Source organism: Panthera uncia, chromosome D1 (genome assembly GCF_023721935.1).
Source record: "Panthera uncia isolate 11264 chromosome D1, Puncia_PCG_1.0, whole genome shotgun sequence".
Classification (NCBI taxonomy): domain Eukaryota; kingdom Metazoa; phylum Chordata; class Mammalia; order Carnivora; family Felidae; genus Panthera; species Panthera uncia.
In genome coordinates this window covers 110,013,550-110,116,757 of record NC_064808.1, presented here as the reverse complement: position 1 = coordinate 110,116,757, position 103,208 = coordinate 110,013,550, and the positions used below count along the sequence as shown (strand labels likewise).

At 48.6% G+C, this 103,208-nt stretch overlaps 3 protein-coding genes and 1 long non-coding RNA gene across 4 annotated transcripts in view; 2 read left to right on the top strand and 2 right to left on the bottom strand.

Annotated features, from left to right (window-relative positions):
* The window catches only part of BIRC2 (baculoviral IAP repeat containing 2), a 23,422-nt gene extending 17,504 nt beyond the window's left edge, over positions 1-5,918 (top strand). Inside the window, exons 7-10 of the mRNA XM_049641309.1 lie at positions 2,349-2,591; positions 4,403-4,657; positions 4,932-4,973; positions 5,083-5,918. Coding sequence (XP_049497266.1) covers positions 2,349-2,591; positions 4,403-4,657; positions 4,932-4,973; positions 5,083-5,276 — 734 coding nt within the window. The 3' untranslated portion in view covers positions 5,277-5,918. The remainder of the gene's footprint in view (positions 1-2,348; positions 2,592-4,402; positions 4,658-4,931; positions 4,974-5,082) is intronic.
* Positions 5,919-11,736: 5,818 nt separating this feature from the next.
* Positions 11,737-69,204, bottom strand: TMEM123 (transmembrane protein 123). Its single transcript, XM_049614349.1, has 5 exons — positions 69,024-69,204; positions 63,767-63,823; positions 15,825-16,085; positions 14,804-14,957; positions 11,737-13,214 (listed from the first exon to the last, which is right to left on the bottom strand). Exons 1-5 carry the CDS (start codon positions 69,121-69,123, stop codon positions 13,190-13,192), a joined length of 597 nt encoding a protein of 198 aa, XP_049470306.1. The 5' UTR covers positions 69,124-69,204; the 3' UTR covers positions 11,737-13,189.
* A 20,964-nt stretch (positions 69,205-90,168) lies between these two features.
* LOC125910817 (uncharacterized) lies at positions 90,169-93,086 on the top strand. The gene is made up of 3 exons (XR_007454180.1): positions 90,169-90,645; positions 91,166-91,246; positions 91,496-93,086. It is a non-coding gene; the product is annotated as an uncharacterized LOC125910817 (long non-coding RNA).
* Positions 93,087-100,359: 7,273 nt separating this feature from the next.
* Positions 100,360-103,208, bottom strand: part of MMP7 (matrix metallopeptidase 7) — an 8,773-nt gene continuing 5,924 nt past the window's right edge. Inside the window, exons 5-6 of the mRNA XM_049614334.1 lie at positions 102,161-102,322; positions 100,360-100,606 (exon numbers count right to left, since the gene is read on the bottom strand). Of these exons, the coding sequence (XP_049470291.1) occupies positions 100,578-100,606; positions 102,161-102,322 (191 nt within the window). The 3' untranslated portion in view covers positions 100,360-100,577. The remainder of the gene's footprint in view (positions 100,607-102,160; positions 102,323-103,208) is intronic.

Sequence of the window (103,208 nt, the reverse complement as noted above, 5' to 3'; positions counted from 1 at the left end):
GGGGGTGCTGGTGCAGGGTCAGGCTGTGTGGGGGTGCTGCTGTAGGGTCAGGCTGTGGGGATTGCTGGTGCAGGGTCAGGCCGTGTGGGGGTGCTGCTGTAGGGTCAGGCCGTGGGGAGTGCTGGTGCAGGTCAGGCCGTGTGGGGTGCTGGTGTAGGACCAAGAAGTGAGGGGTGCTGGTGTAGGACCAAGACGTGGGGGGTGCTGGTTTAGGACCAAGATGTAGGGGGGGTGCTGGTGCAGGGTCAGGCCGCGTGGGGTGCTGGTGTAGGACCAAGACGTGGGGGGTGCTGGTGCAGGGTCAGGTCGTGTGGGATGCTGGTACAGGGTCAGGCCGTGTGGGGTGCTGGTGCAGGGTCAGGCTGTGTGGGGTGCTGGTTTAGGACCAAGATGTAGGGGGGGCTGCTGGTGCAGGGTCAGGCCGTGTGGGGTGCTGGTGCAGGACCAAGCCAGATGGCCTGTATCCAAGTCCTGAAGGGTATGGAGTTGTGCGTGGGTCTGTAGCCAGGACTGTCAGCCCTGTGGGTGCCCGCCCATCTGGTTAAAACAGTTCTTGGTTTTGTTCTCCACTGGGGTTTCAAAATCTGCCTGCATCTCAAAGCTTGCTCAGAAGCACTGTTGTTGACAGGTGGAATCCAAGTTGCTGTTGAGTCAAGATACATGTGGGGGGACATCTTACTCAGAAGTCTTGCTGACATGATTGTTCTGCATCCTTCTGAAGACATCTTCTCTGCTTGGCTTCCTGGACACCACATTCTTGGTTTTCCGCTATTTCTCTGCTTAATCACGAACAGTCTCCTTTGTGGCTCCTTTTTCAAACCACAAATGATAGAGTATCCCTCAACACTTGGCCCAAATTTATTTCTTCATTTTATGAGCTTCAGGCTGGCATGTCCAACTACATGTTTGAATCTCTACTTGACTATAGTGAGTATTTCAGGGTTAATATGACCAAAGTAAATCTTTTCTCTTGTCCGTCATCTGTTGGATTTGTTCCTTATCTGGTCTTCCCTAGCTCTGTTAACGGCCCCCACCTGTTAAGGTCAAAAAGTTGACTCTGGGTAGGCATCATCCCAGTTTTTCTCTTTACTTTGTATATTTAATCCGTGGAGGTCTTTCCATCTCCTGCCTTCATACGGTGCCCCAGATCTCAGCGCCCCTGCCCAGCACGACCGTCCACGTGCCTTCATTGCCTGTGCCCCCGTCCACCTGATGGAGACCTGTCATCATTGTCTGTCATAGTGTCCTGATTGGTCTCCTCATCCCATCCTACCTCATGAGAGTTGATCACAGAGCTGCCAGAGTCACCTTTGGGAAAAACAAATCAAATTTTGTCTTTCTTCTGCTTAAAGTGTTTGCAGAACATTCTAGTACATAGTAAAATACAAATGTGCAAGGCTCTACGTGATCTGGGGATCATTGTATCTCTTGATTACTTGTCACTTATACACTTCTTGTATACACTGAGATTTTTGTCTTGTTTAGGGCTTTTACGGTTGCTTTTCTGTTTGCCTAGAGATTTTTTTCCAATACTCCCGGAGCTCCTTCTGGTTCCCATATGTGTTCTGGTGTTACCTTCAGACAGCTTTTCCCCAGACGTTGGAACAAGGGAGTTGTTATTATGCCAGTTCTCCAGTAGGTGGCAGTCAGGTTTCTTTGTAATTTTCACGCAAGTGTCCCTGTTCCCTGGTAATGCTTTCCTGGCCACCCCCCACCCCCATCATTTCCATTGTCTACCTGCCTCCTAGTTTATCTTACTCGTTTTCTTGTTTTCCACACCTGTCACTGTCTGATATCACATTACTTCTTCACCCACATTTTACATCTTGAGACATATTTTGCACGAACTGGTCTCCCATGTCACTCTCCTTCCCATATTGTTCTGATTCGTCTGTTCACCTCTGTAGATGCTGTTTATCCTTCAAGTCCAAACTCTGATGCCATCTTTAATGAAGTCTTTGTTGATTCCCCCCACTTTCCTGGACTGTACCTACGTTTGTATAGTGTATTGGTTCCCCAAAATGGCCGTGCTTCAGAATCATTTTGGGGATTTAAAAAAGACATGAATTCCTAAGTGCTGTCCTTAGCGAGTCTCTCATCAAGTAGGTTCCAGGACACAGCCCAGGAAGTGATATTTTGGAAAAGTGTATTACACTTGTTACAGTCTCACTTGTTACTACAGTCTCACTTGAACCTTCTTGAGTTGATACTTTTGTTGGAATTATAGGTAATTGGTGCATATAGCTCATATCCCTTACCAGGATATATGCCTGGTAAGGGACATACTGTTTTTCTCCGTATTTTTATGTTTGTGGAACTTACCATCGGTAACCTGTCTTTTCAAATAGTTGTTCATTTTGGGCCTGGAGAAAATTCCTCCGAAGATGCCGTCATGATGAACACACCCGTGGTGAAAGCGGCCTTGGAGATGGGCTTCAGTAGAAACCTGGTGAAGCAGACCGTTCAGAGCAAGATCCTGACCAGCGGGGAGAATTACAAAACAGTCAGTGATATTGTGTTGGCACTTCTTGATGCTGAAGATGAGACCAGAGAAGAAGAGAAGGAAAGACAAACTGAAGAGCTGGCATCAGGTATTGGGGAGTGTTAGTCACCTGCCTTATTGCCACGAGGATCCTGGGACTGCGTGACCCGACGCAGGCCTACCCGCCTCTGCTCACTGCTGGCGGCCGCGCGTCGTCTCCTTCTGCCCTGTGGGCTGTGCTGACGATCATTGACCGTGGCTTTCTAGGCTTTCTAGGCTTTCTAAAATACGTTTATCTTTCAGTAACACCTGAGACTTAGGCTGATCAGAGGATCTTAGCATCACTTTTCTTGAGCCGTATTGCTTTTCTTCTTGATATAGAACAATTTTAAATTGTTTTGAGAAAGGAAGATTTAAAGTTGAGTGCAGGTTTTTTGTTTTTGTTTAAGATTACCTTCTTCAAATCGTACTCTTAAAGCAGTATTTTAACTCCCTGATCCTTGCCGAGTGGTCCTCATACAGAAGGTAGAGCTAGTGATGAAGTCCTAGGACTTGGTGAGCAGCCCCGGCCCAAGGGCACTCTCTTGGTGTCCGTCCGGGTCAGGCTAAGCCCCCCGAGTGATCGCTCCTTCTGCAGTGTTCACTGAGCGCGAGCACCTGTGTCAAGTACTGTGCCGACTGTGGTGCTTGCTCGGGGGCTCCCAGACTGGGTGTGGGGTCTAGGGAGGCCCCGAGTTGAGCCGGCAGAGGGGAGGGAGGTGGTGTCTGTAGTGTCCACTGGGGTTTGGGCTGGAGCTTGTGAGGAACCACAGGAGGAGTTGAGGACCTTACTCTGGCATGTAGGAAAGTATTTCAGGTCTGGTTTCTCAGTTGGTACAGATTTGTGTTTAAATCCGGGCTCTGTCAGTCAGCACGCTGCAGTTTCCGTAACCAGACGTCGGCCGTGTGCCCTGTGGAGTGGAGATGACAGTGGCACGCGCTGTGTGGGTCGCTCTAGGGTGAAGGGAGAAGCTGCAAGCACCTGAAGACGCCTCGTGTTCACTCGATCGACCCGGAAGGGGCCGCGCTCAGGGCAGGCAGCCAGGGGGGCTGGGCTGCGGGGGAGGCTCCGCGGTAGCCATGGACTCGGAGGGAGCACTCTGCTGGGATGCTGGCTCTGCCGCCGGTGCTTTCTCTGACTGCAGGGACGGCAGTCGTGGCTGAGGCGGTGGTGTCCGTATTTGAAAGTGAGAACCGTCATACCTGCCTTGTTTACCTGACGGGATCTTTTTATCAAATAAGGCAGTTGATATGAAAGTGCTAATGAAATTAAAGTGATATAATGCAAATAGAAGTCAGTATTATTAGGGGCGCCTGCGTGGCTCGGTCGGTAAAGTGTCCGGCTTCAGCTCAGGTCATGATCCCACAGTTCGTGGGTTCGAGCCCCACTTCAGGCTCTGTGCCGACAGCTCGGAGCCTGGAACCTGCTTCGGGTTCTGTGTCTCCCTCACTCTGTGCCCTTCCTCCACTTGCACGTGTGCGATCTCTCAAAAATAAGTAAACGTTAAAAAAACTTAAGTCAGTATTACCAATTTCGCTGGGGGGTGGCGAAGTAGAGGTGGGAAGTTTCTGCTGTCCTTTAAAATTCTCTTAGGTAGCAGGGTCATGAGACAGGTAAGTATGTAGACTTTTAGAAGTGACAGGAACAGACACTGTGTGTTGTGTGCACTACACAATATGCCCTAGCCGTATCTTCCAGAAGTTTTCTAGATGATAGGCATTAAATCGCAAACAGGTAATTTTGTGCTGCTTTTTCAAGCTCCTATGTATTTACTGCCTGCACTGTTTGTAGGCTTGGTTGTTAGTGACTGTGTGTGTGCACACGGTTGGAACGTTTTAAAATCCAACGGATTTTTTTCCTTTTTTCTTTTTTAAATGAAGATGATCTATCATTAATTCGGAGGAACAGAATGGCTCTTTTTCAACAGTTGATGTGTGTGCTTCCTATCCTGGATAATCTTTTAAAGGCCAATGTCATTAATAAACAGGAACATGATATTATTAAGCAAAAAACACAGATACCTTTGCAAGCAAGAGAACTGATTGATACCGTTTTGGTCAAAGGAAATGCTGCTGCCAACATCTTCAAAAGCTGCTTAAAAGAAATTGACCCTACATTATATAAGAACTTATTTGGTGAGTTTTTGGTAAAATTATTTTAGAAACCTTTGAGACGATGTTCACTTTTAAGTTTGACAAACAAGATAAATGTAATTCACAAACTGTAGTCGATAAATGTAACTCGCTCTAAGAAAAGGAAGATTTCATCACGGACGTAGTAGGGCTACGTGCTTCCTGACAGTCTGTAGGTAGAACCTGTGTTCACTAGACAGCGGGTGGGGAGGAACGAGCAGGTGAAGCCACCTTCTGTTTGGTAGAATAATGCTTTTTGTTGTTTTTCTTTCCTTAGTGGACAAGAACATGAAGTATATTCCAACAGAAGATGTTTCAGGTAAAACAAAATTCAGACTCAAGACCAACCTGAAATATTACCGTGGTTAAAATTTCTAACGGGAATTAAGTAGGAACTGAATTTCACTCAAGTGTTCTGTTCGTCTCAGGTCTGTCGCTGGAAGAGCAGCTGAGGAGGCTGCAGGAGGAAAGAACCTGCAAAGTGTGCATGGACCGAGAAGTGTCCATAGTGTTCATTCCCTGCGGCCACCTGGTGGTGTGCAAAGACTGCGCCCCTTCCCTCAGAAAATGCCCCATTTGCAGGGGTATAATCAAGGGCACCGTCCGGACCTTTCTCTCATAAAAGAAAAACCGTATGTTTGCTTATATAGGAAAGTGTCGAAAGCATGGTTGAACATTTGAAGCCATCCGGAGTATAGAAAGAATGATTGTTCTTTAATTATGACACTTGTAATCTGCTTTGGTACTAGTGATCTTGTTTCAAAAAATAGTATCGTTTATCCTATTTAATGCTAGTCTTTATTGCTACAAAAGGAGAGGTTTCCGTTTGGCGGGCCCTAGTGCCGTACGTGTGTGAGCACAGGCGCAGCCTCAGCGCTGGGGAGTCACTGCAGCAGTGCCTGGTGTTGGTATTCCTTCTGGAAGCTTTGAGGGCTTCATTAGCATGTAGTGTAAAAGAAACGGACACCGGGAGCTCTGGACTTTCCCCAAATCCTGATGCCAAATTCTCCGTGGTGTTTTTTCATTTGTGTTTTGAAATGAGTGTGTTTTTCTTACTGGTACATAAGCTTTTTCTTAATTTGTGAGAAACATCTTAATAAAGTTCTTTAAAAAGATTGCACCATCATTTTTTTCTCTTAAAAATTATTTTCTATATGCCTTGTGAGATTTAAATGAGTTAATAATGTACATAAATGTAGTGTCGGTCACCCTGTAAGCACACAGATGTTAGCTGTTAAATAAAAAATTGAATTCATAAAACAGATTACTAAGAAGTGTTTAATGTGATCTATGAAATTCTTTTAGATGACGGTATCTAGTTGCTTTTATATTATAGATACTATTTTTTTCTTTTAATGTTTATTTTTGAGAGGGAGAGAGAGAGTGCAAGCAGGGGAGGGGCAGAGGGAGAGGGAGGCACCGAATTCAAAGCAGGCTCCAGGCTCTGAGCTGTCAGCACAGATCCTGACGTGGGGCTCGAACCCACAAACCGTGAGATCATGACCTGAGCCAAAGTTGGACGCTTAACCACCTGAGCCACCCGGTGCCCTTATATTATAGAAATTATTAAAATCCATATTAAAACAAATCTGGTAAATCTGCATTGGGATTTAAAAACGAGTGTGATGGCTTTGCTGCGTGGGCATTGGTGAGCTGAGGAGGTGGAATGCAGGCAGTGGTGGGGGACCCCTCCTTGGGCCCGGCTTACTGTCCCAGATCTGGTCGATGGCTGAGGTCCCATGGAAAGCTCCGATACTTGAGATGCTCCGTGTTTCTTCTTACCCTGTAACTCCTTAGATCCCTTAGACAGAGACCGGGAAGAGTCCAGATTTCTCCATCCTCCAGTCTCTTCCCACCTTTGTTTCCAGCGGGAGGTGCTGGTGGAGTTGGTAGGTCGGCGTGCGTGTGTCTGCAGGTAAGTCGGTCCCTGCCCTTCCAGAAGGAGTTGAGAGCACATTAAATCATTTTAGGAACTGTTCTGTTTCTTTTGCTTGATCGCTGCTGTATATGTTGAGGATCCACTGTGTGCCAGGCCCAGTGCTGTATTCTTTAAACAATTAGGATGCGGTCCCGGGCTGAGTTATGCTCCCCATCCTTCTCTCCCTAGTACCTGGGAATGGAAGTGTATTTCTAGGTGGGGCCTTTAAAGAGGTAATGATGGCAAAGTGAGGTCCGGTGAGCCCAAGTGTAGGAGGATTGGTGCCTTCACAAGAGATCTGAATGCAGACACACCCAGAGATAGCAGAGGAACGTGGCCATCAGCAGTCGCGGTGAGAAGCCTCCTGAAGAAACCAGATCTTGTAGCCTGTTGACTCCAGAAACGGCGAGAAAGTAAGTTTCTGTTTAAGTCACTCAGTCCGGTTCTTTGTTACGGTGGCCCTCGAGGACAGCAATGTGCGAGAAGCACATTAGCCCGAATCCTGTCAACAGCCATAAAGGAAAATTTGAACATGGGTCTGCCTGGCTCCTTAGCCTGTGCTTTTTGGACAAATTATTCTAGTAAGTTGCGTTAACATTTTTAAAAATTGCATGGACTGTGATCCAGCATGAGAACCAAGTGTTTAAATTTGAATTCTGTGTATTTGAAAGTTTATCTATCTTGGCTTTGTTCAGCTAGTCCATTTTAATGTGTGAGAACGTCTTTCTTGCATTCGGTAAAAATATTGCATGAAGTGTAAGGAAGTGGTAACGTGATTCACATTTTATCTACCTGCTGAGTCCTGTCTGCCTAGATCAGGGTGAGTCGGTTTTAGTCGCTTCCTTTTTGCTCTAACGATGATAATCATAACAGGTGTACTTGAACCAAGAGGCAAATGTCAGATGCTTTGTTAATTGCTTTATTTAATGCTTAAAACCCTAGGAGACTTGTAAACGGTGCACATTTAGGCTCAGTGAAGTGTAGATTGTTGGAGGCCTGGGTGGCGGTCTACACATGGTACGGATGAGCCTTGAACAGCACACATATACTGTGTGAGACCAGTATATGTGGATTTTTTTTTTTTTTTTTATGTTGATGTTTGAGTGCATGCGAGTTGGGGAGGGGCAGAGAGAGAGGGAGACACAGAATCTGAAGCAGGCTCCAGGCTGTCAGCACAGAGCCTGATGCGGGGCTCTAACTCATGAACTAACTGTGAAATCATGACCTGAGCCGAAGTCTGATGCTTAAGCACGTGAGCCACCCAGGGGCCCCTATGCAGATTTTTAAAGTAAGTCACTTGAGGGGTGCCTGGGAGGTTGTTGGTTGAGCGTCGGACTCTTGATTTCAGCTCAGGTCATGATCTCACAGTTCACGGACTCGAGGCCCACATGTCAGGATCTGTGCTGACAGCATGGCTCCTGCTTGGGATTCTCTGTCTCCTTCAAGATAAATACACTTAAAAAAAAAATTTTATATATATATATATATATATTTAATGTGTGTGTGTGTATAAGTATATATAAATATATATAAGTATATATATAAAATATGTAAGTACAGGACACTTTTTGAGATGTGTGACATCTGTTAGCCATCTGGATATCTTCTTTGGAAAAAGGTCTATTCATGTCTTCTGCCCGTTTGATTCGTTCTTTATAGAGTTTGGATACTATCCCTTTATTGGGTCTGTCTTTTGCAAACATCCTCTAACATTTAGTAGGTCGTCTTTTAGTTTTGTTGATTGTTTCCTTCACTGGGCAGAAGGTCTTTGTCTTGATGAGGTCCCAATAGTTCATGTTTGCTTTTGTTTCCCTGCCTTTGGAGACAAGTCTAGTGAGAAGTTGCTACAGCTGATGTCAAAGAGGTTGCTGCCTGTGTTCTCTAGGATTTTGGTGGTTTCTTGTCTCATATTTAGGCCTTTCAACCATTTTGAATTTATTTTTGCGTCTGGTGTAAGGAAGTGGTACAGGGGGTGCCTGGGTGGCTCAGTTAAGTGTCCGCCTTCGGTTAGTGTCATGTTCTCACAGCTCGTTGGTTCCAGCCTGGAGCCCGCTTTGGATTCTGTGTCTTCCTCTCTCTCTGCCCCTCCCCCACTCACGTTCTGTCTCTCTCAGAAACAAACATTAAAAAAGAGGTGGTACGGTTTCATTCTCCTGCATGTCAACCATCCAGTTTTCCCGTCACTATTTGTTGAAGAGACGTTTTTCCATTGTGTATTCTTTCCTGCTTTGCCGAAGATGAGCTGACCATATAGGTGTGGGTCCATTTCTGGGTTTTGTAGTCTGTCAATGTCATTGATTTTTGTCTACTGTTGGCTATCAAGGATAAGTAGGATTAGAGTATGCTGAATTGGAGAACAGAGGTATTTTCCAGGCAGAGGGAGAAATATGAAGAAAGACAAAAATGGATGAGGCATTTTTGGAAAAAGAAAGTGAATACTGAGATGAGAAACAAGGCTGGACAGGCAGGATGGGTACCAGGTTTAAGAGGACTACAGATTAGGGGTTTTGCCAGCATTAATTCTGCCAATTCATGAACACAGGATACCTTTCTGTTTATGTTTTCAGTGTCTTTCCCCAGTGTCTTGTAGTCTTCAGTGTAGAAATCTTTGTTTTTTTTTTGATTAAATTTAATCGCAGGTACTTTGTTTTTGGTGTTGTAAATATGGGATCATCTTTATTTTTCAGATGCTTTGTGGTCAGTATATAGAAGTACTGCTTTTTGAGCATTGGTTTCTTATCTCGCAACTTTACTGTGTCCATTAGCTCTAACCGGTTTTGGTGGATCTTTAGGGTTTTCTGTTTATGAGAACATGTGTGCAAATAAAGACTATTGTACTTACTCTTTTCCAATTCTGATGCCTGTTCTTTCTTTTTAACTGCTCTGGCTCGAACTTCTCATCTTGTGTGCAAATAGTGATTACCCCGTCATCCTTCTTTTTCTTTTTTGTTTACTTATTTTTGAGAGAGAGCGTGAGCAGGGAAAGGGCAGAGAGAGAGGGAGACACAGGTTCCGAAGCAGGCTCCAGGCTCTGAGCTGTCAGCACAGAGTCTGACACGGGGGCACGACCTCATGAACTTCGAGATCATGACCTGAGCTGAAGTCTGACGCTTAACTGGCTAAGCCGCCCAGGTGCCCCACCCCCGTCTTCCTTGTGACCCTGATGATAGCCTGTACGCTGTCCACGTATGATAGCGGAAGGACATTCCTGCCAGATCTAATTTAAGGTTTCATCATGAACAGATGTTGAATTTTGTCAGATGCTTTTGTCTAAGAAAACCAAACCTGTATGATCGCAGTCCATTATTGTGGTGTATCACGTTGGTTACGTGCATGTGTCAGAACAGCCTTGCATCCCAGGGATAAATCACAGGTGTCCCGGCAAATGATCCTTTAAATGGGCCGGATTCTCTTTGCTAGTTTTAAAGATTTTCGCATGTATATTCATCAGGGACTCTGCCTTTGGGATCAGGGTAATGCTGGCTTTTTAAAATGTGTTTGTGGGGGGCGCCCGGCTTGCTCAGGCAGCGGAACACGTGACTCTTGATCTCGGGGTTGTGAGTTCACGCCCCATGTTGGGCATGGAGATTACTTTAAAAAATGAGTTTGTGGGGGCCTGGGTGGCTCAGTCGGTTAAGCGTTCGACTTCGGCTCAGGTCATGATCTCACGGTTTGTGGGTTCGAGCCCCGCGTCGGGCTCTGTGCTGACAGATCAGAGCCTGGAGCCTGCTTCGGATTCTGTGTTTCCCTCTCTCTCTGCCCCTCCCCCTTGCATGCTCTCTCAAAAATAAAGGTAAAAAAAATAAACGAGTTTGTGAGTGTTCCCTCCTTTATTTTTTTGGAAGAGTTTGGGAAGGATTGGCATTATTTCTTCTTTGGTAAAATTTACCAGTGAAGCCACCTGGTCCCAGCTGTTGTTCATGGGGAGATTTTTGCCTAGTGATTCAGTCTTGGTAGGATGTATGTTTATGTTTTTCTTGCTTTTAGAGCTCAGCTCCTGTCTGGGCAGGGACAGACCAGGCTTCCTGGACTGCTGACGGTCTTCTGTTGAGGATCCGAGCCGGGCAGAACTGCACCAGTCTGCTGCTTCTGCACGTGAGCAGGGATGCCTGTGAACTCGGGCATTGCAGGTAGGATGCCGTCCGACCTCTACAGACCGAAGTGCTACCTGCCACAAGACCTCCCTTCTTTTTTTCTTTAGTGTTTATTTTTGAGAGAGAATCCCAAGCAGGCTCTGCACCAAGAGCCCAACGTGGGGCTCAATCTCACAAACCGTGAGATCATGACCCAAACTGAAAATCAGGAGTCGGATGCTCAAGTGACTGAACCACGCAGGCCCCCCCCAGCTCTCCTGTGACAGGTTCCAAGTGGTCGAGACCACAATGGGGGTCTCGTAGGTGCAGGGCAGACCCCTCAGTGTATTGCTGGACTGTATTCTGGGGACAGTCATTTTTTTATTTCTAACACAAATATACCTGTTTTTATAATTCTACCCAACTGCATAAAGCAGGGACATGAAAGGAGAATCCGGAGCAGTCCTTCTCAGAGGTTGGTGGTCCTACGAATTCCCCAGGTGGGATCGTTAACACATTGAATCAGGATGTCTGGGTGTGGGTAAGAATTTACCCACTTAAATAGTGTCTTTATTTGGGGCTTTTCATTTCTCTTGAGTTTGTGGAAATGAAAGAAAACCACACACAAACCTCTTAGGTGAAGACAAAGTTTTATTCTAAAAATAGATCTCAGTAACAATGAAATACCAAAAGCTGGTCATTACAAGAAAAAGAAAAAAAGAGGTAAAAAATTTGCTTTAAATTTTCCTCCTCAAAAATACAAAATTCTCACCGTACTATATTGCGAACTCTCATTTATCTGTATGCAAATTAACTTTGATTATCCAAAGACATTTAAAGTCACAGATTGGATTCTAACGTATCTTCAAGTAAATACATTCTCCGAGAATGCGATTAAATATTTAAGTAAACATAATTGGGATATGAATTTATGCTTAGGGAAACAGTGGTTCATGTTACCACTTCCCTCTATTTTTGCAGATAACCAAAAAAAGTGACTGCACCCAAGTACTGGTATTTGAAGGTAACAGAGAGAAAACATTAACTACATTATTTCTATCTTTAAAGGCATATGATGACCTGTAGTACTTAAAAAAGTGGTTTCACATCTTCAAAGTGCTAGAGAAGCAAGTATCAGGGAAGACAAGGTTCGACCTCAAGTACTGAACTCTGAAGAATGCAGAAGACAAAAGGAGGAAAAGGTAAAAGGCCCCCATCACTGTATCCATCAAGCGGTTTAAAGACCAGGTAGGCAAGTTACACAATCAGCCCACCTCTCTGTCCTCACCACACTACCCATGGTCACCACCTCAGTTGGCTGCACAGTGACTAGGAAGGATTGTCCTGTATCAAAATTCTTGACATTCTCTGAAGGCCAAAAGCTGGTCCCAGAAGGGCCAACCTCTTCAGTGTAGACGCACCGTCATCAGGACAGCTTAGCTTGTGGGCGGAAAGTGGTGGTACTTCACTTTGCGTAGTCATTTAGTATGACTGAAACAGCTTTTTTTCTTGTCAAAACTTGACCGTGAGTTCTGACTGCTGTAACGTAAACTCGAAAACAAAACTGAACACCCAAACATAAGTTGACTAATACTGGTGTCCCGACAATACTGTGCTTTTTCTGTTAACCTAATACAGCCTCAAGTGCCCCTCTACAGGAGAGGAGGGGCCTGAAGAATAAGAAGAGTTTCTGGTCTTAAAAATTGCTTAAGGATTTGTATTTGGAATAAAGGTTTTTTAGTCTATCCCCAAATCAGATAAAATCAACAGTGCACAAAAATACAGCATCTTCTTCCTGTAGGTCAGTAGCCTGAGGGGTGCCCTCCTGTCCCTGGATCGATCCACACAGCCTTCTAGAGCTCTAGAGAAATCCCACAGGGGCTTACGTTAGTATGTTTACACTACATTAAACCATCCTACAACTCAACCTACAGTTAACTGGTGCGTATGAAACAGCGCAGTTTCCAGCAGCGGCAACACTCACAGTAGGAAGGTAAGCGGACGAGATCGTGAATACGCTGCTACGACGTGCAGAAATGAGAGAGGGAAGAGACAAAGTGCCACAGAAGCTGTAATGACGACACAAGCTCGAACAGGGCTCAGCCACACGTTCTCGTGCTGGGGGCGGGGTGGTGCATTTTGTTTCTCACCCAAGCGTGAAGCTGTAAAACTAAAGTTATGTCGGAGACCTGATTTACTCGGAATTTCTGCGGTGTGGCTTTAGAGCAGAGCCGGCTCTGGGGAGCAGTGAAGGTCTGCGTCGTCGGTACGTGCCGTCACAGTGAGTTACTCCCCCCGCGTGACCAAGACCACAAGAAGGAGAACGGCACTGGTCTGTGTGTTTTTAGAAGTGACTGTAACCACTGCAAATGCTCATTTAAAAACCGAAACCAAACTCTATCTTCAGTAATCCTGAGGAGTCTTCACATGCGTATAACGTACAATGTACTATATAAACATGATCCGCGTATACTGTTTCCAAGGAGAATCATCCAAATTCATCGATAGGGCTGTATTGATCTTCCCATTGGTGCCTGGAGTCCCTTAAATGATGGCATCGTGTTCATCGCTGTAATCAAAAGGTAAAATTGTTTTGTATTCGTGCCAAAGCTGTTTCGGTTCATATTTTTAAATAACTTCAAAGCTGCAGAATGAAAATTGTCATTTACGTGAAATTTGTTCAAGTGTCCAGTGTACCGTGGGGCGTAAGGGTTCCCATAGTGACCCTCGAATGTCTGCTCTGCCCCTCGTGGCTTCTCGGCCGATAGCCACAGAAATCTAAAACAGGCCCCTCCTTCCTTGACCATCCCCTGTGTGTCGGGTGTCACATACCTCATTTTCATCCTCCCGGAAACCCTATTTACGTACTGACTTCCTTTATTCGTTTTTGCAGAGGACCTGAAGCCAAGCAAGCATGAGGGAAGGTGCCCAGAACTGCCGCTCCTGCACCAAACCCCACCCCTGCACGCTTCTGTCACCGAGGGTAGCCTTTTCATGCTCACTGCTACAACTGCTACATGGGGAACGTCTCCAGTTTTGAGCGGGACAGACAAGTCCAGCGTTCTGTAAGAACTCGAACTTCAGAGCAGCTCTTGGCTTCTAAATGTGCTGTCACGTAGCACTAAGAAAAAGGCGCTGTGGTCCGCGGATGGTAAGGTGCACCCTAACTTCGGAGACGTGCCGCAGAGTGGGAACAAAACGAAAGCAGTGCGGACTTTCGCTCGAGTCCGTGAGGTACTTTCTCTGGGGCTCTGTCAACAGACTCCAGGCACAGCCCCTCCCAGGCAGCGGTGCACGGCTGTGTATGTAAAGACTGGCTCCTACTAGCCACAGCCACATGCTGTGTGCTTAAGGCAACTTAAGACGAAGACACGGTTTGCTTCACTACTTGTAGCCTCATTTACACCAATAAACACTGATGCTATAACAAAGTGAGTGGCATTTCATGTCCTATGATCGAGACGTACCTTCTGTTCAGCTGGTGAAATTCATCAAGCACACGTGATAAATATTTCTAGAAACACAGAATCTGGCAAAACACGTCGATGCTCTGAAAGCAAGTGTGCTAAACCAGTTTGAACTAATACATGAGAAGTATTTTCCTACTTTATTCCCTTCAAAGTAACCCGTTCTATGTTTTACTTTGTTAAATCAGCTCCCGACGTGAAAGTTGGTGTGGGACACACGTGTACGATGAGTTAAAAAATTGGGAAAAGTAGCCCTTCGGTGGTATTTACAGTACATTAAGAATCAAAAGAACGAATTGGCTCTTGTATTCTAGTAAGAGTGAAAAAACCCCAAAAGGGACTTAAACCCTCCAAACAAACAATGGAAGACCCACACAGTTATGGAAAGGGTGAACGTGGTAAGAGCTCTTAACTCACTTGATGCAATGACTTAGAAAATGATCCCGTGAAGAATTTCTTTAAAACCAGGTTTCTACCAAGGATGTTCCCTTAGTGCTACTGACGAGCACCAGCCACACCCTCCTGGTACGGTTACAGGGGTGAGTGAAGAGGGAGAACGTCAGGAAGCGGGACATTTGTACCCGCACGTGCATCCATTTTTTGTTTGCAAGTACAATTCATAAATCTGTGGCCCCCTTTCGGTATTTTGTCACGATCGTGAAAGAAATACAGAAATCCGATCAAAACTCACATGGTTCTGTACCGAATGCCTCTTCGTGAATAGTACGTTTTGCATCCGAAGTACAGAATCGACAGAACTCCCAGGGTTAATACGATGCCACCGAGAAAGCTGCCAATGTCAAATTTCGATCCTGGGTTTTCTTTAGAATTGATAGTTGCTGTGACTAGGAGAAAAGAAAAGTAGGCTTTAGTGGTTTTTAAAAAACATTACAAAAAGCTGCTACTCGAATTTCTACCCAAGGAAGCAGAGCCGGGGAGGAGCTCCCCCAGCAGTCGAGCAGTCGCAGTTGCAGAGCTTCCCCCCGCCCCTCCCCCACCTGAGGGTGTTTGTGCCGGGGGACCACAGCCTCGGGCAGCACCCTCTGGGACTGTTTCCTTATTCCCTTGTCCCGGGAAGAATCGGTGCCTTAACCAGGGTGTCTGGACCGCCCGTCTGAGTGAGGGCATCTAACGGAAGTTCTCCGTTCGATAAATAGACTGTTGTATCACACCCAGGGCCCTGGTGACATTACAGCGGATTTCAGAACACAAACTGCAGGAATAAGGCTTTAGGGTAGAAAATACAGAAATCTGCGGCAGACACGACGAAGCCTGCCGGTTGTGCTGGCCTTCAAGCGGACCTGAACTTGGAAAACCTTGAAGGGACGATGCCAAGGTTCTGAGCTGGTGGTTTCACGTTCTATCTTAAGTCTAAGCACAAAGCGTGCTGGCCGACACCGTATGTGTGGCCGCGCCCGTGACACCCAGGAGCCACCACCACCGTGAGCACGCTGTGGGGGTGGAGGCCCCGCCCAGGCGCACACGAGGGGCCCGGACAACCACGCGAAGGACCATCCGGGTAGGACTTCCTCCTCCAGTCACATGGCCTGGTTCAGGGGAAACCTGCCTCCTACGGGGACAAGGTTGGCGGCACCCACACGGTGATTTCTGTACACGACACGGTCGTCCGCACTCCCGCCAGAACGGAGCCACGCAAGTGCGGCATCTGACACCGGCTTTGAGCACGGAAGGGGCTCAGCTCCCATACGTACTTGTCACGGGTGAAGGCACAGAGGTGGCCGAACGGTTGTGGGCCGTGGTCGCGGTGGACGGCGTCTGGGACGCGCTGTGGGAGACGTGGGTGGCGGAGGTCGTATTCGGGGAGGCCCCCCGTGTTGTGAGTCCGGGTGCTGCTGTGGGCGTCGAGGTGCTGACAGCGTGTGTCCTGAGGACGTGGGACAGGGCGGGCGTGGGGGCTTTCGTCGTGTTGGGGGGCGCACCCGTGTGGCTGGAGGTCACCGTGGTGGCGTTGCCTGCGAGAATGAGACACATGAACATGTCACGTGCCCGTGACACAGGACCCTCATCTCTGGGAAGGGAGTTGGCGGGAGGACAGAGACGGCGCGGGTGGTGGGTGGCCGGGAGCGCGCACCCCATGCGACGTGGCCGGCCGCGAGCCTGTCAGGGGTGACGCCCCCCCCCCTCCCCTGCCCCCCGGGGCGTGGCCGTCGGGACGACCTCCCACAGCTGGAAGCTCCAGACGCCCCTGAATCCTGGAGACCCCCGTTCGCGCCTGGGGCGGAGGCCTTCACGAGGACGATTCGGACCCGTGTGCACCGAGCACGTGTCCCGGGTCCCCGCCCCGGCGACGGCAGCACCGGCTCACCCCACGCGCACGCTGCCGGGGACCGAGACATTCCGTCCTCTCTCCGCCCCTTCGCACGGCCGTGCTGATCTCCGCCTGTTCCCTGTCCTCGGGCTCACCCGCGGCGCTGCCGTCCCACGGGGCCTGTCTCCACCTCTCAGCCGGCCCGGGGAGAGCGACTCAGGCCGGGGGTGTCGCGCTCCGTCACTGCCGGAGGGGACTGCCGCCGACAGGAACACCCTTGCCTCCAGTCTGCTGGGCTTTTTCTTCGAAGACTTGCGGACACGCCAGGCTCGCGTGTCTACCGGCTTCCCGGTACCTCCCCCGGGCGCGGGTCCCTACTGTGCGCTCTCGTCCGCGCCGTGTGACCCCATTTTTTTAACAAGGCCCAAGGAACACTGCTGTGCTATGTACACCGGTGAACCGGTAAATTCTCATGATTCCGAGCGGGGGACACAAGTGGCAAGAACCTGAGCTACTGTGGGTGCTCTGTGCTCAGACGACACGCTTCAGGACGGACACGCTCGCTTTTGTTCTAAACCGGTGCGTGCGTGCTATCGCGGTGGATTCGACACGGGGAAGAGCTCGCGTTTCTATCGCATTTTCAGCCCAGCACGATCTGTGCGCAGTCCACCAGGAGGCACGGCGCGACACGCGCGCCTGCCCCGCCCCCGCCCAGAGACCCGGCCCCTCGCTGCGCCAGGTCACCCGAGCAAAGACGGAGCCGCGACGGCGCAGTCTTTCCAAGTGAGAAAATCCAACCGTGTTCAAGAAACGAGCAGCTGAACATTTCTGCAAATGGACACGACAGGCCCCTAGGCTTTTTAACTGTCCTGATGCCCACGAGCGGCACCGTGATCCCAGGAGGCCGGCGAGGAGCTCCCGTCCAGTGACACTACGCCCTCGTGCGCCCATGTGCACTTGCGGGTCTTCCGGCCCCCGAGGGACAGAAGCTGTGCGGGTGTGGGTGGCACCCGGGGCAGGACAGGGGCTCGCAAGGTCCAGGGCTCCGGGCACGGAGCAAGCCCCGGGACGCAGCACACTGCACGAGCACGCACTCTTACTGCGTTTCCAAGTTGCCGAAAATAAATCTTTGAGGTCGTCATCACAAGGCAAAACCCCGTGACTGCGCTCGGGGCCTAAAGCTCGGACTTCCTGTGGGGACGGCTCTGCAAAAACGCACAGCTGCTGGCGCACAGCCGGGACCGGGTCTCACTAAAAGTGCCGAAACGAGACGCTGTCGAGGCACAAACGGTCGTCACTGGAGGGTGCGTGTGTCCGTCCGCTCGCCCCTCTGCTCAGGAAGGAGCAGACGAGAACGCTACCCCAGCTTCAGACCAAGCAGGAGAGCCTTCGGGGGAGCAGCCCCTGGACTTGTGGGGACACACAGACTGAGTGACTCTGGCCTGACGAGGGCCCGGTCCCGGCGGTGAAGCTTAGAAAGCGGAGCTGGGTGTAGACTGTTCACACCGACGGCAAAGGCGGTATTTCCCACGACCCCGGTCTGGCCCCCACCCCTGCCCCACGCAGCCCCCAGGCCCTGCACAGTGTACACAGCTCGCTCCCCCCCACCCCCCACCCCGCACCCGGCTGCACCTGCCCCACGTGACTGCCTTGTGGCAACACTCCGCAGAGGGAGGAGGGTGACCGGCGGGGAGGACACAGGACCCGGGCCACGGGTGTGTGGAGTCCGAGTCAGGAGGAGTCGGGCCCCAGCCGGGGGAGGCCCAGGAGTCCACCTCGGCCCGAAGCAGGCGTCCGGCCTCCTAGCCCACCAGCGTCCAGTCCTGCGATGTGAGGACGACGAGAGCACAGCAGCCGTCGATGTCCCCTCCCCACCGCCAGCCCCGATGCTGCCGTGGCCCAGCCTGGCAGAGGGGGTTAAGCCCTAGGTTCGGATGACCACGGCTTCATCATCTTAGGATTATTCTGGAAGGCAGAGGCACCCGAGGTCCAGGTCAGCGCTCAGTGGACACAGCTGTGGGGGAAGGGCGTGTTCGACCCATGCCAGCTGCTGCTCCGTGGGGCGGGCCCAACTCAAAGGGACACCCTCGCCCCAGGACCGCGGGATGTCCCACACACTGGCACACAGGATCCTTACGTGGGATCGAGTCACAATGAGGTCACTGGGAGGGATCTCATAAAAGGAGATTCACCCTCTTGCCTCTAGCAAACACGGTGCCACACAAGGGTCTACAAGAGGCAACAGAGATAATTTAGGTTGAGCAAGTATCACAGTGCCTGTGACAGAGGGGACATCAGTGAGTCATTATTCCTTTTATTTTCATTTTGAGAGAGAGAGAGCAGGGGAGGGAGGGGCAGAGGGAGAGGAAGACAGAGAATCCCAAGCAGGCTCCTTGCTGACAACACAAAGTTCCACGCGGGGCTTGAACTCACAACGAGATCATGACCTGAGCCGAAATCAAGAATCAGACGCTTGACTGAGCCCCCCCCCCTCCCCCAGTTGCACCAATTTTTACCCTTTTTTGAGCATGAGCTTCAGGAGCTGTATGTATTTCCTGCACCGAGCTGCACCGTCACATCCCCTGTCCCCAGGGTCACCACCAACGCCATCTGAACATCATCGTATCAAAGAGGGTGCCGGGGTTCTTCAGTTCATCGAGACAATTACCCAGGACAATAATGTGAAACCAGGCCAGTGTCCAGGACCACTGACAACAGGGACACCGCGTCCACCGTCTGGATTTACTTGGCTGTCTCCTTACGGCTCTGCTCAAGCCACTTCCCTCACTCCTTCAGCCTTGGGTCCAAGGGTGTAGCTAGGTGCCATGTTTTCCCTTTAACCTAACAATTTCAAGGTTGAGGGTGACCGTGTGTTTTCATCAGGGCATCAAATACACACTTAAAGTGCAGTGGAAAATACACATGGAGACTCTACAATCACATTTAGTTTTAAATGGGACACTGGTGCCTTTTCACTTCGTGTCTCTGAGTGGAGCTCACCCAAAGACAAGGACTGAAAGTGAAGGGACGGGAAAAGGTATTCCGTGCAAATGGAAACTAGAAGAAAGCTGGGGTAACCACACTTAAATCAGATAAAACAGACTTTATTATTATTTTTTTTAATTTTAAGTAGCCTCCATATCCAATGTGGGGCTTGAACTTACAACGCTGAGATTAAGAGGTCACGTGCCCTACACACTAAGCCACTCGGGTGCCCCCAAAATGGACTTTAAAACAAACAATGTTGGGGCGCCTGGATGGCGCAGTCGGTTAAGCGTCCGACTTCAGCCAGGTCACGATCTCGCGGTCCGTGAGTTCGAGCCCCGCGTCAGGCTCTGGGCTGATGGCTCGGAGCCTGGAGCCTGTTTCCGATTCTGTGTCTCCCTCTCTGTCTGCCCCTCCCCCGTTCATGCTCTGTCTCTCTCTGTCCCCAAAATAAATAAAAAACGTTGAAAAAAAAAATTAAAAAAAAAACAAACAATGTAATAAGACAAAAAAGGGCACTGAATAAAGATGCCAATTCAACAAGAGAATAAGATATTTGTGTGTATTTAATGTACCCAACATAGAGAAGTGAAATGTATAAAGCGGCCATTAATAGACCAAAAGGGAGAAAGAAAACCAATAAGAGCAACCCTATTTTCATTAAGACAGATCAACTAGGCAGGGAAATAAGAAAAATACTGACCTTAAACAATCAATGTTAGACCAGGTGGACTTCACAGATAGACACATTCTTCTCGAGTGCACGTGGGACATTCCCCAGAGTAGAGATACTATGTTAGGCCACAAAACAAGTCTTATTAAAAACAAAAACAAAAACAAAAAAACATACCAAGCATATATTCCAGCCACAACAGTATGCAACTAGAAATCAATTAGGAGAAAACTTGAAAATTCACGAATACGTGAAGTTTAAGCAACACGCTACTTAACAATGCTTCAAAGAAGAAATCAAAAGGGAAATCAAAGTATACCTGAAGACAAATGAAAATGCAAGTACGACACAACAAAACGAATGGGATACAGCAACAACGGCTCTACGAGGAAAATTTACAGAGATGAACGTCTACTTGAGAGACAAAGTTCCAAAAGCAACAACCTACCATTATAGCTCAAGGAACCAGAGAAAGAACAAAGGCCAAGGTTAGGTGAAGAAAGGAAGCAACTAAGATCACAGCAGAAATAAAAATGGAAGAGACTGAAAAGCCCAGTGAAACAAAGAACTGATTCTTTGAAAGGATGAACACAATTAACAAACTTTTAGCTACAATCACCAAGACAGAAAGGACTGAAATAAAATCAGAAATCAAAGAGATACATGGATACCACAAAATCAGCAAGAACCGTAAGAGACTGCCAGGAGCAATTATCTGCCAAAAAATCGGTCAACCTACAATAAATGAATACATTCCTAAAAACACACAACTTTCTAAGACGAAAGCATGAGAAGATAAGAGAATCCGAACAGACCAGACCAGACCTATCACTACTAAGGAGATCGAATCAGTAAAGAAAACCTCCCAACAAACCACAGTCCAGGGCCAGACGGCTTCACAGGCTGAGTTCTGCTCAACATTCAAAGAAATAACAACACTCCTTCTCAAACACTTTTGGAAATATAAGAGAAGGGAATACTTCTCAACACATTTTACCAGGCCGGCATTACCCAGATCCCCAAACCAGATCAGGATGCCACAAGCAAAGAAATGTAATACCATTATCTCTGATGAAAATAAATGCAAAAATCTCCAACAAAGTATTAGCGATCCATATTCGTCAATATATTAAAAGGATCCTACACCATGATCAAGTGGGATTTTTTCCAAGGATGCAAGGGATGCTTCAGCATCTCTGAATCAATTATACACCACATGAACAAAATAAAGGTTAGAAATCTTATGATCATCTCGACAAATGCAGAAAATGTACTTGATAAAATACAACATCTGTTAATGATAAAAACTCTCAAAAAAGTGGGTATAGAGGGAACATAACTCACACAATAAAGGCCATATGTAACAAACCCAGAGCAAACTTCATACTCAATGAAAACTTCTATAAGCTCAGGAACAAGACAAGGATGTCCCTCTTGCCACTTTTATTCAGCGGAGTATCAGAAGTACTAGCCAGAGCCATCAGGGAGAAAAATAAAAGGCAAATTGGCAAAGAAAAAGTAAAACTGTCGCCATCTACAGATGGCATATTACATACAGAAAACCCTAAAGACACTACCAAAACAAGTGTTGGAACTAATAAACAAATTCAGTTAAGTTGCAGGATACAGACATCGCTATGCAAAATCGGCAGCATTTCTAAACACTGACCAAGAACCTGCAAAAAGGCAAGTTAAAAAAACAATTGTAGTTACAACTGCATCAAGAAAAAAAAATACCCGGGAATAAATGTAACCGGGAAGGTGAATGACAGTAAACTGTAAAACACTGATAAAAGAAACTGAAGGTGACGCCAATAAATGGGAAACTATTCCATGCTCATGTACTGGAAGAATTACTATCGCTAAAAAATCCATTCTGCCCAAAGCTGTCTATAACCCAACGCAGTCCCAATCAAAATTCCAATGCCATGTTTCACACAAAGAGGAAATCCGTAAGTTTGTATGGAATCAACAAAAGACCTCAAGTAGCCCAAGTAATCTTGATAAAAAAGAACAAAGCTGGAGACATCAATTTCAAACTGTATTACAAATCTGTACTGATCCAGGCAGCGTGTATTGGCATAAAAACAGACATCTAGATCAAGAGAACAGAAGAGCCCCAATAAACCCATACACCTGTGGTCAATTTCTAACGAAAGATAAAAAAAAATATACCATGGGGAAAACAGCGTCTTCCCCAAATGACGCTGGGTGAGCGGAAACACTAGCTTACACCACACATACAAATTAACGTGAAATGGATTAAGGACTTAAATGTTAAGACTTAAGCCACAAACTCCTAGCAGAAAACATAGGCAGTACACTCCTTGACGTCAGCCATAGCTATTGTTTTTTTTTTGATCAGATACCAAAAGCAAAGGCAACAAAAAAGCAAAAATAAACAAATGGGACACTGAACTAAAAAGGTTCTGCACAGCAAAGCAAACCGTCAATAAAATGAAAAGGCAACCTATGGAATGAGAGAAGATATTTGCAAATCATTGCATAAGGGGTTAATATTCAAAATACATAAAGAAGTCATTCAACTCAACAGCAAAAGAAAAACAATCCAATTAAAAAAAAACAGAGGATCTGAAGAGTAATTTTTCCACAGACATGAAGATGGCCACCAGACATGAAAAAAAATGCTCAACGTCACTCATCGTCAGGGAAATACAAATCAAAACCAAAATGAGATACCCCCTCACCCCTGTCAGAATGGCTCACATTAACAACATAAGAAACAACAGGTGTTAGCAAGGATGTGGCTGAAGGGGAACCGTCTTAAACCATTCGTGGGAATGCAAACTGGTGTAGTTGTTCTGGAAAACAATATGGAGGTTCCTCAAAATATTAAAAATAGAAATACCAGGGGCACCTGGGTGGCTCAGTCAGTTGAGCATCCGACTTTGGCTCAGGTCACGATCTCACGGTTCACGAGTTCGAGCCCCACATCAGGTTCTCTGCTGAGCGCGCAGAGCCCGCTTCGGGTCCTCTCTCCCTCTCCCTCTCTCTCAAAAGTCAACAAACATAAAAAAATAAAAATAGAAATACTCTATGATCCAGAAATTCCATTTCTGATTACCCTAAGATAACAAAACCGCTAATGTAAACACGTATATACACTCCCATATTTATTGCAGCATTACCTACAATAGTCAGGGTATGGAGACAACCTAAGTGTCGGTTGACAAGTACAAAGATAAATATGACGTGGTGTACGTATACGGTGGAATACTATTCAGTGATAAAAAAAAAACCTTGCCATTTGGGATACATTGGTGGTTCTAAGAGGTGGGCTGGGGTTGGGGAGGGAAGGGGAGCAAAATGAATCTAGAGGGTCAAAGGTACAAACTTCCAGTTATAAAGTCAGTCAGTCAAGGGAATGTGAGGCACAGCAGGGTGACCGTACTTAATAATACCAAATTGCATACTTGAAACATGCTAAGAGTACGTCTTAAGAAAGCTGCTTCTTATGATGCCAACTTCTAACTATGTACGGTGGCAAAGGTTAACCAGACTCACTGCGATCATTTCGCCACGCAAATATCGAGTCATTATATGTTGTACATCTGTAATTAAATGTTCACCGATTATACTCAAAAAACAGTGCTGAAACTATAAATAATCATATGCAATAGTGTTTAAGACAAAAGTCATAACCAGAAACGTTTTAAGAAAGGACATTTCACAGGGTGCCCGGGGGGCTCAGCTGGTTAAGCGTTCGGCTCTCGACTTCGGTTCAGGTCACGATCTCGTGGTTTGTGGGTTCGAGCTCCATGCTGGGCTTTTTACTGAGTGTGGAGCCTGCCTGGGATTTTCTCTCTCTCTGCCCCTCCCCTGCTCACGCTGTCTCTCTCTCAAAACAAACATTTAAAAAGAAAGAGAGAGGTGCGCCTTGGGTGGCTCAGTCAGTTGAGCGTCTGACCTCGGTTCAGGTCATGATCTCACAGTCTGGTAGTTTGAGCCCTGCGTCGGGCTCTGTGGTGACAGCTCACAGCCTGGAGCATCCTTCCGATTCTGTGTCTCCCTCTCTGCCCCTCCCCTGGTCATGCTCTGTCTCCATCTCAAAAAATAAAAACATTAAAAAAAAACTAAAAAAAAAAAGAAAGAGAGAGAGAGAGAGAGAGGGGAATGTGCAGCTTAAATCCATCTACCAGAAAGGAATCTAGGTTCGCACAGACTTCTGACATGGTCAGCCCGGCAAACACACACCACCCCTTCCTGGGACGCAGACAGAGGTTTCCCCAGGAGGAAAGGTAAGAACTCCTGAAGGCCAGAGTCCAAAGTCTACTTTCTTTTTTCTTTTAATTTTTTTTTAACGTTTATTTATTATTGAAAGACAGAGAGAGTCAGAGCGTAAGCAGGGGAGAGGCAGAGAGAGAGGGAGACACAGAACCGGAAGCAGGCTCCAGGCTCTGAGCTGTCAGCACAGAGCCCGACGTGGGGCTCGAGCTCACAAACCATGAGATCATGACCTGAGCCGAAGTCGGACGCTTAACCGACTGAGCCACCCAGTGGCCCCAAACTCTACTTTCAGAGGCTCCCTTCAAGGGACAGCTCGTGTACACGGAGAACGAACCCAGGAGCACCCAGCTTGGCCCCAGCTCTGCTGAAACCGGCATCTCGAGGTGGCTCTTCCACGTACGGGTTCCATTCTAAGTTCGTGCGTTCTGGGACTTCTTCAGCGTTCACACTCACCGTTCTTAAAATTTAAAGTATACATCTCGCTAAGAAACCCACTGATCATCCATTCATTGCTACATGATTCGAACCACCCCCGGATTCACTCAGCATGGAGCACCCTGTGTGCCAGGCTCTGAGATACGGTACTGAGTACACCTCCCAGCCCTCAAGTACCCGTCTAGGGGGAGGAAAGCGGCGACAGATCAGCCCTGCACGGCGAGCCCTAAACACCGATGAGCAAAGTGCTGGGTGAGGCCGAATTCACTTAAACCCACCAATTATTTGAGTCTACAAATCTGGCATAACTTATCCTGGAGTAAATACACACACTTGCTGCCCGTTTGCAGACGACGCGCTGTTACCAATGATGTGAGGAGCAAGCACTCCAAGGGCATCCGAGCTGCTGTGGCACAGGGGGCGTGCATGGCCTAGCGTTCAAGTGTGGCACGGGCACTCATGCCACAGAGGACGGACGCGGTGAGGACGGAAGGAAGCTCAAGCGCGAAGGCAGGAGGAGCGTGGCGAGGAGGGGTGCCGCCGGGGGCGACGCGGCACAGGGTCACCCGCGTGCGGGGCGGCCTGAGAAGACAGCGGTGCGCGTGAACTCACGAGGACTCCCCGGCGGTAGCACACGTGCCTCCGCGACGAGCTCTTCCCGCGCCCCCCCTTCCAGCTTGCAGGGGGACGGGGGGGGGGGGGACACACAGGCCAGGAGGAGCGGAGGCCAGGACCCACTGCAGGGACCTGAGCTACGCGAGGCAGTGACGACGCCTGGAACGAGGGGCTGGGCGACGAGGGCTCGGGAGGAGTGGCTGCAGCCCCCCCCCCCCCCCCCCCCCCCCCCCCCGACGTGGCGCCCTGCCGCTCGCCGCGATTTAGACAACTTGAATTCCCCGTCCAAGACCCCAGGCGCGAGGATGGGCAAGGCCCGACTCGCGGGCCTTCGTGAGTCAAGTTTTTTTGGAACGTGGCCACTTGTTTACATGCGGTCCACGCTGCTGCCATGTGGGGGCGGAGCGGGGCTGGGAGAGAGGCCACGTGGCTCTTCGTGACAGAAACCCTGGCGGTCCGTTGAGTGTTAGTCTGTAAAGACTAACAGAGGAGTTCAGGGTCACCACGCTGTCCCTCAGGCACCAGGCGCACACGGCTTACGGGAGCGGAACCCCGGAACCCCCCCCCCCCCCCGGGACGAGCTGCTCGCACGGTGTACGTCTGGGCCCCTCGACGTGGAGACTTCACGCGCGGCAGGGGCTGTACGTCCGGCCGGGGGTCCCCGGGCCCACCTGCCCGGGGAGGAGCCCGGGAGACGCGGGCACATCAGCTCGTACACGGGGCGCACGCAGAAGCCACGGCTCTGCTCTCACGACGGCTCACAGGCAGGTGCTCACCGGGGCAGAACCGCCGTGGAAGGACAAAAGGACGCCGGCCGCCCACAAGCCGCCCTCACCTGCTTACCGTAACAGGAAGGGCGCCTCCAGTTCCTCCCACGAGCCCAGATGAGGAAGAAACAAGTTAAACGGAGACCAGAGGAGGGGACGGGGCAAGAGGCGGGCCTGTTTCCCTCAACGGCACGCTCTGGTCGGAGCCAGGAGACGGCCTCCGAGTCTGCCCCCCGCGGTAGTGCGGAGACTAAGCCGGCACCTTGGGTGGTTCAGCCCGGAGCGTCCCTCCTCGCCAACGTCATACGATCTGCCAGCGGTCCGCACGGTTCCCGCCACGGGTGACGACCACGGTCGAGGAGGAACAGTGCTTGAGGTCTGTCTCCCCGTGGGGGAAAACCTTCGTGGGAAAGGCCTCTAAGAAACGGGCCCACGTTTTATCGCCATCTTTTTAAATGTTTGTTTATTTTGGGGCGGAGGGGCGGACAGAGAGACACGGGCTTTGAATCAGGCTCCAGGCTGAGCTGTCAGCACAGAGTCCGATGTGGGGCTCGAACTCACAAACCGTGAGATCATGACCTGAGCCGAAGGCGGATTCTTGACCGAGCCACGCAGGTGCCCCACACGGGCACACACTTTAGATGGACTCCACTTCGTGAAAGTAAAGGTCTATCATTTAGAGAAGTGTTGCTCTTTTAAAAGCCGGGGTGCACAGCGATCCAAGACCAGCCACACCCACCAAGACGACAAGGCAGACGCCCCCCCCCCCCCCCCGCAGTTGTGACAGGGACACACAGGAGTTCCCTACGAAGACGAGGTTTGACATCCAGCGCCTCATGAAAGAGCCTGGGACCCAGACACGACCGTCCTGCGCTGCCGGGTGAACACGTGCACGTGTTCAGAAGCGTCCACACCACCCTGGATTAGCCCCTGGCTGTGGATGTTCCAGCAAGTTCCAGCGGAAGGGCTCAGCCAGGTTTCCGAGCCGAGCTCTTCTCCGCAGGCTGCTGGAGGAAGCCAGGTCCCCGAGCCTGTGGCTCCGAGCCCCCTCTCCGCTCCAGGGGCCGCCCGCGTTCCTGCAGCCCCTCTGCCTTCAAAGCCAGCATCAGCATGTCCGACACGCGCCTGCCTTCTCTCCACCCCCCTGCCGCCGGCCACAGACAACTGCTGGCTTTAGGTCAGGCCCACCTGACCAGGGGCCGAAAGGTCAACGGATTGGTAACTCTAATCGCATCTGCAAGATCCTTTTTTCCACGGGAATGAGGGCTCACCGTCCCCGAAGAGAAGGAATTACACGGTGTGAGCGGCCCCGGGGATCATCTACAACTGTGCCCACCACAGGGTTCCGAGAAAGGCGATCTCGCTTCGTCAGTCTGGCGGAACGACATCCTCCTGGCTGTCGGAGGCGACACGGCATCCACAGCCTCTCCCTGAACGCAGCGCACAGCGGTCAGGCCGACGGAGCCACCGCCCACGCTGGGCACTAGACGTCTTCCGGAAGGCCTGCAACGGAGGAAGAGCGTGCTTCCTCACGTCGCCAGCAACCACTTACTGGCTGCCAGCAGCTTAGCGTGAAACCAGGAGACCCCGCCCCTCGTGCGCATGGGCGCGGGATTAATCCAAGGGTGTAAGCTAGACGGCACCCAGTCGGAGGCTGGGGTGGGGCTGGGGCTGGACACAGTCCAGTCACCCACCCACAGGACTGGACACTGCCACCCACCATCGCAGCCTCGACCCACCTCCCCCTCCCCCGACGACCGTTGTGTCCAGTCCCCAGAGAGTGGCGGCTCACCTCCCCTTTCTGTCCATTCCATCCCCGCACGTCAGCAGAGGGGCTCGACGGGGCTCCATTAGTAGAGGAGGGGACAGATTCAGGGGTAGAGCTGTTCATCCAAAAACAGAATTCCACTTATTTACGAACAGAAGTTAGCGGCACAGAGTAGAAGCATTTGGTATAAAGACGGGGCCGCTTTGCTGGTACTCCCACTTTAGAAGTAGGGTTCTCACCTCCGCCATTGGCTCTGTCTGCTCCTCCTGGGCCTGGAGTAGCTTTTCTGGATTAGCTAGAACATCAATGGTTTCTCCCTTGTTTTAAGTCCAGAAAGAGTGATGCTGGAAGTACATTTTAAGTGGCTTTGATCATTTCTATCTTTCCTCCCAATTAAATGCCAAAACTACACTGTTCTCTGTAGTAACTTAGAAAACGTATTGGAAGAGAATGGAAAAGGATAATTTGGGTGTAGAAATAGGCGCACGAATACGTGTTACACATGCACCGTACATAAATGTGCACAAAGACACTGGCTTAGCACCTGTGTGTCCCTGCAAACCCCTCCCCACCCTGTCCTGCCTGCTCTCTGCCCTGACAGGGACTCTTGGGAGCTGCACTGAGGCCCCTTGCTCCGTGGCTCTGGTCTGGTCCGAGGGAAGCAAGTACCATTTGCCAATAAGTGTTAGTCCTCCTTACCGTTATTACCCTGTGCGACTCACACGACTGGAAGCACATGGCCTTTACTACCATGGGGGATGGTCGGGATGGACCCGACCCGGAATGAGCTCAGTGGACAGGCTCTACAGAGATCTGTCCACCCCTCACACACATACTGGATAAGTAAACGGTATTCACTGCAAGCTAGACCCCGTTCAAAATATTCCATAAACACTAGCAATTTTCATAACCACCCCTGGAGGCAGATCCTATGGTGATCCCCACTTTGCAGGTACAACTGAGGCAGGCAGGGGTTCAACGTGAGCTCTAACTAGTAAGAGAAGCCAGGGTTTGAACTTGGGCAGGCGACTCAAGACCCCGTTCTCAGGCACCGTGTTTGGCCGCTAGTCACGAAAAGTAGTACAAGCAAGTGGCGAAGCTTCGTTCAGGGACAGTGACTGTGTCGTCGCCTCACTGCTGCCTTCAACAAGCAGCTGGCTGAGAAGGTGCCAGTCACCAGATTCTAGACAGAGACAACAGCTCTCTCGGAACTGCTCTGCGTGTCTAATAAACCCGAGCTGGGTCTGTACCAAACAGTTCTGCTCTCCCACACGTCCTACAAGCCTATACGCAGGACACACACCAGCGCGTCTCCGTTGAGAAATACACACACGACAGTCCCAAACGCTCACGCCCTTGTATTGTCTCGTTGTCCCAGCAGGGCTAAAACGTGTGAGGAAACACGTCCCGACTGTTCTGCAACACCATGATTAGGTGTCCGATTAGGGCTGTTATTTGCAATGTCAAAAGCCTGTGCAGGTGGTGCTGTCGTTCAGTTACGAAGATTGTTGGTCTAAACACGGACAAGAAGCAAGTGTGAGGAGCAGCTACCACAGGAGAATTCGGTCATTAAAGAGCTCAGAGCGCCACCAAAGACACTCGCTCGGAGTGTCACCACAGAGAGATGGTCGCTCAGCAAAAAAACTATCTGTTCAAATGTCAGCAAAAAGAAATCTTCAGAGATGACAACCATATAGCCCAGTATCCGTTAGTAAACAGCATTTCACTGTATGAAGGCGTTAGAAGGTATTTGATACTGAGCGTTTTTTTCTTGCAAGACTAAAGAAAAACGTCCACTTTGCAGTTACGAAAGATCCGTATCCGTTTAAGTGCTGGGAGCGGTATCGGAACCAGGGGGGGCAGGTGCCCGTGGGAGCCCACGCCAGTCGCTGTGCATAGGTGCCTCTCAAAGTCAGGGCTGTCCCCTGCAACCCACAGGCGAGAACGCGGACCCCAACGCCAGAGAAATGCCCCACGTCACTGCAGGAGGCGGTGAGCAAATCTCACCCCGTCACCAGACTCCAAGCCTGGTGACCTTTTCACGTGTTTGCTTGCCGTCTCCCGATGAAGGTTGTTTTATCACTCACCACCTTCACTGCACTACACCACTATCAATGAACAAATACTTGGGGGTGCCTGGGTGGCTCAGTGGGTTTAGCGTCCAACTTTGGCTCAGGTCGTGATCTCAGAGTTTGTGGGTTTGGGCCCTGTGTTAGGCTCGGTGCTGGCTGCTGGGAGCCTGGGGCCTGTTTTGGATTCTGTGTCTCCCTCTCTCTCTGCCTCTTTCCTGCTTGCACTGTCTCTGTCTCTCTCTCTCAAAAACAAACAAAAAACAAACAAATATTGGTAGTTAACACCAAAAGTTGTAGCTAAAATAAGAGGATCGCTGGAGTGCCTGGGGGGCTCAGCTGGTTAAGTGGCCAACTCTTCACTTTGGCTCAGGTCATGATCTCAGGTTCATGGGTTCGAGCCCCGTGTCGGGTTCTGTGCTAACAGCTCGGAGCCTGATTGGAATTCACTCTCTCCCCTTTCTCTTTGTCCCTCCCCCCTAGTTGTTCTATCTCAAAATAAATACATCTAAAAAAAAAAAAGATCATAGATTTTTGAAAATTTAAATATTGAAACACTCTTAATTTTTTTAAGCCAAAAAAAAAAAAAAAAGCTAAGTAACTAAAACTGAAAGACGTACAAAAAGGTACAAAGAATTATATGACCGCTGTGTTCTCACTATCCTGATTAATAAAAATTTGCTGATTAAGAAACTCCTGGAAGCTGTGGTCCCCAGAGTAAGCACAATCCTGAATTTACCCCAGATTTCTTTGTAATCTTACTTCTAAGTGATACAGTAGTATCGCACGCTCAAATTCTATGCGAGTAACTCGGCACAGGAGGTGTTTTCCGTTCTTGTTTTCTCTATTTAACGTTATGTTCATCAATTTCGTCACGCCGCCACCTGCCCCTCCACCTCCCTTCTCACAACATTTAACTATGTTATCGTGAGAGCCGTTTCACGATGCTGCTTCCATGCTGCGATGACATGTAACGGCTCACTCCAAGGCTCACAGGTGAGATGTGTTCGTACGCGTTCCGGCCCTTGAGTGTTAGGAGATCCATCCTCCTGGGCCTTCGCGCGGAAGCCAGCACCGACCGACATCCCACGTCCAGGAAAGGCGCACGGGGGAAAGGGGTGTGTGCGCGCAGCACTTGTTACAAGACGATACGCACCGATGAGGGAAGGGCTAAGAAAATCACAGTGCGTCCGTTCCGTGAAACGTAACCAAGGAGGGGACGGAGCCACACACAGTGATGTGATTAATGCACATCCGTGGGTTCTCTGATCCCTTTGCAAGGTGAACCCTAACCCATCCTCCCCCGATGGAGGCCTGACACTGACCTCCTTCTTTTTTTTTTTTTTTTTTTTTTAATTTATTTTTGGGACAGAGAGAGACAGAGCATGAACGGGGGAGGGGCAGAGAGAGAGGGAGACACAGAATCGGAAACAGGCTCCAGGCTCCGAGCCATCAGCCCAGAGCCCGACGCGGGGCTCGAACTCACAGACCGCGAGATCGTGACCTGGCTGAAGTCGGACGCTTAACCGACTGCGCCACCCAGGCGCCCCGACACTGACCTCCTTCTAAGCAAGCAGAGGGCAGAGTGAGCGGCGCTCTGTGACTTCTCAGGCCAGGTCTTAGGAAGGACAGCTCCTGCCTGGTGCTCCAGGATTTAGTGACCGCTGGGACTGCTCGCTTCAGGGGAAGCAGGCACCCTCTTGTGAGGGCACTGGCGCTACACCAGGAGAAACGGAGGCCTGGAGGCCAGCGGAGGAGTCACCTGGGAAGTGGGCCCTTGAGCCCGGCCCCCAGCCTCCTGAAGCTAACTCGTCAGCACCGGCTGTGCTAGTGCCCAGCTCCTGACCTACGGAGCCCGGAGACGAGCCTCCCGTCACCGCGTTCCGGGGCTCGGTCACACAGCAGATGCAACACTGTGCCGATGCAGAAACATCAGTGTTTCCCAGCAAGCTGCAGAACAGCACGTATACACCCATTTGGTGCATTCACACCAGTAATATTTCTAGGGAATTACTGGGAGGGGAAGATGGGGGGGGCAGATCCTCTTTTAGATGGTCTGTGTTTTACGCTGCTGGAAAGAGTAAGCGCACCCACACTAACTTGAACGGGTTTATCAAAGCCCATAGTGACAACAGAAAAATAAAAAACTTGCATCAATTGAAATTAAAAAGACTCTCAGTCCCTATAAAAGAAAACTGTTTTAATTTTAGACCCTGCTAACAAGTTTCTGTTATGTGCTCTTCTGGCCGACTGCTGATTCAAAGTCACAGACCGAGAGAGGCGTGGGCCCCGGGAAGGCGGCCGACACCAAGGCAAGGCTGACGGTCGGGTCTCCGCACAAGGCAGAGGCTGAAACAGGCATGTGAACCACTCGAGGGCACAAACAAAGACCCCGTGTATCCAGAAGCCCTGAGGACGTGACTACAAAAACAGTGAGCGGTTTATTAAGTATTCCCTAAGTATTTGTTCCCGCCATCTCACAGACGAGGAGACACCAGGGAGTGGAGCCGGGACCCACAGCACCCTGAATCCCACGCTAACGACGCTGACTGGGTCACCCGGGTCCCCGATGTGATACCGAAAAGGGCGAGGGGGCCGCTCGCGGGGCTCCCTCCTGACCGGGCAGCTCTGCTCCGACCCGCGTTCACCTTCACGGGCAGGCACGTCTCAGAACAGGCTTCCGGCAAACGCCCGAGGTGGCAGAGAACCTGCGTGTTGGAAACGCAGCAGTGGGAACAAGGACAATTGTGACGCGTCTGACCCTCTGTCCATCGAGCACTCGAGACACATTGCGGAGGCAGCCGGACGTCACAGGCTCATGCACTTAACGCCTCCGGCGCTCAAACGGCCACACACTTTCCAACCCGCGTACCCCGCCTCTAAAGCAGGGCCACGCTCCTCCTCTCACCCGGTTAGGGTGCGGAATTCGGGGACAGGGGAGATACCTGTACCAAGCCCGGCCTGAGAGCCCAGCGGTTGCCATGGTTACGGCCTCCATCCCCACAGGGGACGCGCACACAGACGCGGCCGCGGCACAGACCCGCTTCCTCCTGACTGCCGTGCTCACCTCTTCCCCCAGGAGGCGTCTCTGATGGGCACGTCCGCTCGCCAGTTCAGGAGCGACCTCCTTCCGGACCCTCTACCTGGAAGCCACCTCTCCTGTTCCGAGCGCTCCCTGTGGGGCCGCACTTCGCCCACTCACCTTTCGGTAGGGCAGTTTCTTTCCTGCCTTTTCACTTACATTTCAAGCAGGGTAAGGGCACTGCCTGCATCAGGTCCCAGGCTCCCGCCGTATCTCGCACCCTGCCCGACGCACGGAGGACGCGGCGAGGGAACGTCATGGGCCTATCAGGGGCCGCAGAACCGTCAGGTGGCTCGGATCCAAGACCAGCCGGGTTCCCGAGGCAGAGTCTGAGGATCCGCAGTGACCTCTGAGAGCTCGGACCCACCCCCCCACTCCCCCACCGCTGCCCCGGCCCCCGACCGCTGTGTGTGTGCCAGAACAAGAGCCAGCACTTACACGAACAGTCACCCACGTAATCCGCACTACAACCCCATTAAGTAGAGGGAAACTGAGGCACACAGATGCGTCAGGTCACATCGTAATTCTTCTGCTTTGAACTAAGGTAAGAAAAAGCAAGGCCAATGGACCAGTCAACAGGAGCCAACAGTTCAAAAATGCTATTGTGGGGGCACCTGGGGGTGAAGCTCTGATTTTGGCTCAGGTCACGATCTCACAGTTGGCAAGTTTGGGCTCTGCATCAGGCTCTAATGACAGCACAGAGCCTGCCTGGGACCCTCTGTCCCCCTAGCTCTCTGCCCCTCCCCCACTTGGGCTCTCTCTGTCAAAAAATGGTTAAACATTTAAAAAGTTAAGTAAAAATGCACTCGTGAACTAAGAGTTTCCCAATCTTCGCTACACTCTTGACAGTTTGCCTCCGTCAATTTTCACAGAACCCCTGCAGGTTAAAATCAGATGCCTGTTTTATTTCCCATTCCCCCATTCTTAAATTAAGGGCTACTAACACTTATGCCCTCACCCCACCAAGGCAGAAGTTTCTACCAGCTATAATCTATTCCCACCGATCTGCTGAGTTGGTTGGTTGCCCGCCTGCCGTCAGCTGCTCTGCAGGGAACCACATTAACAAAGGGCAAATAGTCAGATTTTTTACAAACAGGAAAACCTATCTAAGTGAAGCCATCGTCTTGGGTGCAAGTTTCCCTAGGATCAAGTTCTTTCCACTTTTTCCCTGAAGGGGTGACTTCAGGAGTCTTAGCTGTCTCCAGGAAGTTACCGAGATGGTCTTTAACTTCATAGAAATGGAAAAAAGCAGCAGGTTCACAACCAATAATGCACGCCACGATCTGGGATCCCTTCCGAAACTGATGTGTAACAGCAAGGGCCAATTTCCTGCAGCATGAGAAATGAGACCCAATGAGCTTGCGGCATCGTGTGTCAAAGGCCGTTTGATCCCCATGTCTCGATGGGCATCCTTCACCCGTGAAGACGGACACGGGGAGAAAACTTCTATCGGTCTGGGGACACCCTGTCCATCACGCGGCGTCAGGTGGCTCCAGCATGGGCCAGGACATCGGGTTGTTACCACGGGAGGAGCCAACTGTGGACCAGCAGGTGTGTGTCAGGGGCCGTGCATCTGCGGTCTGATGCCGCACCAGCCCGTGCGCAGGGGAGGGAGCCCCAGAAAAGGTTGTGTCCTGGTCCCCTTGAGGCCTCCGGGCTGCGGAGGGAACACAAGGGCATCCTTCCATCCTCTCCACCGATGACATGGCTCCCTGCCCTCCCTGTGCAGCTCGCTGCCCGCTCCCCCTCTTCCTCGGGGCAGGATGTGTGTTCCCACTTCTTCCCGGTGAACTTGGGTGCACACTTGTCCCTGGAGACCTTGGCGGCTCTCCGGGGCGCGCATGGCGTGCACATCTGGGACCGTCCTGCGCTTGGGGACACCGGTGACAGAGTAGGCATGTCCGCTCCCCCACTTTCTTGGTCACCGTGCCCGTGGGCGGCGCGGGGCAGGACAACGTCTGGTGTCCAGTGTGGCCGTGCTCACTGCACACACTTCGGCTGCTGTTCCCTGGCCTCTGCCGATTAGGGCGAGCGTCAGGCGGGCCCAGGCCCCCGTGGCCCGGGAGCGAGGGGACAGGGTGGCTGCCGCAGGGGAGGGGCAGGGAGGGCATCAGTTTTCAGGAAACATCCCGCCGAGAGGACAGGAACAGGACGGGACGTCCTATCTGTGAAGACTGGAGAAGGCACACAGCTGCACCTGCGAGAAGCCGCAGGAAGAGCTCACAGGGAAGCCTCTCCAGGGTAACTGACTCCCTGGAGATGCTCCTGCTGAGCAGGACCGACACCCCGCGGGTCACGGGCGTGACCACTCACCGACTCCAGGGGACACAGCGCATTTGCCGCAGCTCACGGGTGAGCACAGAGGCGATGGAGGGTCCTGGAGGGACCGGAGGCCAGCACCATCCACAACCATCCGCGACAGGGGCCACCGGCTCCCCCTGTGGGGCTGAGGGACGGCGGACGGACAAGTGACCAGACCAGCCTGTCCCTCTCCCCAGATGGAACACAATCCACACAGACACCCTGGTGGCCACACTGTAAGAGATCTTCTGTTTATTCCACCCCTAAAGTAGTAATAACTCAGGTGAGGCCACTTCCTTCTTGATTTTATTCTGGTTCTTCATAATAGTGTTTATGGTTTATCCTTTTCAAAAATTGTCTTTCTACAAGAATGCACTTTTTTTAAATGTTGAGTTTTGACAGAGGGTCTGAGCGGGGAGGGGGAGAGAGAGAGAGAAAGAAAGAGAGAGAGAGAAAAGAGAGAATCCCAAACAGGTTCTGAGCTGTCAGCACAGAGCCCCATGTGGGGCTCAAACCCATGAACCATGAGATCATGACCTGAGCCGAAGCTTGGTCACCCCCAGACCCGGCACTTAACCGACCCGGGCACCCCCAGAATGCACTTTTCAGCTTGTGCCTGTGGGACAGTTATAGAAAGTGTTCTGTTACACGGTAAGTTCTGGAGAATCAAGTGGAAGCTTCTACAATTAGACTTTTCTCTTGGAGATGGTCTTCAGCACCCCTCTCTGAATCTTCCACTCCAGCCTTGAGAAAAACATTTCCTAAAATGAACAAACACAGAAACAGAAACTCCTGTCTTGTTTGCCACATGTCACCATATTTAAGCCAAGCCGACTGCTGCCATCAGAGCACTGCACTAAGCACAAGTTTTACATTTTACACACAGCACGTCTTGGTGGTAAGCCGGCATAGGTTTCGGACGCGGCCAGACTCCCTGAATTCACAGGGATTTAGCGCCTGAAGCACTTAGTCTAAGAAGTTTAACCTGGAGCCTCGATTAGGAGCAGCAACCCCGGGAGACCCAGCAGGAAGGGAGGCTACGCTCTTTGCAGAGACAGTGACACACGGACCGTATGTGTGGTGCCAAGTCTCACCAACATGATGACGCTTACACAGCGTCCTGGGTACAGAATCACTCCAGACTGTTCGACCCTGAAACAGGAGCTCTGTGGACGGAAAGGACGAAGTCACGCCAAATCTGGATCACACAGCGACACTTCCAAGGAAAGCGAATGCCTAGAATCGTCCATTTAACTGCCAACAAGCACCACTCAACACTTTCTCCTCGTTCAGTCTGAGGGTTCAGGCAAGAGCTGCAGGGTGCTCGTGAGCTTACACTGTGACTATCACACAGCTGAGCATCAGGATAGGGCTTAACACACGGAAAGATAAATCCTACGAGTAAGGCAAAGTGACGTTTCCTGCCGACATCTTTCCTAAATCTTGTGGTCTCCCCAGAACGATACCCCGAGGAGTCCCTTGGATTTTGCCTGTTAGGACACTTGATGGGCACTGTCCAGATTAAGTCTATACCATCTGTCTCTAAGTAGCAGGGTGTAAGTGTTTACTTTCCCGGGGGGTTGAGAGTGCGGATTCCGCAGTGTTCTTCAGTTTCCACCCCGCCCTGCATCATCCGCTGGAGGGGCTGTTCCGGTCTGGCAAAGGTAGTGCCTTATTCTGGGGTCTCACTGACCCTGGAGACCACACATCACATGGTACTGGCCAGTCCTTCCTGAGTTTCTCATGACCACAGGGTATGACTGTGGAAAGGTCAAGGATCCCGTCTGGCAGCTGTATCACGAGCCCATCCGTATTCCTTGTACACAGGAGTCGCGTGTTCTTTTACTCAGTGAAAAAGGAGATTCTCATCAATAAAAGGAGGTAGGTCAACAAGACATTTTAAACACATTAGAAATCCACACTTTTACTTAAAAAATACTTGTACGACTCCTTTTCCTAAACTACGTAGCAGTACATGTTGATGAGGAAAAATTCTAACGGCAGGGACTGCACGTCGGCATTTGGTAAGAAATCCTCGAGAGTGAGGGCGCCAGACGGCGACACAGGACGTGCCCCCACCCCCAGAACCACCACTACTCACATGCTCAACAACTACTCACACCCAAGACACCGGCGACAGAGTCCCAGACCGTGAGGCAGAGGCCGAAGACAGAGCACATCAGGAGGTAGGAGGCGGCCACGGCTGATAGCAGTGCCCCTCCCCCAGGCCAGCGCTGCACCGGGCAGATGCCCCCGTACCTGTGGTCCCTCCAGGCGGGAGAGGACCCAGGACGCATATCCAGCTCCCCCATCCTGCCAGTACCTCTTCGGGAGCCCCCGCTCAGGTTGTGCCCAACGGGGATCTTAGCAAACAGACGTCCCCCTCACAGGGCCCAGCCGGCCGGCCCAGCAGCAACCCCGCTCATCTGCAGCGCCCAGGCAGGGGTGAGCCGAGGGAGCGTGTGCCCCGCAGCCCTGCCTTCTGCGGGTCCTCAAATGAAGACACTTGCTGGCCCTGCAGCCCGGCCTGCCCCCGCCCAGGCCGGTCAACCGTGGGGTGCGGCCTCGGGCCCCTTCCTGCCCAGACAGCCTGCCGGGAAGCTCGCCCCGGCCCTGTCCCGGTGGGAAAGCAGAGCCACGGCCCCGCCCTGCCCCACCAGGGAGGCCCGCAAAACGCTTGGAGTCTGAAGAGCAGCACACACGGGGGTCAGCCCGCAGGACAGAGCCGGTGGCCCGCTTCAGCCAGAGAGTCACCCCGAATCCAGACACGAGCCCTGTGGGCCCCGGAGCTCGTTCCGCTCACGCACCCTCGCAACCCCTGCCAGCGCTGTTCCCCCTGCAGCCCGCTCAGCCGTGGAGACAAAACCGCACACGGCACGCATCACGGGCCGTCCTCAGGGCTGCTCACGGCGCACGGCGGGTGGGTCAATGGACCGGCAGAAAAGCTGGCGGCCCCACACGGTCAGGGCAGCGCCCGGCCCCCCACGGCAGAGACACTGGCTCAGAGCCCAGCCCCCGGCTGCTCAGGAGCTGGTGCGGCTGGCCCAGACGGTACGGATGGCCCCGACAATGTAGACGGTGCAGACAGCGTGGATGGCCCAGACGCTGTGGACAGCCCGGACGGCCAGCCCCACCCAAGTCCAGGCAGCCACAGTGCCCACCATGCCGCCTCGCCCAGGCAGGGAACCCAGCCACCAGTCCCGCCCATCTCTCTGCGGCCAACCGCACAGACCCCAAGAGCAAGCCCACCTGCCCGCGTTCACAAACCCAAACAGACACATCGGGTGAAGACCTGACTCTCTAGAAGAAGACAACGGCTTGCTTACACACGCAGAATCATGAACAACTGAGTGAGCGTCACACTAAAGGAACAAATTACTAGCTTCCAACTTCCCAAACCCTAGGAGACCGATAGATGTCCAGGTTCAGGAGGCCACAAGGAGCCCCGAAAGGTCAAACACGAATAGGGCTGTGCCAAGACACCCTATGACTAAGTTGTCAAAGTCTAAGACAAAGAATGATTTTTTTTTCCTTAAAAAAAAAAAAAAAAAAAGATTTCATTAAAGCAGTAAGAGAAAAGAAAATCAGATATGAGGGAATGACCATGGTGTTACAGGCAGGCTTCTCAACAAGAGTATTCCAGGCAGGGAAGGAAGGGGAGGATACACTCAAATACTGATGGGAAAAAAGCTGTCGGGGCACCTGGGTGGCTCAGCCGGTTGAGCGTCTGACGGGCTCAGGTCATGATCTCGTGGTTTGTGAGTTCAAGCCCCACACTGGGCTTGCTACTGTCATGCAGAGCCTGCTTTGGATCCCCCGTCTCCCTTCTCTCTGCCCCTCCCCTGCTCATCCTCTCTTTCTCTCTCAAAAATAAACGTATTAAAAAAATAAAAACAAAAGTTATCACAAAAACTTACAAAGGTAGTGTAAAACTCACTGATACTGTTGTGGTAACGGTGGTACAGAATTCATTTAGAACTCTACAAGTTCGATAAGAAAATACCCATATGTTCAAAGATGTGTTACAAGTTACACGACATAAAAAAACCATAAACTACCATTAATTATCTAAAGTGTAAGGGGGACCAGAGGTAGAAGTGTCAACCTTAGCAATTCTATTGAAGTTGTTATCAGCTTAAAACAGGGTGTTAAATTTTAAAATATTTTATGTAAGCTTCATAATAACCACGAGATAAAATCTACAGTTAATTACACAAAAGAACATGATAAAGAAGTCAAAGCATTCAAACACCAAAAAACATCAAACACTGAAAAGCAGGATATGAAAAAAGTAACAACGGATCTACAAAACAGCCAGAAATCAACAAAAACGGGAAAGTAAATCCTTACCTACGAACAAGTACTTTTGATATAAATGCATTAAAGTCTCCAATCAGAAGACATAGAATGGCCGAATAGATTAAAAACAAACACACAAAAAAACAAGATCTAGGACATGCCGCCTACAAGAGACTCACTATAGCCCTGAAGACACACACCGACTGAAAGTGAACGAATGGGAGATTTCAAGCCAATGGTACACAGAAGAATTCATAGTAGCTACACTTAGGTGACACAAAAATACACTTTGAACTGAAAGTGCCAAGAATACACAGACAAGGCCATGATGTAATCATAAAGGAGCCAATCCCTCAAAAAGATGTCACAACTGTTGGGGTGCCTGGGTGGCTCAGTCGGTTCAGCGCCTGACTCTTGATTTCGGCTCAGGCCATGGGATCGAGCCCCAAGTCGAGCTACTTGCTGAGAGCATGGAGCCTGCGTGGGATTCTCTCTCTCTCCTTCTGTGCCTCTCCTCTGCTCTTGCTCTCTCAAAAGCAGTAACGATTATAATTATTTATGTACCCAAATGCTGCAGAATATGTAAAGCAAAAACTAAGGGGCAAAAAGAGAAACAGTAATTACTAAGGTAGCAGCAGGTTTGAATGTCCCACAGCAGATGGACCCAAGAGACATACGCAAATCAGTCTGACAACAAAATACACATTCTTCTCAAGAGCACGGGGAACGTGTTCTAGCATTGACTGTATGTTCCACAGGCTGCAAGACAAGTCGTACCAAGTCCAAGCAGGGGCATCTTCGTGGGAGTTTCTCCGGGAACAGAAGGGCCAGCAGAGGACCTTTTCCCGCTCTCCTTCTGCCTAGCTGACCCAACACCAGTTGCTAACACTTCCGACACTCCCCACCCACCGTGTGAGCATCACTCCTGTAACCCCAGTGTTCCCGCAGAGCCCCCTTGCTCAAACTGCCCACCCTGGCAGGCACCCACACCACACCCGGAGTGCAGCTTCAGCTGGGACCGGGGCCCCTCCGAAGCACCTCCCTGCCATACTCAGTGGGCCGCCTCAGACAGGACGAGCCCCCGCCCCCCTCCAAAGCAGCTCCGGCCGGGGGGATGGGGGAGTCCCGCCCCACCAGTTAACCAGCAGCAGTCATGACTCAGCCACAAGAGGGGCAGTGCATGAGGCCCACAGGGGACATCCCTGGAGTGCCCAGTTGTGGTGGCCCGGGGAGACTGTGCCTCAGACCCCTGCAGGATGCCTTCTGTAGAGGGCCACTCCCTCAAGATCAGGAGACATACCTGATCTACCTAAGAGAAGAGATAAATGCAAAGGCAAAATTAGGACACACAGGAATACGTTCTAAGCAAAAGAGTGAGACAAAGCCTCAAGAAAAATAACTAAATGAAACAGATGAACAATTTGAGAAAGGGTTCAAAGTGAGAGTCAAAAGTAATCCCCCAAATTAGGAGAATGGATGAACATACGGAGAACTTCAAAGAATTAGAAACTATAAGAACCAATCAGAACTAAAAACTACAATAACTGAAACGAGAAATACACTAGAGGAATCAACAGCAAAGCAGAGGAGGCAGAAAAATGATCCGAGATCTGGAAAACTGGGTGGTGAGAATCACCCAAGCTCAGCAGCAGAAAGGAATTTTATCTAATTCGTAGCAAAAAGGAATTAAAATTTTTTTCAATGTTTATTATTTATTTTTGAGAGGGAGAAAGAGAAAGAGAGAATAAGCGGGGGAGGGGCAGAGAGAGAGGGAAACACAATTGAAAGCAGGCTCCAGGCGCTGAGCTGTCAGCACAGAGCCTGACACGGGGCTCAAACCCATGAGCCGTGAGATCATGACCTGAGCTGAAGGCGGACGCTTAGGATGCTTAACCGACTGAGCCCCCAGGCGCCCCGACAAAAAGGAATTTTTAAAATACAGAAAGTTGACGTGGTATCTGGAATGACACGAAGCATACTAACATTCACATTACAGGGGAACCAGGAGAAGAAGAGAGGAAGGGCTGAAAAGGTACGTGAAGGGATAATGTTTTCTATCCTGGGGAAGGACAGAGATGTCCAGGCCCAGGAAGCACAGAGAGTCCCAAACAAGAAAAACCCAAAGAGGTCCACAAAGACAGAAAGAGCTGCAAAGTAGCAACAGTTAAAGCAACCAGTCACATAAAAGGGAAGCCTTCAAAGACCACCAGCTGATTTTTCAGCACAACCTTTTCAGGTCACAAGGGAGAGGCATCTATTCAAAGTGCCTTAAGAAAAAAAACCTACAGGAGCATCTGGGTGGCTCAGTAGTTTAGTGTCTGACTTCGGCTCAGGCCATGATCTTGCAGTTCGTGAGTTCGAGCCCTGCATAGGGCTCTCCACTCTCAGTGCAGAGCCTGCTCTGGATCTCTGTCTCCCTCTCTCTCTGCCCCTCCCCTGCTTGTGCACTCTTTCTCTCTTTCTCTGTCAAAAATAAGTAACCTAAAAAAAAGGCTAATATAAAAAAAAAAGTAAAAAGAACAAAACCTACAACCAAGAACACTCTACCCAGCAATATTATCGCTTAGCACTGAGGGAAAGATCAGGAGTTTCCCATACAAGGAAAACTTAAAGGAGTTCCTCTGTTAAAGGGACCTTTTAAAGGAGAAATGAAAAGGCCATAACTAGAGGAAAATTAAGAAAAAACACCTCACTGGCAAAAGCACACATATAATAAAGGCAGCGAATGACCCACTTCTAAAGCTGGCATGAGGGGCGCCTGGGTGGCTCAGTCGGTTAAGCGTCCCACTTCGGCTCAGGTCATGGTCTCACGGTCCGTGGGTTCGAACCCCGCGTCAGGCTCCGAGCTGACAGCTCGGAGCCTGGAGCCTGCTTCAGAGTCTGTGTCCCCCTCTCTCTACCCCTCCCCCACTCACGTTCTGTCTCTCAAAAATAAATATTAAAAAAAAAAAAATAAAGGTGGCATGAAAGTTAAAAAACAAAAGGGGTAAAAATAAACCATATATGTAATAGTTACAAGGCATACGAAATAAAAAGACATACAATATGTCAAATATATAAAATGTGGAGGGGAGAGTAAAAACGTAGTGCTTTTAGGATGTGTTCTGACCTCAGGGACCACCAACTGAAGAGACTGTTAAGATACACGGTGTTCTATACGAACTCCCAAAACCCGTAAGGGATGCAGGCTGACCTCTTCTCGTGCTTCCCTTTATTGTACCTTACAACCGCTTTATTATTTTTTTTAAAACAAATTCAAGGTTTATGGCAATCCTGCATCGAACGAGCACCGTTTCCCCCACACCATTTGCTCACTTCGTGTCTGTGCCACATTTTGGCGATTGTGGCAACGTGTCCTGCTTTTACGTTATTACATTTGTTATGGCGACCAGTCATCTTTGGCGTTCCTATTTTAATTCTTTCGGGGCGCCACAAACCGCACCTGTGTGTGTGTTCTGACTGCCGCCCTGACCCGCCGTTCTGGTCTCTCCCTCTTCCCTGAGACACAACGGTATGGGAAGCAGACCGACAGCCTTGCAGGAGCCCAGGGCAGGCTGCACCACAGGGGGAGGGGCCACTTCGGCATGAAGACCATTTTGAGCTAAAAGCCATCAGGAACCAGCAGATTTAGCAGAGGTTCTTCCACCCCCACCAGCCCTCAACTACCTCAAACAACCTACATGAGGGGCCGGGCCTGCCCGAGGAAGCCAGCGGTCACCACAGAGAGCCGCCAGTACGAATGAGGGATGGAGGACAGGGAGGAGCCTAGCAAGGCCCATCGTGTGAGTGGCGCGGCAAACGCCTCCTTCTTCCCGAGGACTCATTCCTTCAAGACTCAGACCCCCACCCCCTTGGTTCAGGATGACGGACACACCTCACTGTGTGTGTTGCTGGAGTCTGTATGTTTGTGTGGGTTCCTCATACATACGTTATTAAATGCGCTCTTCTGCTCACGTCTCATGTCCACTTGACTCTCAGTCCGGCTGGAACGACCTCAAGGGGACAGGATATTCTTGCTCGTGCCAGCCGCTAAGCGCTCAAGTGCAAAGAAGGGTCTCAGGCCTCCACTCGCCTCGAACGCTGCAAGTGACTGGGCCTAGTGAGGAAAGCCTCACTTGCGGCCTAACGGCGAGCTGTGAGCAGAGAAGTTCCACACAGACGTGGAAGGCGCGGCTCCGGTGAGCACACGAGCAAGAGAGCGAGTGAGGCGGCCTTACTGCCAGTATGGACAACGATCTAAAGGTCCCAATACAGGATCAGACCAGCCACGACGCTCTCTTACGCCAAAGTGTCACCCAGGGCACTTGTGAGGAAGCCGCAGAGCTCAAGACTGGCCAGGTGGGTGCGTGAGGCCTCGGGAAAGAGGCCGTCTCCACGACGCCCCAGCGCAGCCACCCGGTGGAGAGGCCGCCGACTCACTTGGATGGCCCACTTGAGGGAGCTACACTAAACGACAGATTTTCAGCGTGGACAAGACGGCCCCCGCTGAAGGGCCCGCCCAGGATGTCCTAGCCGGAGACGGGTCAGCGCCCGGCTTCCCAGGACAGGCTGACCCTCCCGCTAGGGCCAGGGCGGCGATGACCGCGCGGGGCCCAGGGGCCACTCTGCAGGTGCCGCCCCGGCTACCCCACCCGGGCCCCGGTTGGAACAGCAAAGCCCGATGACGGCACTGTTCTTTACGGCAGCGCTCGAGCTTTTCATTTTTAGTATTTTAACAGTCCAGAGGTTTTTGTTTTTTTCACACCGCCCGCGCGGGTACTCCCAGGGCCCGGGCCCCAGCAGCTCAGGCCCTCCCACGGGGTCCCCGGCCAGGCCGGCGCCCCCGCTGAGCCCCAGCACCTCGCTGCGTGGCTTCCTTCCTTCCCAGTCACGTTCCTTACCGCGCTTCGGGAAGCCGGCGGCTCGCCACGTGCCCTAGTTCTCGGCCGAATCCTGCCCTTCACCGGCCTGCTCGCCACGGTACCAGGAGCATGCTGGGAGTCTCTGCAGACACTTCCGGTGTGGCCACGGCGGCACCTGCAGGGGGCGCTCCTTTCACCGGAGCCCGTTCCCTCCGCGTCCACAGCGTCCCCTGGGTTCACAGGTATGTGGCTACAGGAACACGGCCACGTTTTCTAGGAGGCCAGAGAACACGCAGTGGGCGCCTCTCCTCTTTCCCTCTGTGTCGGTCATTTTGGTGAATTATTGGCCCAAAGGCCACGCTGTATTATTTTAAGCCCGAGGTTGAGAGCTTGTGCTCAGAAGAATAGTTTCCTTTAAAAATATCAGTGCTAGGGCACCTGACTGGCTCAGTGGGTAGGGCGTGTGACTCTTGAACTTGGGGTTGTGAGTTCAAGCCCCACGCTGGGTATAAAGACTACTTAAAAATGGAATCTTAAAAAAAAAAAAAAAAAAAATCAGGGCTCACTGACAAGATATCTGGTCATCCGAAAGCTGTGATGCACATGTCCAAGGAGGTCAATGTTCTCATGTCTGCCAACACTATACCCACCCTGCAACCCATGCACCAAGGAGTAATTTCTACGTTCAAGTGTTGTTATTTAAGCAATACCTTTCATTATGTGAAGGGGATCAAGAATACGCTTATGTTGCGCACTGAGTCATATGTGGACGTGCTGAATCACTATGTTGTACACCTGAAACTAATATAACACCGTGCAGTAACTACGGTGGAATTAAAAAAGGAAAGAAATATATTTCCTAAGGCTGTAGCTGCCACAGACAGTGATTCTTCTGATGGATGGGAGCACAGTCAATGAAAAACCTTGTGGAAAGGATTCCCCATTTGAGATGCCATTAAGAACATGAGCGATTCATGGGAAGTGGTCAAAACATCAACATTAAAAAGGGTTTCACGGTGGGGCTGGGGGCACCAGAGTGACTCAGTCAGTTAAGCATCTGACCTCGGCTCAGGTCATGATCTCGTGGTTCCTGAGTTCGAGCCTCGCGTCCAACTCTGTGCTGACAGCTAGAAGCCTGGAGCCTGCTTCCGATCCTTTGTCTCCCCCTCTCTCTGCCCCTGTCCTGCTCACGCTCTGTCTCTTTCTCTCAAATATAAATAAATGTTAAAAAAAAAGGGGGGGGGGCAGGGCTTCACAACAGTTGATTCCAGCCCTCAGGGAGGACTGTGGGGGGTTCAAGAGCAAAGTGGAGGAAGTTGCTGCAGATGTGGAGGAAACAGCCAGAGGGCTCAAGTCAGAAGTGGAGCCTGAAGACAGACCGGATCCATCCACAATCTCATGATCAAACGTACACGGATGAAGAGCTGGTTCTTACGGACGAGCAAAGGAAGTGGTTTCTTGAGATGGAATCTACTCCTGGTGGAGATGCTGTGAAGACTGTTGGGATGACAACACAGGATTCAGAATAGGGCACGAACTTAGTTCATAAAGCAGATGGACTTTCAGTTATGGTTTCAGACGATGGACTCCAGTTTTGAAAGAAGTTCTACTCTGGGTAAAATATTATCTAATGGCATCGCGTGACACAGAAGGAATCGTTCATGGGGAAAAAAAGGTCACACAATGTGGCAAGATTTGTCTTCTTATTTTAATAAATCCACAGCCTTCAGCAACCACACCCTGATCAGTCAGCAGCCAACAACAGAGGCAAGACCTTCCACCAGGAGAAATATTAGGATTCACTTCAAGCTGAGGTGACGATGAGCATTTTGTAAGCAATAAACTTTTTAAAATTAAGATATGTACTTTTTTAGATAGAATGCTATTGCACATTTAATAGGCTATAGTGTGAACCTAAGTTTTAAATGCACTGGGAAACCAAAAAATTCATTTAACTCTCTTTACTGTGGTGGTCTGGAACTGAAACCACTGTATCTTCAAGGTGTGCCTGTGCACAAAAACTAAAGAAAAAGAAATCCAAACACTGAAGAAATTTTTATCACATCACAAGTGAAGAACAAGAGAAGAAACAAAGAACTACAAAACCAGGAATCAACACAATGGCAATAAGTGCAAATGTATTAATAATTATGTTAAATGTAAATGCTCTAATTCCAAGACAGGGATTAAAGGGATTAAAAGAGACCCAGAGGCACCTGGGTGGCTCAGTCGGTTGAGCGCCCGACTTCGGCGCAGGTCATGATCTCACAGTTCGTGAGTTCGAGCCCCGCATCGGGCTCTGTGCTGACAGCTTGGAACCTGCTTCGGATTCTGCGTCTCCCTCTCTCTCTGCCCCTTCCTCGCTCATGCGCTGCCTCTGTCTCTCAAAAATGAATAAACATTAAAAAAAAAATTTAAAAGAGACCCATCCACAGGCTGCATTTAAGAGCCTCATTCAGGTTTAAAGACACACATAGAGTGAAAGCAAGGAGACGGAAACAGACATTCCCTGCACTGGAAATCAAGTCAAAAGAAACCTGGGGAAGCAATACTCACACCAGACAAAATGGACTGTGCAAGATAAATGTAACAAGAGAAAGGTGTTATATGATGATAAAGGCAGCTATTCAACAAGAGGACACCACAATTCTAATGGCTATGTACTTGAGACAGGAGCACCCAAATATAGGAGAAAATGGCAGTAACAGTCAGGGACTTTTTTTTTTTTTTAATTTAAATTCTAGTTAACACACAATACACTCTTGGTTTCAGGAGTAGAACCCAGTGATTCATCACGTACATACAACACCCAGCGCTCATCCCAACAAAGGGCCTTCCTTAATGCCCATCCCCCATCTAGCTCATCCCCCCACCCTCCTCCCTCCATCAACCCTCAGTTTGTTCTCCGTATTTAACAGTCTCCTGTGGTTTGTTTCCCTCTCTTCTCCCCTTGCCCCCACCTTCCCATATGTTCATGTGTTGTGTTTCTTAAATTCTACATATGAGAGAGATCATCTGGTATTTGTCTTTCTCTGACTTCTATCAGTTAGCATAACACATTCAAGTTCTATCCATGTTGCTGCAAATGGCAAGATTTCATTCTTTTTGACGGCTCAGTAACATCCCATTGTATATATACACCGTATCTTCTTTATCCATGTTATCAGTCAATAGACACTAGGGTTCTCTCCATAGTTTGGCTATTGTTGATAATGCTGCTATAAACATCAGGGTGCACGTACCCCTTTGAATCTATATTTTTGTATCCTTTGGGTAAATACCTAATAGTGCAATTGCTGGACTGTAGGGTAGTTCTATTTTTAGTTTCTTGAGGAACCTCCATGCTGTTATCCAGAGGGGCTGCGTCATTTGTATTCCTACCAACAGTGCAAGAGGGTTCCCCACTCTCTACATCGTCGCTGACACCTGGTGTTTCTTGTGTTGTTACTTTTAGCCATTCTGACAGCTGTGATGTTATAGCCCATTGTGGTTTGGACTGATATTTCCCTGATGATGGGTGATGTTGAACATCTTTTCACGTGTCTGTTGGCTACCTGGATGTCCTCTTTGAAAAAGTGTCTATTCATGTCTTCTGCCAATTTGTTAACTGGGTTGTTCGTTTTTTGGGTGTTGAGTTTGATACGTTGTTTATAGACTGTGGATACCAACTCTTTATCAGTTATGTCATTTGCAAATATCTTCTCCCATCCTAGGCTGCCTTTTAGGTTTGTTGACTGTTTCCTTCTCTGTGCAGAAGCTTCTTATCTTGATGAGGTCCCAATAGTTCATTTTTGCTTTTGTTTCCCTTGCCTCCGGCAATCTCTCTGGTAAGAAGTTGCTCTGGCCAAGATCCAAGAGGTTACTGCCTGTGTTCTCCTCTAGGATTTTGATGGTTTCGTGTCTCCCACTTAGGGCTTTCATCCATTTTGAATTTATTTTTGTGTATGGTGTAAGAAAGTTGAAAGCATCTATGCTTCAACAGGGGATGTTCAAACCTCATTTATATTAATCATCCAGACAGATCACCATAAGGAAATAGTGGCTTTAAATGACACATTAGACCAGATGGACCTAAGAGAGAGATATACAACATTCCATCCAAAACCAGAATACACATTCTCTTTTGGGTGTTACACAGAACACTGTGCAGAAAAGAGGACATGATGGGCCATAAAACGAGTCTAAAAAATTTAAGACTCGAATCATATCAAGCATCTTTTCCAACCACAAGTATTAAACCAAAAGTCAATTACAAGAAACAAACTGGAACAGACACAGGTGGATGTTCAGCAGTATGTTACTACAACCAGTGGCTCAAGGAAGACAACCAAGAGGCAATGAAAGAATGCCTTGGGGCGCCTGGGTGGATCAGTCTGTTAAATGTCCCACTTCGGCTGAGGTCATGATCTCACGGTTCCTGAGTTCCCCCCATCTGTGGCACAGCAAAAACCATTCTAAGAGGGAAGCTTATAGTGATACAGGCCTACCTCAAGAAACAAGAAAATTGCCCATCAACACTGATACCTAAAGAAACTGAAAAATGAAACAGACTAATAAAAAAAAAATCAATAAAACCAAGAGCTGATTCTTTAAAGACATAAAATTGATAAACCCTTAGCCAGATTCATCAAGGAAAAGGGAGAAGTCGGAATCAGAAACTCAGGACAAATTACAACCAACAGCACAAAAACACAAGGGGTAAGAGTAACTGCTATGCATAATTACACCAACAATCTGGACAACCTGGAAGAAATGAATTCCTAGAAACATACGACCTTCCAAAAGTGAATCAGGAAAAAATGAAAAATTTGAACAGACCAATTACTAGAAAAGAAGTTGAATTGGTAATGAAAAACTCCTAACAAAACTCCAGGACCAGATGGATTCACAAATTCCCCCAAACATTTGAAAAAGAGTTAATACCTATCCTAGTCAAACTATTCCAAAAACTCAAGAGGAAGGAATGTTTGTAAATTCACTCTATGAGGCCAGCATTACCCTGAAACCAAAACCAGACAGATACACTAAAAAGAAAATTATAGACCGATATCTCTGATGAACAAGGATGCAACAATCCTCAACAAAATATTAGCAAACTGCATTCAACACTACATTAAAAGGATCATTCACCACAACAAAATGGGACATATTCCAGGCATACAAGAATGTTTTCCTATCTACAAATCAACGTGCTACACAATGTTAACAAAATGATGAATAAAAATATCATCTCAATAGACGCAGGAAAAGCAATGGACAAAAATCAACATCCATTCACGATAAAAACTCTCAACGAAGTGCCATGTGGGAACATACCTCAACATAATATTGGCTATATGTGACAAATCCACAGTTAACATCATACTCAATGGTAAAAAGCTGAAGATCTGGAAAAAAGATAAAGACATCCACTCTCACCACATTTATTCAACATAGTACAGTCAACACAAGTTGGTCCTATAGCCAACTGTATATACAAAATCCTCGACAATCTACCCAAGAACTAGTAGAATAAATGAATTCAACAAAGTTTCAGGACACAAAATTTATATTCATCAACTGGTTGCATTTCCATCCACGAGTAACAAACACAAAAGCAAATAAAACAATCCTATTTATAAAAAAGGACAAAACATCACTTTAACCAAGTCACTATACTCTGAAAACAGTAAGGCAATGATGAAAGAAACTGAAGATGACACAAATAAATGGAAAGAGACGCCATGTTCATGGAATTTATACAGGCTGACCTTGTTTTGTTGCACTTTGCTTTACTGTGCTTCACAGATAATGAGGTCTTTTTTTGTTTTGTTTTGTTTTTGTTGTTTTTTTACAGAGTCAAGGTTGTAGCAGTACTACATCAAGCAATTTCACTGGTGCCATTTTTCCAACAGCATTTGCTCACCTCGTGTCTGTCACATTTTGGTTATTCTCAAGGTAGTTAAAATACTCTCATTTTATTTGTTACGGTGAGCTGTGATCAGTGATTAAAACTCCTGAAAGCTCAGATAATGGTTAGCACTTTTTTGTAATAAAGTATTTTTAAGTTCAGGTATATACATTTTTAGTGACATAATCCTATTGCACACTTAGCAGACTATGGTGTAAACATAACTTCACATGCACTGGGAACCCATGAGAGTCATTTGACTCACTGTATTTCAGTGGTCTGGAACCAAGCCTGTTATTTTTTTGATGCGTGCCTGCATTGTTAGGGCATCCGTACTACCTGGAGCAGATTCAATGCAATCCCTATCAAATACCAGTAACATTTTCCACAGAACTGGAACAATCCTACAACTCATAGGGAACCACAAAAGACACAGAAAAGTGAAAGCAATCCTAAGAAGAGCAAATCTAGAGGTATCACATTCAGGTGTCAATCTATACTACAAAGCTATAGTAATCAAAATAGTATGGCACTAGACATATAGATCAGTGGAACCCAACAGAGAGCCCAGAAGAAAAACCCATGTTCAAATGGTCAATTAATCTAAGATAAAGCAGGTAAAAGTATACAATGGAGAAAAGACATCTCTTCAGTGGAGAAAAGACATCTCTTCAGTAAACGGTCCTGGGGAAACTGGACAGCTCCATGCAGAAAAATCAAACTGGACCACGTTCTTAAACACACAAAAATAAACTCAAACTGGATTAAAGACCTAGACATAAGACCTGAGATCATAAAACTCCCAAGAGAAAACAGAGGCATAAACTTGTGGATAGCAGTCATGGTTTTATCCTCAAAGACAAAACAAGCAAAAATAAACAAATGCGACTACCTCAAACTAAAAAGCTTTTGCACAGCAAAGAAAATCATCAACAAAACAAAAAGAAACCTACAGAATGGGAGAAGACATTTGCAAATGATATATCTCATAAGGGGTTAATGTCCAACATATACAAAGAACATATACAACTCAACACAAAAAACAATCTGATTAAAAAATGGGCAGAAGACCTGAATACACTTTTTTCCCCAAGGAGGACATACAAATGGCCAACACACACATGAAAAGATGCTCAACATCACTAATCACCACGGAAATGCAAATCAAACCACGATGAGCTATCGCCTCACACTTGTCAGGATGGCTATCATCAAAAAGAAATAAAAAGTGTGTGGGAATGTAAATGGATGCGGCCACTATGGAAAACAGTACAGAGGTTTCTCAAAACACTAAAAATAAAACTACCATATGGGGCACCTGGGTGGCTCACTCAGTGAAGTGCCCAACTTCGCTCCAGTCACAATCTTACCATTCCGGAGTTCCAGCCCCACGTCAGGCTCTGTGCTGACAGCTCAGAGCCTGGAGCCTGTTTCAGATTCTGTGTCTCCCTCTCTCTCTCTGTCCTTCCCCTGCTTGCACTCTCTCTCTTTCTCAAAAATAAACATTTAAAAAATAAAAAAAAATAAAATTAAATTAAAATTAAACTACCATACGATCCGGCAATTCCACTCACAGGTACTTAACTGAAGAAAATGCAAACGCTAATTAAAAAACAAACACACACACACACATCTCTATGTTTACCACAGTTTTACAACAGCCAAGATATGGAAGGAACCCTAGTGCCCATGAAGAGATCAATGGATAAAGAACACATAATGTGTGTGCGTCGTACAATGGAATAGGACTTCGCCGTAAAGAATGAGATCTTGCCATTTGCAACATCACAGATGGACTTAGTGGTATTATGCTAAATGAAATGCAAGGAAAGAGAAATGAAGTACCACATGATCTCACTCACACGTGAAATCTAAAGAAAACAAATGAACAAACACAAAGAGACTCAAATACAAGAACAAACTCGTGGCTGTGAGCAGGGCGGAGGATGGGAAGATGGGTAAAACAGGAAAAGGGGATTAAAGACACCAATTTCCAGTTAGAAACGAGTCACAGGGATTTAAAGTACAACATGGGGAGTATAGTCCGTTCTGTAACACTTCTGATGACAGATGGTAACTGGACTTACTGTGCTGAGCAATTTGTAATGTACGCACACGTTGAATCACAACGTCGTACAGCCGAAACTAAACCTGTATGTCCACTACAGTTCCAAAAAGACAACGAAAAGGACTCCTCCAACTCCACGGCAACACATCACTAATCCAATTAATATGGGCGAAGGACCTCAACAGACATTTTTCCAGAGAAGATACACAAGTGGTCAACGAGTACATTAAAAGATGCTCACTATCACTCGGTACCAGTAAAATGCAAACCAAAGCTGTGCTGACGCATCATCTCATGCTTGTTAGCACAGGTAAGATCAAGACCACTGATAAATACTGGTGAGGATGTGGATGAAAGGGAAACCTCCAGGGCCGTTGGTAGAACTGTCAAGTGGCACAGCCACTGGAGACACCAGCATGGAGGTCCCTCCAAAAATCAACAGCAATACCCTACGGTCCAACAATTCTACTTCTGGGCATTTGCCCAAAGGAAACAAGAACACTGTGTCGAAGAGATCCCTGCGCCCCCAGGTTAACAGCAGCTTATCTACAACAGCCAGACAAGCATGGAAACCTATGGGTCCATGAGGGGACGGGTGGGTTAGGAAGTTCTGATACGTGATACATACACAACGGATATTATTCAACTACAAAAAAGGACGAAATCCCACCACTTTCAACACCATGAGTGACCCCCGAGGGCATCGCGTTAAGCAAAGTAAATCAGACACAGGCAAATACTCCATGATCTCACTTACCTACGGGATTTAAAATAAAGAAACAAACCAAGCTCACAGGAAAAGAAATCAGAGGTGTGGTCACCGGAGGCAGGGGTTGGGGAGGGGAAGCAAATGAAGGTGGTCAAAAGGAACAAGCTTCCAGCTGTAGGATAAGTACTAGGGCTGTGATGTGTAACAGTACCATGATTAACACTGCAGTAGGATATACAGCAAAACTAGGAGTAAATCCTCAAAGGCCACATACATCACAAGAACCAAAAAACCGTTTTTTTGTTTGTTTTGTTTTCTGGGTTTTTCTACCTATGACACGATGGATGTTAACTTACTATGGTCTTCACAATCTAAATCAAATCATTACAGTTATACCTTAAACTTATACAATGCTGTATGTCAACTATTCTCGTCAAAACCGTAAAAAATGTTAAGTCTAACGGTGGCATTACGCTGGTTTAAAAAAAGAGTGTCCTCTTGTTTATAGGTGAAACAAGCAATCTCAATACACACACCTTCATGATAAAAGCCAAACTACTCCTTAGGGGGTTTTCAGCCAGTTTCCTGTGGAGAAAATCACAAATGATTCATGTTTTCATTATCTGTAAAGTTAACTGCTGTTTGCTCCTTCCATTTTCTCATCACACTAAACAGACTTAACGGGATTAAGTAACTCAGGCAGTTTGCTTTAACACCTTCGGGAATTTTCACCAGGCACGATTGTGAAGAACAGGTGTGTTAAGGGTGACAAACAAAAAACTCTTATGAACGGGCTGCAACTATTCTGTGCAGCTTTTCAGGTAAATAAGTCTTTCGGTTATGAGACTTCTCTCAAGGCATTTGTCCCTACCCTTCCTTGATAACTACTGGGCTCCTATCCAATCAAAACAATGGGAATAAAAATAACAAAATGAGGGGCGCCTGGGTGGCTCAGTCAGTTGAACGTTTGACTCTTGGTTTCAGCTCAGGTCACGACCTCACAGTCGTGAGTTCAAGCCCTGCATCGGGCTCTGTGCAGACGGTGAGGAGCCTGCTTGGGATTCTCTCTGCACCTCCCCCGTGCTCTCTTGCTCTCTCAAAGTAAGTAAACTGGAAAAAAAAATAACAAAATCACGGTAGGACTAAGAGCACCCCGTGTCCCCCTCCCCGACCTCATGGGGGTGAGCCCAAGAGGAGGACCCCTGGATTGCCTGCCTTTCTCCCCACGTAAGATCTTATCGTTCTTTCCCAAGGCAGTCAGTTTTAAAAGGGCACCCCCGTGGCAAACAACGCCGACTCAGCAGGGGCTCCCTGGAAAGGCTGGCGCCCACCTGCCCACGTCCCGTCGTGACCGTCACCCTGACTCCGCGCCGCAGCCCTGGCCACGTGCTCCACTCCCCACTCAGGTCTCACGGCTCGCGGGTGCCCCCAGACCAGTATTTGTAACGTTCCAGGCAATTCTAATGTGCTGACACATGCGAGGAGCCTTGCTCTAAGGCTTGCAGGTTTTCGACATGCCGATGGGATAACATAACCACAGGGGACGTCTCTGAGGTTTACCCCGCAAGAAACCGCTTCAATCTGAGGTCACCCACCCAGTTCACACTGTGTACTTCCCACGCCGTCCCCCCATCTTTCTCCAAGACCAGGGGCCGCTTCACCCCCCACAGCATCTCCCGGCAGCGCCTGGTCCTGACCCCTTCCCGGCCGGCAGGGGCCGAGGCCGCCCCTCCTGGGACCCGCCCCTCCGCCCGCCAGCCCGCAGCTGTTCTCAGCCGTACCTTCTTCACCGTGACCCGTGACAACCCCCGAGATCCACGGGCCCGGCTGTGGGGACCGGACCGGGCCAATAAGCCCCCTGAGCTCACACCCTGAGCCCGCGGCTGGCCGTCCCCTCGCCACGATCCAGCACCACCTGTCTCCAGCTCCACCACGGCCATCCAGGCAGGGTATCCGTTTGGGCTGATTTGTTTAAAATCCTGCAGTGCCTCCCACCTCATGGCCTGCGAATCCGAACTCCCTGAGGGGCTTCGGCGACCCCGCCCCTCTCCTCCCAGCCTTCACCCGCAGGAAGCTCCTTCAGATCAGGGCAGAGCTCAGATGTTCCTGCCTGGCCACAAGGTCACTGGCCTGACCGCTGGTGTGTGTGTGTGTGGGGGGGGGAGCACCTGACTCAGCAGGAAGACGGCCTGGGGCACAACCCTGGTGAGCTGGGCCACATCCCCACTGACCTCCTGGATCCCCGCATCCCTGCCCTCCTTGGAGACTTCACCTGAACTAAGAACACACACAGCGCTGCCCCGGGACCGGGTAACACGACCACCAACCCTCCCGCTAACATTTAAGGCCACTCTTCACAACCGTAAAGTGAAAGGCCCTGTATCCAGTTCAAGGAATGCTGGGCAGGGAAGGAGGGAAGGGTTCTCGTTGACAAAGGAGCTCCCAGCTCATCTCACAAGTAAGACTGGGGTAGCAAGCGTTAAAACCGGCTTCTCCTGTTTCAACGGAAACGTACACAAGGTGTTGTGCTGAGCACTGAGGAGGAGGTGGTGAGTGACAGAACAGACTTGTGGGCTGGGGAGGCCGACTTAAACCCTCAACCAGACACAGTTGGTCAGAGACTGTTCCCTGAGGAAGGGAAGTTTCAGCTGAGATTGGAAAGCTGAATGGATGTTCACCAGGCAAAGGCAGGAGGGAAGAGTTCTTCAGGGAGTGAGAACAGTACATGCAAAGGCACTGTGGCAGAGAAGGTGAACACAGGAGGGACCAAAAAAGGGTCACTGTGGCCAAATAGCAAGCAGGAACACATTTACTTTTTCATTTGTGCCAGGTGCCATTTTAAAGGCAGCTGATTCACATGTTACCTCACCTAACCCATGATTGCACCTGAACTTGACAGAAAGCACTGAGGCACCAGGACAGTACCTAACTAACCCAAGCTCACTTCAAAGCAAAGAAATTATTTCTTCTTTTTTATCTCCCCTGAAATAAGGGCATGCATACTGGCTGGGGGAGGGGGGAGACATGAAAAACTCGTGAATCAAATTCACTGTGGAGTGAAAGTAGTCAAGCCAGTTCTCACTACAGTCAGTTGAGAGACTAAAACCATCACTTTCCAACTAGGTGTTTTCATGTTGTAAGACGTAACCACAGTGAAATGTTTTGCAGGAGACGATTAATTCCCTTTTTAAGAATCGGTGCCCATGTAGTTAAGTTCAAGTTGAAAAGAACTAAAAACACTTAGTGGAAGTCATTTGAATAATGGTTAAAAAAAAAACTTTTCCCAAATTCCCACAGGAATCATACACTATTTTTATAGGTAGAAAAAAATAAGGCAGAGACAAGCTAATACAATGACAACCTAATCAACAAATGGGCAAAGGACTTGAGACATTTCTCCAAGATGAACCAATGGCCAATAAACAGAACAGATTCATGCCTTCGTGAGTCAACAAAGAAATGAGACACTGTCTCATGCTAGACTGGGGCTCCCCAACCCCATTTCAATGTGAGAGGGATTCCCCCCACCCCCCTGGAACACCACGCAGTTCTTGGGACCCTAGCAGGGTATCCGGAAACTGAGTTCTGACTTACCCACCCAGACACAGCATGGGATCCTGCAGGCGAGGGCTGGGTCCCACAAGACCACCCCCAGGCCGCTGGCTGTGCTTCTAACCACCCGCTACGGTCTAGAGGTTCCAATGACCCCTTAGGCTCTTTTAATTTGCCAGAGCGGCTCACAGAACCCGGGGAATAAAGGAGACAAGGCAGCATCCAGTCGCACAGAGACAGGGGATGAGGTCTGGCAAGAGGCATGGAGCTCTGATGCCCTTGCCAGGTGACACTCTCCCGGTATCTCTCCCTGTTCACCACCAGGAAGCTCTACAAACACACTCTTCTGGGTTTCCCAAGAGGCTTCATACTTGGTCACGCCTGACTAAGTCATTAGCCTAGGCCAACTGAGCCTCCTGCCCCCCAACCTCCCCTCCCAGAGTTGGAGACTGAAAGCTCTAACCAACCAACCAACCAACCAACCAACCACAGGGTAGGGCCGGCCCCACCTCTGGGTGGGGTCTCAGAGTCACCTCATTACGGTAACAAAAGACACCTTTAGCACTCCCCGATTTATGGTTCTTTTTTAAAAACCGCTCTCGGGGCGCCTGGGCGGCTCAGTCGGTTAAGCGTCCAACTTCAGCTCCGGTCATGATCTCGCGGTCCGTGAGTTCAAGCCCCACGTCGGGCTCTGGGCTGACGGCTCAGAGCCTGGAGCCTGTTTCAGATTCTGTGTCTCCCTCTCTCTGCCCCTCCCCTGTTCATGCTCTGTCTCTCTCTGTCTCAAAAATAAATAAACGTTAAAAAAAAAATAAATTAAAAAAAATAAAGATGAAAAAGAACCATAAAAAGCCCCCAAAACCAGTATGAAAATACTCCCCACTCAGTTGAAGGAATTTAGCTCCTAACAGACTTTATGAATCACATCTCAGATTAGTAAACAGAAGGTCTATTACCTGGAGTCTGTAGGAAACAGGCCCCTTTTACTGCCAGTGGGAGGAAACAAATGTGACCTTCTTGGAAGAAAATTTAGCAAAAGTCACCAATTAAAGTAATACACCATTTGCCTCAGCGGCTCTGCCGGCAGGAAAGAGCCCACGGGCGCCCTTGCACGGGTGTGCACCAAGATAGGCCAGGAGAGGTGCTCGCCACAGCCCTGCTTAAAACCGAAGTGCAGATGACCTACGTGTGCATCACCAGAGGGTGCGTGAGTGAGTTAGGCTGCGTCTGTCCTGTGGGCCAGCACGTGGCCGTGAGGAAGGACGAGGTCTGTGCTGTGATTGTTGTGTGCACTACCACGTGGCCGTGAGGAAGGACGAGGTTTAAGTGAGACCAGCTGGGCAGCCAACAGTGTGCCTGGCGTCACCCACTCATGTTAATGGCAAACGTGTACACCATAGACAGATCACGCGTACGCGATTTTTTGCAAGGATACCTGCGGAAATGTAGACCTTTCCGGCTCCAGACCCTACATGAATGGCTATTCCCCTAACTGGGATACACCAGGAGAAGATGTCTGGGTGGGCAAGGAGTCTAGCTTTGAGCTGGTACAGTCCATTTGGGAAAGGACGTGGCGGGGCTCGGTGCAGGAAGGAAGACTGGAGCCACGTTCGGCATATTTCCAAGCACTGCTGAAATTTCTTATCGTGCACGTGCCTCGTGTGTTAAAATTAGTTGTAAATAAGTTACACAGTAAGAAAAAAGAGATACAGAGGACCCCAACCCTGAGCACCCGAAGCCCATCAGTGCGCGACTCTGGCCACTGTACCATGCACTGCTGCACGCTGGGGTGGGTCATGAGTCCAGAGCGAGCCCGCCAGCTTCCTACGGAAAAGGAGTATTTACCAAAAAACAGACATAAAGCAAGACGTGCTGTGGATCTGGTCCCAGCTGAGTCCCAGCTCCGACTCCTCACACTGGCCTTCAGAATCCGGGGGTGGGGGGGGGGGCGCTCCTGCACCCCGTGTGTGCCGGACCCCAGCCCTTGGCATGCACCGCCCAACCCCACCCAGAGGTCTGGGTGCCGGCTCTTCTGCCCCGGGTCTTCCCTTGGTGCCGAGTTTCACCTCCACCGTGTTTGCTTCTGCCTGCCTCTGAAAGGCAAGAGCGTGTAACAACTCCCCCGCTTGGACTTTTCTCATTTCCTTTTCTGTGGAGTTCTTGTCAGCACTGCTGGATCCCTGCACGCCTTCTTCGTCCACGTCCTTCATGCGGTTTCTCCCGCCCAGCCCCCCGCCCGGCCCCCGGAACCGCAGCCGACAGGCACTGCTCCCGGGTTCTCCCCCACCTTGCAGACTGGTGGGTCCCCGAGCCCTGCGGCCGTGAGCCTGGAAACGGTGGCAGAGGCCTGAGGCTGTGGCCACCTCCCCGTGGCTCACAGGACAACGTCTGTGGCGGCAGCTCGCTCCGTGATCCAGGGCCCTGACTCCAGCCCGAAGCACGCCTCTGGCAGGCGCTTCGGGAAACAGAACACCAACCAGTTCCACCGTGATGCCTGCCATCGCGGGGCCCACGGCAGCTCAGAAACGCCGCAGCTCGAAACCCCTGGACGGCTGACTTCCCCCGCCCAGGAAAGGCCCAGAGAACTTAGCACAGTTGCCTCAATCCACACTTCTGGTCTCTTCTTCTTACAAGCCTGCTCTACTGTATTTTTGAGGTCTCCAAATAAAATCTCCCTTCTTTTTTTTGTTAAATTTTTTTTAACGTTTATTTATTTTTGAGACAGAGAGAGACAGAGCATGAACAGGGGAGGGGCAGAGAGAGAGGGAGACACAGAATCTGAAACAGGCTCCAGGCTCTGAGCTGTCAGCACAGAGCCCAACGCAGGGCTCAAACTCACGGACCGTGAGATCATGACCTGAGCCGAAGTCGGACGCTTAACCAACCGAGCCGCCCAGGCGCCCCTAAAACCTCACTTCTTAAATACTATTTCCATGCCCTGATCTCCTACACGTGGCGATATGACCGCAGTGTCATCGCCTCACCGTGCCAGCCAAGACCTGCCTGTGCCCCTGCCACATAAGAGGCTCAGTCCCGTTCCAGGCCCCTGTGCCAACAAGTCCCTCTGGCCAGAGCGCCCTTTCCCCGGACTTACGGGGCTGTCCCCCTCCGACAGGCAGGTCTCCCAGACCACACCACCTCTGGGAAGTCCTCCCTGACCGCCTAATCTGAAGCAGCCCTTCCGGGGCTCCCCCACCTCATTTCCTGGTTCACTTCTGTGTATGTTCATTCCATCCTGTTTACTCTTTAAATCACCACCCGAAAACACCTTCCTCAGCCTTTTATCTCCATGGCGTCTACACCCGCTGTGAGATCCTTCGTGCGGGCAGGGCTGTCCTGTTGACAAGCCCATGCCGGAGCCAGCCACGGGCGGGTGGCACACGAGACGAACACCTGTTCACTGAACACGAGTGGACACAGTACGCGTGACGTTCCCGCCCTACATTCCTGAAGACAGCATCTGATGAGGTTAAAAATCACCATCAAGGGGCGCCTGGGTGGCTCAGTCAGTTGGGCGTCTGACTTCAGCTCAGGTCACGATCTCGCAGTCCGTGAGTTCGAGCTCCACATCGGGCTCTGGGCTGATGGCTCAGAGCCTGGAACCTGCTTCCAATTCTGTGTCTCCCTTTCTCTCTGCCCCTCCCCCGTTCATGCTCTGTCTCTCTCTGTCTCAAAAATAAATAAACGTTAAAAAACATTTTTTTTTTTAAAAAAAACAATACTTCTGTTTCAAAACCACAAAATACTTTAGGAGATTAAAGGATACCTAGGTAGTTCAGTCAGTTAAGTGTCTGACTTCGGCTCAGGTCATAAACTCATGGTTCATGAGTTAGAGCCCAACCTCAGGCTCTGTGCTGACAGCTCGGAGCCTGGAGCCTGCTTCCGATTCTGTGTCTCCCTCTCTCTCTGTCCCTCCCCCGTTCATGCTGTGTCTTTCTCTGTCTCAAAAATAAATAAACGTTAAAAAAAAAATAAAAAAAAATCACCATCAGTTTTGAAATGCAATCTTGAAAACAGGAGTTGAACATGACAAAAAGTCTCAGAAACGGACGCGGTTCTGTAAGAGCAAGCGAGCTCCTCGGGGCAGTCTGGGAAACTCTGCCGCCCTCGTGTCCAGAAATCGGAGCTCGAGCCAGGTCCGTGTGCTCGGAATCGCTCTGGTCCTGCCACATCTGTGGACAAAACCACGCCAACTACAGACGTGGGAAGGGCCGGGCCCGGGATGTGTCACCAGGCCCCAGGCAAGTCTGTGTGCACCGCACGTGAAGGGAGACGACTCAGAGCAAATGAGGCCCAAGGAAAGAGCTTCAGCCTGGATGGTGATCCCCTGTCCTGGGGAAGCATCAGTGATAAGGGGTCACCGGTGAGAAATGCTGTCCCTTCTGAACCATGTCCAGCTCCCTTGTATCTCTGCCCAAACCTGTTGCTAACAGGTAACCTGGGCATGTGGCATCCTTGCACCATCAACAATAAATTCATCCAGACTCTAAAATAGAAGCCCTCTGACCGTATGTAAAATGAGAAGAACTGTTTTCTCTACAGGCTGAAAACGTGTCCCAAGATCTGAGAAAATACATTTTTTTAAAAAGCGCTCTCATAATTGCCCAACAATCATTATTACATTTTAGGTAATGTATCTTTCCCCCTCCAGTTAAAAATTTCTGTAGAATCACTAGAACGAAGTAAGACCCTCTAGAAAAGAATGTCAAAAATATAGCTAATACTCATCAGACGACGATGGGGGCGTATGAAAATACAACCCTTACATATAATTGAGTGGCACAACCCCAAAGGGACCTCAACTTCTGATTCTCTGACCTCAGGCATTGACATTATTCTACGAACAACAACAAAGCAGCTATAATAATGGAGAACACTGGAGCACAGACCAGTCACGTCTGCAAAACACATACGGTGGTTCTTTGATGAGGTCAGTCAGCAGTGACAAAACACACATTTGGTTCCACAATTCAGTTCAACCCACGTGTTACCTCCTATGCACCGGGCACAGAGCTGGGATGATAAAGTCATAGACACCACTCTCAAGGAACTTAGATGGAGACTAAAAACAAACCAAACAGAGAAAAAAGATTTGCTGAATCTAATGTGTGGAGTCCTCAAAAACGGACAGGCACCAATGTCTCCAGCAGTGTTGCTGGCACTTTGCACTTTTTCCAAGAACACCATCCTGCAGTTCACAAAAGACAGCAGTGTGCTAAAGAAAAGTGTTCTTTTCCTTTTGGAATCGATGCCAAATAAACCATGCTGGACAAACAGCATCAAGTAAATTGGTGATGTTTAAAAACAATGTTTCCAATATAGAAGGGTTTGCGTTACTACAAAAGACAAAATAGTAAGCATCGCGTCCTATAAAAACACACAACCGCAACACGTTATGTGTTTCAAGATCCAAAGAGGCTGTAATAGGAACAAGTTAACAGTCACGGAAAGGGTTACACACTGAACAACCAAAAAATTTTTATAGCAGCTGTATTATCCGATGTCTTAAGAAAAACCTTTTGAGGCCATGCCTCTTTTTCACTCCACAAATTTCCTGGTGCCAGAGGAGAGGGCGTGTGAAATCATCCCACTGACTAGAGGCATTGATCTTTAACAACTTGTCCACAAGTGTCAGCAGTGGTATTTCTTCACTGAACAGGGTTTTTAAAGGTAAGACCACACCACGGTTTCAGGAAATGCCGCGAGGGCGCCCAGGTTTCGAATCCCAGGAAGTGAGTTTCAAATCTGGGCTGTGCCATGGGACCTCGGGCAAGCTTCTAAACCACGCTGGGCCTCGGTTTCCTCCTGTGTGACAGAGAACCACACCTCCCATCTGCACTTAGATCAGCAAACGTGTGACAAGTTTCTTAGGCATTGCAGGCATTCTGTAAATGCTGGCAATTAACACGGTTCTACCTCCTGGGTTTGTGCAAAGTTGATGCTCAGCGGTACTCAATTAGATTCAGTAAAGGCCAACAGGAAAAGTCACCTAATAACCTAGTTATTTTTTAAAAAACCCTCATATAACTGTCTGGCAATAATCGTTATGACATCTGGGGGTAATCTATCTAGTCTTTTTCCCCAGACGAAGAATTGCCTCCGGAATTACTAAAGCTAATACAGAAGAGTGCTCTCTATTCAGCCAGAAGCCAGTCGGGGAGGCAGACACGATGAGAAGCACAGAGGTAACTGAGAACACGACATACGCAGAGCACGGAGACGCTGACGGCAGTCGGCACTCCACAAAGCCACGCAACAATGCGAAGGTACGTAAAGCTGCTCAACCGTTCACTTAGAAATGGTTGACATTCCGGGTTTCACATGATGTGTATTTTTCCACAACGAGATAAAATAACACCACAAGAACTCCAAGAAGTCAGGGCTTGGACAACCTTGTGTCCTGGGCACCCAGAACGCCTCCGCACATTCCAGACCCTCTGTAAATACTTGGTGGATGAAAAGTGGAAACCACGGGTCTGGTGAGGGGACCTTCATACCTGTTCTGGTTTCGACCTCAGTGCAAGCAATGTGCCGTGACGGTTTACTGCTGACGCCCAGGACATCAGCGTGGTTCCCAGACCCCTCCACGCCGGTGGGCTCTCAGTTCCCACCAAGATACCCATGTGTCAACGAAAAGCAAGTCGGGGGGCTGCGACCTGACCGGCGCTGGAAACGTAAGCAGGGTCTCCCTGGAATCACCCACGGCGGATGGGCCTGGAGCGGCTCGTCGCACCGGCGACACGGGCAAACTCAAGTACTCAGGTTTCCCGTCCACAGCACGGTGCCAGACCTTCACGTCTAAAAACGGGCTTCGAAGCTCAGTACGAAATTCCAGTAAGACAAAAGTGTTAGCATTCATTCAGGTCCTTGCCGGCCCAAGAAAGAATATGACCTGGCGGGCTATCCGTTATTGCCGCCCACTAAGCGCAGCCCTGGAAGGAGGGTGCGGCGACCTATGAATCAGGGACTCGTGGCCCAAACGGGTCACCGTCCCAGCTCCTCGTGCTCCCCTGCCGATCTCACTTTCCGTCCCCGTCCCCGAGACAGATGAAAACCAATGCTTTCCAACCTGTCTAAACTCACCTGTTGAGTCAGCACTGTTGTTTCCTGGAGACACCAACTTCCTTGCGTCTGGAGCTCCTGTAAAAATAAAAACATGTCCTGTGATGAAAAAACATCTGATATTTATCTGAGGCCCCTGGCATCGGGTGGTGGTGCTGCGGGGGGAAGCCGGATGTCCACAGCAGGGTCCACTTTTGCCACTGTTGCTCTGAAACGTACCTTTCAAGTAAGTGTCAGTAAAAGCGGGGCCGTGTGACTGGAGTCCTTCAAGACAGAAAACACGCAGCTTACGTAACCAACACTCACACAGTACTTGCTATGCGCCAGCTACCGAAAAGTCTGTCCACCTGCCCGCGGACACGGCGAGGAGCGAGACAGAAACCAATCTTTGCTACTGACCCCTCTGCTCGGCCGAGCGCCGTGGACCGCCCGGGAGGTCCTGCACCACCAAGGCCCCCGACTTTGGACAGCAGAGAGCAGACGACCTGGGTAGGATTTTCTTTTTTTCCCCCATCTCACCTCTGGCAAACAGCAGTCTGTTCTCTGTATTTTAGACTTTGTCATTTTTTGCTTTGTTCATTTGTTTCTTAAAGTCCACATGTGAGTGAAATCATATACTTTTCTGACTTACTTCACTTAACGTCATACTCTCTAGCCCCATCTACGTGGTTGCCAAGGGCAAGAGTTCACTCTTTTTTACGGCGGAGGAATATTCCATCACGCGCGTGCGCACATCTTCTCCGTCACCTGCCGAGGGACACTTGGGCTGCTTCCGTATTCGGGCTACTGCAAATAATGCTGCAGTGAACATAGGGCTGCATGCACCTTTTCAAGTAAGTGTCGTTCTCTTCTGATAGACATTCAGAAGTGGAATTGCTGGCCATAGGGTAGTTCTATTTTTAACTTTTAAAAAAAAAATTTTTTTTAATGTTTATTTTTGAGACAGAGAGAGACAGAGCATGAACGGGGGAGGGGCAGAGAGAGAGGGAGACACAGAATCGGAAGCAGGCTCCAGGCTCTGAGCCATCAGCCCAGAGCCTGACACGGGGCTCGAACTCACGAACCGCGAGATCGTGACCTGAGCCACCCAGGCGCCCCTATTTTTAACTTTTTGAGGAGCCTCCATACTGTTTTCCACAGTGGCTGTACCAGTTTGCATTCCCATCCACAGTGCATGAGGGTTCCTTTCTCTCCACATCCTCACCAGCACCTGTCTTTTTTGCCTGTTTCTAGCCATGCTGACAGGTGTGATGTGGTTTTTCCTTGGGGTTTTGATTTGCATCTGATGAGTGACGTTGAGCATCTTTTCGTGTGTCTGCTAGCCATCTGGATGTCTTCTTTGGGGAAATATATATTCAGGTCCTCTGCCCATTTTTTAATTGTATTGTTTTGGTGTTGAGTTAACTTAAGGTCTTCATCTATTTTGGATATTAGCCCCTTAGGATTTTCATTTTTAATTGCAAGCCTTCTCACAGAAGTACGATTCTTTTAATTTCTAACTAGTACTCTAAGATTTGGAAAAAGTTTAGAAGAATTCTATGCCCCAGTTAAGCAACTTTTCAGAGGGGTTTATTCAACCCAGCTCTTGGTATCATGGAGTATAAAATATACACATCACATAGGAAGAGAGCAAGTATATTACCCACGAAGATAGCCCTCCCCGACCCAAACACCCCTCACAGCACAAGGTACGCAGTAATGAGTCTGAAGGATCTATTGTCACTGTGTGTGCACATTTCTTTCTCTTAATGAACTATTCCATTTGGTGTGAAGGTAAATCGGATGATCAAGGCCTGCAGACCGTCCTTCTCCCGTGTCTGCTAAGAGCAGCCTTGAGGGGGGCACTAGCATTCATGGACGAGTGACTCCTGGTGAAAACGAGGCAGTGTCCCAGCGGCGCGTGTTCGCCTCACTGTACCGTCCTCACATATCCGGCAGCTGGTATCGAATGCTGGCCGATATTGGGAAGAACCTTCTGCACGCCAGGACTGCGGGGGAGCACGTGACTGGCACTGGCTCACCCAGCCCTGCTGACAGGTCCTAGATAGGAATACCATCATCAGGGCCAGGAAGGGAGGTCCAGAGAAGGCCACCCCGCTAGAAAGGGGCAGAGTGTGGATGGGGACCAGGCTGCCGGACCACAAAGCCCCTGTGTCGAAAACCAACGGTTGATTTTCTGCTATAAACCTGCTTCCTTCCCAGGCTTCTTGGCTGTTGTGTTTCCAGTTGTTCAAACCCAGACCAAGAGGTCATGCCTGGACAACTCCTCTTCCCCACTCCCTCACCCAATCCTCTGTTAGCAAGGGGTTTCAGTTCTACCCCCAAACAGATAAGCAATACATGCACTGTCTACACTCCCAACACGCCATTATCTTTCTCCTAGGCTACTGTTTCTGTGTCCCTGCCATTGTCACTCTTACGAGGCATCATTTCCTGGCAACCTTTTTTGCTTGAAAAAGACACAAAAGCAGATGATCTTTGCAGCTCGAGGACCTTCCTCTTTTTTGCAGTCAATTACTTATGAAGCAGGTACCGTGGGTAGGCAGGTTTTGCATCCTAGGAGACAAAGATACCGAGCACCTAACTACAAAGAGACTGATGCTTTCTGTGACGTAAACCAAACATTAACATACAATAATGTGCTGAATGGTAGAAAGTTACATTCATCAAGTGGTTCAGACTCACTGGGGATTAATTTAATCCCCTAACTGGCTGCCCAGGAGGGTGGTGTTTGGTGCCTGGGACTCACTTTAGAAAGTCCCAGTTACTAGGAGTCCCTCCCTGAGACTCGCCGGGGTTGAGAAATGTGAACTATGGCTTTCCTGAGAGTAGACACAGGTCATCAAGAGAGCCGCAAGTGGCCATCTCCGGGCAACCTGTTTGAACTCTTGACTCCCGCGTTTCTGGAGCCACCTTTGTTCTTGGACTTTTCTGTCCAAGACTCAACAGAGTCCCTTCTTTGCACTAAGGCTGTTCAAGGTGGGTTTCTGTGACTTACCACCAAGGGTCCTGATGGACGCCGCCCCCATCTATCCTGCTTGCCGCTTCGCTAACATGTCCACAGCCTTCCCCACACCTCCAACTGAAGATATTTACGAAACTACAGGGCAGACTGAAGGAGATTTTAAACAAGAATTTCAATGTTTTGATCTTCTCCTGCAATATTCCAGGTAATAGCACATTGGAGACTGAAGCATTATTTACCCGCACAGCCAACACCACCTAAAGTGACCTAATGGCAAAATGGTTAATTAAGGGTTTGGATTTTAATCTCTGAAATCAAACATGTATGAATATATTCATACTTTGAATACATTAAGTAAGGTCTAAGCCTCCGTTTTTTTCATCTATAAAATGGGAAGAATACTGTCAGGATTCATCGGGATGAGGATTATCCTTTTTTTTTTTAATTTTTTTATTTTTTTATTTTTATTTTTTTTTTATTTTTTAATATATGAAATTTACTGTCAAATTGGTTTCCATACAACACCCAGTGCTCATCCCAAAAGGTGCCCTCCTCAATACCCATCACCCACCCTGCCCTCCCTCCCACCCCCCATCAACCCTCAGTTTGCTAGGATGAGGATTATCCTATTAGCATGACAGGACGTACACAGGAAACTGCCTGCTGAAAACACTGTAAAAGCCCTAGTATGACTGTTTTTTGTTTTTTTAAGTTTATTTATTTTTGACAGAGACAGAGTGCAAGCATGAGCTGGGGGAGGGCAAAGAGAGAGGGAGACACAGAATCCGAAGCAGGCTCCAGGCTCCAAGCTGCCAGCACAGAGCCCGACGTGGGGCTCGAACTCGCGAACTGTGAGATCATGACCCAGGCCAAAGTCGGACACCTAACTGACTAAGCCACCCAGGCGCCCCGTGCCCTAGTATGATTGTTAAAAATTACTGTACTTCACAAGGATACTTTATACACATTACACACTCCACAGGAAGGCCAGGAAACATTTCCTTGTTTTGAGAAGTTCTCTACAGAACCGTCTTTTAGTCTAATTTCACAGTGACATTAGCCTCTGTAGACAGGGATTCCAGCTCCTGTTTGCTGTACTGGTTGGTTCATGAAATGAAGGCTCTCCTGCAGCAGAGATTCATTCCCAGATTTCCAAACAGCGCTCACCTCTAGTGAGACGTTAAGTAATAAACAGAACGGTCCAACAGTGAGTATTAAAACAAGGCAATCTGTTATTAGGGGGGAAAAAAAAAAAAAAGAAAGCAAGGACACTGTAACCAGTTTCTCTGACCAGAAATTCACCGCAGAAACAATAAAGTTTACTTTCACAAAATAACAAATAAAAAAAATGGAGACCTGCCCTTATAAATACTGGTATAAAATTAGCACCAAAACAGACTGTTTCATTCCAGATTGTTCACCTTACAGTGAAACATCTCATTAGTATGGAAAATAGGATGGACGTGATTTACTGATCATCAAACTCAGGGCTGCAAAGCCGGCTCGGGACACGCACAATTCAGCACAGCAAACCAACAAAACAACCAGCCAAACAAACAAAAAGTATTATTGTCTTAACTTCACCCAGATAATTCTAGCCAAAGCAGGTGTTGCGCCTGAACCGCAGCCTCCATCCCTCGCTAAACACACAGCAGGTGGACGGAATTTAAAACTACGGAGGACTTGGGTCACTGAAAAGAACTTACCCTAGCTTCCCGACCACTGCCCGGTGACCCGACCGCGACAGTGGCTGACAAAGGGAACACGGAAAGCACGCGGCGAACCCCAGCTTCCCGGCCCTTCCCCAAAAGGACCCCCTCACCACCCCCACCCCGAGAACGACGAGGGCCCTGCGCCGGGGGCGCGCACAGCTGGCGGTGGCACGAGGGCTGCGCGGCAGGTGCGCGCCGGGGCAGGTGCCCACCGCGCGGGGCGGGGCGCATCCGCGGGGGCGCCCGGGGAGCAGCCCGCCCCCCCGCGACGTCCCACCTCGCGTCTGGGGGCCTCAGTCCGCGGCCGCGCAGCCCGGCGCTAAAGGGCTCCGCACACCCGGCGGGCACGTGTGCGCAGGAACCCGACCCAGCTTCCAGAAGAGGGGGGCCCGGGGGCACTTACCCCCCCCCCCCCGGGACACACCAACTTCGGGGCGCGGGAAGGGGACAGGAAACCGCGAGCCCGCGCCTGGGTCACTCAACAGGTTACGCGCCCCTCCGGGCCTGCTACGGCGGCCGGCCCGAGCCTCAGTTTCCCCGGCCACGTCCGGGGGGCCCCCCGCGCGCACAACCTTCCCGGGGAGCCCGCGCCGCCACCTACCGTCCAGGCCCGCGCTGTCCACGGCGGCCTTCAGCAGCGCCAGCACCAGCAGCGCGCATAGGACCAGCGCGGCCCAGCCGCCGCGCGCGCCCGCTCCCATTGTTCCGAGGGCGGGACGCGTCGGCCCCGCGGCTCCCGACCGAGCGTCCGCCGCGCCGCACAGCCGCCCCGCTGCCCCGCTGCGCACGGGCGCCGGCCCCCCCAGATGCCCAAATAGGGCGCGGGAGCCGGCTGGGGGCGGGACGGGCGCGCAGGGGCGGGGCTTGGCGGAGGGAGGGGCAGGGCCTGGTGGGGGGGCGGGGCGGGGGTCGGCGAGGGCGGGGTTTGGAGGAGGGGCGGGGCAGGGCCGGCGCGCGGGAGAGGGGCTGGGGCTCGAGGTGGGGCGGGGCCGGGAGGGGAGGCGGGAAGGGGCACGGGCGCGGGGGCGGGGCTTGGCTCGGGCAGCGGGCCCAGCCGGGCGCGCAGGGACGGGGCGGGGCGGGGTCGGGGGCGGGGCCTGCGAGGCAAAGCAGAGCGCGGGGGCGGGACCTGGCGGAGGCGGGACCTGGCGGAGGCGGAGGAGCGAGCCCGGGCCGAGTAGGAGGTGGAGCTCTGCTGGGGCGGGGCTTGTCGGGGGCGCGGCCCGGACACCCGGACGCTGAGGCGCCAGGCCCCCCTGCCTCGCGGGCGAGCCCCAGAAGCTGCAGCGGTTTCCTTTCTTCTCGGAAGTGGCGGTGTTGTTGTCGGGGACCGGAGCGGGCGCTGGGCCTCCGGAAGGAGTTGTTGGGTGGTGGTCGGTGGGGCCCGGGCCGCGTGGCCCAGCGGCACCGGGGAAGCTGCAGACTGGCTGAGCTGCGCGCCCCGGGGGAGGCCTCTTGTTGGGGTCGTGACCCCCTGGACTTTCTCTTCGGGGGACCCAGTCTCAGCTGTGGTGGGGGCTCTACAAATTCCTAGTTTAAATCCACACATAAAACAGCCACGATCTGGACAGGTGCACCCCCCTTTACGCCACTGGGCTTTCGGAAGGATCTGCATCAGTACCCGTTGTAACAAATCCCAGGAGGAGCTTGCTTTTAGGACAGAAGCCATTATGTTCTGGGCCGCTCTTCCCCGACACCATTTCGGCATTTCGGTCTTGTAGGAACGATGCACTTTCCATGGGGGTCCTGTACCCCACACTGTACCTCATCCTTGGCCGCCCGTGCCCTCCAGCTCTGTGCCTGCAGAGCCCAGTGGAGAGGGGAGCCAAGCAAAAGCCGGGGAGTGGAGCCACCCAGGCCCTGCTCCTCCCTTCTTTCCCTCGGGCCTGCTGCCCAGTTCTCATGGAATAACCTGTTTGGAATAGTTTGGGGCCAAGTCCCTCTTAAGCCGATGGCGCCGATTCCACTCACTTGTCTTGACTTGCAGTGACTCTAAAGTCAGCTTTTTGTTCCTGCTAAGAGCCCTGAAGGGACTTGTAGGCACTGGTAGCTGATGCAGGACAACGACAAAGAGTGAGTGGGACCCCTCAGCTGAGATGGAAAACAGCAGGATCCAGGACACTTAAAATCCCTATGAATCCCCAAGCTACCGCTCTCTACACGCTGCAGATCTTTGATATCTGACCCAGATTTCATGTCATAAAGGCCACATCGTTGCCTTGAAATGTTAAGTTCCCAAAACTATGTTAGGAGGGATATACTTACTGATCTCACAAAGTCCATCAATATGGACTTGACTGATCATAGAGACTGAAGAGGGCAATCTATCCCAGCAAGCACTCCCTGGCCTCCACCCTGCAGCAAGCTCCACTGGGGAGTCGGTTAAGAATAAATTGTTCTGGCAACTGCTTAGCCCACTGACCAAGCATTTCACAGCCCAGGTTCAACGTGCCTCTCCAGCCTTGGTTTGGCCACCCACGCACACGGGAGGTTTCCAGTTCCTTGGCATTGGGACACATTGTTTTCTCCTTCTGAAATGCCCCCCTCTGTTCTCTCGACCATCCTACATGTGAGTCTTCCTTTCAGGCTCGGTGTACATGTACCTGGGAATCTGGGGTAGAATGGAAGATGCCCCCAGAAGAGAAATGAGAAAGTCTGGAAGACAAAATGTGAACATAACAGTTTCTTCTGGAACTGACCTTGACCTGAATGACCTCCATCCTGTTGTCTGATTTCCGCACCACCAGCTTTGCTTTGGTAGTAACGGCACAGAACTGTGGGTGGGCCCACAGTTTCCTCCAGTGTGAGGGGGCTGGGGAAGGAAGGGACCATGTCCTTCCTGTCCTCCTGCAAAGTCCTAGGGGAGGTCTGCCCTCCCCGGGGAGATCTGCTTCTGCTCCCACCCCTGCACCATTAGACCCTGCTGATGTGAAAAGTTCAAACAACAGCACAGGAGCCCTTGGCGATCTAGCTGTCCCCCACCTTCCCAGCCTCATGTCTGGATCCCTCTCTGCAACCTCATTGGACTCCTCGAAGTTCTCCAAATGTTCCGGGGCCTTCTGTGCCCTGCGTGTTTGCTCTTGGTCTTCCTTTTGCCAGGATGCCTTCTGACGTCCTCTCCTGGTCAGTTTTCAGTCACCTTTCGAGATTCCCTTCCTACCTCTTCTTCTCCCCAGTCACCCAGGCAGGTTTTGGTGCTCAGATCTCCCCGCTCATACTTTGACCAGCTTGGTCACCCTACTTCTACCCTCTTCCCACAGCAGCCAGAGTGATCCTTCTAGAATATAAGTCAGATGATGCTATTCCCCTGCCTGCCACTTTCCAGAGTTCAAAATCATGGCCCTGCGCAACATGGTCCTTGGCTGCTCTTCGAGCCCCATTTCTTGCCCTCTCCCCCTTCACTAACTCAGCCCCAGCCTCCTTTTAGTTTTTTAGAAATGCCACATCAGTTCCCACCCCAGAGCCTTTCTGCTTACCACCCCCTCATGTCATTTAGCTCTCTGCTCATCTCAGAAAAGCTTTTCTTGGAGACTGCACCTCACAGTTTTATGTGTCTTGGTGGCACCTACCACTTTCCATCGTTACGCTCACGTATATGCTCAGTGTTTGTCTCTCCTCCAGGGATGCAGGTCCCATGAGAACCGAAGACTGTCTCTGGATGCAGGTTTCTGGTTCGGCTCCTATCCTGTATTGCTGTAACACAGTGGACACTGGTCGTACTTATGGCCACTCATCATCTTTTGAATAGCTTGTCTGCTTTTCTATCTCAAATCCTCAGCCTTCTTTGCGGCTGGGCTCCAGCATGTGTCAGAGGCTGTGCCAATCCGACTCGTGCACGTGAAGCTTCAGTCCCGGTGTGAGCAGGCAGAGGCACCAGGCCGGCCTGGAGCGCCCAGCTCTGCGGATTCCAACAGCAGCAGACGCAGGGGGCTGTGAGGCCAGCAGTCACAGCAACATCCCTTCCCCGGGGGATGGGGACATAAGACCCAGTGTCTGATGCAGATGTGGTACTGGTGGGGAGCTGCAGGGGAAACAGTTTCTCACGGGACCAGTTCTGCAGGGTTTGGGGCATTATTCCTGGAGGCTTCCATGATTCTCTACACCATCCACCAATCCTGAGAGCCACCCAGCATCTTCAATATCCTCCTTTCCTGCCAGGTCAGCAAGGGGCAGCTTTCCTTCTCCTGTCTAAGGACGCTGGCTCTATCCAGTTGTACACGCCTTTCCCCCCACCCCCAGGTGGCTATAATCTCCACTAGATGCTTTGTCAATGCTGCGTGCTTACAGTATGATGGACAGTGTCCTGATGGACTTGGCAGTCTCGTGGGAGGACAGACGCCATGGGCAGAGTCTAGTCACTGACACAGAGGGTGGTGGATGCCACGATGTGATACTGGACCAGTACGCACTGGAATGAGGGTCTGTGTCTTGGCATTTGTACCTGGGAGTGTAACACACTTTCCGTCATAGAGAAGGCATTCAGTGTGTGTGTATTTGTGCAACGAACGTGGGCTGGACATAAAGAGAGCAAACTACGGTACTTTTCTCCCTCAGTCATGTTTTCCCCCACCCATTCTGTATTTCCCATACATCTGTGTCTTAGACATAAGGTCACCTGAGGATGAAGTAGAGACTGGGACCATCGTTCATTCATTCATTCATTCATTCAATCAGTCAATACGCAAAAATTTACTGAACTCATGTCATCTACCAAGCGCGGTGCTGGGTGCTGGGAAACAGCAGCAAATAGCACAGATCTACCTGCCTCCTAAAATGACAGACCCCAGTGAGTGGTTGGAAAGGGCAATGGTCTCCAGATAGGAATGACAGAAGCTGCTTGTTAAGTCTGCACAAAAGACACGGAGATTTCATGTTCCATCACTGCAATTCCTTACATCCCATGGTCAATTTTTATTCATTCAAAGAAAAAGAGGTAATAAAGGAATTACCTTCTGACTGCACATAAACCAATCTGTTGATAAATCAGTATTTGCATGAGGAATGAGCCCGAGTTTTCCAGACTTTGAGACTGTGAGGGAGCAGCTAATAAGACAAGGCAGTGGGAGGACTGAACAAAAGAGTGTGGGTTGGTCTGTGGCCATCTCCCTGCCGCTGCCAATTTCCTGTCAACTTCCATGTTAGCAGATCGACAGCACGTGAGCATCCACTGTGATTAAGTCTTCACAGGGCGCGCTGATTCTCTGGGCCTCCTCCCTCTCCTGTACTCTGCTGCCTTCCCTTGTGTGCTGGAGCCCCTGCTCTACTCACACCTTCTTCCTCCCTCTGCTTTTCGTTCTTCCTTCGTGCTTCTTCCCCCAGAGTACAATTAATTCAAAAGGATCTACTGGGTGTCTATTTTGTATTCAATGCTCTGCAGGATTCGTGCATTAAGACAAGAGCAAAAGAAAGAACACAAGAAGCAAAAACCAAGTAAAGGTGAAGATCCAATGGCAGAGACCATAAACTCCTACACAACTGGGTTTTGCTCTCCAAACCAGGAGATCAGAGAAGAAAGTTCCGGGCAGACGACAGTTTAGAAGGAATGAATTCTCCAAAAGGGAGGGGGGAGCTGTGTCTGAAACCACAGCACTTGTCTGGGGGAGAGGAGGGGGTGGGGAGTTTTCGGTGTGCGATCCGGGCAGGATCGTGTCGTGAGGATGGGAGGAAGAGGAGATCCGAGATCAGAGGTTTCTGGCGGTGGACACGGGGAAGCCCCCTGAGCTCTTTCACGGTTAGTCCCTGCTTGTTTGTCAGACCTTCTCTGGAGGAGGCCACGGGGATTCGGCTCACTTTCCTTTCCTCGTTCAAGTCACAGCTGACCACCCCGGCTCTTCGGTGCCCTTCCTTCCTCGAGCCTGCATATGGACATGGTCGCGAGTCCCCAGGCCACAGCTGCCAGCTGCACGGATCATAAGCCCTTTCTATGGCCAGAGTTTCAGGGCTAATCGTGATGAAGAAATTGACAAAAGATAAAATAGCTATGATGAGGAAGTTAAAAAAAATCTGAAATAAAGTCATTACAGTTTTTTATCTAATGTTTATTTATTTTGAGAGAGAGAGGGAAGGAGAGAGGGAGGGAGCGAGAGAGAGGGAGACGGGGAGAGAGAGAATCCCAAGCAGACTCCGAGCTGTCAGCACAGGGCACAATGTGGGGCCAGAGCCCACAACCATGAGATCATGACCTGAGCCAAAACCCGGAGTCAGATGCCTCACCGACTGAGCCACCGTGCACCCCACAAAGTTCTGACAGTCTTGACCCCTGCTCAGTAGTTCCTGTCTCCCACCGGGGAGATGGAGGAATAGGCCTTAGCTTTCATCCACTCCACAAAAGTTTGAGACTGAAGGCACACACATACACACAAGGCCCCGCCAGAAGTAAGCGCTGTGCTGAGGAAACAGCAGTGTGATGTGGAACTGGGTGGTTCCTTCAGGACAGGTACTCAGGGGAGTTTTCTCTAAGAAGGTAACTGTCAAGCTGAGTCCTTAAAAGGGGGCCTGTGAAAAAACGAGGGGAAGTACATTTCAACCAAGCCTGGGGTGTTGGGAGAGCAGAGAGGAAGCCACTGTGGCCGGAGCTTGGTGAGTAAGGGCAGAGAAGCACAAGATGAGGGTTGGGGTTATTCAGGCGAGAAGTGTGGATTTTAATTTACATATGATGCAGAGCCATTCGAGAATTGGCAAAGTGATATGTTATGATTTATATTTTTAAAACAGACTACGCCAGGGGCTCCCGGGTGGCTCAGTCGGTTAATTGCCCACTTCAGCACAGGTCATGATCTCACCGGCCAGGAGTTCAAGTCCCGTGTCAGGCTCTGGGCTGACAGCTGAGGGCCTGGAGCCTGCTTCAGATTCTGTGTCTCCCTCTCTCTCTGCCCCTCCCTGGTTCTCTTTCTTGCAAAAATAAATAAACATTTTTAAAAATTAAAAAAATACAAAAATAAAAAAGACTACACCAGCTTTCTAAAGGAACAAGAGTAGAAACGGGGAATCTTGTCCGAGGCCTACTGCGTGGCGTCTCCAACCACCATAGAAGTGGCGACAACGGAAGCCGCAGATGGGTTTGGGATGTGGACTGGGTGTGGAGTCGGTTGCACGTGGCAGGTGACAGAAAGAGAGATTAAGGCTGACCCCTCGGTTTGTGGCTTGAGCACCTGGGTGGGTGATAGCTCCACGTCCCATTCCTTGGAATGGCCACACGCATTCTCAGAACTTGGCCTCAATGTCCCTCTGTCATCTCTAAGTCCCGCAAGACAGCCTCTCTCCAGAACGCGGGCAGAGCGAGCCACGGTAGAACCAAGTTTCGATGATCGTGTGTTGGTGTCTCCGTGGTCAGCGGTGCTCTGTCTGGGCAGCGCTGGGCGTTACCGAAGTCCACTGTCACCTAGGAGAGGTGCACGTGGGGTATCACTTGCAGTGACAGCAGACGGGAAGTAAGAAGTATAGCTGAAGAGACGAAACTGGTTGTTGGAGGATCATTGCAATGCTGGGGAAATAGAACAGAAAGATTCCAACAAAAGCCCCCTCTGTAACAACATAGAAGAGAAAGAGAACATGATTTCAATGCTGGGTAGGCATGATCAGCGATAGCATGGGTGTAAGCTACAAGTGACTACAGAGTCTGGAGAGATTTTCACGTAAATTTATACAGAAAGTAGGGGAGAGGCAGGAGAGACGAGAGGATAGACCCTGTGATGGTCTCATCATACCCGAAGGAGACTGTGAGCTGACTCAGTAAGTGTTTACACTTTCAGGGGTCAGGAGGCCCAAGACTTTGCTTTGTGAGATCACAAGCTCAGGCCACTTTTACCAGGTCTGCTGTGTCCTCAAGGTGACATCCTGAAGAAGGGACGGTAGGGAGGCAGTGGCCTCCATCGTCAAAGAAAATTCATCACTGTACCTTTTCAAGTGGCCACGTAATTTTTCCCAAGACCTTTCATGTAGCCCACCCCAAATAAATAATACATGATATATGAGAATTTCATCACGTAATAAAAGCAAGGTAATACATTATAGGCACTTGTGATTTCTCCCAGGCCTTCCCCCCAGTCCTAACTAACTCCTAAGTCCCCTTCCAGGAGAGGGGGGAGTGTGCCAGCCCCATCCTGAACCTTCGTTAAGCAGAAGCAGTGGCCCAGGAGAGAGGGACTGAGCCAAAGAAGCAAGAACGGATACCAAGATGATGCAAAGGGCTATAATTTATTGGTCGGAAGAAGCAAAAGAAAAGCAAAACGAAGAAACACAGGGATGACATTTAGAGGGAGTTTTCGGTGATGCTTTTGAGACCGGGGCTTTGAGTCACCTGTGGGCTGAAGACTCCCAGAGAGATGGATGGGGCCAAGTGGATGAAGCGCTATTACGTTACATGTGGAATTACACTCAGTATTCTTCAAGTTAGGCAAAGATTCGGATGACGTTCAAACGGCCTGTGATTACTGAACTAATTTCTTACACGGAATGGGAAGCCCTTCAGGGACTGGGTTGGGTCACCCCTTATCCGAGACTCAGGGGAGTATTAACCTCAAAGGTGATGTGAAGTCAGTAGAAATCATCCACAAGTTCTTTGAGGGGCACCTACTGTAATGACATCATGGAGGAAGGAACAGAATGGTATAAGCTGTGGCCAAACTCTTGAGGCTCTTATATTTGGATAAATGAAAGTTTTCCATAGGACACATAAGTAATAATATACCACCAAAAGGGATGTCATAAGACTATGAGGGCTGCTGAGTTGGTAGGAGGGTTTGTCTGTGGTTTGCTGGGTATGAATAGCTCTTTTTCCTGTTCTATTTTTTAAGTTTGCCTCTCCCAAACTGTAATAATTTTCTTAAACTTGAAGATTCTACAATTCCACCATATATACCAAACAAAAAACACCATTCTTAGAAAAAAAAAAAGCAAGGGGAAAAAGCACTCAGGGGTGATAGTTCTCCAGGTAATCTTTTTTTTTTCCTTTCCACTTTTGTTAATTTTCCCATTTTTCTAAAGTGAAAATTTTTACATATAACGTAATACTTTTAAGCCTTAATTTTAGAACTGTAAGTGTAATAATGATAAAAAATGTGTTGGGCACCTGGTTGGGCACTAGATGAAAGATAAGCATGATTTAATCTTCTCTTGAGTTTAGACCCGAGGAAGAAAACAATAAAACAAAATTCTATGATGGAGAGCGAAATCCAAAACTTATTCAAATTCTTTCCCCCAGATATATTAAGGAGACTCTTTCCAAAGGTCCAGTCTTTGTGCAGACATCGCTGCCATTTGCCTGATCATATGACTCGTATCTTGGTGAGGTTAACCTCAGAAAGAAGACTGTCCTGGGACTTCAGTATTTGTTTCTGATCTCAGCCCTGCAGCTGACTTACCGTGTATGAGGTCAAGCTATCTAACCAGTTTTACTCTTGACTTCTTCATCGTAAAAACAAGGGATTTACATGCGCTGCTGGTGGTAATGTAAAATGCTGCAGATGGCGTGGAAAACAGATTGGCAGTTCCCCAGAGTCCAATACAGGATTATCCTATTACCCAACAATTTTACTCCCAGGTATATACTCAAAGGAATGAAAAATGGACTCAGATATTGTAAATCCAATATTTACAGCATTTTTCACAATATTGACAAAGGGAAACGAGCGTCCATCAGCAAAGGAACAGATAAACCGAATGTGGTAAACGCATGGAAAATGTTCGACACTCAGTTCCCTACACCAACAAGCAATGCTCAGGCACCAGCTGTATGCGCTACAGTTTAATTCACCTCTGACACTACCGACCTGGAGAGAGCTTCAGATGGCACAGGTGAAGGGTTCAATTCCCCCACCCCAATACACACACTTCGGTGGCCAGCTGCCCGTCACCCCGGTTGTTAGCCGTGCTTCTGACCGACTGGCTATAAATCAGAGGTTCCAAGGGCCTGTCCTTGGGTTCGATTTACTGGAGTGGCTCACTGAACTCAGGAAACCCCTTTAGTCACTGGAATACTGGCTTACTATAAAAGGACAGAACTCAGGAACCACCAGACAGGCTTACTATAAAAGGACAGAGCAAGGAATGGGGATAGGGCACGGGGCTTCGCCTGCTCCAGGGAGCCACTGGCCCCCAGATCTCCACAGTGTTTACCAACCGGGATGCTCTCTGAACCCTGTCCTTTCTGGGTATTAATGGAGGCTTCATTACATAGGTACGGTGATGCAATCATCACCTGTGGGCCGCGTTTTTACCTACAGCCCCTCTCCCCTCCCTGGAGGTCAGGGGCTGGGACTGCAGTCCCCCGTTCTGTGAGTCACCTGGCTGGTGCCCCTGGCAACGAGTTATCTTGCTCTAGTGACTGAGGGACTTTCCAAAAACCACCTCGTTAACATAACAAAAGACACCTTGAACTTTCTCAGACTTCGGAAGTTCCACGAGTTTTATTTAGATGCTGTCCTGCTGGAAAGGGAAATGAGGACCAGTATGCACGGGGTGCCTGGCTGGCTCAGTCCGTAGAGCGTGCGCTCTTGATTTTGGGTTGGGCGTGGAGCCTACTTCAAAAAACAATCCCACTATACACCATACCATGGAATATTCTTCAGCCGCAAAAGGGAACAAAGTTCTGAAACATGGATGGGCTCTGGAAACATGCTAAGTGAAATATGCCAGATGTAGAAGACAAATATTATGTGATTCCAGTTAGTGATTTAGAAATATCTAAACTATCTTTGAACTCATGTTCTAGAACACCATGGCCGAAGGGCTCATGAAAGAAGAGCAAGCCTATGTGGGCCACGAAGGATGTGTTGTAACTAGTCCCCTAGACTCCGCGAGGACAGTGGAGCCCAAATATGGCAAGTGGGAGACTGCGGGCCAAGTCCAGCGGGGAGAGGTGTTTTGTTTGGCTTTTGCAGTTTACCAACATAGCACTTAAGATTTTAAATAATTTGTTGCTAAAATGTAAAACCCAGGGGTATCGCGATAAAAAATTCTCATGTCTAATTCCTCTTGAAATATTGAAAGATGTAGTCCCAACTAGCTAGAGACAGTGCTCGCCCCAAACATCCCTCCCTCTTTACTTACTCCCAGCTGGCCTCACTGATGTTGCTACCTGACTTGCCTGTCCTGTGGCATTTGAATTTGGGGCCCCTCACATCAACCAATGATCGGGTGAATTGTTTCTGAGAGCCCTACACTTGGGTTGTCAATGCTTTAAAAGAAAAGTGCCAGAGAAGTTTTTCTTAATTTAGTTCCTTTCACCTCATCTACCACACGGAAGGGACTGTTCTGGGCTACCACACAGGGTTTCAGTTTTCTGTAACTGACACAAATATATGTGAATAATTTTGTGAGCACAGAGTTCTAAAGAATGCTTAAAATAAAGAGATTTTTCATGCATGAAGTCTCTGAAGTTTGATCACTGCTTCCTTGAATATTCAAACATTTTATAACAACGTTTAAAAGCCTCTACTTTTACTAGGTTTATTTTCTATTTCAAAAGGAGTCATAAGTATCACATGAAAGTTGAAAGACAATTTAAACAATACACAGAAGTCTGTAAGAAAAAAAGTCCTTCCTGTTTGACCTCCCTAGGGGTAACCACAGGTGTTAGGTTTTTTCTCTCCAGACCTCTGTTTTTGTTTGTATGTGTGTTTTTGCACATACAGTTATGCAGAGATTTGTACGTGCAATTATATGAACATGGAAACATACAACAGGTTTTTTTCCACAAAAAAGAATTACACTGTAGTTATTGTTTCACAACTTGCTTTTTTAATTGGACAATATATTGTGATCATGTTTCCATAGCTACACAAAGAGATATGCTTCCTCCTTTGCGAGGACAGCGTAGCATCAGTGCATGGGTATAGTTTATTTAAAATTAATTATTTTGACAGATATTTAGGTTATCTCTGATTTCTCCTAATTTTAATTTACGGCACTGCGCGCATCCCTCAGCCAATATCCTGGCGACACGGAAAAAGTGATTTTGAGGAGTGTATTCTTAGCAAGGAGATTATTCAGTCAGAGCATGTGTGTTTTAAAAATTCTGATCAGCATTGTGAAATGTACTTTCAAATTTATATTCCCACTCTTGCTGACACTGAACATTACCTCTTTGTCTTTTGCCAACGTGATAGGCAAGTGATGGAGTCTCATTTTGTTCAATTTGCATTTCTCTTTTTATTAACTGAGACAGCACACCTTTGGTTATTTTATTAGGCATTTGTATTTCCTCTTCTGGGAACGACATGTTTACATCCTTAGTTGCTTAACTCTTATTTATGTACATGAAAATATATCTATAGATCTATAAACTAAGAGATGTTGCAAAACCCAGCTCCTGGCTTGGTGAGAATGTTTGCTCTTGTTCCTGGCCAGTGTATCAGCTTCCTCTTGTCGTGGCTTGTAGATGTCTGAATCAACGGTAAGATAAGTAACTTCTGTTCTTCTCCCAGAACAACTAGCTTGGTGTGGTGTGTAATTTAAAAAGAAAGAAATGACAAAGGTCTCTCACTGGCCTTTAGAAGATCGCAATCGAATGCTATGAAATGCACATGGGAGCAAGTACAACAAAAATAATAAAAATCAATTGCCTTTGATCAGTGCTTTGCAGTTTGTGTTCTTTTGATAAATAAGGTGTAAATAAATAATGAAAAAATTAGGTAAAAAAGATAAGCACCGTAACATAACAGGGCTTTAGGGGAAAGAGAAATAAATTGGTGCTGTGGGGAGTGGTATTGTGGAACAGGAGAGAATTCTGAGGACAATGGAGAGATGGAAGATAGGATGAGAAGGATTTTTGTGGGTAGAAGAGACAGAACAAGAGGGTGAGGGTCTATCTGGGAAAGAAAGATCATTGCCCTCTGAATTGAGCATCGCATTTGGAATGTCTGGGAAGTGGCCACAGCAGTGAAGAATCCTCTACCAACTTTTCTTCCTTTGAGCACCATGCTACCGTTAACTCAATCTTGAGGTTATATTATACTTTTTTTAAAAAATTGGGTTAGCAATACTTATGTTGGTCAAAATAGACCTTAAAACAAAGACTGTAACAAGAAACAAAGAAAGTCACTACATGATGATAAAGGGGACAATCCAACAAGAGGATGTAGCAATAGTAAATACGTATGCACCCAACATGAAAGCATCTAAATACATAAAGCAAATATTAACAGACATAAAGGAAGAAATTGACAGTAATACAGTAATAGTAGGATCCTTTCATGCCCCGCTTACATCAATAGATACATCATCCAGACAGAAAATCAGTGTGGAAATAGTGGCTTTGAATGACACACTGGGCCAGATGGACCTAACAGATATATCCAGAACATGCTCATCCCCAAACAACAGAATACACATTTTTTTCAAGTGCACATGGGACATTCTCCAGAAGAGATTGCATTTTAGGCTACAAAAGAAGTCTCAAAAATTCAAAAAGACTGAAGTCATACCATGCACCTTTTCTGACCACAACGCTATGAAATTTGAAGTCAACCACAAGAAAAACTCTGGAAATACACAAATACAGGCAGAGCAAACAGCATGCTACTAAGAATGAATGGGTCAACCAAGAAATCAAAGAAGAAATTAAAAAATACGTGTAAACAAATGAAAATGAAAATATAACAGTCCAAAATCTCTGAAATGCAGCAAGAGTGGTTCCAGGAGGGAAGTTTATAATAATGCAGGCCTGCTCAAGAAATAAGAAAAGTCTCAAATAAACACCATAACCTTACACCTAAAGGAACTAGAAAGAGAGGACCAAACAAAGCTCCAAGCCAGTGGAAGAAAAGAAGACAGAACAACGGGGAGAGTGTCTATCTGGGAAAGAAAGATCACTCCCCTTTGAATTGAGCATGGCATTTGGAACATTTGGAAGTGACTGTGGAGGGAAGAATGCCCTATTAACTTTCTCCCTTTTGAGCACCATACTCCAGTTAACTCAATTGCAAGTTATTTCATAATTTTTTATCAGCCACATCTCATATGACTGGTTTATATTGAGTTTGAGGTGAACAGAAATCTTCTGGTGTTTGCACATGGACCTTGTCTGTGACCACAGGAGGAAGATGCCACGTCTGAACCATCCTGTCCCTGACACAGTCACACGGTCACAGCAACATCCGTGAACTCGCTGATTCCTCCGTTCACCTGTTACAACGTTCCAAAGACAGGTATCCCCGCCCACTCTGCATTAGGACTCTGTGCCCGGTCCTGGGGACACGAAGATGAGAACGTCAAGTTCCCTTCCTTGTGGAACACGAGGACCCCCACAGGCTGGGGGAAGGGAAGGCTTAGCTGCTCAGCTAGCTGCGACACTCCAGTCTCCAGGTGTCAGAGATAACACGTCGGAATCCGAGTTGCTTGAGGGCCTCCGGGTCTTGTGCACTCTCGTTACCGAGCGCTGGCCTCGCTGGGTGCCTGGAGCTCAGGGACTGGTGACGTGAGCTCCTGAGGAGGTGGTGACCCACGGTCTCATTCAGGGTGGCCTTGGTCTTAATTTATACTGTATTTTGTATTCTATCTGTTCACAGGTGAGTAGGCTTCAGTGGAAGAAGGATGTTGTACTGAGGCTTAAAATATTATTTCTTATTAACCAGATGGCTTAGGTGACCCTCTAGCATATCAGAAAGGTGCTATGGCTGTAAGGACAGTGGCATTATAATCTAACACAGTTAGATACAGGTTACTTCTTTGAAGGTACTTATGTTCAGATTGTCTGGTTTTGAATTGTCTTGTTGCTTGTTGTAAACCATAAGTTTAACAATAATAAAGTATCTAATTTTCAACTCCCTGGGTTTCTGTATTAACAAAACAATTTGTATTTTCCCCATATCAAATAAATCAGATACTGTATTTATAAAACACCAATGAAAAAAGCCTGACTTCAGGGTTAAGACAGGCACAGTGAATGACACTGCTGTTAAGTGTTAGAAGACCAGATTTCTGGCCTCATTTCTGCCACTTCTAATTGTGGAGCCCAAGCCACAGACGTATAGCTCTAGTTTCCTCTTCAGTGAAATGAGAATGAGGAGTACTGATAAATATGTGTGTGTGTGTACACATACATACACACACACGTTTTGGAAACAGCTCATTTTTTTTAAGTTTAGTTATTTATTTTGAGAGGGGAGGGGAAGGGCAGACAGGGAGGGAGAGAGAGAATACCAAGCAGGCTCTGCACTGTCAGCGCGAGGTCTGACGTGGGGCTCAGACTCACGAACTGTGAGATCATCACCTGAGCCAAAATCAAGAGTCGGACACTTAATCGACTGAGCCGTGCAGGCGCCCCAGGAGGACTTATTTGACAAAGGAGTGTCTTATGTCCCATCCAACAGCAACGTGGAACCATACCCATGAATTCAGGGGACACGAGCCTGTGCTGACTCCAGAGATGTGAGGCTGGGCATCTGCCCGGCTAAACATACTCACTGTGGCGTCCAAAGCCCGATTCTCCATCCGTCCTTGCCTCATCTGCAAGCATCAGGGAAGCCCCTTAGTTTCTCAGAACTTCCATTTCTTCAGCTGGGATACGAGAATAATAAGAGCACCTCTGTCAAAGTGATGTTAGAAGACATGAGACAATTCATAGAAAACCCCTACTGTTGCATCTGGCTCAGCAAGTGGTCAGTGTTACTTCTGTCTTCGTCTAAAATACTTAGGTCTAGCTTCCCTATGCTTCCTAGGAGCATGGTTTCATACGGTTTCTCCAGTAAGGCTCAAGCCTCTAGGATTATGCAAAAATGTTACTGATTTATAAATATTGTCACTGACAGGTGCTGGATAGCAGTAATAATTTTAATAATTTGGTCAGAATTATAATTTGAATGAAATCAACACAATATAGCTCTTATGAGCAGCAGGCGGTTCTAAGAATGTTACATATATTAACTAACTCAGTCCCCAACGAGGGGTACTATTATTATCATCCCCTTTTTATACACGAGGAAGTCCAAGGGACAGGCCACACAGCTAAGTGGCAAAGGGTATTTAAAGCCAGGACATTTGCGTCCAGAACTCATGCTCTTAACTACTTTGTTTGACTGATTATTTTACTTTTAAAATTATTATTTTTTTTAATGTTTATTTATTTTTGAGAGAAAGAGTGCACACGTGAATCGGGGAGGGGCAGAGAGAGAGGGAGGACAGAAGATCTGAAGCGGGCTCTGTGCTGACAGCAGTGAGCCTGACATGAGGCTCAAATTCACTAACCGTGACTTGGTGACCTGAGCTGAAGTTGGGTGCTCGACTGACTGAGCCACACAGGCGCCCCTACTTTGCTGAATGTTTTATAAAAACTGTATACACTCCTGAGCACGTATTTGCTTTAAACATCAGAAAGTTTTAAGAAGTCTGGGAAACCCTAGAATTAATGATGAAATATGAGAGGAAAGACCAGGTAGACTAAAACATTAAGATTTTCCATGATAATAAAGAGAGAGAACACTAAATAAAGGGAACCTTTTTGAAATGAAATCAGTGAAACTCTGTGCGAATGGTCAAGTAGAATTACCAGTGTCACTGGCAATACAACATCCTAGACACCTCAGCTGACTTTCACAGCGAAAACGCATACAAACGTTGGATAAAGGATAAAGGGACATTTAGAAAACTAGACTTCAACAAATTGATGAAGTTAGGAATCTTCAAAGGCTAAACGGGAAGTGAGAAAAGCAAAAATACAAACAGGCCAAAGAGCTGGCTTTCTCCATGAGGACCTTTGCTAAACCAACCTCTGTTTTTCAAGTGACGGGGTTCAGGACACACTACCCCGAAAGATGAGGGACAGCGTTAGAAGAGGGCAGAAGCGGGCGGTCTCTCTGGCCTCCCCTGACCCTTCTCCCCGATGCAGGTCATGAGACCCTCCAGTGAGAGGGGTCCTCCCTATACGAGGAGAGAAGGAGCAGCCTCACCTCCAGGGTGAGGGAGAAGAATCCCAACAGGCAGGCCTGGTTAGGCCTCCTCCAGCTCACCCCCTCATCCCCTTTGTCCTAACCCACTTGTCCACCCTGTCCCCTCGCCATCAAACCTGGTGTAAAAACGCTGGTCATTTCCCTATGAAAGTTCTCAGGTCATGTAAAACTTCTATTAAATGAATTTGTATTATTTGCTCCTATTAATCTGTCCTTGTCGGTTTACTTTCCGGATCCAACCAGGGACCCTGAGAGGGGTGGAAAACTTTTTTCCTCCCCTGCAGGAGCCCTTGAAGGACACAGGGGCCAGGGCCTGGGAGAGCAAAGAGCGAAGGCCTGGAGATTCCAGTGTCCTCTTAGTTTTCTTCCTCTCTCTTTCCTTCTGGAAGCCGGTCACATACCAGTCATCATTCCTGGCCCTCCTCCTTCAGCCATGCCTCTTCCTCAGTGGGTAGGAAGTGTAGTCGCAGGAGTCTCCTGGCGGCCTGGGGCCTCCCTCCCTCTAGCTGGCTCTGCAGCCTTGACTTTCCCAGCTGCCCTTTCCCAGGCACTGTGCCTGGGGGGAAATGGTGAGTCAGAAGTTTCTACTAGGGACGAGTGACAAGCAGATGCGAGTACAGACAGATTCTTTTCTGTCTTCCCACGGAAGAGAAAGGTGAGCCTCCCATGCGCTCGCCATCCGTTGTAGGAGCGTTAGCGCTCTGGCATTTACCTCCCAATTTAAACTTTCATTTGTTGTTTCATCCAATAAATATTTATGAAGGGCCCAGTCTGTGACAATTGGTTAAGTCCTGGGGACATACGAAGGGAGGTGAGACGTATTCCCAGCCCTTCCAGAGCTTGAGTGGAACTCTCAGGAGTGGGCTGTTTCAAACTCCAGCTTGCAAACAAAGCACGTGAAGCTCGGAGAGGCCAAGGGAAGAGTGGTCACAGGATTAAGGCTGCACCTGTCCCTTCTCTGGTCCTCGCTCCTTCTACCACACCCGCCGCTCACTGAGGATCTGTGCTAGGGAAGGCTTTTGGGTGGAAAATGACAGAAAAAGAAATCGAACTACCTTAAACTAAAACAGGAATTTGGGAATTAGGAATGAAACCAAGCCCTAGGAAGGGGAAGGGAGGGTGCGGGCTCCAGGGGAGACCTGGCCCCAGGGAATCCTACGGACAGTGTTGAGAGTCTCTCCCTTGCTCTTGTATCTTTCGCATCCCCATAGTTTGGACTGACCTGTTACCTACTATGTCAGACAGATTCTCTCCAGGCATGGGGGGGGGGGGGTGCGGCTTACCGGCAGTCTGTCCTGCATCCTAATGACGCACGACAAAGGAAAAAAGGCTACTTCCCTGCTACCTACAGTTAGAACAATTCTGGGGAAAGTGGATTTATTCTATGTGTACCATAAGCACACCTCTGGAGCTGCCCTTGACACCAGAAGGGTGAGGAGTTCTGATCGGCTCTACCTGTGTCCCCCTACTTCTGTAGCCAAGGATGACAATGCTTATAATGGAAAGAAGGGCTGGTGGCCCCAATGCGGCCGCAGCATGCTGAGAACAGTGCCAACACTCAGTAGGTACCTGATGACATCAGCCAAAAAAGAAGAAGCAATCCCAGTAAGGGTCTGGCACAGTACCTTTACGTCAATACTAATGGTACCATCTTCTAATATTCAAATGCTGTATTGATGAGCTTTGTTCTACTAGATAGCCTCTAAAAAATTAATTAGGAAGCCTGTCCTGCTTTATTCTTGTCTAAATAACATTCGATATATATGTTCCTTGATGTTTAAAAAAAAAAATTCACCCATAAAAACATTGGGAACTAGGTTTTGGAAAAGGATGCTGATACTTATTTAAAATTCTTTCCTGGCGGGGGGGGGGGGGGGGCCTAGCTGGCTCAATCGGTGAAGCATGAGACTCTTAATCTTGGGGTTGTGACTTTAAGCCCCACGTTGGGTGTAGAGATTACTTAAAAATAAATAAAAATTAAAAACAATAGAATAAAATAAAAATTCTTTCCTGGGTATTGAGTGTATTTAAATTTGTATAATTAGTAACATATGATAGATATTCAAACTACGTTAGTTTCCTCTCCAACTGGAAAACAGAGGAGATTGTAATGCTAAAGATGACTGAGAAAGGGTATAACTTTAAGGTGACTTAAGAATTTTAAGAAGATTAATGAGAGCAGTGCTGAAAAAGAAAAGTATCAGAGAACGTTTTGGGACCGTGCTTCTCAAACAACTGGTGATGAAGAACCAACTGCTTTTCTCTTTTAAAAACTGAATGCTGATCACTTGTAAGACACTATTATGAGGAGCAGGAAAATAAAATTTGAGTAACTGGTATACAAAACGCAGCCCGATGCCCTACTTTTAGATTCAATAAAATCACTCTCTCACACTACTGTAAATGTTTCTAAAGAGTATCTCCGTTTCTTCCTTGCCTTGGGTTGGACTGGGAATCACCTTTTCAGGGAGGGGAACAAGCAGCAAGGTTGTGCAATAACGCCCGTGTCGGCGCCGTCAAAGACCACCAGGCACGCGCCTGCTCCTGAGCAAGCAGGGTTGTTGCTCAGTGTATCCAGGGAGACAGCACACCCTGCAACACGTTAGCAAGAAGTGACTGAAAAGGACTTTTTGGGGAGGATTTCGGCTTCTGTTAGGTCATACTGAGACATGGTTGGATGCTGTCCTCAAGCAGGGGCAATTCTATGAGTGGGTACAGGACGAGGACAGGGATAAACAGAATCTAAAGCTTTCACTGGCCCAGAGACAACGGCCAGTCATTTCCGCTAGGATGGAAAACATTTTGGTTATTTTTGTGGCTTGGACATGTTCCTGTTTTTGTCTGTGTTCAGACAAGCTCACGGAGCCGCCCGGTCTCAGGATGTTCTGCGAAACTGTTTGTGCACTCACTAGCGGTGAGGGCCAGGCCAGCTCCCAGAGGCAGGGTGACTTTCTCTTTCCCACGGCTGTGAGGGGACACGTGGGCTGTAAAAGGTTAAAAACATTTGAAGGTAAAGGAACCGGATGTGGGGAGTCGCTCACATGCAGGGTTTGTGCCCCCGCAGGCCTGGGCTGGAACTCAAGAGTCTGCATTTCTAACCAGTCACCAGGCCCAGGCGTTGCTGATGATGCCAGGGCCAGGCCATACTCGGAAAACCAGTGAGGTTGGTGAAGGTTATCAAAGGTGGGGATGTTTACAGGAAGGAAAGACCTATTGTAGTTAGCCGTGTTCCCAGGATAAAGTCTAGAGCTTTCTGGAAATACTCTGGTGTGGTTCTGACCCTGGGCTGCACTGTGCCTGTTCCTGGTTTAAATGACCACTCTCTGAGGGGCATGTTCACAAAGGAAGATTCTGTCCAAAGTAATGGGTGCAGATGGCTGACAAATAAGTTTGTCATTAACGTGAAAATAAGTTATGTGTTTATGGTCCACATTCCAGGAAGTTCCCAGTTACAAAGAAGCAGATCCATTTTAGGAAAATGGGTTTGAAAACCAGCAATTCAACTGGATTATCTGCAAACTGACTTATTCACAAGTAGATGTTGAACTAAATGCAAAGTAACTCTCACAATCCCCTTTTTACCTATTTTATTCTGTCGCCTTAAGACAGAATTCCTTTTGTAAGGAAGATGTAATTGCTTACCCTTTTGAAACATATACATGTCTGTACCCAAAAAATTGAGTTTCTGCCTGACTTTGTTTATTCTTTCCTGAGACATCTGGTGAAGACAGGAAGTGGTAAATAGGGTGGAAACGGTGGGATCTCTAATTGTTCTGAAAAAAGGTTTTGACTTTCCTCTACATTTGGCTGCAGAGGGGATAAAAGAAACCAAGTGTGACCTATTATGTGCTGGCTACTTTATTATGTTGACTGGGTTACAGAAGAACTTTGACCAAGTCCTTGTCCTCAAGGAGGCTCCAGTCCATTGGAGGGACACAGCCACAATCAGCTAGAGAGAATAAAGTGTCACGGGTGTTGTGACAGACATTTGGATAAGGACGTTGAGACTGGCAACCACAGATACTAAGTGAGGAGGGAAGATGGGAGAGGACAGGGGAGAGCGGAGGCAAAGTTCACAGCGGAGCTGACCTTGGGGTTGAGCCTTGAAGTGGAGGAAGGACTGAAGGAGGGCGAATCCCGGAGGGAGGCGGCGGGGAATACCAGACCTGTCCCCAGCGAGCCGGCGCTAACCCTCTCGGGGCCGGGGCAGGGGCACAGGTACCGCGGCCTGGCTGGTGGCCCTGCTGTGACCCCGAGGTCCTCGCACACGCGTGAGCAATGCCGTCCGTGTCCCACCGGCACCCCTGGAGAGTAAGACGGAAGAGGGGACTCCCTTCCGTGCCGCAAGGGTCTCCTTCCCGAGATAAAGCGCATCAAGACGAGTTGGGAGAGAAGGCACCTCCCGGCCGGCCTGGTCACCGGTGAGCGGTGCGGGGTCGGGGCCCGCGGCAGGTGGAAGGGCGGGGAAAACCGGTGCGGAAGGGCCACCCCCGAGAGACCCGCAGATACAAGCCTGAGCCCCGAGCCGGGATCCGCTGCAGGTTTGAAGCTAAGACCGGAAACCTGGGGACGCGAGAATCATGACCTCTCTTCGTGGCCCTCCCCCGTGGGGCAGCGTCACGTGGCCTCCAAGCTGCCGGCACCTCGGGCCGAAGAGGGCCAGCGTCCGCCGCCCCAGCAGCTCGCCGCACCCCCTCCAGTCACGCCCTGGGGCCGCTCGGGCCCACGCGGCCTCACCTGCCTGTGGTCCTCGTCGGCACCGTGCTGTCGGCTCCGCCGCTTCTGGCAGTTTCCCTGACACATTTAGGACGCTGGAATATTGGCCCAAGCTCTGAAACCCCGGCGCAGAAGGAGCTGGTCCCAGGGGAACCCCTCGCGTTGCGTCTGGAGGCCTGCAGCGTCCTGGGTCCCGCTGGCCCGTGCGCATGCGCACCTCTCCCCTCCCGCCTGCCGCCGTCAGCTCCCGCCCGCCCACGTGTGCGCATGCCCACGCGCGTTTCTGACACCGGTTCTCCCCAACGTCCAGCTGCGTGTCCCACGTTTTCACTCAGCCCCACGCTGTGTCCCTGAGGAGGCCTCAGGTCCCACCCGGTCCGGGCTCAGTCCCGGGACTCTGTTCCTCAACCCCCATTTCAGTTGTGGGTCATGAGGGGTGGGTCCCCAGGGTCCTCGCGACTTCTGTCCCCCTTGGGTGGACATCTCGCGATCGCACGCTCGCCCTCGTCAGAGTAAAGCATTTGCTAGGGCAGCTCTCAGAACTCAGGGAAACACGTTTACCCGCTTATTAAAGGACACGACAAAGGTGCAGAGGAACAGCCAGACGAAGAGTCGCGTGGGGTGAGTTCTGGGATGCCCCAGAACAGGAGCTTCTGGAGTTGGGGTGTCACCCTCCCTGAATGTGGATATGTTCACCGACATGGGAGCCCTCTGAGCCCCTTGCTTTAGGCATGATCAGTCCATTTTCAGCCCCTCTCCCTTCCCGAGAGAATGGAGGGGGAGGGTGCTGAAATTTCAAGCTCCTAATCCTGGCTTGGTCTTTGTGGTGAAAGGAGACCCCCCCTGGGGTCACCTCATACAAGTAAAAGACACTCCGATCAGCCAGGACATTACCAGGGTATCAGGAGGCCTGTGCCAGGAACTGGGGGGAGGAGACCAACACGTATCTTTTCTGTCACTTCGTGGTGGTGTGGCCTCACACGGGGTCCCCTGCCTCTGGTCAAGATGGCTTTGGGATTCTTCTGTGGAGTCTGGGGGCTGGGATCCTGGCTCCGCTTCGTGGATCGCAGGGACGGCAGTCACTGGTGCTGGAGTCAACTTACTTTTGTGTAGATGTTAAGAGTTTACTTGCTTTATTTAGGGTGCACTTTCAGCTTCCCAGTGAGGTGAACGTTACGATTTCTACACTGCCAGTGAGAAGCCTACAACCCAGACAGACCAGGTAAGTTTACCCTGTGATTCGGCTCATGCACAGCATCAAACCCACGTCCGTCGTGGCAGGCTCACCCCGTGGGTAAGGCCTTGTGGGTGACGGGGGCTGCTGTTAATAACTACCAGGAGAGGAGTGTGGGCAACTGGTTATCTGTCTCTTTTTAAAAGAACGAATTGGAATTTGGGTAATCGTTTTTACTTTCAAAAATTCTCCATCTTACTGATTTGTAACCTTAGTTTTATTATTTCTTTTCTTTAGGAAGGATAAGATTGCCATTTCCTTTCGTGAAGCCAATTTAACTCTCATATGAAAACTTGATGAAAAACAGTACACTAGAAGTAGATTACAGTCCAGTCTCACTGGTGAATGCCGATGCAAAGATCCTAATGTGGACTAGCTCACTGAATTCAATGACTAAAAGAATATACTATATTGTGATAAATTATGGTTAACGTTTAGGAGTGTAAGGAGAAAAATACTACATTAGAAAAAAACTATTAATGTAATTTCATATACTAACAAGCTAAAGAAGGAAATACTTAGGAACATTTCAACAGATGCACAAAAAGCATCTTATTTACTATGTAAGTTAGTAGAAAACTAGAAACAAAAAGAAACTTCCTCAATGGGATAGAAAAGTATTTATCTTTTTACCTGGAAACACTTGAAAAGCATTCCCTTTAAGATCTGGAACAATGCAAGATACATGCTGTCGTAATGTTCTACATAACACTGGAGGTTCAGGGCAATGTAATAAGACACGAAAGAATACTAACAAATACAAGGATTGGATGGAAAGAGATGAGATCATCACAGTCATAACTATTGTGATCATTTACACGAAGACTAAAAACCAACAGACTTTTGGAAATAATAAGAAAGGTCAATATTATAAGGCCAATGCCCAAAAATCAGTAGCACCCCTCAATATCAGCCGTAATAAAGTCAAGAAGATAGTAGACAATAAAATACCAAAACAACAACAACCAAACTGCAAAATATCAAGGACTTAAGAGACAAAAATTCACAGGATCATTACAGAAGAAAATTTAAAACTCCAGCAAAGGGCATAAAGAAAGAGTTGAATTAATAGTGAGATGAATCGTCTTCAATATTTAAAGATAACAATTTTTCCCTAATTTAATGCAGTTTCAAGCAAAGTCACGGTCACCTTTGGGGAGATCCTGCCCTGCTCATATTTGGAATGAGTCCTCCACTGAGTGAGTCTTGGTAGAAGGCAGGAACCCCTCTGTGGAAGTGGAAGAAGGGCCAGACACCCCTTCTTGCTCTTTGGAAACTAGCATATGAGTACGTGATCCGAGCTCAGACATGAAATTCTCTTTCTCAGGGTTGTGAATCCTGAGTGATACAGTGATGCGGGGAGGGTTCAGAGGACTTTTCACTGTGGCAGCTTCCATGTTGGCGTCCCAGCAGGTGCTCCCTTCTGTCTGTCTGTCCTGCTGCCGCCTGCTCTTCCTTGGTTCACGCGCAGATTTTGAGCCTGTTTCTCTGGGCTTTTTCCCAAGAGCTCCGGTGAACTCCGATGTCTTCTGCAGTAAATTCATTTCTACATTACATCAGATAGAACCAGATTCTGTTGCTTGTAATCAAGAACCTGGAGCTGGGAACCTTGCCAAAATATTTCTGATCTTCATGTGGAAGAATTCAAGTCTGTGAATAACTAAGACCAGGAGTCGGCAAACTTTTTCTGTAACAAATACTAACCATTTCAAGCTTTGGTGGCTGGATGCAGCTACTCAACCCTACTGTCATGGGGCTCAAAAGGAGCCATTGCAGTATGTAAGCAAATGGGCATGGTTGTGTTCCAATAAAAGTTTAATTACAAATAGTTGGTGGGCAGAGTTTGGCCCAGGGGGTGTAGTTCCCTAATATCTGATTAAGACAGTCATGAAGAGGTACCTGGGTGGCTCAGTTGGTTGAGCATCCAACTTCAACTTAGGTCATGATCTTGCGGTTCATGGGTTCGAACCCCACGTTGGGCTTTGTGCTGACAGGTCAGAGCCTGGAGCCTGCTTTGGATTCTGTGTCTCCCTCTCTCTCTGCCCTCTCCCATTCGTGCTCTGTCTCTCAAAAATGAATAAATTGTTAAAAAAAATTTTTAAATAAAAATAAATTAAAAAAATTAAAAAGTCCTGAAAAAGAAAAGAGGAGACAGACTCACCCTACTAACCAGTCAGACACATCACCCAGCCATAGGAAAAATAATGCAGTAACGGTATGGAAACATACAAACAGCTCACGGAACAGAACAGAACCCAGAAACAGGCCTATGAGAGTTTGGGTTACTTAAACATTTTGTAGGAAAAATTGGTTCACTATATGGAAAAAGATAAATTAGGTCCCTACTTCAGGAAAAATATAAAAATAAGCTCAAAATGTAGGTACAAAGCAGGGCGCCTGGGTGGCTCAGTCAGTTGTGTCTGACTCTTGATTTTAGCTCAGGTCATGATCTCACAGTTTGTGGGACTGAACCCTGTGTCAGCCTCAGCACTGACAGCACAGAGCCTGCTTGGGGTTCTTTCTCCCTCTTTGCCCCTCTCTGGTTCATGCTCCCTCTCTCTCAAAATAAAATAAAATAAAATAAAATAAAATAAATAAGTACATACATACATACATACACATGTACATAAATAAAAATAAGCTAAATACAGTAGAATAAAATTGCTAGAAGAAAATATGAAATATCTTCAGGACTTCGGGGTACAGGAGGATTATGATTGCTAGGCCACTATTAAACTATTTTGTGTTCTCAGCGGACACATCAGCAGAGAAAGTGGTTGTTTTATTAGGGCAAGTTAACCTTGAGCTGAAATCCGTGGGGTTAACTCAGGTGAGCACAGCCTTATTCAAAGACCAGAACATAGGAAGTAAACCATTCACTGGGCTGTGGAAAGAAAGGAAGGCCAGGCTGCATAAGGAATGGGTGCTTTCTGTGTGGACAACAATGATGGCCAACCCTGAAGGGACAGTATTTGGAACCAAAAGCAATCCAAGGCTCCGATAATTCTATAAATAATATGGCTTTCAGGCCCAAGAAAGGGACAAGCAAGACAGAAAGTAGATCCTTACCGTTATCTTACTGGAGAGGCAATAACAAAGACTGGAAACACACAGCCATGGCTTCAACCCCAAGTGTCATCACAGAGAAGCTATGAGGGTTCCCTCTTCTATGAAATGGGTGAAATACTACTACTCCGTGATTCCTGGAACGTAAGCAGGTAAACTGGACAGAGATGGTTACACAGTCTTTGTCATGCCCTCCTGTTGAGAAGTGGGCTTTGTTTTGCCTCACATTGAATCCGGGCTGCCTGGCATGATGCGACAGGGCAGAAGTGATGCTTCTGCATCCTGCTTCTTGGAATCCATAGGTTTGGGCATCGGCCACGGTGTAAAGAGGCCATTTGGAGAGAGAAAGAGGTACCATCCCTCCAGCCACCTGTGCCAAGGCACCAGACCTGTGAATGAAGCAATCTTGGACATTCGAGCCCAGCCACTTCCTGAGGAGACCCTGATCAAGGCCCCCAGGACCATCGAGTCCATCCACAGATTTATGAGTGAGAATAAATGGTTGTAGTAGTTTCAAGACATTAGGTTTGGGGTTTATTTGCTAGATAGCCATGGACAACCAAGAGGAAAATTAAGCAACTATTAAGCACCAGAGTGCTTGGAATATGGAATATCCCAAATCATTATTCCAAGCTTTCACATGGTGGCAATTTTGCCAGTGAGCCCAGGAAAAGGGGTATCATTCAGGAAAAAGTCTATTTATAGTCATTGCTTTTCTGGACCACTCATTTATGTATCAGTTAATTTCTTCTTTCAACAAATGTTAAATGGGTGCCTACTCTATGCCATACGCTCTTTTAGATACTGAACAAAACAGATAAATTCCCTGTCTGAAAGTAATTAACACGATACCCTTTAGTCTTTGTTGGCGATGTGACAGTTATTTAGATAATCAGAATAATAGGGTTTAGCTAAAAAGGCTATATTTGTCTGACCTGGATGTGTAAGAAATGACGTTCAAAGGAAATTTATCCTAGTAAATTATAATGAATATCTTTCTAAGTATTAATACTTAAACTGAATGGAAACCATTTAGCTATTTCAAATTTAAAGTACTCTGTATTCTGCCTATCATTTTCAATTTATATCATCATCTCCTGAAAGATATTTAAAATGAAAATTTTAATTGAGCAAGTTAACTCAAATTAATATTCATTAATGCATTCAACCATTCGACAAATATCTTTAGATGACTTCTATGTGCCAGTGATCATGCTAATCACTAAGTTTCTAATTCTGAACAATTCAGACATAGACACTGTCTTTTCTGCTCAGAACTCCACCGTTCCTACCAATGTCATGGAAGCTTAAAGAAGTATTAGATTGAGCATGGTGTCTGTACGAGAGTGATTCCATAGGTTAAGAAGTTGTGGTCTAGGTACTTTGAGGTGGATTCTTCCCTGTGTGTGATCTAGTTACAGGTAAACTGAGGAAGTAGAGTAGGTGTTAAGTTCAAACAGAACTTCAACCCATTATGTAAGGTTGTCAACTTTTCTGTAGAGTTGCTTGTTTTTATTCGGGGCTAGGCGAGTTTGCTAATCTGAGAGGCAAGAGAAAGAAGCCTGTCAAATGCATCTGAATAAGCTGAGGTTGTTCTCAAGGTCTCTTCCAGGCAAATGTGTAACCCATACACCTGCATACAGAACGAACTCAACAGTCATCATCATCCAAGTCAGAGACAGCAAGTCCACCATTACTCTGTAATCAGAGACAGTCTCTGGTCCTGGGTTCCAAAGTCTAGAATCCTCAGGAAAATGCCTCAGCGAAAGAGAGCAGGGATAAAACCCTGTGCTGTTCCCTCAACTTGGACCTATCACCCTTTGGTAATCATGACACCATGTTTCTCCTCACCCACTGACGTTGCCACAGATCACAGCTGTCCCTTAGCTGGAGCTCGGGCCAAAGTGCGGTTCACCGTCCTCTTCCCGCTTGCTGGTATTCAGAGTTACTCTTTCACACACGTAGAAAGATCAGTGAATAAGTGTCCAGGGTCATGTTGCACGACAGCCTTCCATACCTGAAGAAAATATAACATCTGTCCCCAAAGACACAGCCATGGTCACCACAGTTATAGATTCATCTGTCTCCAGAACGCTAAAGCACTAACACTGAAAGAGAGGTGTTTGTTGGTTGGGGCATTGATGACTGGGCTGTGGTGGCAAAAAGGGTACAAACTAGGACTTACCTTTGCCGATCCTTACGACATTTAATTGCAGCAAGCGCACTTGTGTTAGAATGAAGAAATCTCCAGTGTGAGTGGTAGATGGTTTCATAAGAGGAAGGATGACCCCATGTGGCAGTTTTAAAGCATAACCTCAATTTTTTTTGGCGCTTGGTGTATCAAGGTGGCATGCGTGTCCCCTGTCTTTACTCTGGGCGGGCTTGTGGTTGCTTCGACCAGCGGACTCCAGCACCCGTGACTTCCGAGGCTATCCACCTCCTTGCTTGTGGGAACACCTGCCCTTCGAGCCCTGAACCACAGTGTGTGAAGTCCTGTCACCTTCCCATCTCATGGTGGAGAGATCACGTGTATGCAATAGGGCTGACCATCTCTGCTGAGCCCTGATCTCCAGCCGCCTGCAACAAGGTGCCAGACGTGTGAGTGAAGCCATCTCGGACCCTCACAAACAGCCCATCTGCCCCATGAAACCAAAGAATTACCCTGTGGAGACTCACCCAAATTCCTGATCCACAAGATCATGAAATGTAATAAAGTGACTGTTTAGGGTAGTGTTTTAGTGCAGTGATAGGTTACTGAGACACCCGTTGTGTTAGTTGAGGTCCTCCAAAGAGCAGATGCCAGGACGACATTAGATATGCAAGATTTATTGCTGGGTATCCTTCCTGCATCCAGGAGGGATAAAGGGGACACAGCAGAGTGGTGGGGGTGGAGGAGGTGGGGAGCCTTCAGACCAGGATGCGGGTCTGGGGTCTGTGAAGTCTTGGTTACATCATCGTTGTGAGACAGTCTTGACCGGTCTGGTGGGGACTCCCAAGCCTGTTAGAGACGTCCTACTTGTCCAGACTATTTTACAGTCACACTGGAGTTTTGGACTTGCATGTGAGTTGTGGTACGCTAGAGTTTGTAGATGTAGCTCAGAAACACATTACACGTCACACAGCCCTTTATGGTGGCACTTAACATGGTATGTCTAATCATTTCCTGAATGTCTGCTGTGTTCACCAGACGTGGAGATTCTGGACGGTATGTGTGTGTGTCTTTCACCTTTGTAGGCTTCTTCATCCCTAAGTTCCTGACTCAGTGAATGTTTGTTGAATGGCTGAGACTACTGATCAAAGTATGTTTTCGGTGTAGTCACAGAAAGGATTATGCAGTCATAATCCTTTGACTATGTATGTGAGGGCTCATTCTGGACTCTCTCTTCTATTCCACTAGTCTCTATGTCTCTCCTTATGCCAGTAGCATCTGGTTTTGATTACTGTAGCTTTGTAGTGATTTTGAAATCAGGAAGTGTGAATTTTCCAGCTCTGTTCTTCTTTCTCAGGATTGTTTTGGCTATTCAGGGTCCCTTGAAATTCCATTATGAATTTTAGCATAAGCTTTCCTCTTTCTGCGTTAAATCTGTAGATCACTTTGGGTGGACAATCTTAAGTCCTCCAGTCCATGAACATGGGATCTCCCCACTAATTTGTCTTCTTTGACGTCTTTCAGAAATGTTTTATGGTTTTTATCGTACAAGTCTTTCGCCTCCTTTGTTAGTTCCCAAGTATGTTTTTCTTTTTGATTAAACTGTTAACGGAATTGTTGTCTTCATTTCCTTTTCAGGTTGCTTATTGTTCATGTGCTGAAATGCAACCGACTTTTGCTTGTTGACTTTGTATCCTGCTACCTTGCTGGATTTATTAGTTTATTATTATTATTAATTATCGAGTGTGTGTGTGTGTGCACGTGCACACGTGTAATCTTTAGGGTTTTTTACGTGTAAGATCTTATCATCTGTGAACAGAGATAGTTTTACTTCTTTCTTTTCATTCTGGTTGTCTTCTATTTCTTTCTGTTGTCTACCTGCTGGCTTAGGACTTCCGGGGCAATGTTGGGTAGCAGCAGCAAAAGAAGGCATCCCTGTCATGTTCCTGATCTTAGGGGGAAAGACTTAAGTCTTTCACCACCGAGTATGATGTTTATTGTGGGTTTTTCATATTTTTATCGTGTTGTAGGCGCTTCCTTCGATTCCTAGTGTGTTGAGTGTTTTTAAGATAAAAAGGTTTGAGTTTTGTCAAATGCCTGTCCACATCAATTGAGACGATTATGGGCTTTTCCCCCTTGTTCTGTTAATGTGGTGTATGACACTGATCGATTTGCATATCACTGTATCATGTTTGCATCCCAGGAATAAGTCCTACCTGCTTGGCGTATAATCTTTTTCCTATGCTGCCGAATTTGGTTTGCTAATTTGGTTGAGAATTTCTGCATCCATTTCATAAGGACTATTGGTCTGTAGTTTTCTTGTCCTGTTTTTGTGTAGCTTTGATACAAGGGTAATGTTGGCTTGATAGAATGAGTAAAGGAGTGTTCCTTTCTCTTTAAACTTTTGGAAAAGTTTGAGAAGAGGTGACTTCAGTTCTCCTTTAAATGTTTGTTGGATTCACTGGTGAAGCTTTCAGTCCTGGGCTTTCCTTTGTCAGGAGACTTTTGATTACTGATTTAATCTCCTTACTAATTATAGGTCTATTTAGATTTTCTATTTCTTCATGATTTAATCTTGGTAGGTTTTGTGTTTCTAAGAATTTGTCCATTTAGTCTACGTTATCCAATTTCTTGGCATCTAATTGCTTACAGTGTTCTCTTATTTTTAAATTTTATTTCTGTAAAATCAGTAGCAATGTCCCCACGTTCATAGCCGATGTTTAGTAATTTGAGCCTTCTCTCTTTTTTTCCTCAGTCTATCCAGGTAAAAGTTTGTGAATTTTGTTGATTTTAAAAAAATCCAGATTGTAATTTAATTTTTAATCTATAAGGTTGTTTTTCTAAACTGAAGACTTTATTTTTTAGGACAGTTTTAAGTTCACACCAAAATCAAGTGGAAGGTATGGCCATTTTCCACAGACCACCCCCTTTTCTCATATGCAGAGAGCAACCCCGTTATCAGCAACCCCATCATGGGGACTTGATGGTGCCCCATGGGTATGTTAAGCTACTCTCACTTTTCTTTGACCCTTTTTCCTTTTCTTCCTCAGATTTGATCATTTCCATTGCCTTATTACCAAGTTTACTGATCCTTTCTTCTCGGAGAGTGCTTCTCCCACAGAAACACATTTCTGCGTGAGACTGTTTCGCGGTCTCTGTGCTGCAGAGTGAGCTGTGTGGACATTGGGAAAATGAGTTTCTGGGAGAAGTCAGAAGGAATGGGGTATAGACCTGAGGATAAGAAGTTGGGGTCTGGGGAGGTGGGCGGCCGGTGAGAAGCTACTGATGCTGGGGCAGGTGAAGGATTGAGGGAGGGGGATCATGTCCAATTTTGGGTGTGTTTGATGTCGCTGTCCTGGTGGGGAGTGAACCCCACTGTTGATGCATCTTCAGCATCTCTGGAGACTCACGGAGGTGCTGCTGGGAGTCAGGTGAAGAGAAGAGGATGGGACTGATGTCGGGTGGGCCCTGAGGAGCAGTTGTATCAGGAGAGATGCAGGGAAATTGGGTTGGGGGTAGGAACTCAGCCACAAGTGACTATGGGAGTGGAAATCCTTGGGAATTCACACGTTTTGCGGGAAGACCTGGGCTCACCAGAAGACTCAGAGTGAGAGTAGGCCAAGACAATAAGGGAAACTCAGTGTGCCTTCGGGGCCACACGAGCGAATGAGAGGGGCTGGACCTCCCTCCTTGCCCACACAGTGATGGGGTGAGTGCAGCTGAAGACCCAGAATGATGTGGTGGGATTCCTGTTGGTCTGTTTGCTTGTTTCAGTCTTTGATCTCGCTGTACAGAGTACTTCCTGGGAGAAATCTTTTACCATGGAATACAAACTTTATTTATCTGTGTATTTAACATTTATTAATATCTACCAAGTGCAAGTTGCTCGAGGAAAGTCATCAATGAATGAGACACTCAGGCCACAAGGGGGCTTATCCCCAGAAGGAGAGAGAGGGAGAGAGAGAGAGACACGTGAAAACCAACCACGATACAGGCAAGAGCCAAGTCAGTGCTCAGAGACATTCAAGGACTGTGAGCATTAGTTCTGGTTGGAGAAGAGCTACAAGGAATCCCATGAATGAACGTGTGCTCTCCCCGAAGTTCCTACTTCTTTCTTGATTTACTTCTCTTTCCTGTTCAGAGAGAAAATAGGAACATCTCACCTGGTGTAAAACACATAAAACCCATCCTAGGACCCTAAGAACAGAAGACGTGTTGCAGAAAGTACAGCGTATCATTCATGTGGCTGGTTTTCTGTGTCTGCAACAAAGGTTCTGAAGAACAATCTCAGAAGGCTAAGAAGGTGGTGCTGGGCTGAGGGGCAGGCCCTGGGGGCCGATGTGTCCCCTCCCTGTCTCTGCTGGTGTCACCACCGTGTGGTCTTGGATAAGATTCCACTTAATCTCTCTCAGTGCTAGATCAAGTGCACAAGGAGGACCCCAGCCGCTCATCGGATTGTTGCCTCAAATGAACTAATGCTCGTGAAATGCTGGGTAGGCTAAATGCTAGATTTATTTTTATTATTCTGAAAAGAACATCAAGAATTTCACATCCATGAGGTTAATCATATTCTTTTGAATTTATATTTTCTGTGCGTATGACTTCTTGGATTAATGAACTCACTCCATTTAAAACCTGTATAATTAAGTCTTGCTTTCATTTGTCCAAAAGTGACCTCTTTCCAATTTTGACTCGGGGGCACCTCAGTGTCTAACATGTAAGAATTTAATGCCTTGGTCTGTCTTCTTCTGAAATCTAATCTGTCCCTTTTTTGTTCCCTTTCTACTTTTCTTAAGGTTCTAACACAATAACCCATGCCATTGAGCGCTCCATGAATCTCACAGGTATATAAGGGGAGGCACCATTTTCTGTTTTATTGGTGATAACTTTATCGACAGTTGTCAGTGGTTTATGAATTTTTCTGACAGCAGCAGCAATGTGAGCCAGAACTTTAAGGTACAGTTACATGGTATTTTCCAAAATGCGCTCTCTGCAGCACTGTTGTGTGAGGGCTCACTCGGGCATTGCGTTGAAAGGATTCTCCCTTAGGAAGTGCTGAGTTTAACAAGCACGGGAGGGACTCCTGAATATCCTGTGCACCTGAAATACAGTAGGTTGTGTTTCCTGAACTGGTTTTTCCGTAGGGAATTGTCTTGTAGGACTACTCAGTGTTCTGGGAACACAGTTTAGGAAATGCCGATTGATAGTACGTTGTAGGTGCCACTGAGAGCTTAAATGCACTTTATTCTAGGGGTAATTTTCTCCTGAGGACATCACCCCATCTGCTGGAAGCATTTTTATGGCTTCTCTGATCTTTCAGACCCTTAGGCAGCTAGGGAGGAAGATGCTCTATTCCTCAGGGCGTCCCCTCAGGGGGACACTCTATGAAAGTATCTGAACTGAGCTAGAAAGAACAGCGAGTGGCCGCTTGGGGGGGAAAAACACCTTCCTGGTGTCATTTTCAGGATTTTACTAAACGATACCATGTTACTGAAAACTTGAAATCAATGATCTCATCGTATGAAATAGCCTGATTACCCTCGGAGTGTCTAAGTTCTCCAATTTCTTTCCTCAGTGGGCTTGAGAGGTGAGGTGCAGGGTGTTTTTCCGTTTCCCAGGGTTTCCTGTTCAAGTCCTCCCCGAGCAGACAATGTGAAAGCCCCCTTATGGGAGATCATAAATATTACCATACAATTCCTGGATTTCTCTGATATCGCCCGGCGAGAGCTTGAAATTCTCAGAGTCCCTGGCTCCGTAGGTGGGGTACATGACAGAGTCGGGATCGGACGAATGTCTCAGGCCCAGAGAATGGCCAAGTTCATGGGTTGCAACAGCCAGGAAGTTAATTCCTACGGCAGAAGAGCGGCACATGGTAATGACGGAAGCAGCCATGTAAATAGAGACATAAAAGATTTGTAACAGGAAACAGAAAACACCATCTGGGGAGGACTCGCGGGCGGGGACGGCTGAGAAGGACAGTCACAGGAGCTTCAGTGTCACCCCCTTGCTGCCATTGGAGAAATGACAGTTCTGTCCCTGTGGCCCCCCGCCCTAGGTCACTTGGCAGTTTTCTGGAGGGAACGCAGAGGCATGTGGGCGCGGGCTTGAGCCCCCCGGAGACGCGGACAGACGGACAAACATGTCAGTTCCTCCCCTGCTGCTCAGAGGCAATTGCTTCTGCTGTGTGGGGCTGTCACGGGTGTGAACCCCCCAGTACCTGGGGACAGGGGCTAGTCGCTCACAGACGGGGGTGCGGAGTGTCAGGAGAGGGAGGCCGCTATGAGGACGCCCACACTAAGGGCAGCATATCCAGGCGGCATCAGCTGTGTTCCATTGACTTCCTTGTCCTCCTGTCTGTCCTTCCTTCCTCAGACTCACAGAGGGGCAGCTGCGGGTCATTCGCAAAGGGGACGCGGCGGCCAGTGTCCCCGCATCAGGCACCTCCATGCTGTGATCTCCCTTCGCACAGGCCCCGACCTCCCTCTCCAGGATGCTTGGCAGCTGTGTGATTTCGTGTAACATATTTACTTATAGAATCATCTCCACTTCATATTATTTACCCCAGAGATTTTCTTCGTTAGTGTCCTGGGGGGTCTGTGGTCTCCCATGATGGGCTGGGCCGTGGAGTGGGCTCCTCTTGGACAGTGAATGATCTTCGAATGGTCTACAACTCCCAAGTATCATAGTGAACAGTGAACGATCTCAGAATGGTCTACAACTCCCAAGTATCATAGT

Bases quoted from the DNA above. Each gene is read 5' to 3' on its own strand.
- TMEM123 (XM_049614349.1), bottom strand. From the start codon at position 69,123: ATGGGAGCGGGCGCGCGCGGCGGCTGGGCCGCGCTGGTCCTATGCGCG. The intron at 16,086-63,766 runs GTGAGTTTAGAC...TCATTCTCGCAG, and splicing joins CAACAGTGCTGACTCAACAG to GCAACGCCACCACGGTGACC. The intron at 14,958-15,824 runs GTACGTATGGGA...CTTTTCTCCTAG, and splicing joins TGTGCCTTCACCCGTGACAA to TCACAGCAACTATCAATTCT.